Source organism: Molossus molossus, unplaced genomic scaffold (genome assembly GCF_014108415.1).
Source record: "Molossus molossus isolate mMolMol1 unplaced genomic scaffold, mMolMol1.p scaffold_m16_p_12, whole genome shotgun sequence".
NCBI classification, from domain to species: Eukaryota; Metazoa; Chordata; class Mammalia; order Chiroptera; family Molossidae; genus Molossus; species Molossus molossus.
Genome location: NW_023425347.1, coordinates 64207591 through 64334966, shown reverse-complemented (window position 1 = coordinate 64334966; position 127376 = coordinate 64207591). Strand labels below are relative to the sequence as shown.

At 41.8% G+C, this 127376-nt stretch overlaps 3 protein-coding genes and 1 non-coding gene across 8 annotated transcripts; 2 read left to right on the top strand and 2 right to left on the bottom strand.

The window, feature by feature from the left end:
* Positions 1-9683: 9683 nt before the first annotated feature.
* On the bottom strand, positions 9684-60605 carry NDC1 (NDC1 transmembrane nucleoporin). The gene is made up of 18 exons (XM_036255479.1): positions 60314-60605; positions 58756-58876; positions 54695-54796; positions 52287-52461; positions 50505-50643; positions 44682-44790; positions 41817-41868; positions 39434-39569; positions 37710-37802; positions 35634-35715; positions 32928-33086; positions 30009-30254; positions 29797-29906; positions 28586-28636; positions 25518-25581; positions 24108-24208; positions 13532-13692; positions 9684-9997 (listed from the first exon to the last, which is right to left on the bottom strand). The coding sequence occupies exons 1-18, from the start codon at positions 60368-60370 to the stop codon at positions 9934-9936; spliced, it is 2022 nt and encodes a 673-aa protein (XP_036111372.1). The 5' UTR covers positions 60371-60605; the 3' UTR covers positions 9684-9933.
* Positions 40066-40258, top strand: LOC118627450. The gene has a single exon (XR_004959186.1). It is a non-coding gene; the product is annotated as a U2 spliceosomal RNA (small nuclear RNA).
* YIPF1 (Yip1 domain family member 1) lies at positions 58764-101792 on the bottom strand. Of its 3 annotated transcripts, none has more exons than XM_036255481.1 (10): positions 101680-101792; positions 100893-100972; positions 95508-95671; positions 91150-91230; positions 90822-90909; positions 86441-86557; positions 82939-83105; positions 82027-82209; positions 75476-75573; positions 58764-58876 (listed from the first exon to the last, which is right to left on the bottom strand). In XM_036255481.1, exons 2-9 carry the CDS (start codon positions 100921-100923, stop codon positions 75484-75486), a joined length of 921 nt encoding a protein of 306 aa, XP_036111374.1. In that variant the 5' UTR covers positions 100924-100972; positions 101680-101792; the 3' UTR covers positions 58764-58876; positions 75476-75483. The 3 variants fall into 3 exon arrangements, with proteins under 3 accessions (XP_036111374.1, XP_036111373.1, XP_036111375.1); XM_036255480.1 differs by lacking the exon at positions 58764-58876 and adding an exon at positions 70672-71183; XM_036255482.1 differs by lacking the exon at positions 58764-58876 and adding an exon at positions 70672-71183 and having other exon boundaries at positions 101667-101751.
* Positions 101793-105891: 4099 nt separating this feature from the next.
* On the top strand, positions 105892-123331 carry DIO1 (iodothyronine deiodinase 1). 3 transcript variants are annotated; one of them, XM_036257271.1, is made up of 4 exons: positions 105892-106033; positions 115005-115151; positions 121117-121316; positions 123263-123331. In XM_036257271.1, exons 1-4 carry the CDS (start codon positions 105892-105894, stop codon positions 123329-123331), a joined length of 558 nt encoding a protein of 185 aa, XP_036113164.1. The 3 variants fall into 3 exon arrangements, with proteins under 3 accessions (XP_036113164.1, XP_036113162.1, XP_036113163.1); XM_036257269.1 differs by having other exon boundaries at positions 105892-106213; positions 115008-115151; XM_036257270.1 differs by lacking the exon at positions 115005-115151 and having other exon boundaries at positions 105892-106213.
* Positions 123332-127376: the final 4045 nt, after the last annotated feature.

Below are 127376 nucleotides of genomic sequence, written 5' to 3'. Positions count from 1 at the left end.
AGTTATTATGAAAAATCTTGCTATAAGCATCCTTGTAAACACAACTTTTGGTGGGCATATTCACTCATTTCCCTTGGGCATATACCGACTAGTGGAATTTTATAGATTCTAAAATTGGCATGTTTAGCTTTAGTAGATATTGACCACTTGTTCACTCCTTCCAGCAATTATGAGTTTTAGTTGCTCCACATTCTCATCAACACCTGTCATTGACAGTCTTTTTATTTTTAGCCCTTCTGAAGGGTGTGTAGTGATATCTCAGTATAAATCTGTCTTTCCCTAGTAATTAACAGTGCTGCCCTGGCCAGGTAGCTCCGTTGGATACAGTGCCATCCCAATACATCAAGGTTGTGGGTTAGATCCCCAGTCAGGGCACATATAAAAATCAATCCATGAATGCATAAATAAGTAGAACAACAAATTGATGTTTCTCTCTCCCTTCCTCTCTAAAAAAATGAATTAAAAAAATAAGTGATGGGCCCTGGCTGGTTTGGCTCAGCGGTTGGAGCATCGGCCTGCGGTCCCGAGAGACCCGGGTTCGGTTTCCGCTAAGGGCACGTACCTCGGTTGCAGTTTGTCCCCGGCCCTGGTTGGTCGTGCGGGTGGCAGCCACTCGATGTGTCCCTTCACATCGATGTTTCTCTCTCTCTCTTCCTCTCTCTCCCTCCCGCTCTGTCTGAACAAAAAATGGAAAAATGTCCTCGGGTGAGGATAAAAAAATAAATAAAAATAAGTGATGGTGCTGAGTATCTACTTTCCCTTACATGCCATTTGAATACCCTCCTTTTTGAAGTGTCTGTTTGTCTTTTGCCCATGTTGTTTGAATGTATTTTGAGACTATATTAGGTGCATTAACATTTAGAATTGTATCTCTCCCATTAATTGAATTTTTTACTATCTTGAAGTGCTCCCTCTTTATCTCCAGTAAGGTTTTTTGCCTTAAATTATACTTTGTCAAAAATTAATACAATCATACCAGCTTTCTTTTAGTGTTTGCTTGTTTATCTTTCCTATCCTTTTATTTTTAATATATCTAGCCTTATGTTTCAGATGTGACTCTTATTAAGAGCAGTTGATTTTTGCCCTGGCCGGTTTGGCTCAGCAGTGAGAGCATCGGCTCACGGACCAGAGAGGCCAGGTTCAGTTGGCACGTACCTCAGTTGCAGTTTGTCCCCGGCCCCGGTTGTGGTCATGTGGGTGGCAACCAGACAATGTGTCTCTCTTACATCGATGTTTGTCTTTCTCTCTCTTCCCCCGTCTCTCCCTCCTGCTCTTTCTGAAAATAAATGCAAAAAAGTCCTTGGGTGAGAATAAAAAAAAAAGAGCAGTTGATTTTTTAATTTAGTTTTTAAGAATTTTGCTCTTTTTTTTTTTTATCCTCACCCGAGGACATTTTTCCATTTTTTGTTCAGGTAGAGTGGGAGGGAGAGAGAGGAACCGAGAGAGAGAGAGAGAGAGAAACATCGATGTGAAAGGGACACATCGAGTGGCTGCCACCCGCACAACCAACCAGGGCTGGGGACAAACCGCAACCGAGGTATGCGCCCTTAGCGGGAACCGAACCCGGGTCTCTCAGGACCGCAGGCCGACGCTCTAACCGCTGAGCCAAACCGGCCAGGGCAAGAATTTTGCTCATTTATCAGGATATTTAGTCCATTTATATGTAATTACTGATATATCTGAGTTTAAATCTAAGTATTACAATGGGCATTTTCTTTGTCTTGCCTATTACAGATATATTTCCCCTCCTGGTTACTTTCTTTTATTTTTTGTTAGTCCATTCTTTCAGTCTCAGCTTGAAATGTTTACTATTCTTTTAGTAGTTATCCTTAAGTTACGATGCATACCTTTACTATACCAAAGTCTACTGTTGACACTTTTACTCTCTTCCCAATGTAAAGACCATAGGATATTTTAACTACCAAATACTCTTGACTTGTGTTGTGAACTTTAATTCTCTCTATAGTTAAATCCCTTCAGACATTACTGTTTCATAAGTCAGTAGTCATATTTACCTTATTAATTTCCTCCTGCTTCTCTGTCCTCTCTTCTTCTCTGAAAAAAAAAAGTACCTCTATAAATTAGGTTCCCTTTAGTGTAACCTCTGTTGATGAACTCTCATCTTCTGTCTGTCTGAAAACGTTATTTTCCTACCATTTTTGTAGATTAATGTTAGGTATGGATTTCTAGGTCGGTAAACTTCTTTTAGCCCTTGGAAAATTCCATTCCATTGTCAATTGTTTTTGTTGAGAAATTAGCTGTCATTTAAAAGTGGTCTTTCTTCTTCTCTGGCTACTTTTAAGATTTTGTCTTTAGATTTTAGCACTTTTACTATGATGTACCCCAATGTGCATTTTTATTTATCTGTTTAGGTTCACAGAGCTTTTCCAATCTATTACTTGATGCCTCATCAATTTTATAAAGCTATTTGTGATTAAATCTTCAAAATTGCTTCTGCACCATTAGATTTCTATTTCCTTCTAGGATTCCAACTAATTACTTATAAACATTCTCATTGAATCATCTTGTCTCATGCTGTCTTCTATATTTTTTACTTTCTGTATAATTTCTTCTTTTAATATATATTTTTATTGATCTTAGAGAGGAAAGGAGAACTAGAAATATCAATGAGAGAACATTGATTTGGCTGCCTCCTGCATGCCCCCCACTGGGGATTGGGCCCACAACCTGGACATGTGCCCCGACTGGGAATTGAACCATAAACCTCTCGGTGCATGGGTCAACATTCAATCAGTGAGCCACACTGGCTGGGCTGGATAATTTCTTCTGATCTATCTTCCAAGTCATTTTTTTCAGCTATGTCTAATCTGCAGTAAATTTATCCATTGACTTCTTAATTTTAGTTATTCTATTTTTGTCCTAGAATTTCTCTGTGGTTCTTTTTCAAATATATATACATTTATTTATATGTATGTATGAACTATGCATATGAACTATATGTGTAAACTATATATATATAGTTATATAGTTTAACTATGTGTAAACTACATAAGTGTATATATAGTTTACACATATAGTTCATGTGTAGTTTATACATGTTTAGTGTCCATTACATACATGTAGTTTCTAGTTCTTTAATAAATTATAATTTCATTTGTAATGAAATTCATTTTTAACTTATTGAACATAGTAATTGTAATTATTTTAAAATCCATCTGATAACTCTTGTATCTGGAATCCCTATGGGTCGGTTCTACTGTCTGTTGCTTTAGTTGTTCTTTCATGTTGTCTTGCCTCTCTTCCAGTGCCTGATTATTTTTAATTGTGTACAGACATTGTATTTGAAAACTTGTTTGTAGAAATAATTAAGGTGTTGTTTTCCTCCAGAGCAGATATATGTATGATAGCTTCTCCCAGGACCTAGAAACACTGGCACAAAGATATTACTGCAATTCGCCCTGGCCGGTTTGGCTCAGCGGTTAGAGCATTGGCCTGTGGTCCGGAGAGACCTGGGTTCGGTTCCCGCTAAGGGCATGTACCTCGGTTGCAGTTTGTCCCCGGCCCTGGTTGGTTGTGCGGGTGGCGACCACTCGATGTGTCCCTTTCACATCGATGTTTCTCTCTCTCCCTGCCACTCTACCTAAACAAAAAAAAAAAAGGAAAAATGTCCTCGGGTGAGGATGATTAAAAAAAAAAAGATATTACTGCAATTCAATTTAATGAAGATTCTAACTCAACTAGTTTATGCAATCTACTTCTTCACCCTTCCTCCTAGGGTGCATCCCTGTGGGGTTCCAACTCAAAATAATGAGATTAACTAGTCCCTCTTTGCAGGCCCTGAACCCCAAACTTTGTCCCCTATTTTGGGAGGCTCTGGGAACTGCCCCTCCTCTTCACTTTCTTCTGATCAACAAAGTTAAGCTCTCAGAACCCATGTTGACACTGCATAACCTTATTCCTGAAGCCTAATTGGACTCTTGATCCATTTGGGCTAATTTCTTTCAATCAATAATTTGGTTGGCATTCAGAAACAGTTGATCAGTCTCTATTATATGTAAACTCAGGAGCTAGAGAGCAGATGAAAAGAGTGGTAGAGAGCCAGTAGACAGGGAGAGAACTAAAGCACTGATGCACAAAAAGCAGACAAGAACCATTTAGATATCCTGAGGCTTTTCAGATTCTTCAGAAATCTGTACTTGCACTCGGACAACTTTCCTGTGCCTTAGGTTAATATCCCTTTTTATACTCAAGCTAAATTGAGGTGTGGAATTGTGTCCTTGCAACTAAGAGTCATAATATAGTTAGGGAGGGACTATTTATTCAAGCTGTAAAACACTTAATAAATTGGAAGATAAAAAGGATAAACCAATCAATAATAAGCATATCTTCAAAATACTATCAAAGTAACCTGGCCAGTGTGGCTCAGTGGTTGGGTGTTGCCCATGCCATCAAGAGGTCACTGGTTCAATTTCCGGTCAGGGTACATGCCCAGGTTGTGGGCCAAATCCCCAGTGGGGGAGCATGCAAGGAGGTGGCCAATCGATGTTCTCTCTCATCGATGTTTCTCTCTCTCCCTTCCTCTCTTGCTAAAATCAATAAAGAAAAGAAAAAAAAGACTATCAAAGTAAAAGGTCTGTGATTTAGAGGTCACCTTGCAATGTTTTTCTGCCAGAGGCATCCCACAGGTCTTACAGAACCACTTTATCACAAGGATCACTTGCAGGTCACACTCAATAGTGTTTAGTAAGATATGTGTGTGCAAGGAGAACAAGAACACTTGAGGGCAAGGTAGAGCCACACAGCTCCTGCAAAATAATGCAGTGACAAAGCAGGCTAGCACCAGGACATTCAAGAAGATGCATTTAGTGCAGGCTAGGAACAGAACAGATGCTCAATCAACAATGAGACAGCAATAGCAAGACACATCAATTTTGCAAATAAGTAGAAAAATAGTCTGCAAAGAATGCTTGCTTTGCCCTGGCCGGTTTGGCTCAGCGGTTGGAGCATCAGCCTGTGAGTCCCGGGTTCGGTTTCTGCTAGGGGCATGTACCAAAAAAAAAAAAAAGAATGCTTACCTCCACTTACTTTACCCACACAAGGTGGTGAGCTCTTTGGGGGCAAGGTGTGTCACTTTTTACTGTCAGAGACTATCATAGAGCCTGGTACACAGCAGGAAGTGAATGAATGCTGAATGGGTAAATGTAAAACTTAACAGCATTCTACAAAAGCAAGTCTATAACACCTTAAACTCCTGAGGCCAGATGTTTCAGAATAAATAATTTTTCAGATTTTAGACCGATAATAATGATGCATATTATATGCCATTCATAATCAAACATACTACAGAGAATGGAAGGATAATCATACTACATGGAATAAATTAAATCCACAAACAGTTTCACATAAGTTAAGGTCAAGTTTAGCTGCCAAATAAATGTTAACTTACAAGAAAACCCCTCTGGCCTGTCCAGTGTGGCTCAGTGGAATGCGCATTGTCCCATGGACTGAGAGGACCCAGTTCGATTCCTGGTCAGGGCACATGCCTGGGCTGTGGGCTCAATCCCCAGTAGGGGGTCTGCATGAGGTAGCTGATGGATGTTTCCCTTTCACATTGATGTTTCTCTCTCTCTCTAAACAATCCATACAAACATTTGAAAAAACCCTCTGGATTTCACAATGGTAGATAAAGGTCTGCTAACTTTCACTTATTCACTGGGCAACTATTTAGTGGAGCTCATAGTCTATGTGGCATTCACTGGTGGAAATTCAAAAATATTAAAATAGAGAAGACAAGTTAAAACAGAAATAATAAACTGAGAAAGAATAACTGGAATCCTGGAAGGAAGGCAAGCTCACAGGGGATGCAGATCTATAATCAGTTAGGTTACAATTCAGTGTGATAAGGTCCAAAACAAGAAGGAATGACAGAGGATTGAAAAAACAATATCTTGCTAGGCTGGTGTGGCTCAGTGGTTGAGCATCGACCCATGCACCAAGAGGTCACCAGTTTGATTCCTGGCCAGGGCACATGCCCAGGTTGTGAGCCAAATCCCAAGGGGGGGACATGCAAGAAGTGCCCAATTGATGTTCTCTGTCATCGATGTTTCTCTCTCTCCCCCTCTCCCTTCCTCTCTCTCTAAAAATCAATAAAATAAAAATAAAAATAAAGGAAAAGAAACTGGGAGTTTGTGAGCAGGCTAAGTTCATTGTAAAGAATGAGAAATTTGTTAAGACAAAATCAGGCATTCCTGGCTGGTTTGGCTCAGCGGTCAGAGCGTCAGCCCGCAGACCAGAGTCCCAGGTTCGGTTCCCGCTAAGGACATGTACCCTGGTTGCAGTTTGTCCCTGGCCCTGGTTAGGGTCATGTGGGTGGCAGCCAGTCGATGTGTCTCACATCGATGTTTTTCTCTCTCTCTTCCTTCCTCTATCCCTCTACTCTATCTGAAAATAAAGGCAAAACAAATGTCCTCAGGTGAGGATAAAAAAAACTTTTTTTTAAAAACAAAACCAGGCAAAGAGAAAAACTCAAGCACATGATGGTGTGAAAGAGCAGCTTATGTGTCGTCACCTGCTGTAATTTCAAGCTAAGCAGATGAACTTTCAGAATTCTGCCTTACCTACAGGCTCTAAACATATTCTTCAAGCTTCCCAATAAATGAATCAGATGAAAGAACTCTATATTATAAAAAATGACAGTTCATATGCTTCAGACACTTATCTGAGAGAACACCACATAGAAGAAAACCCATCAGAGCAGTGGTTCCCAATGTGTGCTCTTCTGATTAGCAGCATCACCTGAACATTTATTAAAAATACAAATTCTTGGGCCAACCCAGATTTACACAATCAGAAACTCTGGAGGTGGGACCCAGTGTTTTAACAAGCTTTCCAAGTGATTCTGATGCATGCTAAAATTGGTAACTCCTGATCTATAATAAACCCTTCTTACAGGGTGATTCTGGTCAGTAGCCTGCTAAGAATAGTTGGGTTGTTAACTGATAAATTAAAGCCATCTTTGTTATACGCTATTTGGTTTTAAAGAAAGATGACTGGATTGATAGAGCAAAAGAGGGTTTTGAGGGCCTTAGTATATATAGTACCTCAACTACCTTGGGGTGAAGTTCAGACTAATTGAAGGAAAGCTGACAGACATAACTGTTGGCCTGGGGAAATATGATCAATTCAGAAACACTATTCTGGCAAGAAAAGAGACCTCTATTAAAAAATGGCTTTCGGCACCTGCCTCCTTTGTTTAGTTTTGGAAGAAAGGAAGCCAAGACAGTGAAGAAAGAGACTTAAAATTCAGGTTCCTTAGAGTTATCATTAAATACTGATCACCCATCAAATTAGTCTCATTAGGGCAAAAGATGGCTTCTTAAACTTTTTCAGATTTTATAAGCAACAACAGTGGAGACAAAATTGAAATGGTTATGGAAACACAAACCAGAAATTAAATAACGGACCCTGTACATACACATTTCAATTAATAGTCCCTTTTTTTAATGTCAATTTATTTTTCTACCCAAGTCAGGGTCAGTGATATACAAAAAGGTATAAACAGATTACCATATTTACAGGAAGACATACAAAACAACTACCAAGGAACAAATTCAGCAAAGTAACAAACTGTGGCTTATCCAGGTCCACTGAACAATATGATGTTTATCCTAGGACAGTTTCACCATTCCTAGGAAACCTAGGACAGTTTCATCTGGGAAAGAAGTTATGTGGATTTATAGCTTCCATAAGGGTCAAACAAACATTACAAGAGCTGATAGAATCATGTTTTATACTGACAGTAAGAGAAAAGCTTTTAAAGAACACTCTAATTTTCAGGCCAAAGTTAGAGCACCAGTGGGCTCATAACCAAGATGTGACTTCATCAAAGGAAATGCTTCTCTCCTCTTGGCTTTTCTGAGATCCTCCTCCTTGTAAACAGGAGAAGGAGCTCTTTTTAATAACAGGTGATTGAGCCACACCCTCCCCCAACAGATGGTGTGGAGATTATCAACACACAGTGGGGAAAGGGAACTGATTCCCTTACCAACTAAATACAATCTAGATTTGGGAAGACAGTTTCCAAATCCCACAAGCAAACTTTATGTGACCCATAGTTTGTACAAAGCACATTCTCTCTGGAGAGAAAACAGGAATGAACACCTCAAAAATTTTCACATTGCTCATCAAGTATCCTGTTGCCCAAAATATTTGGGAAATGGCAAAAACCTAAACTCAGCCAGACATTTTATAAGAGTTTAAAGGAATCATCCCATCATCAGTCTCAGGAATCAAATGGGTTAAATACCACAATTCTTTAATGGAAGCAGAAGGTTAAGAGTCCTTTTCTCTCAAAATGCCTCAGCCAGGGGGAGCACAGAGAACGGAATACAAAAAAGCTCAATGGCTTACAAACATAAAACTCAACAGTTCTCTGTCAACCTAGCCACAATTTTCTGGCCATCTGTAAGTAACTACCACATTCAAAATTCAACTTTCACATTCAAAAAAAGAGATCAACTCCACTTCAGGGGGAAAAAAAAAAAGCAATGGCAATAGTCTAAATCCTCCAAACACTTTACAATCAGGGAACTGTATCAGAAAGACACTTTACAGGTCAGCAGGATTCATTTATAATTTGGCACATGCTCGCTGAAGGGGCAACAAATTGAGGGAATAAAAATATAACACATCAAGTAATCAGACAAATTGTATACATATATACCACATTAATAAAGATTCATATACAGTACTGTGTTGACTAAAGAAAAAATTTTGGGACTCTAGAGGGGAAAGATAATAGGAAAAAAATGACAAGGAAGTATTTCAGTCCAAAGTTAGTCCAGTGACCATCTACTAGTAGGATTTCCAATCTTTCATCTCCAAAGAAGTTAAGCAAATAAATTATAAAATTACCTCGCTCACTTTTGGGACATACAACATGCTCCCAAGTAATTCCTCTGACGTCTTGGTCTCACTTGCTATTTGATGACTAAGTTGTTTTTGGCTGTAAAGATTTTCCTAATATATTTTAATTAGCCAGTTAACACAGCGAAGACTGCTCCCTCTGAGGCCAAAAAAGCTTCAAAAATAATTTCATCTAATGAAGATGAAGGGTGGGAAAAAGGGAAAGTTTCCTGGTTTTTCTTGCAAAACTTTTTCTCTCACTTGAAAAATACAATCACTTAATGTTTTTGTTCCAGAAAAAGAAAGTGAAACTAGTTGGGAAAATAGTCATACATTTATTGTTTACTAGCACGATACAAAATAAATTCATAGATGTCAGTCGATTGTCTTTCAAAAACCAAATGTGAATGTTTAATCTTGTAACTTAAGAACTAAACTTTTCCACATTCCTTTATATAGAGTTAGCATCTGTAAATTGAGACTTTTTTTGGACAATCATGCAAATTTAATTTGTCTCTGGAAACAAAAACACAACCTAACAGATTAACAAAATATGTCCTTTAGACAGTATTTTTTCTGTGAACTTTTCTCCAGTGTTACCATTTTTATCCTTTAGTAAACAGAAACAACTCTAAAAAAGTTTATGTATTTCAGTTTGCAGAGAGCTAAACTCTCAGAATGAGGAAAGAAGACTGGGTCAAGTCAACCTATTTTACCTTCTGAACTGGCTCTACTCCTCTCAAAAGTAAATTCTCAAAATTTTCTAATTATTATTAAGCTATATAAGCGAGAGAGACATTTCTACTGCCATAGATGCATCTGTGAAATTGAATGTTTTATTATACCACACACACAATAAGCAACTGGTACAGAAAAGGCCGTTTTCAGTTATTCTGTTGAGAATTTCTTTCCATGATTTCTCCCATTAAAGTATAGTTTTCAAAGCAACCACCACGACAAAGGAAGCATCTAATTAGTCCATTTTCTTCTGATCCAAGAATGCTGAACATTTACTGTCCCATCTGTAGTTGTATCAGCAGTGTAATGAACACAGTTTATATTACTTAACTATTCTTTGAACTCCAAGAACTGTTGAAGTCTTTTCTGATGTTCTGCAGATGCTTGCACAGCACTAAATGAAACATAAATTCAAAGCATAAGCTTTATTTTACATTAAGCATATTAAGTGAACCACAGAGCACAGAGTCAATATTTTTCAAAACAATTAAAAATGAAGAGAAATCTTCACTTATTTAGTACTTCTGAAAAAGCTGGATGAAAATTCTCCTTAATCTAATGAGGAGGAGGGCTTGCATTCAGTAATGGCATGCTTCCACCTTCTAAAAGACCAAAGCAAATGAAGACTGACAAGTGAAGGCATCGATTTTAACCTGCTCTGCTGCGGAACCTGCTGTGCAGAGTTCCAGGCCTTAAAGATTTTCTGGATTTTATTATTTTATTTAAACCAGATTCCAACATTATCTTTGAGTTGTGGAGTATTTGAATTGCCTTTAATATAAAATCCTTTAAACTAAAATGTTTGGTTAAAACATAATAGACTCCACTAATCGTTTTCAAAGGTAACAGCTTGGTGGTTTAGATTTCCTTTTGCCTTTGAAAATAAATTCTGTCTTGGATGGGGAAATTGAGTTCTCTCCCAACCCTCGCCCCCACAAAAATACATTACCTTGAACAAGTTAGGGCAAATACATCCTAAAACTAGTATAAAACTTCCAGACAAAAAGTGAATACAGTGAAAGATTCTGGTTTTCTAGTTGTTGAATAATAATATATCATTACTGAATGATAAAATTCCAGTAACTGAAGGTCACCACTTTTAAAAGTGCCAAAGAATCGCCCTGGCCGGTTTGGTTCAGCGGTTAGAGCGTCGGTCCAGAAAGACCCAAGTTCAGTTCCCGCTAGGGGCACATGCCTCGGTTGCAGTTTGTCCCCGGCCCTGGTTGGTCGTGCGGGTGGCAGCCACTCGATGTGTCCCTTTCACGTTGATGTTTCTCTCTTTCCCTCTCTTCCTCTCTCCCTCCCACTCTATCTGAACAAAAAAAAAAAATGGAAAAAATGTCCTCAGGTGAGGATAAAAAAAAAAAAAAAAGTGCCGAAGAATCTTACTATAACAATTTTGCTACAAATCATTTTAAAGTCCTTATACATACACATCTCTGTTTTCTTAAACCATGTAGCTGCCTCTAATCGAACCATTTCAAGTATGTTACTGTGCAGATTCCCACCTCGGGGCTAGTGAGGCTGTCACCTCTAACTAAATGGCTCTGAACTCTCTCAAACACCAAGTCTGCAGCTTTTCCATGAATTTTCTCTCTGCTTGTAGGCACTGCACTATCTCTCACTACTGTCAGTACTCCCAACTCTAATATCTGTCTCTTCCTTCCAAATTTTAACATGTTACTGGCTAGAAAACTAATAAATCAAATTTACTTCATTTAAACCTGGTTCTCAGAGGCGGGGCTTTGAATAATGAATCAATTAGATATTATACAGTAATAATAGATTTCCAAATAACGTAACATACAGTGTGGGCTTTATATATGTATGATCCCATTTCATCTCTCCATTAACAACAAATGGAACAAAGTGGGATGAATAACATACCCTTTTCATGGGAGAGTAAACTGTAGCAGAAAGGTTCAAAGGTTGGAGAAGACAACACAACCTACTGATTAGGAGTATAGACACTGTAGATAGAACTCTCAGGTCAGAAAGGTTAGATAGAGTCTGAATTCTGCCTCTGCAACTTACTACCTGCAAAATTGTGAGCAAGTTACTTAAATCATTAGGTAACTTGCCCACAACCACAGATAGTCAATGATGTAATCAGACATAAACCTAAATATTTTAACTCTAACAGTTTTCCACCATACCATTCTGTCCTATATTTGTACAAAATAATCTCTACTGACCTCATCAATTTTAATGCACATGTAAACTCTGGCTCTTCTCAGAGAAAAGAAGCTAAGGCAGTTCTCATAATTTTTATCAGTCATCTATCTCCCTTTCTTTCTATTTTTCCCTTTTCTCCCTGTTTTGCACTATCATCAATAGACACAGTATCTATTTCATTGTCTAAATTCTTCGGTGTTTTCTGAGAATATTCTCCATGGCAATTTACATCTCAGAGGCAGTCTAGTGGTGTACAGGGAAAGGAGGTAGAATTTTAGAAGCAAGAAAGACCTGATTTCAGGTTCATATTCTAACGCTCACTTGATTGTGCTGCTAAACAAGTTCTTAATCTCTGAGCTTCAGTTTCCATATCTGTACAATTATGATAATCTCTAGACCTCACAGGCTCTTTGAAAAGAGTAAATGGCCCTGGATGGTTTGGCTCAGCGGTTAGAGTGTCAGCCTGCGGTCCAGAGAGACCCGGGTTTGGTTTCCGCTAAGGGCACGTACCTCAGTTGCAGTTTGTCCCCGGCCCTGGTTGGTCGTGCGGGTGGCAGCCACTCGATGTGTCCCTTTCACATCGATGTTTCTCTCTCCCTGTCTCTCCCTCCCACTCTATCTGAACAAAAAATGGAAAAATGTCCTCGGGTGAGGATAAAAATAATTTTTTTTTAAAAAGAGTAAATGAAAAAAACATATACATACTGAGTGTAAGTGTATTGTCTAGGAAAGCACTGTCCAACAGAACTTTCTGCAGCGATGAAAATGTTTTGTATCAAAACTATCCAATACAGTAGCCATTGGTCATATGTAGTTATTGAGAATGTGAAATGAGGCCAGTGTGACTAAAAAAGTGGATTTTAAATTTTATTTACCTTTAATTAATTAAACTACCCATACATGGCTATGGAGAGCACAGATGTAGGAGGCACTCAATAATAATTTTGTTTCTTTTTAAACAAGTAAATAAACCTCCTAAGGATAGAGAATTATCAACAGCTCTTTTGTATTCCCACTTAGGATCAAAGTGTTCTGTAAAACTTGCCATTGTTGCTGCCTAGTTTTATGGAAGTAAAACAAAATATATTTCTGTTTCTAAAAGCAAGTATATGAAGTTCTAAACTTTTAACTGATTACATACAGAAAAAGCAGAGTAATCTCTTGTCTTCTAAAGTTCATTTATGATTATGATAAAGCACAGTTTATTTAATGAACTAGTATCCCTTATCCTGCCTAAATTATTTCATAAGAAAAAAGCAGTAAACATCAATGAAACTAAATATAAACAGGTTTGGCATTTGTGGTTTTCCTTCTGGCTCTGTGTCTGAAGGTGAGATCTGTCACTGTTTTTCCAGCATGATTCACAAAGCACCCAGGACTCATTTATGGAATACTCTGCTCAACCCAAGTCTTAGTTTGCTAACCAAGATGCAACAACAGAATTTTTTTTTTTTGCCTTTTTTTCTCCCTGAAGGATGTTTTGGTAATTTAAAAAAAACAATATGTAATTACACTTGCTGCTTTTATAACTTTCTATCCCCTTTTTTTGTCCATTTGAAAGAAGGCCCCAAAGCATATATGATAGGCCAAATTTTAAAATATAGTCTAAATCCAAGCTGTTAATTCCCAGTAGGAATCATGAAGGTCCTTAAAGAATACATTCAACGTGTGGGCCTTTATAATTTTCATACCTATTTCTCAGGAAAACTCCTGAAAATGGACCATCATTAGGGATCAAAACAGGTAAACTTACTTCAGATGTTCACCAAATGTAGTAGTTATTCGATAGATGGCAGTTTTTAGTGATGCTCTAAATGCGAATCTTAATGTTTTATAGGAAGTGTCCACAAGGGTTCCTGAAATTCGAGGTGGTTTACTGGAAGCATGAGGAAGCTTGAAGTATTTGTCAACTGCCTAGATCAAAGAAAGAAAACACATTACAGCAGATTACCAAGAAGGCCAACTGAGTCCAAAGGATTTAAGGAGATTTTACTTCAGATAGACAGACAGACACTATATCATATTTATTTTGGATCACAAACCATTTGAAAACCAGTGCAGAAGAGGTTCAGCCATTTCAGAAGTTACCTGGAAAAAGTCCTTTCCTCAAAAAAAAAAAGAAGCTGTACTTCCCAACCCCTTAAAAATGCAAAGCTGAAAAATGAAACAGACATCCTACTATGCTTATTGTGACAGTACGAGTCCTTATTTAAAAACTCAGAAAAGCCATGGCCAGTTGGCTCAACAGAGTGGTTCTCAACCTTCCTAATGCCGCCACCCTTTCATACAGTTCTGCATGTTGTGGTGACCCCCAACCACAAAATTATTTTTGTTGTTACTTCATAACTGTAATTTTGCTGCTGTTATGTCTTAGGCAACACCACTGAAAGGGTCATTCAACCCCCAAAGGGGTCACAACCCACAGGTTGAGAGCCGCTGGTAGAGCGTCAGCCCGCGGTCCAAAGAGGCTCAGGTTCAGTTCCCGCTAAGGGCACGTACCTTGGTTGTAGTTTGTCCCCGGCCCCTGTTGGGGTCATATGGGTGGCAACCACTCAATGTGTCTCTCTCACGTCACTGTTTCTCTCTCTCTTCATCCTTCTCTCCCTCTTGCTCTATCTGAAGATAAGTGCAAAAAAAAAAATCCCTAGGTGAGGATAAAAAATAATTAAAAAAAAAAAAAGGCCAATACTTTACATAAATAAAAGTCATCTTTTAAACAATCCTTACTTTTCAATTCTAGATAAAACATCTATGAGCAAGAACAGGTGGGGAGGGGACAGAATTCAAAAGTGAAAGTGATTTTATTTATAGCTGACAGATTAAGAAACAGAGATTTAAGTAATTCTTTACAGATCAAAGGTAAATAATATCATTTAAAAATGATATGCCCTGGCCCTGGCTGGTTTGGCTCAGCGGTTAGAGAGTCGGCCTGCGGTCCTGAGAGACCCGGGTTCGGTTCCCGCTGAGGGCATGTACCTCGGTTGCGGTTTGTCCCCGGCCCTGGTTGGTTGTGCGGGTGGCAGCCACTCGATGTGTTCCTTTCGCATCGATGTTTCTCTCTCTCTCTGTTCCTCTCTCTCCCTCCCACTCTACCTGAACAAAAAAATGGAAAAATGTCCTCGGGTGAGGATAAAAAAAAAAAAAAATGATATGCCCTGGCCAGTTTTGCTCAGTGGTTAGAGCGTCGGCCTGCGGTTCAGAGAGACCCAGGTTCGGTTCCTGCTAAGGGCACGTACCTCAGTTGCAGTTTGTCCCCGGCCCCGGTTGGGGTCATGTGGGAGGCAGCCATTCAATGTGTTCCTTTCACTTTGATATTTCTCTCTCTCTTCCTCTCTCTCCCTCCCACTCTATCTGACCAAAAAATGGAAAAATGTCCTCAGGTGAGGATAAAAAAAAAAAAAAAGATATAACGACATTAAGAGATGACAAAAGTGAAAATAGAGAAGTGTGTTAATCTGTTACAGCAAGACACTGTCTAAAGTGACAAGAAATAATATAAAGCTTTTATTTATAATAATGGATATAACCACCAAAAATAAATAAATAAAACCAAATTATGATGATCTCTGCCATTAGGTTTTTAATTTCAAGAGCTCTTTTATGTTATCTAGGTGATTTTTTAAATCCTCACCCGAGGATATTTTTCCATTTATCTTCAGATAGAGTGGGGGGGGGTGAGTGGGGGGGAGAGAAACACTGATATGAGAGATACACATCCACTGGTTATCTCCCACACAACCCCAACCAGGGTTGGAATGAACCACAACAGAGGTATGTGCCCTTGACCAGAATCGTGCCCTTGACCAGAATTGAACCCTCAACTCTTCAGTCCAAGGGCTGTCGCTCTAAGGGTGATTTATTTATTTATCCTCACCCAAGGTCATTTTTCCTTTTTTCAGGTCGAGTGGGAGGGAGAGAGGAAGAGAGAAACATCAACATGAAAGGGACACATCAAGTGGCCGCCTCCCGCATGACCCCAACCAGGGCCTGGGGACAAACTGCAACGTGCCCTTAGCGGGAACCGAACCCAGGTCTCTCTGGACCGCAGGCAGATGCTCTAACTGCTGAGCAAAACTGGCCTGGGCTAATGGTGATTTGTTTTAAGTTTAGCATCCTATTTTTGTTTCAAGGATGTAATATTCTCTTATTAGTAAGAATTTTGATAATTTATAATGTTTTGGGGTTTTTTGCTTGTTATAGTTTCTTTCACACAATATTCCCACCCCCGTACCCTCACCCGCCCCCCCCATTGTGTCTTTTGGTCTTTATCTTCTGCATCAGAGACCTTCATCAAAAACCTAGTGACCCTGGCTCATGACTGAGAGTGGGATTTCCTAAAGATAGGAATCAAAGCTCTGAGCACACAGTTGGAGATTATTGACAACAGCCTTCACAATAGGCGAATCTGTGGACTTTTTCAGGGTGAGCACCCAACTCAGTAACTCTAGGTCTTTCTTCTTGGATTGCTCAGAGTTCCCAGACAGGAGTTTTCCAGTACCCGGGTCCCCAGTACTCAGGGAGCCAAGTGGGAAATAGAGCTACTGAGCTTTTAGTACAGTACACACAACTATGTCTGGACTCTCTCAGTCCAGAGACCGTGTTCCATCCTCTCTAGAAGATGAACTTCGACTACTGCTAAAGCAGCAGCAGAGAATCTAGAGATCTACAGTAACTGGTTTTGCAAGACCTCTCACCTATACCTCTTTATTTTGGTACCGGTCTCTTCATCCTTGATTCCAGAGGTACTTGGTGCTTGCCCCAATAACAACTTCAGATTTGCCTTTGGGATCTGCTAAGTCGTTATATTATCTCAACCATTTGCTTTCCAACTATGAAAATTCTGTTGCTGTTGTCTTCTCCTGTTTACGGATTTATGTCTTTTAAAGTCTTTTTACTATAGTTTAGCAGAGTTCGGGGGAAGAAACTTATAAGAGTATTTCTTATAAGAGTATTTCTTATAAGAAATATAAGAGTATTTCTTATAAGAGTATTTCTCAAGGCTGAGACATACCTGAGATCATTTTAGGCATTATAGGAGGTGGTATTCAATGACACACTTAAGGAACATTTAAATAGCACTGAATCACAATAGAAAAGTTACATCCTTTTCAACTTTCTTGCAAACCTTCTGATTAACTCTCAGTATACCAGGAAAAATAGTTGTCATCATTTACCACCGTGGTCCAAAGGACCCTCTTCATAGTTTAAAGTCATTTTACAATTTACAGAAAATGACAGAATAATGTAAAATAATTTTATAAAAATTTATATAAGAATGTAAACAGTTTCCAGTTTTTAAAGATATATATATCTGAAATCGGCAATGTCCTTTGAATGCAACTCATCAGCTAACATGCATAAACCTGGAACATATCTAATCTTGTAATACTGATTTCAAAATGAAAATTTATCATTAACAGGTTCTAGCTTATCATTACTTTTGGTTCTTTTTCTTGCATCTGTACCAGCAAAATGCAATATTTTTAATAACTCTTCACTGCTTATAATTTTGTTGAAGACAGTTCAACAATTCTTTGTACCATAATTGCAAAACATTTCCATTCTTAGGTTTATAAAGACAAATTCAAAAGATTAATCCAGTGACATTTTTCATTTTGCCATCATCCTTCTAATTATCTTTGCATATACCTTTGTATACTATTGGCATTTATCCACCGATGAACTGTATAAAGTAAATTTTGGTGCACATATATCCATAGAAGATGAAGGAATACACTATCACATGTACTTTTTAGCAAAATGGGATGATTCCAGTTCTTATTTATATTGTGAGACAAAGTCCTTCCTATGGAATGACTTACTACATGAGAATATCACATATATTTCCTTTTTCTCTTTAAAAATATATTCTTCTGTCATCAATTCTTGAGTTTTGGAAAACATATCTAGAATGTTATCGTTTGAAGATTTAATCTGAAATTCCTCTTGTATGACCAATTTCACCATCATCATTAAAGTCTATAGCTGTTCTGCCCAATGTGGTGACCACTAAAATACATGTAGCTCTTAAGCACTTGAAATGTGGCTGGTCTGAATTCAGATATTCTGTAAATAAAAAATACACACCAGATTTTGAACACTTACTATAATTTTATATTGATTACATAATAAAATATTTTAGACATACTGATAAATAAAATACATTAATATAAACTTTACTTGTATTTTTTTAATATAACTACTAAAAAATGTAAAGTTACACATGTGTATCACATTATATTTCTATTGAACAGAGGTGGGCTAGAGTGCTGTTAGCTGTCTCTATGCATTCATCTTCTGATTTATCTAAATGACTAAAATTATGAAAATAGTATGTTGTAATAAACAGTTATGGCAAAAACTATTAAGGCAATATATGAATAACTTAATCTAGAAGACACTGGCTTATAATATTTAATGATGTGCTCCATGGTTAGGAAAACTGAAATACTTAATTAGCTATGAGATTAAACGAGTATCTATTGAGCCCCATTTAATGCACTACGCATGGTTCCTGCCCTGAAGACTCAGATCACAGAACTGGGATCACAAATATCTAGTTAAAAATTACCCCAGCCCAGCCAGTGTGGCTCAGTGGTTGAACGTCGACCCATGCACCAAGAGGTCACCAGTTCAATTCCCGACTAGGGCATATGCCCAGGTTGTGGGCTAAATACCCAGTGGGGGACATGCAGGAGGCGGCCAATCGATGTTCTTTCATCAGTGTTTCCATCTCTCCCTCTCTCCCTCTCCCTTCCTCTCTCTCTCAAAAATCAATAAAGAAAAAGAAAAAAGAATTAACCCAAAGAGTAAGCAGTGAGTATAATACACCACTGAATAATATACTCTTTAAGAAAAATAAAAAATTCCATGAAAGCCTTACTTTGGCCCTAATAGGAGTCTAAAGAGGAGCTACCCCATGAAAACAGATATTTTTTGCTCATTTATATTTATATGAAGTAGTATATGCACAAAAGCCAAGTACAATTGCTCTCCCCTGATTATTTATCTACCAGTGTCATTAACAAATGTCCACTGTGCTTAGCCTTGAAAGTCCCTGGTCTCAAGGATCCTACTTATAACCTAGTTAAAACAGAAGTTTACTCTACTAAAGCCAGAATCCCAAACAAATGCTAAGGATAAGAGCAGACTCTGTTATTGGAAATCATGACTATAAAGCAGAGTTTCTCAACCTCAGTACTATTAACATTTTGGACTGGACACTGTTTATTATGGGGACTGCTCCTATGCACTATAGGCTGTTCAGCAGCATCTCTGGCCTCTACACAATGGATGACAGTAGCACTTCTTTAGCTAATCAAAATATCAAAATGTCTCCAGACACTGACAAATGTCTTCTAGGGAATAAAATCACCCTTGGTTAAGAACCAGTGCTATAGAATAATAATAATATTAGATGATGATGATAGTCAAGTACCAGTCAGATGCTACCGAGACAAGGTCCTTGCCTCTACTCCAATAAAGACAATAAAAGTAAATGGACAATAAAAATGCAGCCCTGGCCAGTTTTGATCAGCGATTAGAGCGTTGGCCTGTGGACCAGAGAGTCCCGGGTTTGGTTCCCACTAAGGGCACGTAACTCGGTTGCAGTCTGGCCCCGACCCTAGGTGGGGTCGTGTAGGTGGCCACCACTCAATGTGTCTCTCTTGCATCGATGTTTCTCTCTCTCTCTTCCTCCCTCTCTTTCTCCTGCTCTATCTGAAGATAAATGCAAAAATGTCCTTGGGTGAGGATAAAAACAAAAATCTTAAAATGCAGTTCAATAAAGTATTGAGCCCATAGGACAGAGCCAAATAAAAGAAGAAAAATGTGTTCTAGGCAAAGAAGGAAAGAAAAGACATCATGTATAGAGTTAGAGTTAGGTTAAGAAAACATATTTGGGCCCTGGCCAGTTTGGCTCAGCGGTTAGAGCGTCGGCCTGCGGTCCGGAGAGACTCGGGTTCGGTTCCTGTTAAGGGCACGTACTTCGGTTGCAGTTTGTCCCCGGCCCTGGTTGGTTGTGCGGGTGGCAGCCACTCGATGTGTCCCTTCACGTCGATGTTTCTCTCTCTCTCTCCCTTCCTCTCTCTCCCTCCCACTCTATCTGTACAAAAAATGGAAAAATATCCTCAGGTGAGGATAAAAAAAAAAAAAAAGAAAACATATTTGGGAGGAAAAACTGAATAGTCCATGGTAGTTAATAAAGCAGAGGGCTCATGGGAAGAACAGGAGAGTGGCCGGAGTCAGAATAAAGAATCTCCATTGAGAGTTAGTAGGAGTGGCCTGGCCGGTTTGGTTTGGCTCAGTGGTTAGTGTTGGCCCCCAAACTGAATAACCACAGATTCAATTCCCAGTCAAGGGCATGTACCTTGGTGGCAGGTTTGATCCCCAGCCCTGGTCAGGGTCATGCAGGAGGCAATCAATCGATGTGTCTCTCACACCAATGTTTTTCTCTCTCTTTCTCTCTCTCTCTCTCTCTCTCTCCCCCTTCCTCCCTCCTACTCTATCTAAAAATCAATGGAAAAAATATTGTCAGGTAAGGATTAATAAAAAAAGGGAGCCCTGGCCAGTTTGACTCAGCAGTTAAGAGTGTCGGCCCTTGGACCAAAGAGTTGTGGGTTTGATTCTGGTCAAGGGCACCTTGGTTGCGGCTCGGTCCCTGGTCCTGGTCGGGGTCATGCAGCAGGCAACCAGTCGATGTGTCTCTCTCATGTTGATGTTTCTCTCTCTCTCCCTCTCCCTCCCTCATTCCCTCCCACTTTATCTGAAGATAAATGGGAAAATATCCTCAGGTGAGGATTTAAAAAATAGAATTAAAAATTTCAAAAAAACAGAGAGCTGAAAGATTGTAAATATGAGAATGATCCCTTGGGGTTTTGCCACATGGCTACAACTGTAGACCATAGGGACAGAAAGATTAAAGAATTAGTAATAAAATAATTGTAACAGACATAAGTCTAAACTGGATAGGGAAGGACATAGATGTAGCCAGGAGGAAGCTGAAAGACAAAGGAAGCAAAAACCACTGGTAAGGACAAAATATACAGACGGGCAAAAAAGGGCTGTGCTTGGAGCAAGGACTCTTACATGTGCTCACAGATTTATGAGTAAAATTTAGGGGCATGAACTTTAGGATAGAATTTGCATATTAGCCCAGCCGGTGTGGGTCAGTGGTTGAGCACTGACCTATGCACCAACGTTCAATTCCTGGTCAGGACACATGCCCTGGTTGTGGGCCTGATCCCCAGTGAGGGGCATGCAGGAGGTGGCCAATCGATGTTCTCTCTCTCCCTCTCTAAAAATCAATACAGAAAAAAAAATTAAAAAACAAAAAATTTGCATATTTATCTTCACTAAACTCTAATTAAAATTTAGCAATTCTTTCGATTATGAATGTAGTAAGCAAGAAATCACAAAAGCAGTAACAGTTCCTGTCGCCAACAGAAATCACCAATATCTTCATATCACATTACTATTGCAGTTATCTTGAAATACTATTTATCTCACCACTTCAAAATGATGATAGTTATTAGACTGATAGCTCCTGCTATTTAACACACTGAATAAAAGGCACACGTGCCTGGCTGGTGTGGCTCAGCAGTTAAGCACTGACCCATGCAGCAAGAGGTCGTCAGTTTGATTCCTAGTCAGGGGACATGCCCAGGTACTGGGCCTGATCCCCAGTGGGGGGCATGCAGGAGGTGGCCAGTTGATATTCTCTCTCATCAATGTTTCTGTCTCTCTCTCCCTTTCCCTTCCTCTCTCTCTCTAAAATCAATAAAGAAAAAATTTACAAAAAAAAGGCACACGTTAGCCCTGGCCGGTTTGGCTCAGTGGTAGAGCATTGGCCTATGGACCAATGAGTAGCGGGTTTGATTCCAGCCAAGGGCACGTACCTCTTCCAACTCTCAAAACTACATCTCTGCCTCCTACTTTCCCCTTCAAAAGTATTCTCCTTTCCAGCTCCTATTTCAAAGTAAATAGGACCTGACCTTTTGACAAATCTGTAATTCCTACCTTCCTAACCAAAGGTATAAATAACTATAATCAAACAGATTGCTTTCCTTGTCATATCTATTCATAACCAACTACGAAGAAGAATTAGGAATATATTTATGGTGGGGAAGTGAGAAGAAAGTAATTTGGGTACATAACATCGCTAGGATAGTGTGATCCTTATGAAACCAATTCAGTTTTAAACAGCATTTTAAAAAATAAAATAGAATGGAAAACATTAGAATACAACACACATAGTTAAGTACTGTTCTAAGAATCTTTTCTTCCTGTTACACACACACACACACACACAAACACACACACTCTGAGTCTAATGTAAACATACTGCAGGTCATGGTTCAAAAAGTTTGAAAGCCATGGTTCCAGAGGAAGAACAATTCTCTCTGACGAGAACCCCATGTGAAAATAAAAAGCCCCAAAGATGACTAAGAGATATGGATCTACAGCTTTCCCTGGGGTCTACTACACTGCTAATGCCCTGCAATCAGCCTGGGGTTTAGGTCCCAATTCTGCCACCGACAAGACATGTATAAGAAAGTCACTGCACTACCAAGCCTCCCTTGTCTGTAAAATAGGGCTAAAATACCTCCATCTTTATTACTTCACAAGATAATTATGAGGATCAAAAATAATGATATAAAACACTGTACTGTTATTGTCATTTTATTTTAAACTACACAGCCAGCCCTGGCCGGTTTGGCTCAGTGGTTAGAGCGTCGGCCTGCGGTCCGGAGAGACCTGGGTTTGTTTCCTGCTAAGGGCACGTACCTCGGTTGCAGTTTGTCCCCATCCCTGGTTGGTCGTGCGGGTGGCAGCCACTCGATGTGTCCCTTTCATATCGATGTTTCTCTCTCTCTCTTCCTCTCTCTCCCTCCCACTCTATCTGAACAAAAAGTGGAAAAATGTCCTCAGATGAGGATTAAAAAAAAAAAAAACTACACAGCCAGAGTGATGAAAACCAAACTATACTATGATTACCAAAAATATGGCCAAATCATTGTTACCCAGTTGTGTGGTTAGACAAGCCAAATATTAGAAGTTGTGGGGAAATTTTAGGAAATTATTTCTTTAGAAAAAGGTAACTAGGAAAAGAGGACAAATAATGAAACCATCCATGTATACATACATGTCTCAAGTAACATACATGAGAAAGTGGGTATAAAGAGGACACAAAACAAAAAATAAAAATTAAAAACAAAAAATCACTGGTTTTGATGGGTAAGACTTTCTTGGAGGTAAAATGAATTGAGATGAAGAAAGGAACAGTGACGCATGTTTTCTCCTCATGTTCTAAACTGCCTCCCAAGACCAAAAGATACACCAATTGTTATCCTGCAAGCCTACTTCAGTATCACCTCCTCCAGAAAACCTACTGCACACACCAGCCCCTATCTCTACATGTCTCTAGCATTCAGTATTTATACTTCTCATCTGACACAACTGATATTACCAGGCGGTGTAAAACATGCTCACCATAAACTCAGGAAAGGCAGCCTACTGAAAAGCAAGATGTATACGTTTTATTTTTCTGCCTTTAAGTATAGGACTAAAAAGACCTATTAGTTTAAAACTACGCACCCATCCTGATGACAGGGGATCCACTGGCCTCAGCTCTATCTTTCATAGCCTCTGGCAAATAGGTAATTTATTATCTTCATGGGCGATTTAACTACGGGTCACTTTTAGTAGATATAAATTGTGTAAGGATCCAAACTTGCATCGCTGAACAGAATTGCAATATCCTAAATAGTATGATTCATATCAGAGGTATAACCTACAGGTTTAATATACTTTCTTTTTCTGTCACTACAAAATTATTATTTATAAGTGAATTAAAATGATCTCTTCAGCCCTGGCCTGTGTGAGTTCGTCATTATGGAGTGTTGGCCCAAGCACCAAAGAGTCACAGGTTTGATTCCCGGTCAAGGGCATGTACCTGGGTTGTAGGAGTGCATGTGGGAGGCAGCCAATTGATGTGTCTCTCTCCCATCGATGTTTCTCTCTCTCTCTCTCTCTCTCTCTCTCTCTCTCTCTCTCTTTCCCCCCTTCCTCACTTCCACTCTATATAAAAAAATTTTTTAAATAAATGCAAAAATATCCTCAGGTGAGACTTAACAATAACAAAAATAGTATCTTCCTATTCTCTCTTAGATTATAATTTCCTGAGGGTGGGAATAGTACATTATTTTAACTTCCAACATGTTTTATGACTCAATAAATATCCTGGTATATAAAAAACAAACTCAAAGACTAGAATGGGGTGGGTGAGAGGAAAAGGACCTTTACCTCCATCGAATCTACATGTTGCCTACCTCTTGCAGTGTCAACAAAGTATTAAGAATTGCTGGTAGTGTAGTCTGGACAACTCCAAATCTATCTTCTGTAAATGATGCTGCTACCAAGTGAGACAGACCTCAAGGGGAAAAGAAAAAAATTAAAAGTGAATTAAAATTAGGCAAATCTATTTGACAAATGATTGACATTCTGAATATATAAAAAATTCTAAACAAAAGAGAAGAGGTAATAAACAAAAAAATGGGCAAAAGGTAAGAATAGGCACTGGAATGGTACTCAGTCAGCTGCAGTAGTCATGAGTAAGATGGTAGTCTGTTTTTTCTTATCCTCACCCAAGGACATTTTTCCATTTCTTGTTCAGATAGAGTGGGAGGGAGAAAGAAGAGAGAGAGAGAGAGAGAGAGAAACATCGACATGAAAGGGACACATCAAGTGGTTGCCACCCGCATGACCAACCAGGGCTGGGAACAAACCGCAACCGAGGTATGTGCCCCTAGCAGGAACCGAACCCGGGTCTCTCCGGACCGCAGGCCGACGCTCTAACCGCTGAGCCAAACCGGCAAGGGCGATGGTAGTCTGTTTTATGTTCCAGTAAGAAAATGTTTTTTTAAGTGATACTGTATCTGGTAGTGATAAGTGCTAGGAAGATAAACAAAGCATAATAAGGGAATAGAGTGAAGGTTGTTAGGGTACTTTTCATTAGAAGTCAGGAAAGGCCTCTCTGAAGAAGTATTATTAATTTAAGCTTTGAAAAGGCAGTATCTATAATATAAATATGTAAGTTCTTTAACAACTAAGTTTTCATATTTAACCAAGTTAAATATGTTAAAACATATTCAATTATGTAAAATAACTTATGTCAACATAAACTGATAGTTAAAAACAATTTATTAATTGTAGTTTTTTTGAAGGAGAGAAAGATATGCAAAAATCCTAGGCTCAGTTTCTCTTCTTATATACAAGGAAAATTTCTGCCCAGATTAAAGTACACCTAAATATATTTAAGAAAAATGATCTATATAAAACAAAGATATAAAAATGTATCCTGCCCTGGCCAGTTTGGCTCAGCGGTTAGAGCATCGGTCTGCGGTCCGGAGAGACCCGGGTTCGGTTCCCCCTAAGGGCATCTATCTCGGTTGCAGTTTGTCCCCGGCCCTGGTTGGTTGTGCGGGTGGCAACCACTCGATGTATCCCTTTCACATCGATGTTTCTCTCTCTCTCTCTGTTCCTCTCTCTCCCTCCCATTCTACCTGAATAAAAAATGGGAAAATGTCCTCAGGTGAGGATAAAAAAAAAAAAAAAAAAAAAAAAATGTATCCTAAAATTCAAAGATTGAGATCAAAGTCCAGAACTGACCTTTCATAGAATACATGTCAATATTTAACTGATAACTAAAATCACAGTTGCAGTTTACTAAAATTGCTTACCTTCCAAAGCCCAAATATGCATTTGGGCATCTGAAAACACAGCCTGAATGGAGGCTTCTGGGTGCTACAAATACAACAAAAACATTTAAGTAAGTTCCCTTGGGCAAAAAAATATTATTTCATCTAATCAACTATGTAAACTATAATAGATAATTCACAGCTGCCTCTCAAGAATTAAAATCTGGCCCTGGCCAGTTTGGCTCAGAGGTTAGAGCATGGGTCCGTGGACCAGAGAGGCCTGGGTTTGGTTCCTGCTAAGGGCATGTACCTCGGTTGCAGTTTGTTCCCGGCCTCGGCTGGGGTCATGGGGGTGGCAACCAGTTGATGTGTCTCTCTCACATCGATGTTTCTCTCTCTCTCTTCCTCCTTCTCTCCCTCCCACTCTATCTGAAGATAAATGCAAAAAAAAAAAAAGTCCTCTGGCAAGGATTAAAAAAAGAGAGAGAATTAAAATCTGAAATTCTTTTTATTTTTTTATCCTCACCCGAGGACATTTTTTGGATATTTTGTTCAGATAGAGTGGAAGGGAGGGAGGGAGGGAGGGAGAGAGAGAGAGAGAGAGAGAGAGAGAGAGAGAAAAACATCGATGTGAAAGGGACACATCGAGTAGTTGCCACCCACACAACCCAACCAGGGCCGGGGACAAACTGTAACTGAGGTACATGCCCTTAACGGGAACCGAACCCGGGTCTCTCGGGACCACAGGCCAATGCTCTAACCACTGAGCCAAACCGGCCAGGGCAAAATCTGAAATTCTTATACAGTAAGATCTAACTACTATAAAGCATTGTGCCCCCAACTTACTATGTGACCCTTGCCAAGTCTCTAAATCACCATGTGCCTCAGTTTCTCATTTGAAATAAGTCACACATCCTGGCTGTGGACCAAAGAGTCTCGGGTTCGATTCTGGTCAAGGGTATGTACCTTGGTTGCGGTTCAATCCCCTGCCTCGTCAGGGTTATGCAGGAGGCAACTAACCGATGTGTGTCTCTGTCACATCAATGTTTCTGTCTCTTTCTCTCTTCTTCCTTCCCTCCCTTCCACCCTATCTGAAAATCATTGAGAAAATATCCTCAGGTGAGGATTAAAAACAAATAAACAAACAAAAAAGAATTGTCATGCCCTGCCAGTGTGGCTCACTGGATTTAGTGTCGTCCCATGGACTGAAAGGTCCTAGTTTGATTCCTGGTCAGAGCACATGCCCAGGTTTTGGGCACCATCTCCAGTAGGGGGAGTGTAGGAGGCACCCAATTGATGTTGCTCTCTCACATTGATGTTTTTACTTCTCTCTCCCTAAAAAAATAAAATAAAAATCGATGAGACACACACTCAACCCACCTCAGAGGATTAATATAGAGCTCACTTAAGAGAACGGTTACAAAAGCATTTTTTAAAATATGTTTTTACTTATTTTTAGAGAGGAAGGGAGAGGGAAAGAGAAACAGTGATGACATCGATGAGAGAGAAGCATGGATTGGGTGCCTCCTGCATGCCCCCTACTGGGAATCAAGCCCAAAACCCGGGCATGTGCCCTGCCCAGGAATTGAACCAGTGACCTCTTGGTGTATGGGACAACGCTCAATCCACTTAGCCAAACTGGCTGGACTAAAAGCTTTCTTTAAAACAAAAAAAAACTACCTAAATACATATTACGTCTCTTGAATTATCTTCACTCAACCCCAATCCAAAGAAACTTTAATATATCAAAACCAAATAATATGGAGCAACAACAGGCCCATTTAAACAAATGCTGCCTTTGGAAATGTACCCTATTATGTACAACAGCATGTTAGATTTCTCAACATCAAAGAGCAATGTCTATAACTCCTTACCATACAATAGATCCACTTGCAAAATTAGAATCAAAGTAGCTGTTCACTTCCAAGGAAAAAGGAGATCTTATTCAGTGTCTGCTCTGCCACTTACTGGCTATGTGCTGTTAGGCTAGCTACCTGACCCCTGAGCCTCAAATTTCCTTATCTATAAAAGACAACTCACAGGAATGCTGTTAGAATTAAATGAGGGAACTTAAGTGAAAAAAGCATGGGGTACATGACACAAGAGTGAGTTAGTTCTCTCCATCCTCTGAAACAAAGCACTAAAGTAAAACTTCAGACAGCCCCTCTTCCTCTTGATGGAAGACATCTCCTGAGGGGTTGCAAATTTTCCCAAAGTTCTAATGGATAGCCTAAGGTTATTTTTGATAAAAGCAATTGTGTGTGTGTGGGGGGGGGGGGGAGGGGTCTTCCCTGCTGCCAAAGTGAAAAAAGTTTCAAGAACCTGAAGTGATTCTTTGTTATGGTATCTATATTCTATCAGTTACTCAGATCTCCCTCCCCACCAGAGTATGACTCCCAAAGAACAAAAATAAGTCTGTCAATGCAAACTTCCACTTCAAGGCATAATTGAGTGCAGTATGAGCTAATACTACAATATCTTCAGAAAGAGAGAAGCTAGATTAAAAAAAACTAAAACAAAAAAAATTCTTTCCCCTACATATGGACAAAGGTTTTGCTCATCAAAGGATTAGTTAACACACAACAGCTGTAGCCAGTGAAAACAGGAATGAATTTTTAGCTTCTGCAACTAAGATTTACTCTCCTATGGCAGCTAGAGCAAGCAGCTGAGACAAGTTGGAAAGTCCTTTAGTTTGTAGCCTGAATTACAACTTTTTATCCAAAACAAGCTTAACATCCTCAATCTAACCCAGTCATCTCTCTTCTGAAGAGCAAACTGGCCACCAAGGTGTCAGCAGGACAATAAGCCATAAAGGATCACCACGGACTTGCTCATTTTTGCAGGATGGGGTTGTAGATCAGCACAAAGCTGTCTACAGCCAAGAGACTCAAGAAGCAACTATAGTCAAGCCGCAGGAAGCCACTGAGGTGAGATGTGAGGTAAGAATGGGCAGCTATTCTTAAAATGGAGGTTTAGTAAAGCAATAATACAAAGCTGTTTGTCTTGCTAGGCTCAAGCTAAATATTTGTAAGTCAAATCCTATCTGCTACTTCATTTCTTATTTCATTTCCTCTCCCCCCATTCCCAATGCTATAACTACATATTCTTACCTTACTGAAAAAATACATTATCAGCACCCGTTTTGACAAGAAATGCTTAATCTGAATTGAAATTAAAAAAAAAAAGAATTAATACATTTACAGTTTTCAATTCTATTCAAATACAATTATCACATTTTCAGTTTCTTCCTAACATTAACACCTCCCATCTTACAGAGAAAGAACAGTATTTACAATAAACCAATTAAAGAAATACATTTGTACTATAAATTGGATAATCGAGATGGGCCATCTAACCTAAAATGCATTCCCATGTATACATGTCTAATCCCCAAATTACAGATTTATCATAATAAAAAAATTCTAAGTGGTTCTGATATTTTCTAAGACCATATTCTTTTTAAATTCTCCACAGCTGTCTTGCCCTTTAACCTCTTAACACCAATAAAGAGCATGCTGCCCCACCCCCATCTTCAAATTTTAAGATGGGGAGTGGCTTTCTACTAGTTGACATTTAGAGAAAATAATTTTAGTATTATAAACTGACAGTATTTATGGCATATAGAGCCATATGGAATACTGAAGTCTGTAAAACGCTTCAGTTCTTCCCTCTATTAATTGATCCTTCTATCAGCAAACGTTTTATTCCTCCCATCTTAAAAAGTAAAACCCTTCCTTGACCCCCTCAACTCCTCCCAGCATTTACCCCATTTTTCTGCTCCCCTTATAGCAAATCTCCTGGAAAGATCTGGCTTTTCTTGTGGTCTCCAATTCCTCTCTCAATCTCTCCTGATCCCATGCCAATCAGGCATTCATCTCAACGTGTCCATCCTGACAAGGACTCTATAACCTCCACATTGCAACAGTTCAGTTAGTTTAAAACTCATGCTACTTATTAGTAGCAGTATCTGACACTCATTTCACCTTGAAACGCCTTTTTCTGGGTTCTCTTCTAATCTCAATGGCCACTTGGTCTCTTTGCTATCCCTCATCCCAGACCTTCAGTCATGGAGGGTCCCTACTACCCCTCTGACCTAATCACCCACCTACCTGCCACTTTCCCCTCCCTCAGTCTGCTCCCTCAGCCACACTATGTTCCTCAAACAAACCAAGCACAGCTCAAAACCACATTAACAACTGGAGATTTCCCAAGGGAGAACTTAATACATGAAGCATAAACTTATCTTTAATGACTCTCATTTGAGATCCTTGATGCTCTCAATGTTACATGCAAATATAAATCCTATACCGTATCATCATACCTGCTCATGTTTATTCTGAATCCATGAGTAAATCACACTGGGCTGTCTCATGGTCTTACCCTCAGCACTAACTATAGATGGAAGATTAGAAAATTCATTCATTTGCTGATCTATTAAAAAAACAAACAAAAAAACCAAGAAGGTGAAAACTTAGGCTATCTTACTCTCTACAACTCTGACATTTCAAATTTTAGAAAATAAATAGTCCTCACCAGAAGCAGAAGTCCATAATCTTGGCCCTCTTTTTATTAGCTGAGAACTTTGAGGTGATCTATAGCAGGTGTTTGCATCAAAAATTCCAGCCATCCGATTCATTACACTAGAGCCAAACGGGGATCCAAGAGGACTTGCAACATCAGGTGTAGATAATTTTGAGGAAAACAGTGATGTCTTAACTAATGGTGGCACTGAAGACCGAGGCATCTGGCTAGATTTTGGGGTCTGAAAAGTAGTTTCTTCTGCAAAAGAACAGATCCAGTGCTGAAGGGGCAACCTGATCCAAACAGACCAGCATGAGGATTCTCAAATATCAAACATCTCAATTTTTTGTATAATACATTACTCAAGGCAAAATAGGTTGTTTCTATTTAGGTTTACATTCTCAAGATCCTGTTTTACTACTGCAACTCAATGACCACTCAAGAAGCTTTAAATATCTTTTTTTGTCAGATTGGTACAGCCTTTCTTGTTTTTTCCCCTCCCGAATATCCTCATCTTCAAGGTCAGTTTCTCTAATCTGGGTTTTGTTTGTTTTTTTGTTAATCCTCACCTGAAGATATTTTTCCATTGATTTTTTGGACAGAGTGAAAGAGAGGGAAGGGGAGGGGTGGGGAGAGAGAGGAAGGGAGAGGTCGAAGGGGAGAGAGAGGGAGAAAAACATCACTGTGAGTGAGACACATTGATTGGCTGCCTCCCACTCAACACAGACTGGGGCTGGAGACCAAGCCTGCAACCCAGGTATGAGCCCTTGACTGGGAATGAAACCCACGACCCTTTGGTCCACAGGCCAACACTCTTAACTGCTGAGCCAAATCAGCTAGAGCTCTCTAAGCTGTTTTGAATAAACTTCTCAATTTGTGTTTTATTTTTATATGGCAAAAACTTTAATTATTGCATTAGAAACTTTCCAGTCTTACTGCATGCTCTTACTACAATTATTACTTGGTTAAACATAACCAAATTTATATTATGAAAATGTACAGATAAAAGTGCTAACCTTATCCCATTTTCCCCAGAGTTCTTTCAAATTAACAGAAGTCACACCAAAGAACAATTTGCCCAGGATATATACGCATCTAACTCTACAAATCTGATCTGCAAATAGCTTCTTCACAAATTATAACTCTACCAATTTAGTAATAGAGTCTGTTGTACAAAAACAAAGGAACATTTTCCCTGCCACTCCAGTCAGTACAAGGCACAAAGACAAATTATACACTAGTGTTCTATCTTCTTAATAAAACCACAGTAAGACATTAAATATTTCAAGTACTAAATTTTACACTGCATGACTTTTTAAGAGTTGGTGGCAATAAGAAATCTTTGAATAATCAATTTAAAAATTAAGACCGGGGTTAAAGTTTTGCAATAGCTCCTCAAAATTAAGAGGCAAATTTTGTCTATGCAATGGGATATGACAATAATTGATAACAATAAAAAACCCACTTAGACCCATGATCCCTCCTACCCAACATTACAATGATCTTTGTAACAAGCTAATTTGGTGTAACTAGCCTGTTCAAAATCCTGTACTGGTTCTATATTCCCTATGGGATAAAACCTAAACTCTTTTTTATAACATACAAGACCTCCTTTTATTATCAAAGATCATCTTACCCATGCAGGCTCCTTTTTTGACAGATTTCTTTTTAGCAGTTACATTTTCTTAGTATTTGTGCGCCTCCCACTAAAACGTCAGTTCCAAGAGTGTTTTGTCATCTATGATTCTCTCGTTTCTAGAACATTACTTGGTATGTGGTAGGCATTCAATAAATATTTGTTCAATACATAAATGCTAATCTGAAAGTTGATAACATCTGAAACACCCTAGAGCCTTTTAAAATCCACATAGGAATTTTTTTAAAATAGGTTTTTATTGATTTTTAGGGAGAGAGAAACAGTAACATCAATGAGAGACACATCAATTGGCTGCCTCCTGCACACTCCCAATGGGACTTGAGCCCACAACCCAGACATGTGACCTGACTGGGAACGGATCCGGCAACCTCTTGGTCTGTGGGTCAATGCTCAACCACTGAGCCACACCGGCTGGGTCACATAGAAATTTTTTAAATATCAAGATTAGTTGCCAATGTTTCAAAAGTGAAATATTTCACATAACATTTAGATTTCAGGCTTTTCTTAAAAAAAAAAAGACCATGAGTTCAGATACTGGATCCATATTCTCACCTGGGAATAGTGGACTAAAAGCTTCAGTTGAAGTCTGTACTCTCAAGTTTACCACTGTCCTCACCTAGCCAGTTTTGCCACTTTTACTAAAGGCCTAGGCTCCAAAAGACTTCTGAACATTAAGTGCTCATCAGTCTTACATCCCTAGGCATTTTCTATTTAAGGGATTTGGTGAAAGAGCTTAAGTTCCTCCACCTATACTTCTTCCTGTCAATTTTCATCTTTCACACTGAAGGAGTACTGACATTATATTATGCTATCCTATAATAATGAATGTATTTAAAACAATAAGATAGAATCTTATGTATAAAAATGTAACATAAAACAATGAAAACCCCCAGTGCCAAATCACTCAATCATTTTTAGCTGCTCTTTGGACATTCTCCAGCAATGTTTTGTCTCTGGAAAATTGCACTCAGAACAGCATCCAATATTATTTATAAAGATTGAGCTGGCTTTGTATGAGGATGAGCTGAAAGTCTTCTATTTGATGACCAACATATGTTAGCCGCTTTAACACCACCATCACACTGGACTTAATTTTTTTCAATCTACGATAACACCAAGTTCTTCTTGGTTCAGTACAATATCCCATATACTGGATCAATTTTCCCGAAAAATAGATATCTCACATTCATGCACATATCTTTAGATTAACTACTATCATCTTTCTTAGGAAATAAAATGCAAATGTTTTCCCCTCTTAGTAGTACAAGGATTACCTGGAGAATTCAATTTCTTAGGCTCCACTGTGTATGATGAAGACATTACTCTTCCATTCGTAGCAGCAGCTTCTTGGTAGAGAACCAGTTTCTGAGTCATATCATTTAAAAGATTCAAACACTCCCTTGAAATGGCTGTCCAATTATGGGGATGTCCGCCTAGGAGATCGAAATACCAACTTTTAAAATGTAGATAATTGTACAGTCCCTCAAATGAGGAGAAAAATCAATTAGAAATGCTACATTACACTTTGCATTGAGCCCAGCTTTCTCAATTAAGCTACTATTTATACACATGCCATCTAATGCACAGCAGGAGTTCAATAAATATCTGGATGCAATAATTTTCCCAAAAGTCTACAAGCAGCTCTGGCCAGTTTGGTCAGCAGTTAGAGCATCATCCCACGGACCAATGAGTCCAGGGTTCGATTCTGGTCAAGGGCACATACATCGGTTGCGGTTTGTCCCCGGCCCAGGTCGGGTTGTGCAGGAGGCCACCAGTTGATGTGTCTCTCTCACGTCAATGTTTCTCTCTTTCTCTCTCTCCCTCCCACTCTATCTGAAGATATTTGAAAAAATATCCTCGGGTAAGAATTAATAAATAAAAATAAAAAACCAAAAGTCACCCTGGCCAGTTTGGCTCAGCAGTTAGAGTGCTGGCCTGTGGATCAGTGAGTCCCAGGTTCGGTTCCCGCTAAGGACAAGTATCTCAGTTGCAGTTTGTCCCTGGCCCCGGTTGGGGTCATGTGGGTGGCAACCACTTGGTGTATCTCTCTCACATTGATGATTCTCTCTCTCTCTTCCTCCTGCTCTATCTGAAGATAAATGCAAAAATGTCCTTGGGTGAGGATAAAAAAAAAATAGTTAAAAAAAAAAAGTCTACAACAAAAAGTTGCTGTTTTACCATTTAAAAAAAAAACCTCATACTGATCACTAAAATAAAGCCAAACACTAGAGTATGGTTTGAATACAAATGCCCAGGATTACTTTACTAGCAGTACTGAACAGACTCAAGACTAAAACAACAAACACTAACATGTTTAATGAGATACATACCATGGCCCCTGATGACCTGTAAATTGTTGTGCCTGACCCACTGTGTTTCCTTATACTTTCATTTGTATAACTGTCCCTATTTGCTATTATATTCATAGGAGTTACAAATTATTTGATAATAATCATACTTTATAGACGATGAGTTTGAATACCTGATTATTTAACTTAAACTACTATGACCCACACTCTTATTCTCTTCTCATTATCTTTTGATTTTCTAAGACTTTTATCTCCTAGGGCTGTCAAGTAAAATCAACTGTGCTTCATTATGTGTTGAGCATAGCAGGAATCCACTGAAAATTGGTTTCCCCATCCTGGGTGCCAAATAACCATTTTTCTTTATTTAGATCCTTCCTTAAACATTTCCCCTTTACAACTCAAGAGGAACACCACTTCACTTACAAATAAAATACTCCATCAAGCCCTAGCCAGTTTGGCTCAGCGGTTAGAGCGCTGGCCTGCAGTCTGGAGAGACATGGGTTTGGTTCCTGCTAAGGGCACGTACCTCGGTTGCAGTTTGTCCCCGGCCCTGGTTGGGTTGTACGGGTGGCAACCACTCGATGTGTCCCTTTCACGTCAATGTTTCTCTCTCTCTCTCTCTCCCACTCTATCTGAACAAAATATCAAAAAACGTCCTCAGGTGAGGATTAAAAAAAAAAAAAATACTCCATCAACAGGCCCCAGAATGTTTTGTACAGCTGTAACTCAGGACCATTAGGGAACTACGTAATGGTCCAGTTGAATTTTAGTATGTCCTAGAATGAAAGTCCTCTGGCGGGGAAAATGCCACTGTTAGTTTAATTGAGTATCTGGTGAAAATATTTAATGCATAGGAAATTCCTGAGTGAACCTAAGTCTGATAGAAAAGTATTGCTACAGTTATACACCCCAACATCAACTCTGGAATTTTCATGTTACTAAAAGGAAAAAGTGGCTTCAATCATTTATATTTTTATATAACTCAATGTTACTTCCATGTAACATTTATCTATACAGAAGATTTATTTCACAATCTGGGAATTGGCAAGCTTGGCAAAATAATGGAGGGCTGATTAAAGAGAAGATAAAAGCTACCCGGTTCTCTGTTCCCCAATGGTGGCTGGGGCTGGAATGTTTCCCTTTTCCCTAGAAATAAGGCAGAGCACTGGTACAATTAGTCCTGAAGAGGTTGACAAGTAAGTGTCATCAACAGCATCTTTGGGTCACCATCAAATCTTCTCCTTTCTATTTTTTTTCTTTTAAAGAATAGTTTATTGATTTTCAGAGAGAGAAGGGAGAAGAGAGAAATATTGAGGTGGAAGCAAAACATCAATCAGCTGCCTCTGCTATGCCCCCTACTGGGGATCAAGCCCAAAACCCAGGCATGTGCCCTGACCAGAAATAGAACCAGCAACCTTGTTAACCTAAGTCATAGTTTCTTCAAGTTAAGGGAATGAGGGGGCTGAAGGAAACAATATAAAAGTTTAAAAATACCTTTCCTGATGACATTAAGTTCTAACCACAACACACTTTGTTGTAAGATTTCAATCATAACTTCATTTAATGGGCTCACCCATGTGTGACATTAAATATACCTATCTCACCAAAAACTTTAAATGGAATACTTTCTGCACACACATGTCTAGTCAGATCTATTATTTTTAGCATTACCTGGCTGGCTAAGACTAAAAACTTCTTGTCTTCGTGAAGGAGAATATTGAGAAAGCAACATTAGGTCCTGCAAGGCCAAATACTAAAAGGGGAAAAAAAATACACAGTTTAAATTTTTAATATTTATATAAAATCTTATTTATGAATTAGGCGCAGTGAGATACATCTAAGGAGAAATTAGCTGAAATATTACATAAAGAAAATAATATTTAACCTTCCTTTTAGATTTCCAGAACTTTCCTGCCTCTACCCTCTGTAGGCTACCCCTCCCTTTGTAGAGGTTCCAGCTACAAAGAATATAGAACTCTGTGTTCTTCCCCATGTCTATGTTGAGAAATTTAAACATCACTTCCTCCTGGAACTTTCCCTAGTCTCCCCAACACTAACATACACTCATACAGTCCTCAACTGTGTCACTTAACATAATTTATTGTAACTGCATGTTTACTTGTCTCATCTGGTTCTACCACCAATGTGTGAGGTAGGAACAAAGTCTTGCTTGCACCCACATTCAAAGTCAGTGTCTAGCACACTGCAGACATGCAATGCCTGTGGTACTTTTTTACCAAAAATCTTCATTTTGTTCCCTGGCAAACTGCTTCACTCACCATTCAAGAAACCATCTCTTCTGTGAAGCTTTCTTACATTGGTCCCAAGCAGAGTAAGTTGTTCCCACTATACTTACCCTAGTCAATTTTCATCATTTTGTGCATCTGCCTTTCCCATTAGGCTGTGCTATTATTTTATTCATCATTATACCCTAAGTAACTAGAAGTGACTGGCACCTGCCCAGTAAATAAACATCAGTTAAATGAATGACAGGTATTTTTGTTTATCTATTAAATTAGTCATAATCAATACTGAAAAGTAACCAGAGCGTCCTCAATGGTTAATTTTCTTATTGGTTTATAACTTTTCCAGAATGCAATAAAATCTATGGATTCTAACTATTTCAATTCTTTTTTAATTATTATGACCTCTTAACAGGATCACATATATTGCAGATCTACTTTAAAATTTCAAAATATAGCCCAGTTGGTGTGGCTCAGTGGATTGAGCATTGTCCATGGTAGGTCCCGGTTCAATTCCTAGTCAAGGCACAAGCCTGGGTTGGGTTGCAGGCTCCATCCCCTGTGGGGGAGGTGCAGGAGGCAGCCAATGGATGTGTCTCTCTCACATCGATGTTTCTTTCTCTCCCTTCCTCTTTTTAAAAAATAAAAACATTTTTAAAACAATAAAATTTCAAAGTATAATTTAAATCAAATTTATTTTCACTTAGTTTGATTGGTAAGTATATTGCAACTTCTTAAACTTTTGATTACAATTTGTTTTGAGAGCATTATCATTATTCGTATCTTAAGAGAGTTCACTGAATGTAAACACACTACCAAGTAACTACCCTTAATCATAATGGCCAAAAATACTACATGAGTGAAAATACATACTGATCTAAATGATTTTAAAAAATCAACAGTGTGCCCTGGCCAGTTTGGCTCAGCGGTTAGAGCGGCAGCCTGCAGTCTAGAGAGACCCGGGTTCGGTTCCCACTAAGGGCGCGTACATTGTTTGCAGCTTTTCCCTGGCCCTGGTTGGTCGTGCGAGTGGCAGCCACTCGATGTGTCCCTTTCATGTCGATGTTTTTCTCTCTCTCTCTCTCTCTTCTTCTCACTCAACCTGAACAAAAAATGAAAAATGTCCTCGGGTAAGGATGAAAAAAAAAGGGAATAAAAAATCAACAGTGATTTGTTTTGCTACCATGAGGAGTTTGTGAAAAGCTAATGCAATCATTGTATTTCATGCTTGGAAATATTTTTATATCTATTCTGAATACAGAATTAGCTTACCTTGTATACATAAACTGTAATATACACTTTTTCATTTGAGTCACTTGGAAAGAAAATTGAAAAAGTAAACAGCATTCAATGTAGCATGTAAGTGATTTTTATATAACAGTATTAAAATATTCTAGGCCTTCAAAAAATATATCTAAGTACCTAAATATACTAAAGATTAAGTCCTTCCAAAAGATAAGTTAGAGATGACTGTATAAAGATACAAAATACACAGTTCTGGTACCTTTATGATGAGGGGTGGATTGCTGTTTAAAACTTTCGGGAGGCATTCATCTGACTCTTCTGTAAATGGTGGCTGAACAGGGAACAGATGAGCCTATCAAACATAATCAAAAGGACTATAAAAATGAGTATTTTTATAACTTTATTACATTCAGGTAGCACTAATTGAAATTCATTATAAAACGAGATAATACAACCAAATTAACATTTTTAGTGTTCCTTGCAAAAACAGACTGCATTAAAGTTACTAACACAAACATACCACTTTCTAAAATGTTTTATGAGATCTCTGGCTTCCAATAATGGAAACAAATTTTAGAAACAAAGGTTCTTTGAAGCCACTAAAGAATATAAACCTACAGAGATGGTTAAATGAAACAGAAACACTCATTTTCCAAGTTAAATACTTGGATGATAAAGACAATTTAAATGCCATTCATTTAAAAACATTTCTTGCCTAGCCAGTATAGCACAGTGGTTGAGCATCAACCCAAGCACCAAAAGGTTGCTGGTTCAATTCACAGCCAGGGCACATGCCCAGGTTGTGGGCCCAATCTCCAGTGGGGGACATGCAGGAGGCGGCCAATCGATATTCTCTCTCATCAATGTTTCTATCTCTCTTTCCCTCTCCCTTCCTCTTTCTCTAAGTCAATAAAAAGGAAAAAAAAAAAGGCCCTGGCCGGTTTGGCTCAGCGGTTGGAGTGTTGACCTGCGGACCAGAGAGTCTCAGGTTCGGCCCCCGCTAAGGGCACATACCAAAAAAAAAAAGAAAAAATTAAAAACATTTCTTCAGCCCGGGCTGGGTGGTTTGATTGGTTGAAACACTATCTCATACACCAAGAGGGGTACAATTCCCGGTCAGGGCACATATGGGATTCTACCGATAGATGTTTCCCTTTCTCTCTCCCTTCCTCTCTCTCTCTCTAAAAATCAATAAAAATATATCCTCAATTAAGAAAAACAACAACAACAACAAAATATATATATATATGTGTGTATATATATAAATGTTTCTTCAATATAAGTTTTTAAGGTTTAATTCAAAGAACATATTTTATTGTCTTATATTTAAATATTTTAATAGCATCTATATCAATAGCACCTAAAATATTTTAAAATTCAGGCCCTGGCTGGTTTTGCTCAGCAGATAGAGCGATGGCCTGCAGACCAGAAAGTCCCAGGTTCAGTTCCCATAACGGCACGTACCTCGGTTGCAGTTTATTCCTGGCCCCAGTTGGGGTCGTGTGGGTGGCAACCAGTCGATGTGTCTCTCTCACATCGATGTTTCTCTCTCTCTCTTCCCCCTCTCTCCCTCCAGCTCTATCTGAAGATAAATGCAAAAATGTCCTCAGGTGAGGATTAAATAAATAAATAAATAAAATATTTTAAGATTCAGGCCCATCTAATATGTACTCAACAGAGAAATTAACATTTTCAGAAAAGAATTAGATTGTAGATAAAGCATAGAAAATAGATACCACTGGAAGCCCATTCAGTTTAGTTTCCAACAATTAAGAGTACCAACACTGTTCCTCATTAAAAAATAAATTTAAAAAAGTTAATGATGGTTAATAAATGATACACCCTTAATGAAGTCTCAGAAAAGAGACCAAAACCCATTTTACCAAAATGGGTTTGGGCATACAACATGCTGATCAGTGCTCTACTAAAATAAATATGTGTACTCCAAAATACAAACGTAATAACAGAAAACTCAGTACCAACCTCTGTGGCATAGATTTTGAAGAGTATCCATGAGACGTACCAAGTCATCAGGAGAAAGACGCCACATAACCAAACATGGTAGAGTAATGAGAGATTCAAGAGGCCACTCACAGTATCAAGAGGCCTATGAAGTTGCCTATGAAAGCAGAAATTAGTATTTAATCCTATGGGAAAAAAACAATCTAAGCATTTAATAGACTTGGGGTTCAACACTGAGAAAAAATAATTCCTATTTGTAAATAATAATGGTAATAGACTCCTCTCATTTTGTACACTATAGGTTTCTTTCCTTAATTATTATAAGGGCGGCCTAATACTTTCTAACAAAGAACATAAAGGAAGCCTAAAGGGAAGAGTAGACCTAAACTGGCACTCAGTTTCTTGTGTTTAAAATCTTCACTGCCATTTACTATGGAGGAAGAATAAGCCAAGCCTATAAGCCAAACCCTAGCGGTTGGGTAAAATTTTATTATTGTTGCTTTGTAGTTTGATACTTAAAAATTATTCAACATAACTAGTACCTCTCCTGGACCACATTTCAGCTTTATTTGTATACCTTATAAACCATTTAACAGTAGTTAAAAGCAAACAGTACTAAAAATAACAATTTTTACTTTTAAAATAATCTAAGAATCACTTCTTGGCCTTTTGACTAAGATCAAGCATAGTACCTGTTCTTATCAATTTAATATCTGAACATCCTATACCAAAGGACAACATATTACATGGATTTCAGAAACAGGGAGGTAGATGGAATAGGAGCTTTCTACATCCAATCTGTGCACCAACCCAGTATTGCAGTACTTCCGGGACGGTGCACCCCTTCAGGGAATTAAGAGGAAAAAAAAAAAAGTAAACTCTATTAGAAAGCTAAATAAAATGAATGCTATCTTAACCAAAACCTTGAATAAATCAATTAGCAAAGTCATCACAACACTATAATCACACATGGAGCAACTGTAAAAATAGGATTTGAACCTTTTACTGTGCCATTTATAAGTATTGTGATAACATAAATCTCTTGACCCATGCCACTCCCAGTTTGCCATTTAAAGGAGGCATAATCTCTTTATTCTACCTCTTAGAGCTATTATGAGATTTAAAACACCTTATGTTAGGAGAGCTCGGCATAGTCCTTGATATTCACTGGTATGGTGGGCACAGTAAATGGAGTTATTTTCAGCTTTTAAGTAAACATTTACTGAGGACCTGGCATACTTTAGGGACAGAACACCAGGCACATGTAAACAAAACATTTTTTTAAGCGACAGAAGGAAAAAAGTATTATGTTAACTTTCTACTGAATATCATTATTATTTTTCTCTTTCCATTTAACCCAGTTTAAAATCTGGGCTAACGTAATAAATGACCTATGCATTTCGGTTCACATCTAGCAATTAAACAGAAGACAAACTAAACTTTACCCAGGAACTTTTAAAGTTAGGATTGAAAGCTACCCTGTAGAAACCATATCTCATAAATAACCATATATGCCAATATTCCTACTCCCAAAAACTGATACCAGTGAAGGCCATATATAACACAAAAAGTCTCACAGTAGAATAGTAGTAATTAAAAGAATAAACTCTAACAAAAAATTTTACATTTATCTGCAAAATAAAGACTAAAGCTTTATTTATGTGCAAAGTGCATGGGGAAAACAACTAGAAAATACACCTGATTGCCATTTATGACCTTTAACTGGTCACATGACCCTCCTCAATTTTGGTTTCCTAGTAGGCAAAATTAGAATAATGTCACAACATTATGGTTGTCTAGCACAACATAGCATAGAATAATTATTGAGGAAAAAAGCAAAAAAGAGGCATATCATACAACTCAAGAAGTCTACTTTCATATAATATAAAAGCTGTATCTAACAAGAAATTAATTGCTGCTTACTTCTGGGGACAGTAACTGAATGACTGGAGACAGGGGCAAAAGGAATCTTCTTTATCACATACCCTTTTGGAATTTTAGACTATGTCAACTATGTGTGTGCAAAAACAAATACAATTCTTAAAATTTTTTTTTTATCCTCACCCGAGAACAGTTTTCCATTTTTTGTTCAGATAGAGTGGGAGGGAGGGAGATGAAGAGAGAGAGAGAGAGGGGGGGGGGGGGGCGGAGGGGGACACATCGAGTGGCTGCCTCCCGCACGGCCCTGGCTGGGTCAGGGCCGGAGACAAACTGCACCGAGGTACATGCCCTTAGCAGGAACCGAACCCGGGCCTCTCTGGACCGCAGGCCAACACTCTAACTGCTGAGCCAAGCTGGCCAGGGCCAATTCTTAAAATTCTTAAAGGCTAAACCAATTAAAAACACGTAGAAAGAAGCAAACAACCAAAAAAGTTAAAATTAAGACTTTTCAGGGAGCACTTACTCATCTATCTGAAGATCCATAGCAGTGCTAATCCAAGCTTTGGGGATATAGCCTGAGAGGAAAAAATACAAAGCTATGAACATAAACTGTTATAAAAGCAGACCTTAATCATGCTTTGAAATATGAGGTTGATTAGATAGCCAAGCAGACATCAAGATCCCAGTCTAAATGCTAGATTGTTTGATTAGGAATGGGCAAGAAAAAAGAATAATTTCTAAATACAGGCAGTCCTTGCTTTGCAGTTTCAATATGCACATATTTCAAATCCCATAGTTTAGCTACTAACATCAGTTCTCCAATATCATAATTCAAATTTCAGTTATCACAGCATATTAACTGTGAGCAACTCAATATAGTACTTCTAGCTTTTCAGTACGCAAATCAGTATGTACGTAACAGATGCAAACCATGATCTATGACCAATCACATCTCTTCTTTCATAGTCTATTGATGATTGGTCATTCACATCAGTTATTCAGTTTAGGCACAGACAACAAAGTATGTCATTGTGTTGCCTCCTTGTCTCCCATGGTAAATCCACATAACATTTACAAAAATGAGTAACTGAAAGAGGAAACTGGCCAAAAAAGATCAAACTACAACAAAAAAAAGAAAAGTGGTAGCACTGGAAATACAATTTAAAAAAAATAAAAGAGCCCTGGCCGGTTTCGCTCAGCAGTAAGAGCATCGGCCCACAGACAAGAGTCCCGGGTTCGGTTCCCGCTAGCGGCACATACCTTGGTTGAAGTTTGTCCCAGGTCCTGTTGGGGTCGTGTGGGTGGCAGCCACTCAAAGTGTCTCTTTCACATTGATGTTTCTCTCCCTCCCTCCCTAGCTTTCGCTCTATCTGAAGATAAATGCAAAAAAAAATGTCCTCGGGTGAGGATAAAAGAAATGAAAAAAATAGCTGACCATGGAAATGCTGACATGGCTGCTATGTCAGCCCAACATACAACTACTGGCATACCTTGGTAATACTGCAGTATTCCAGAGCAATGCAATAAAGCAAATCGTAATCTTTTGGCTAGCGGAGTGTCTTACCTTTAATTTGTTTTTGTTTTTTGTTTTTTAAATCCTCACCCAAGTATATTTTTTCCATCTATCCTCAGATAAAGTGGGAGGGAGGGAGAGAGAAACATCGATGTGAGAGAGACACATCAACTGGTTGCCTCTGCAGGGCCGGGGACTAAACTGCAACCGAGGTACATGCCCTTGACCAGAACTGAACCCAAGATTCTTTGGTCCACGGGCTGACGCTCCAACCAGTGAGCCAAACTGGCCAGGGCTTACCTTTAACTTGTAAAAATGCAACATCTGTGAAGTGCAATAAAGTGAAGCACAGTCAAACAAAGTATGTCTGTATGGGAGAACAGCCAGGCTGATTACAGTATGTTAATAAAACAAAATATTAACATTAGAATGACAATTTTAAAAACTATGTAAAAAAATGGATTATATAAACTACAACTGAAAAATGTAGACAACAAAATGGCCCTGGCCAGTTTAGCTCAGCGGTTAAAGTATCAGCCCGAGGACCAGAGAGTCTCGGGTTCGGTTCCCACTAGGAGCATGTACCTCCTTTGCAGTTTGCCCCAGCCCCGGTTGGGGTCGTGTAGGTGGTAACCACTCAATGTGTCTCTCTCACATCAACATTTCTCTCTCTCTCTTTCTCCCTCTTTCCCTCCCGCTCTATCTGAAGATAAATGCAAAAAACGTCCTTGGGTGAGGATTTAAAAAAAAAAAAAAAAAAGGCCTATACACAGTGAGAACAATTTTGTAAAATTGTATCTATAGAAAAAAATAGAATCAGAAAAATTATAGTCTGAAAATAGTATTAGGGAATGTTGGATTTTTTTTTAAATCCTCACGATGGTATTTTTCCATTTATTTTTATGTTTTTTTTTTAATCCTCAGCCGAGGACACTTTTGCATTCATCCTCAGACAGAGCAAAAGGGAGAGAGGGAGGAAGAGAGAGAAACATCGATGTGAGAGAGACACGTCAACTGGCTGTCACCCACACAACCCCAACTGTGGCTGGAGATAAACTGCAACCAAGGTACGTGCCCTTAGCAGGAATGGAACCCCGGTCTCTCTGGACCATCGGCCAATGCTCCAACTGCTGAGCCAAACCAGCCAGGGCTTCCATTGATTTTTAAGACAGAGTGGCAAGGAAGGAGGGAGAGAGAAATACAGATGTGAGAGAGACACTTCAATTAGTTGCCTCCCACACATGCCTGAATAAGGATTGAACCTGCAACCCAGGTACATGCCCTTTACCAGGAATGGAATCTGAGACCCTTCAGCACATGGGCTAATGTTCTAACCACTGAGAACCAGGGCTATCTTAACAGTTTTTAACTGGGCATACACTGTATGTGCCTGGTTGTGCAACAGATCTTCAGAACTTTTCATCTTTCAAAACTGAAACTCTATACCCACTGAATAACATTTCCCCACTTCTCCCTCGTTTAAGCCCCTGGCAACCATCATATCCTACTTTTAGTTTCTAAAAGTCTGACTACTCTACACACCTCATATAAATGAAATCATACAGTATTTGTGTTTTTTTTTTACTGGCTTACTTCACGTAGTATAATGTCCTCAAGATTCATCCATGTTGTTATGGGACAGGATTTCCTTCTTTTTTTAAGCTTGAATAATAGTTTGTTGTATGTATATACCACATTTTTTTAAACAATATTTTCCCTTAACTGAATACTCTGACAATCTAAACAATGAATCAGCAGAGCTAATCACATACACACAAATATAGGAAACACAAAAACAATCAAGAATGACTTTGTCACTAACATTTTCTGAACTATGAGCTAACACATACACTATCAAAAAGCATAAATTCTTACCAAGAAAATAATACACAATGCAGAAATTTCTAACCAGGAACAGTGATTCCATACAGCTGTGCTGAACTAATGAGAGCAAAGATCTCCTAAAGCGCAAAAACTTGTATTGCTGTGGAAAAAGAAAAACAGAATCAAGTAACACACCCAAACAGAGGTCCTACTTCATTCTAAAGCAAGCACATAACTATAATAGTCCACACATAAACTATAATCATTGCAAAGTTCATCCTAGAAGCAAAATATCAACTATTTCTGATTTTATATCAATGTTATCATTGACTTAATATCAGAAATGAGTCCGGCTCGTGTGGCTCAGTGGATTAAGCATCATCCCATGGACTGAGATATCCAGGTTCAATTCCCGGTCAGGGCACATGCCCAGTTGCAGGTTCAATCCCAGTAGGGGGCATGCAGGAGGCAGCCAACTGATGTTTCTCTCTCTCTCCCCCTTCCTTTTGCTCTAAAATAATCAATAAAAACATATTTAAGCCCAGCCAGTGTGGCTCAGTGGCTGAGCATTGACCCATGCACCAAGAGGTCGCTGGTTCAATTCCCCATCAGGGCACATGCCCAGGCTGTGGGCCAAATCTCCAGTGGGGAGCATGCAGATGGCAGCCAATCGATGTTCTCTCTCATCGGTGTTTCTATCTCTCTCCCTCTCCCTTCCTCTCTAAAAAATCAATAAAGAAAATAAATTTGAAAAAAAAATTGCACCCTGGCCGGTTTGGCTCAGCGGTTAGAGCGTTGGCCTGTGGTCCAGAGAGACCGGGGTTTGGTTCCCGCTAAGGGCACGTACCTCGGTTGCAGTTTGTCCCCAGCCCTGGTTGGGTCGTGCGGGTAGCAGCCACTCAATGTGTCCCTTTCACGTTGATGTTTCTCTCTCTCCCTCCCGCTCTAGCTGATCAAAAAATGGAAAAGATGTCCTTAAGTGAAAATTTTTTTAAAAAAGGAAAAATGTCCTCAGGTGAGGATAAAAAAATTAATTAATTAATAAAAAAATATTTGCCCTGGCCAGTTTGGCTCAGCAGTTAGATCATCAGCCTATGGACCAGAGAGTCCAGGATTTGGTTCCCACCAAGGGCACGTACCTCAGTTGCAGTTTGTCTCTGCCCCAGTTGGGGTCGTGTGGGTGGCAGCCAGTCAATGTGACTCCCTCACACCAATGTTTCTCTCTCTCTCTTCCTCCTGCTCTGTCTGAAGATAAACGCAAAAATGTCCTCAGATGAGGATAAAAAAAATATATATATATATATATTTTAAAAGATCAAAAATAAGAAAATTAACAATATCAAGCTCTACTTAAAATAAGGACTACGGAGATAAAGAAAGTAAAATATAATAGCAGCTAACAATCTTTGGGCACTTACCATGTACCAGGTACTATTCTAATCACTTTACATACATTAATTCATTTAAACCTTACAAGAATCCTATGAAGGAGGTTCTATTATTGTCCTCAATTTGCAGATGAGAAAACCAAGGAGGAACAGAGAGTTAAGTAACTTAATCAATATTACCAACTAGCAAAAAGGAAATTCTGAGATTTTTAATCCAGGTAGGCTGGCTTCAGAGCCTGCAGTCTTAAAGATAATGTATATATACTGCCTCTACACTAAATTTTTTTAAATGTTATTTTCAGAACAATAGGAGGCAGTGAAAACGACACTAGCCGAGGAATCAGAAGACCTGAGTTCTAGCACCCTCCCCTTTCTGTACAACATGTAGCAAGAAGGCTAGACCAGCTAAGTAGTTCCTTAGTGGGTACTTCCATTCTGTCAATCTAAGAGAAAGGAATCAAGTATAAAAAAATATCAACTTTTCCTGAAAAACCTGTATTTCTTATGAAACAAGAGTTGTTTGCCCCTCTCCAATATCTTGGCAGTAAAATACCAATGAAAAAATACTTTAAAATTGTCGGGAAAAACCTAAGGAAACCTAATGAGCAAAAGATGGTCTTCCCAAATTCTGGTCTTCTTTTGTGCTTATTATAATATTTGGGCTGATCCTTCTTTAAGAAATTTCAGAAGCTACAGAACAGTAAAATTTATAGTACTTAGGTAGAAGTTATATCTTCATACCATGTCTGCTGATTCCTACAGCATCTTACAAAAAGCAGCCCATGTAAAGTATTACTTGGTCATTAACTGTACAACTTCAAGTACATTGGCTTATTCAAACACTTTTTTCCAAGTACAAGATGTATAATTGCACTATTCTGTGCAGCCCGTGGGGGTTAGCACCTTTCCCCTCAAACCACCCCCCAATAAAACCAGCATAGTTTCTGGGCTACCCCTACTGCAGCTCTCACTTTAACCATTACTTCCAGGCTGCAGAGAGGCTAGGGAAGCAGGTCAACATTTCAGTAGATACGCAAAGAATAATATTCACTCTTCTTGCTCCCAAATTGAAGTGTTTTTCAATTCCCTATTGGGTGGGTTTCTTCTGTGGTCTGGCTATGAGCTACTTTTACTGAATATTTATTATGTGCCAGGCTCTATTGATCTTATTTAATACTTTTACAGAATGGTTGGCCTAGAGCTTGCCAAGCCCTGTCTTGGTGTGCAACCATTTCTTTGTCCTCTATTCCATGCTAATGTTCCACTTTTCCCTGCATGTCTATCCTTAAGAATTTTGTAAGGGCAATGAAACTGTTTTTTAGTAATGAAGGCAAATTTAAAGAAAAAGCCCTGGCCAGTTTGGCTCAGTGGTTTGGGCATCGGCCTGAGGACCAGAGAGTCCCGGGTTCGGTTCCCGCTAAGGACACGTACTTCTGTTGCAAGTTTGTCCCTGGCCCTGGTTGGGTCGTGTGGGTGGCAACCACTCGATGCATCCCTTTAACGTTGCTGTTTCTCTCTCTCTCCCTCCCTCCCATTCTATCTGAACAAAAATATGGAAAAAAAAAATTTAAAGAAAAATATCTAATGGGCTAATGCAAATTGGTTAAAATTAGATTTTAAAAGATCTAATTTTTAATGTTTACATGAAAAAAATCAAGTTACTGAATAATATGTACAATATAAAACTATTTATGGAAACTCCACCCCACAAAATATATAATGTTATAGATACATATATATGTAAATACACAATATGAGGTTTTAAAGAATATATACTAAATGAGTCACTATCTCTGAGGCTAGGATGGCAACTGGTCAGTGGTCAAAGGAAAATTTCACTTTACGTACAATATTTGAATAGTGTGTAACAAAAATGATACCACTATACTCTTGGGAAGTTGTCTGGCAGGCAACACTAAAAATAAGGATGATAATGATAATAATGGTAATAATAGTAACACTTGTTATTACTTGTATAAAAACATTTTAAGGTCTAAAATTATCTGAACAGCTTAGCTCTTTAAAAAAAAAAAGAAGAAGCCCTGGCCGGTTTGGCTCAGCGGTTAGAGCGTTGGCCTGCGGTCCGGAGAGACCCGGGTTCGGTTCCCGCTAAGGGCACGTACCTCGGTTGCAGTTTGTCCCCGGCCCTGGTTGATTGTGCGGGTGGCGACCACTCGATGTGTCCCTTTCACGTCAAAGTTTCTCTCTCTCTCTCTCTCCCTCTCTCTCCCTCCCACTCTACCTGAACAAAAAATGGAAAAGTGTCCTCGGGTGAGGATGATTAAAAAAAAAAAAAAAAAAAGAAGTAGTAAATGGCTGTAACCATCACATTACTTTTTGGAGCTTCAGAATGGGCCTGATTTCTCACATCAAGCTCGAAACTTCCTGACTATCAATCCTGCTTGCCTTTGCAACTTAAAATGCATAAGGAAAGGTCATACACTGTTGCCATGCTCTTAAGACCAATGAGAAAAAACTAAGCTACAGTATCCTCAATCTCCCTCAGTCTTCTGAGGAGGCCAAACTACCCAGAGAGGCAAATAAAGACAGACAAACTTGATGGGTGAGAAATTATGGTCCCAAGCACAAAAGCCATTATTTCAACTACTACCAAAATCCTACCTTCCTTACTCCACTGCACCCACTCAGAAAAAACCCTGCACCAACCATCGCCCTTCTAGAGAACAGCACCCAACTGGGCAGACCAAATACCACTGTACACTCATGGCTCAAGAGACAACCCCAAAATTTGGCCAGATACTGAACGGCCAAATGCTAAAAGTCAACATCCTGTCAAAGTTGAACCTGAAGCCAAAGCTGAGTATTACCACCAGAGAATAAACCTCTTAGATATAAGAATAAATCTAAAATTTTATCAAAAGAAATAACAAAAAACTTTAGTAGTCAAGTTTTACAAACGTGACATTACATGGTAGAAACAATAATTTATTAGCACTATCAATTATTGAACTGCTTCTATGTTCACATCATTGCACATCTATGATGTTAAATAAATGGTCACTTTTAAATGAGGCCCATAGAGAAGCAACAAACTTTATGGTATCTCCTTTGTCTCTTATACTTTCTTTTCTACATTCTTTATATTCTTAATTATGTTTGGATCAAAGATAATTTACCATGGATATTTCTGTACAGAATTTTGGAGTTTTTCTCCTTGTGAAACTTTGAGGTGGCAAAGCTGACACTCTACTTTTAATTCATCTTCACGAGATATGAAGAATTTCTCAACAGGAATCTTTCCTTCATACGCTCACAGACTGCAGGGAGATAAGGGCAGATCCTTTTCTTTTTTTTTTTAAATCCTCACCGGAGGACATTTTTCCATTTTTTGTTCAGGTAGAGTGGGAGGGAGAGAGAGGAACAGAGAGAGAGAGAGAGAGAAACATTGATGCGAAAGGAACACATCGAGTGGCTGCCACCCGCACAACCGACCAGGGCCGGGGACAAACTGCAACCGAGGTACGCGCCCTTAGCGGGAACCGAACCCGGGTCTCTCAGGACTGCAGGCCGAAGCTCTAACCGCTGAGCCAAACCGGCCAGGGCCAGATCCTTTTCTGTGAGCACTATTTCCTTGATCTATATGCATTTTCATCAGACTGTTCTCATGGATGCAACAAGCATGTTCAAAGTTTAGTTAAACCCAGAGTATCCTAATCCACCACACTCTCAAACTTCATACTTTCACGACACATGACTTATCTATACATCCCTCCTTCCTCAACAGACTGGGTTATAGTGGGAAGAGGCTGGTTCTAATATTTTTGCTCAAAGCCCAGTCCTCACCTGCCAGAGTGGGAATGAAGCAAATAACACCACAGTCAGGAAATCGTGGGAACAGGCCAGGAAGAACCTTGATGCCACAGTGAGAAGTCTCAAGTGATTTCCCTCTTACCTGCCAGAGGAGGTAGTTCTGAGTTCCAGAGATAGCTCCTACCCAATTAGTAGGCTTTTAAAAACCTAACTGAAAGATAGTTTAAAATGACCCACTGAAACCAATCAAAACTGTTTTATTTATACACACCATGCCTTGTTCTAAAAAGAATTTGAGAAAGTAACTGACATATTCTATACTTACTTGCACATGCTCAAGCTCATGAAGTTCTTAGGTTCCAAAAGAAGCTAGCAGTTACACAGAGGTACTTTGCATGAATGCCATCCTCATCCTCCCCCAGCCCTGTTAGGTTACAGAAACTGCCACTACCTAGCAGGGAGGGAAGAGTGTAGCGAAGCGGTATTTCGAGAGTGGCAGCAAGAAAGGTAGCTACAGCTCTCAAACATATGCTAAGGTCTCATGAAAACAAATCTCTCCTCTCCAAATGGAATTTTGAGGACCTAAGTTTTAAGTCCTAAGTTTCGCTGATCAAATCTTGAATTAATCAGATGAGGCCAGTTATATACACATACACTAAGGCAATTTTAACTCTGCCAAATTCTGACATAAGGTAATGCTCAAATGATAGCTTACCTGTATGATGGGAAATGGAAGATAGTTCATGTTGTTAATAAAATATAGGAGGCTATAGCAATAACCCATAAATGCTCCAGCCAGTAGGAAAAAAAGGTGATATTCATTTAAGCAGGTTTGTGCAGCAGGGCCATCTAAGCTGAAGGGGAAAAGTTAGGTTATTAATTCAACAGTCAGGGACACATTACTGTTTTAGGCTCAATAATTATTGAAAGCAAAGGTTTGACCTAAACTTAAGAAATGCCCCCAATTCAAACAAAATGATTTGTTTTAGGTAAGTGTGGACAAAAAATTAACAAAACCCTTTTTCCTGATACATGAGAATTTGACCTTTAGTTAACTCTCTAGCTCTGTCCCCTGGAAATGTGATAAGGGTAAGAATGTGTACCCCGTTAGTAAGCAATGCTACTTGTAAACTGGACTAAGAGGAACTATAATCAAACTATATACTCCTGATAGAGATGCCACAACTCCGGGCTTCTCTCTGTGTTGTTACTTACAACTGGGCAAACCTTCATGAGGACCCTTTTCTTTCTTTTTTTATGGTACGTGCCCCTAGTGGGAACCGAACCCGGGACTCTGGTCCGCAGGCCGATGCTCCAACCATTGAGCCAAACTGGCCAGGGCATGAGGACCCTTTTCACTAAAAAAGATATCACCATTAGGGGAAAAAAATGCCTTATATGATAGTAGCTGGAGCTACTATCCTTTCCTACAAAAGGAAATCAAGTATTCATTAGTACTCATGAACATTGTTTTAAAGTCAGTGGAGAATAGGAAACAAGATTACTTCAGTAATCTTTTCTGATTTTCAAAGTCTGATTTTCAGTATCAACTTGCAATTCTTATCAATGCTATATGTTTAAGAACTGTCTAAATTTAAATGAAAGCATTTGACTGGAGGGAATAGTTATAATTATTTAAAATTTTATTTCTTCATTCTTCCCACACTATCCTTCCATCCAACTCAAATGTAAATGCTACCTCTTTGGCTTCTCAGAATGAAATGGAGAGCCCATGTGTCTCTGCATTCTCCACACCGCAGAAAAAGAAATCTTTTTCCAAGGAGGAGCAGGTCAGTAGTGATCCCAAAGAAACAACTGGCATCCTTCCCCAAAGAGAAACCAGTTAGTGATCCTGAAGAGATACATTAACAGGCGTATGTCCAAAAAAAAGAGGACTTTCTCTTCCAAGGATGAGCCAGTCAACAGTGGAGCTAAAGAAGCTGTTGGCAGCAAGAGCAGCAGCTCCAAGAAAAAATTCTGGACACTCTACCAGGAAGATGAGAATGGACATTTCCCCATTAGGGTATTTCCCATCCCAATCCATCTCCTATACCTCAATAAACACAAATTCGTAAGAAAAAAAAATGCCACCTCCTCTAAGAAGCTATGCCACCTCCCTGCTTTCTGAACTCCCCTCGGGTTTTCTCCACACGTGTCACTTTCTTCCTAGTACAACCTATGTCTCACACATTCCTATTTCTCTATCACATTCATGTCCATGGTGTAAATTCCCTATTGTTTTCCATTCTCAAGGAGTTTATAGTCTATGTGTGAATCACTCTTATAAATTCAAAAGCATCTAGTATAGCACCATTCATAGAATGGTTCTAAAAAACTGTTGAATTCAAAACATACAACATCAAAAAACATGTGATGTACGTTAAAAAGCACCTCCTACACAAATTTAGCAAGCAAACAATGTTCATGAACTATTAAACTATACAAATCATCTTTGGCTTAGTAACTAAACAAGATTCCTTAGAATATTTAATATTACCTCTCAGTACCAGTGCAGGGAACCACAAGAAAACTGTATCGGCCCTTGGTTATCACTGCAGCACACCAAGCCACCATCATTCCCATTGCAGCATGAATAAACGAGTGCATGAGCTGCTGAGGATGAATGATCTTCCCTATCAATTCCAGTCTGGAGCAGGGAATGGAAGGCACAACTGCAAACAGAACACGTTAATCTGGTTTTACAATCTGCAGCATATGTCAGAGGACCTAAACGATTCCTTCTCATCCTTGCACAAATACTCCAAAAGAGTTAATGTAAAATATAGTACAGAAAAAGTCCTAGTTAAAAAGTTAGGCCTGGCCGGTTTGGCTCAGCGGTTGGAGCGTCGGCCTGCGGTACAGAGAGACCCGGGTTCAGTTCCCTCTAAGGGCACGTACCTTGGTTACAGTTTGTTCCCAGCCCTGGTTGGTTGTGCGGGTGGCAGCCATTCGATGTGTCCCTTCACATCGATGTTTCTCTCTCTCTCTCTTCCTCTCTCTCCCTCCGCTCTATCTGAACAAAAAATGGAAAAATGTCCTTGGGTGAGGATAAAAAAAAAAAAAAAAAAGGTCTACGTTAAAATAATTTGAGAAAAGACTAAATACAAAGGGATACACGCAAAAAAAAAAGAAAAACTAAAGAATCTAGAGAGATGAAATCTAAGGATAGTATGAGTAACATTTTTCTTTCTTGGTAAAATTTCCTAATAGTTCAAATAGTGCCTACCCCGGCACTCTCCAATGTGTTACACACACGAAATTTTTTTTAAAAAGATAGCAATTGTCCTCCAGCAAGTTATCTTTATTTCAGCATTTAAAAATTAGCAATATACAGTCCATCTATGAAAAATAAACCACGAACTAGGCAAATACTGACAGCACTGAATACAAAAATAAACGTCTGTATGAGAATTTCTAACACCTCTGATACTCCACAAGTGTTTTCTGGAAGTGAGCTGGGGGAGGTGAGTGTGGGTGTGAGGTGAGGGAGGCTGATCACTGAGACAACTGTAACAGGATTCCCTAACCTATCTATGTAGGCATTCTTCTTTTAATATACTCAAAGTGAGGAGGTTGTGGGAGGCAAAATATTAAGTGTGAAGGGAAAGAGCTTAGGTGCGTTACCCTTTGGGGAAAGGCTGCTATCACCTCTCCCTCTCCATCAGAAATGCCCACAAAAGGCAGTGTGAAGAATGCACACTATAAGCCAAGGAGTTCTGTACATGGCTTGAACAATAAAAAGATCCATTGCCCAGCCAGTGTGGCTCAGTTGGTTGAGCATCGACCCATGCACCAAGAGGTTGCTGGTTAGATTCCCCAGTCAGGGCACATGCTCAGGTTGGGGGCCAAATCCCCAGTGGGGGGCACAATGGAGGCAGCCAATTGATGTTCTCTCATCGATGTTTCCATCTCTCTCTGCCCCTCCCTTCCTCTCTCTCAAAAATCAATAAGGAAAAAAAAATCCATCAACAGTAGCAAGGGATTAGGAAAGCAAAGGAAAAGGGTATGTACTGTAACATCCAAAGTCAGACTTGAAATTTTATATTCTGTGTGCGTGTGTATGTCTCTCTCTCTCTCCTTCCACTCTAAGAATCAATGGAAAAAATATCCTCGGGTGAGGATCAATAAAAAAAATAATAAAATAAATAAATAAATCTAATTTTTTTTATTGTGGTAAAATACACTTAAAATTTATTGTTTCAACCATTTTTAAGTGTATAGTTTTGTGGCACAAGTACATTTACATTGTTGTGCAAACATCACCATCATTCACCTCCAGACTTTCCCATCTTCCCCAACTGAAACTCCATCCCCATGAAACAATTTCCCAAACCCAAGCCCCTAGCAACCACCATTCTACTTTTTGTCTCTCTGAATTTGACTACTCTAGGTATCTCATAAGTGGAATCACATGATATTTGTCTGAAAAGGTCTAAATATTTTTTAAAAAGAGAAATTAACATTCAAATTTTAAGATAAGACATTCAAAGCATATGATTCTGTATACATTTGTAAAACTTTGACATAAAACACAGCCTCACACTAGCTGTGGGTCAGTTGTTAGAGAACGAGCCTGCGCACTAAAGGATCGTGGGTTTGATTCCCAGTCAACGGCACATACCTGGGTTGCAATTGAATGCCCAGCCCCAGTTGAGGCACGTGCGGGAGGCAACCAATTGATGTGTCTTTCTCACATCGATGCTTCTCTCTTTCTCTCCCACTCTCCCTCCCTTTCGCTCTCTCTCTAAAAAAATCAGTGGAAAACATATCCTGGGGTAAGGATTAACAACAACATAAAATTTAAAACACAGCCTCTATTATACACCTCAAATACAAAATGCACTGAGTGTGCCCTTAATAAAATTAATTAGACATTTTAAAGATAATTGACTTTAGAAAACTCACCTGAATAAAACTCCACATTGAAAATACTTATTATTATTATTACCACTGACAGCAGCAGGAGGTAAAATATTACATAGGAACTATATAGATCATTGAAAGAATCTAAAACACAAGAGAGAGGAATTAGTAAAGATCATTCAGTCATGTGGTCATATTCGGTATACTGCAACAGAAAAGGGGTTTGAATCTCAACTCTAATTTTAATTTTCAAAGTTATCCTTTCTTTAAGAATGTCCTCAAACACTGCTGACAAGTCCTATAGGAACTACAATGTGAGTTATCTGGACCAAGCTTTGGGTCCTTTAAAATGATACTACAATTTCTTTTAGATGACTTGATGTCAACATCAGACAAAATACTACCATATGCAAACATATTTCATCATGTGAAACAGAGAAGTACCACATTTAGTAATTTACCAACAAAGTTTCTTTTTAAAATGTTAATATTTTTCAGCCCTGGCTCGTTTGGCTCAGCGGTTAGAGTGTCGCCCTGCAGTCCGGAGAGACCCAAGTTCGGTTCCCACTAAGGGTGCATACCTTGGTTGCACTTTGTCCCCAGCCCTGGTTGGTCGTGCAGATGGTGGCTACTTGATGTTTTCCTTTCACATCGATGTTTCTTTCTTTCTCTTTCTCTCTCTCTCTCTCTCTCTCTCTCTCTCTCTCTCTCTCTCTCTCTCCCTACCTCCCTCCCTCTCCCTTCTTCCCTCCCTCCCTCTCTATCTGAACAAAAAAGAAAAAGGGAAAGTGTCCTCAAGTGAGGTTAAAAAAAAAAATATTTTTCAGATCTCTTCTTTAAAAATGCAATTAGGCCCTGGCTGGTTTGGCTCAGCGGTTAGAGCGTCGGCCCGCAGACCGGAGACCGGGTTCGGTTCCCATTAAGGGCATGTACTTCAGTTGCAGTTTGTCCCAAGCCCCAACTTGGGGTTGTGTGGGTGGTGACCACTCGATGTATCTTTCTCACATCGATGTTTCTCTCTCTTCCCCCTCTTTCCCTCCTGCTGTCTGAAGATAAATGCAAAAATATCCTCGGGTGAGGATAGAAAATAAAAATAAAAATGCAATTAGCCTCTATAGCTATAAAACTTACATTTCTGGAAATAGTAAAATCCATAGATCAGCTAAATTAGCTAAATTAAATAAAAACAGAAAAAAAATCAGGATGTCCTTATGAAATACTAATAGAGTTACATTTTAGAGTAGTTCATCAATAATCCATTTCAAAAGTATGGCAAACTAAAATATGCCTCAACACATGAACAAAAGAAATAAAAACAGCAAGGACATGTTTGCTGAATGGACTAACACAATAATAAAACCAAATACCTTTAAAAGTATAATTCATTGACTAAAATTAATAAAAAGAAATATTTATTAAGCATCCACAATTAAACCCAAACATTGTACTGGGCTAAAACAAAGATCTGATCTATGTGACTGGAAAAAAGTAAGGAAAGAATACTTCTCTGGAAAGACTTTGTGAAGCAAAAGTTGAAGAGGACAAGTAACATTTGATTTTTTAAAAATGGCATAAATCAAATCCATTTATGAGACTGGAGAGAAAGTGTTATTAGGATTAGAGAACACTTGGCCATAAAATGGCAAAAAGTCTTTATCTTAAGCTCCAATTCTGAACAATTTATAACGGTTCTAGATTACAATACTGAATATTCTGAGATTGTGCCTAGACAGCCAAGATCAAAAGATCAATGAGTGCCTGTCTGGCATGGCTTAATGGACTGAGTGTTGTCCCATGCACCAAGAGGTCACTGGTTTGGTTCCCAGTCAGGGCACATGCCTGGGTTTTGGGCTCGATCCCCAGTGGGGGGTGTGCAGGAGGCAGCCTACCAATGTTTCTCTCTCTCTCTCTTTCCCTTCCTCTCTTTCTAAAAGATCAATAAAAATATATTTTTTTAAAAAATCAATGAGTAATACAGATTAAGGCAAGGTGGTTAGTGAAATATTTGCCATCCCTGCACTGGTTTATGGCTTAATTCCATCAGACCTGTGGGATCCATCCAAGAAGTGATTGATATGTCTCAACAAAAAACTTAACATGACTTGAATTCTTTAGCAGCAACATCTCTGAAGGCCATAAAGTATAAAGCTTCAAAATCCTTGAAAACTGGCATTTTCTTCTGAAAAATTAAATTAACAACACACTTCCCACTTTCCAAAGCTAAAGAAATTTATTGTTATTGTTGTTGAGAGGATATAAAAAGTATTTCAAGCCCTGGCCGGTTTGGCTCAGCGGTTAGAGCGTCTGCCTGTGGTCCGGAGAGACCCGGGTTCGGTTCCCGCTAAGGGCACGTACTTCGGTTGCGGTTTGTCCCCGGCCCTGGTTGGTCGTGCGGGTGGCAGCCACTCGATGTGTCCCTTTCACATCGATGTTTCCCTCTCTCTCTAAATAAAAAAAAAAAAAGGTATTTCAAGAATATTTGTGTTTCTTAGCCTTAGGCAAGGTTTTAAAGACTTCAAAACCTAGTCTGGCAACATGTCTCTTTTTATTTTTTTAAGTCTAGTGTGGCACAGTAAAAACATTGGTTTTGAAGTCAGAGACTAATGTTCAAATCTTCAGTTACTCACCAGCTGTGTGTCTCTGGAGACTTTAACCTGAGTCTCAATTTCCTCATTTATAAAGTAGAAAAGTAGGGTTAATACCTCTTTCTTACACATAATTATTGGAAGAATAAGAGGTAATATACTTAAGGTTCTTAGCAGTGCCTGGCAAACAATTGATACTATTGACAGTTCCAAATCAATCCTCTCATTTAACTCTATGTTCCTTAGTCTTTAACTCTTTCCTCCTTTTCTCTCTTCTCATCTTTCTTATTAGCCACAATACAGAAATGAAATATTGTTCATTTTAAACATTTTTAAAGAGATATCTCATATTTTCTATACACAATTTTTAAATAGATAAAAGGAGCCCTGGCCCTGGCCGGTTTGGCTCAGCGGTTAGAGCGTCGGCCTGCGGTCCGGAGAGACCCGGGTTTGGTTCCCGCTAAGGGCACGTACCTCGGTTGCAGTTTGTCCCCGGCTCTGGTCAGTCGTGCGGGTGGCAGCCACTCGATGTGTCCCTTCACATCGATGTTTCCCTCTCTCTCTCTTCCTCTCTCTCCCTCCTACTCTGCCTGAACAAAAAATGGAAAAATGTCCTCGGGTGAGGATAAAAAAATAAATAAATAAATAAATAAATAAATAAAAGGAGCCCTGGCTAGTGTGGTTCAGTGGTTAGAGTGTCAGCCCTCATACCAAAGAGTCTTGGGTTCAATTCCCAATCAAGGGCACATACCTGGATTGCAAGTTTGATTCCTGGCCCAGTTGGGGCATGTGCAGGAGACAACCAATCAATGTGTCTCTCTCACGTCAATGTTTCTCTCTCCCCCCCCCCTTTCTTTCTCTCTCACTGTCTCGCTTTCTACCTTCCTCTCTCTCTCTCCCCACCCTTCATTCCTCTCTTCCTCCCAATGGAAAAAAATATCCATGTATGTAACAATGAATAAAATATCCTCGGGTGAGGATTTTTTCCCCTTTATTGATTTTAGGGGGGGGGGAGGGAGAGAGAGAGATGGAAATATCAATGAGAGAGAACATTGACTGGCCACCTCCTGCATGCCCCCTCCTGGGGATCAGGCCCACAACCTGGGCATGTATCCTGACCAGGAATCGAACTGGCAACCTCTTGGTGCATGGGTCAATGCTCAACCACTGAGCCACACCAGCTGGACTCAGGTGAGGATTAACAACAACAACAAAAATTAAAGGAACAGTTCAGTTCTCCCTAAAAAGACAATGTCAAAAAAGATGTCAAATAGAAGAGGCAAATAAACAAAAATTAAGTTTTCATTTATATAGTCTTCTAATGATTTTTTTTTCAGGTTTACTAATCTTATTATATAAGGGAAAGATGGTAAGTTAGGAAGGGAAGATTACCTCAAAGTGAATGTTTTGCCATGTCAAATAAGCAGTAATTAAAAAATAAATTTGAAACATAATGCAACTTTTATGTTGAGAAGTAGGTCCTGTAAATTTGTTTTCCCCAAATTGAATATTGCTTACCAGAGAGCCACTGTATCGGATGAAATAAATCAATTCTGCTGAAGACTATAAATACTGTGGTACAGATGGGTAGAAGCAGCACTGACCAGACAATACTTGTAACTATCCTCCAGCCCAAAACCTGTAACAAAGTCAATAAAATCACTCAATCATGAAGTCAGTTAAACTATTTGTTATGCAAATCCTATCTTTTCTTAAAGGATGTTCATCACTAATATTAACACCCAGATCATAATCCATGCAGACATATATAAACCTCAATGGTTATTACTATTAATCATTTTAATTTACATACCACCACATAATCTTGTAATATCAGTGAACTGATGGTTGTACTAGTCCAGAGTCAGGTGTCATATTAAATATCCAAAGGAGGGGGGGGATAGTTTACAACTGTACTTTACAACAACTTATACTTGTCTCTCTAGGTTTAACTGACAGATATATCAATATCTAAAGGCTATATATTTTATGGAGACCACCTGTATACTGTAACTGTGTTTACAATTATTAGATAGGCACACTCCTTATTGGGCAACTGACACATGGTATTCATGTCTGAATCACCAATGCCTACCATGTAAGAGACACAATATTTACTGCTGAATAAGTGAATACAAGAACAAAGTGAATACTGCATAGTTTAAAGCATGAAAGTGACAATCGGATTTATATTTTGGAAGGTAAAACACCCTTGTGTTTGTAACGTGGCTATGATGAAGATGGATAAGAGGGGACAAGACCCCAAAAGGAAGCAGTCCACCGAAACTGCCCAAGCCAAAGATTACAGTCGGTATCTGAAGGAAGGCAGAGGCAACAGGAAAGAAATAAAGGGGGGAAATTGTAGCCACATTTGTGAAACACAATCTACAGGACATCAGTGACTGACAATATATATGGTAAAAAAATAGGTAAGACTTAAGGACTCAAAAGTTTTTAGCTTGGGATACACAGAAGGCTGTTCGGCTGGGGTAGTCCAGAAGGGATACTACTCCTGTTTCTCTTTGCCTGGCACACAATGGATGCAGAACTGTTGCTTCAACAAGTAATTCCTCATCTCAGTACCACAGCGCACATATTCCTCCAACTTAACAAAGAATACCTGCCCTGCTTACCTAGTGCCCAACCCCAGCCTCTGCTAAACCCACGCATTCACATTCTTTCCAATTATTCGCTCTTCTTATCCCAACAAGTTATTTTGCACCTACTAGGTACACCACCCCTATTCCCCATTCCCGGCCCCGACTCCCATGCAGGTCAGCCCTCCCACTCTGACGGACTTCCACTCTGGACTCCCCTTTCACAAGTTTGCACTCTGAGCGTCCCGCAGGCACACACCCTCTACCCAGCTTTCCTTAGCACACTCCTCCCACCACGTTAACCTGCTTCCACCCAGGACGCCCCCAACAACCCTAAAGGCTCCCCTTCAGGAGGTCCCTTCCCCACGCGCTCCTCACATTACACTCGGGCCCGCCCCTCCCCCGCCCAGCACGCACGCGCGGTCAGCGCCGGTCCCCAGCAGCCCGACCCCAACAAGCAGTTCAGCGCACACACTCACGCGCCACAAGATATCCTGCGACCCGCTGGCGCAGGGCGGACTCGCGACCGTGGCCATGGTGATGGCGGCCCCTACTCCAAGCGGTGCAGGAGACAGTGAGCCCGCCCGCCACCGCTGTTCAAAGGAAGGAAGGCCCCAGGAGGACCCCGCTGGGGCTGCCTCAAACGCCGCCTGAGCGAAGCCCTGCCCAGGCGCCAAATCATCCCTTCGAGGTTTCGTCTGGACCGGCCCAGCAGGCCAGAATTGCTCCGCAGTCCCGTGCCCCAAAGGAGCTCGGGATTCCAGAAATCGCTCTCTGGAATCAAAAAGGTCTCTCCGAAGCAGGGTCCAGCGAGGCGCCAGAGATTGGGGGCGGTGCTGCTGCATGCTGGGAACTGTAGGCCCCACGGCTCTTTGGCTGCAAGGACGAGCGTTGCATTCTGGGACTCGGAGTTACACAGTACAGCATGCTGGGAGACGAAGTCTTCCGCGAAAGTACCTTGTGGCGTGCTGGGAATCGTAGTCTTTTATAAGGCCTGTACTAGCTTGTGTCTACAGCTAGATAGATCTGGCAAAATGATTTTCCCTCATTTCTGCGGGTTTTATTTTATTGACCATCTGAAAGTGGAATCAAAGGATATAGTGGCTCTCTCCACAAAGGTACTTACTAGTTTTTAAAATTCTCTTTCCCGCCCAGCTCCTGTGGCTCACTGGTTGAGCATGACCCATGCACCAAGAGGTCCCCGGTTCAATTCCTGGTCAGGGCACGTGCCCAGGTTGTGGGCCCAATCCCCAGTAGGGAGCATGCAGGAGATGGCCAGTTGATGTTCTCTCACATTGATGTTTCTACTTCTCCTTTCCTCTCTTTAAAATCAATAAAGAAAATACATATAGATATATTTTAATTATCTTTTCCGAAGCCTAGAGGTACATTTGGTTTTGTAAAAATCTGGTTTCTAGTTCCATCCAGCCCGGCCACTTGCTAAATGGAGTATCTTAAACTTCTGTGAGCCTCCATTTCACCTATAAAGTAACGATAAAAATAAAGATAGCATCCAGTGATGTGAAGATGTAATAAAATGCTATATAAATATTATTAATTTCCTGCCAGTGAGGAAAAAGGCTTTTCACCAACCCACGTCCCAGTTAATGAAGTCTTCTCTAATTGCGTTAGGCCTCAGTGAGACACCTGGAGGCATGCTGCTAACACCTTTTAATACCCAATTACATACCACAGTCAATGTTCAGTACTCTAAAGACAGGGAGAGAGATTGAGTGATTTACTGACTGTGAAGAAACTCATAGTCGTGAGACAAATTGGCACCACACACACTGCTCAGCAATGCTTGCTAATAATGGTTTCCCAAGCTGCTTTAAGATTATATCATGTGCCCTGGCCCGTTTGGCTCAGCGGTTAGAGCATAGGCCTGCGGACCAGAGAGTCATGTTCAGTTCCCGCTGAGGGCATGTACCTCAGTTGTGGTTCATCCTGGGACCAGTTGGAGTCGTGTGGGTGACAACCACTGATGTGTCTCTCTCACATCGATGTTTCTCTCCCTCCCTCTCTCCCTCCTGCTCTATCTGAAGAAAAATGCAAAAATGTCCTCAGGTGAGGATAAAAAAAAAATTATATCATGCTCACTTCCAAAAACATGTTAATGTCACTCATGTCTGAAGCAGGGCAGGTCAAACTGGGAATACATACAAAGATCAAATCTTGAAGGAACCTTCTGTCTGGTGGTGGAGAAAGATTACAAAGAATTACTCTAAGCCCTGGCCAATTTGGTTCAGCAGTTAAAGCGTGGGCCTGTGGTCCAGAGAGACCAGAGTTTGGTTCCCGCTAAAGGGCACGTATCTCAATTGCAGTTTGTCCCTGGCCCTGGTTGGGTTGTGTGGGTGGCAACCACTTGATGTATCCCTTTCACGTTGATGTTTCTCTCTCTCTCTCTCTCTCTCTCTCTCTCTCTCTCTTTCTCTCTCTCCCCCTCCCACTCTATCTGAACAAAAAATGGAAAAATGTTCTCAGGTCTAAGAGGGGATGGGGGGAGAGATAAACCACAGAACTTATATGCATGTACGCATAACTGATGGATATGGACAACAAAGCTGGGAACGGGGTGGGGATGGGGAGGAGGGTGTCAATGGGGAAAAAAGTAGAAACATCTGTAACAAAAATAAATTAATGGAATGAATAAAAATAAAATCGTTAAAAAAAAAAAGAAGAATTACTCTAAATGAGTGTCCATAAACAAACCTCAGGTTACTTGCATTAAGATCACCTGGTTTAGTTCCTTTGTAGAAAGTACTATACTTGTCTGCCCTAGTATCTAGTTTACCCTTCTTTCTTAGTAATAAAAACCCAATTTTTAACTAAGCATGTGGCTACATTTTCCAGTCTCTCTTGCAGCTAGGTGGAGCCAGGTGACTGAGTTCAGGCCAATAAAATATAATCAAAGTATAGCATGGTAGTTCTCAGAAAACCCCCTTAAAAGAGAGCTAGCACATGATTTCTGCCTCTTCTCAATTCTCAGATCCTTTCTCCATCCAACTGCATGGAACTTGGATGCATTGCCTGGAGCTCTAGCACCATATTGAAGCACAGGAAGATCATACTCTATGCAAAATCAAGTGCTGAACTAAAAGGAGGCTGAATTACTGGGAGCAACCATACCAATCTTGGGCTACCTGCCTTTAACCTCCTGACTTCATTTACCCAAGCGAGACAATTATTTACTATTTAAGCCACTTCTGTTTCTTTAACACACAATCTGAAATCATCTTATTTATTGTAATTACTTATTTATTGTCTGTCTTCCCACTAGTATACAAGCTTCATGAGGGCAGGGATTTTGTCTATCTTATCATTGTTTTCAAAATGCCCATAACCATCTACAATTGTTCTCTTAGCCTTAGTTTGTTCATCAATAATAAGACCATCTTGCAAGACTTCCTTTGTAAATTATCTGGCACACAGTAGACTTTCAATATATCATAAATATTACTAGTAGAAAGATTACAGCTTTGGAGTCAAATAAACATGGGTGTGAATACTTGTGCTGCCACTTAGTAGCTGCAGGATATTGGGAAAGTCTTTCTCTATCTAAACTGATATAAAAAGATTAAAAAACATTCCTACAGACAATGAAAGTATGCCAGAAAAACACATGCACCAAACAGGTGAAACTATAACCTAATTCTTCAAATTGGAAGTAAAATAAGAAAATCACACAAGATATGAAAGAACAATATTAGTATCAGAAAAACTCAGAAATTGTGAGATAGAACTCAGGGAATAGACACAAAGGAAAAATCATTCTAGAAATGAAGTGGAATTGGAACTCAAGAGCAAAGAAACACAACAGTAATGTCATAACAGAAAGAACATTTTTTAAATTAAAAAGGAATAAAGTAAGAAAAAGTATTTTTTATTTATTTATTTATTTTATTTTATTTTTTTTATCCTCACCCGAGGACATTTTTCCATTTTTTGTACAGATAGAGTGGGAGGGAGAGAGAGGAAGAGAGAGAGAGGGGAACATCGATGTGAAAGGGACACATCGAGTGGCTGCCACCCGCACAACCAACCAGGGCCGGGGACAAACCGCAACCGAGGTACATGCCCTTAGCGGGAACCGAACCCGGGTCTCTCCGGACCGCAGGTGGACGCTCTAACCGCTAAGCCAAACCGGCCAGGGTGAAAAAGTATTTTTTAAAGTAATAAATAGAGAAGATAGGCAAAGAGTATCTAACATATGACTAATCTACTGAAAAATCTACTCTCATTTCATTTATTTTTATTTTTTAAGTTTTTATTATTATTACTTTTTATTGATTTTAGAGAGAGGAAGAGATAGAAGTATCACTGAGAGAGAACATTGATGTGGCCGCTTCCTGCTTGCCCCTGACTGGGGATCAGGCCCACAACCTGGGCATGTGCCCTGAACAGGAATCGAACCAGCAACCTCCTGGTGCATGGGTCGATGCTCAACCACTGAGCCACACAGGCTGGGCTATTCTCTCATTTTAAACCACCAATCTCTCAACAAGGTACAGGGATATGGGAATTACGTTTTGTTCTAAAATTGTTCTAATATTGTTAATGAGTCATCATTTTCCTAAAGTTTTTCATTTCAAAACCTTCACTTATTTTATAGTCTTGGTCATCTTATAGTCTAAAAAAAAAATTAGGGGGTAGTGGTGGTAAAGAACTCTTCTTTCTCCCCATCTGTAACCTGTTTAGTGTCAATTCAGTCCTTCCAAGAGACAAGGTTGCCGATTCTTGATAAAATGTGATTAGCCATTTCCAAAGGCAAACTAGGACATTTATTTTATTTTATTTTATTTATTATTATTTTTTTTTATCCTCACCCGAGGACATTCTTCCATTTTTTGTTCAGGTAGAGTGGGAGGGAGAGAGAGGAACAGAGAGAGAGAGAGAAACATCGACGTGAAAGGAACACATCGAGTGGCTGCCACCCGCATGACCGACCAGGGCCGGGGACAAACTGCAACCGAGGTACGTGCCCTTAGCGGGAACCGAACCCGGGTCTCTCTGGACCGACGCTCTAACCACTGAGCCAAACTGGCCAGGGCTAGGACATTTATTTTAAAAGTCTCTTGTGCAACAAAATTTTGATAAGCTAAGCAAAAAAAAAAAAATACATTCAAAACACATGAATAGTTCCTAGATGGGGGTGGTGGTGGCATGGAGAACACATACTCCCCAGGATAAACCTAAGTCATTTATTTATATATATATATATATATATATACTCTCACACACACACACACACGTATATGTATGTATATGTATATATATATATACACACATACATACATATATACGTGTGTTGTATACACATATATAGATGATAGATAGATTTTTTTTTTTTTTTTATCCTCACTGGAGGACATTTTTCTATTTTTTGTTCAGGTAGAGTGGGAGGGAGAGAGAGGAACAGAGAGAGAGAGAGAGAAACATCGATGTGAAAGGAACACATCGAGTGGCTGCCACCCGCACAACCGACCAGGGCCGGGGACAAACTGCAACCGAGGTATGCGCCCTTAGCGGGAACCGAACCCGGGTCTCTCAGGACCGCAGGCCGACGCTCTAACCGCTGAGCCAAACTGGCCAGGGCGATAGATAGATTTTTTTACACCAACTCCAAGCCTTGGAGAATTTGAAAGGCACAGCAAATTGAAAATAAGGCTCAGGCTCCTCCTTCTTCCTTGCTCTACCTCTTGTTGGCTGTTGGGTGGGAGCCAGGCTATACCTCTTGCTAGCTATTGGGTGGAGATGTCCTCTGCTGTTTGTTTCTTGGGGTTCAGATTTCAAAGGAAAGAGAGAAGAAGATCTTTAAGGGAAAATTGACGAAGTGAAAGTATATAACCCAGAATTTTTCTCCCTTTTAAACTAGCCTAGGTTGTTTACAGAGTCTGATCTAACCTACTGCCTATGATACAGAGATAGGAAAATTAAGTCTGTGGATAAAGGTGAAACTACTTGGTGCTTCATCTCCAAGTATATGAGGAAGAGGCAGGATCAGTGGTTTTTTCACAAAAATACTTAAGTGCCTAGGAGGTAATAGGTAAAGGCTTTAGATTTAGACAACTGCAGACTTGAATCTTAGCTCCCTGCTTAATAGCAGGTTAGTGTAAGCAAGTAACTCAACCTCTTAGTGCCTAAGTTTCCTAACCTGTAAAACTGTAAAAAAGAGGGACAATAGTGTGCACTGTTCTTTTTATCTACCTGTCTAAACTGAGCTCCATTACCCACTTTTCAAATGTGATAGTCATTAATACTGTTCACCAAGTACTTCCAGCTTTCTGCTTTCTAGCCATATAATAGGATTGCACTTCATGGCCCTCTTTACAGTTAGGTGTGGCCATGTGACCATCTGCCCAATGAATTGTGAGCAGAAATGACCTGTGTTCCTGATAGGTGAAAGATTTAATTGTCACTGTAAGACCCTCCAGAGCACTCTTTTCTCTAGCATTGTGACCAATATTTGAGACAGTGGTTGCCCCATTGTCCCCAGGGACCTGAGTGACTAAAAAAAATGAGCAGTTTCCCTGTCCATCTGTAAGGGGCTTATAACACGAGCAAGAAATAAAACATTTTAGACTACTAATATTTTAAAGTTGTTTGTTATTGCAGAATAACCTAACCTAACCTGTATGATAAAAATAGTAAATCAACAAATGCAGTTAAGTGAAGAGGGCTTGAAAAGTCCTTGAAAACCTTTATGTGTTACCTTATTCATTCACTCCACCAGCAGTTACTCAGCAATGAGTGTGGGCCAGGCACTGTGCTGGGCCCTATTGGGGTGTACATCATCGGAGCAGAGTCCCTGCTGGCAGGACTTTCCCATCTGTTATACAAGCCCCATCTTTAGACACTCACTCTCCTAAACCATACGCTCAACTAATGCATCTGTAGAACTGGTTATCAGTTTTTAGTTTATAAGTTGTTCTTGGGCAAAGGATAACTACAGGTATAAGAAGTTAAAATTGATCTGCTAACAGACCCCTCACCTCCTCACCAACACAACTAGCTTTTTCTCCTTTTTGCCTCAGCTTAAGCTGGACTCTGCATCTTCAAATGCCATTTATTCCATGAAGCCTTTCCTGTTCAACCTCTCTTTCTTCCTATAATTCCACCACTCGGTGGATATGTCCTGCCTTGAGCAGCACAGTATCGAAAGGGCAAGTTCTGGAGCAGATCATGGGTTCAAGCTCTAGCTTTGCCCCTCCCTTCCTGGCTGAGAGGCTAGAGATCTTGTTTTGTTTTGTTTTTGTTTGTTTGTTTTAACTTGGACACTGCAAAGCATATCATATACATTCAATTCTCACACTTGCCCTCCCAGATTGTATATATAAGCTCTTACAGAGAAAGCCAAGCATAAAGAGGTAAAAATGAAGCTCTGGCCAGTTTGGCTCAGCGGTTGAGCTTCGGCCTGCGGACCAGGGAGTCCCGGGTTCAGTTTGTGCTAGGGGCACATACCAAAAAAAAAAAAAAAAAAAGAGGTAAAATGAAACAGAAATTCACACCCACATCTGTTTGAACATTTCAACTCTTCTATGTAAATCGTTTTTCAGTGTCTGATCTATTTATTTGCTTGCTCCCTTTTTTTAATATTTAAAAAGGTTTGTATTTTTCGAATTATTTTCTTTATATAACATCTTTAAACCCTTCTCTTTGGGGAACACAATTATCATCAATTGTTAACGAACAACATTGACCTTACCTAATAACTTCCTCCTTCCCTTCCTTTCTAGCATTTGACTTGAAGCAATATACTTTATTTATTTAATCCTTACCTGAGGATATTTTTCCATTGATTTTCAGATAGAGTATGAGGAAGGAAGGGAGAGAAAGGGCAAAACATTGATGTGACAGAGACACAGCCACTGGTTGCCTCTCACAGGACCCTGATCATGGCTGGGGATCGAACGGGCAACCAAGGTACATGCCCTTGGCCAGGAATCAAACCCTCGACTCTTTGGTCTGTGGGCCAATGCTCTAACTGCTGAGCCACACTGGCCAGAGCTGAAGCACTATTCATTTATTCTTAGTTTATAACTACAAGGCAATAGGCAAGCTTATTCTGCCTTATAAATGTTCTCCCTTCTTCCATTTTTGTTAAGTTACACTGTATTTTTAAGCACACACAACCACTGTAAACTATATTCTCCCCTTAAAACCAACATTTATTCTTAGTTCTAAAAATAAATATAGCCTGGATGGTGTGGTCGCTGGTTTGATTCCTGGTCAGGGCACATGCCCGGGTTGTGGGTTCGATTCCCAGCAGGGGACATGCAGGAGGCGGCCAGTCTGTTTCAATCGCTCTCTCCCTCTCCCTTCCTCTCTCTCTAAAATCAATAAAAGCATATTTAAAAATAAAAAGAAAATTAAATATATACTTAGTGCTTACTACCCATTATGTCAATGTCTCACCTTCCATGTTGAGTTGTCTAAAGTGTATTCCCTAGCAGATGCCTCAGAAAGGTCTCATCAGAATATTCCTGATGTTCTTCCATGTTGATAATATTTTGTCTGTGGTATTTGCACCTGAAAGTCAGTTTGGCTGGATGTAAAATCCTTAGCTCACATTTTCCTTTCCTTGGGTATCTTAGATACGTTGTTATTCTACAGTCTTCCAACATAAAGTACTGTTATCAAAGTCTGATGACAATCTGACTTTCTTTATAAGCCTAGATGCCCCAAATATTTTTTCTTTAAATCCACTAATTTTATTAGAATATGTCTCAGTGTTGATCTTCTGGGTTGAGTTCCCTAGGTATGAGGTATACTCTTTCTATATGAAGTCACAAGTCTTTTTAATTTTTTTCAGGAAAGTTTTTATTTTTTATTATATTATAGATTTTTGTATTTTTTTTTCCTTCAAGGACATGTATAATATACCTTTAAAACTTTTTGGACTGTCTTCTATATTTATTATTTTCTATTTGATTTCTTTTTACTCATTCTGAAATTAAAATGTTTCCCTTCTTTTCACTTTTATTCCCTTAAGGCACTATCTATTGTGCAAAAACTATGTTTCTCTGATATTCCTTCTAGTTTAGTCATTAGTGAAATTAGTTTTCCCTTTTCTTTCCAATTCTTTCCTGAGTTTTATTACCTAATTTCTGCTTTGTAATTCTGATTTGTGCTTTTCTTTCATACCTTGTACTATTTCCTTAATTTACTTTAGCTCATTTTGAAATATTGTTATAGTTTTTATCTGGCTTTATGTACATATCTTTCTGGAATGCTTTCATTCATTAGGAATGTTATTCTGCTCCTTGTTCTTATTTTTTTATATAACTTCATTATGAGATTTGGTTACAATCCTTTTGGTTGCTCGTTTTCACATGAAATTAGTTTTGTTGCACATTTAGGAGGGAGGGGTGAGTCAGGATAGCTGTGATAAATTCAAGGCTCCATAGCTTCCTTTTCTGTTTTCATGAAGTGTTCAAAAATACGGCTTCAGATGTTCTGAGATCTGGCTCTGTTCCCCATCCCCACTCTCATCTGGACTTCCCTTTCTTTTGCTCCAGATATCCCTGGCCTACCCTACTTGTATTCTATTCCCTGCATTTTTCACTCTGGTGTCCTGGAAAGACACTTTGGTTTTGAGAGGTCACAGGACCTGGACTGCTCCGGCTTCTTCAGACCTTACTTCGGACCTCGTGCACTCATCAGCTGTAAACTGGGTTGCACAAAACTCCCGCCCCCTGCCCCAGTACCAGCTGCTGTTCTCCTATTGGTCCTCATTACTTTCCAGGGAGTACCTGCTGGCTATTTTGAGGTTCTCTTATTTTAGATTACTCAGATGCCCTGTTGCTTCCCTCTACTTCTTTCCACAAAAATGCTGATACCATGTAAGTTTTCACACTGACAGTGGTTCCCACCTACTTAAATTCTGGGGTTTGTGGTGATATCTTGTCACTCAGTTCTGTTGCAGATGTTGTCCACAGATGTGCTACAGTGACCTTAAACTCACTGAAGCTGGAATTTGTGTGCATCTTCCTTTATGTGCCTAGTCAGAATTTTAGGTCCAATGTGCCTTTGTAACCTACTCACAAATTCATAGGGAACTCTGTCCTGAAGATAACAGCAAAACAGTAGGGAATCAGCAATCCTGACCTGGCAGAAGCTCAGCCTCCTGGATGGTGTGTATTTTGAATATAAAGTGTTAAAAGATATCTTGGAGGTGTCACTGGTTTCTCCCTTGAAGGCACTCTAGCCAGGAAGTCATGCCTCCTTGAAGAGGCAATCAAAGTGCCCTTAAAGAAATTTCTATAATCACCATCAAAATAGGTTGTAAGTGATGCCTGGCCAGAGTGGCTCAGTTGCTTGAATGTCGTCCTGTGCACCAAAAGGTTGCTGGTTTGATTACTGGTCAGGGCACACGCAGAAGGCAATTGATCAATGTTTCTATCTCACATTGATGTTACTCTCTCTCTCCCCGCCCCCTTCCTCTCTCTAAGCATGTCCTCAGGTGAGGATTAAAAAAAAAGTTGTGCCCGGCCAGTGTGGCTTACTGGGTAAGCATCGACCCATCCACCAAGAGGTTGCCGGTTTGGTTCCCAGTCAGGGCACATGCAGGAGGCGGCCAATTGATGTTCTCTCTCATTGATGTTTCTCTCTCTCTCCCTCTCACTTCCTCTCTTTCTAAAATCAATAAAGGAAAAAATTTTTAAAAAGGTTATGAGTATGTTCTTTAAACTCACTGTTCCATACTTATAGGAGGAAAAATTCAGATGTTCAATTTAACCCCCATACCACAGCAGCCTCCAGCGTGCCAAGACAAAAAAACATCAAGGAAGAATTCGAAGTCAAAGTTATGAAGTGTAGACACAGATGTTATGTGAGGTATTTATTTTGCAACCATTAGCTTCAGTTGTCCAGTATCAGTTCACCAAAGACAAATTTTCAGGTGCCCAGTGAATCCTACCCCAAAGTTCACACAGTTTGGCCACTTTAGGATGGCAAACATTTGGAGAGAAGAGGATCACCTAAGAAATCTACACAATCCAGAGAAAAGACATCAGAAGTTAGGACGGATCCATTTCAGGAATTAAGGGTGTATCTAGCATAAAGCATATCATTTGACCATGAGAGGCAAATAGCAGGACACCTGAGCACACCTAACCCATTCCCTTGTGTTTCATTACAAATCAGTGCATAGTCACAATGATCACGGAGAGGTGAGAAAGAAGAGCTGAAAGACACATGTGCTGAATGACATTTAATTTTTGTTTGTTAAATAGGTAATTAAGCTTCAGTGTGGCACCATCCAGATGTTAGGGGTTGGTGCCATTCCATCAGTTTTCTTGCTGGTTTTGGTGTCCAAAAGAACCACACTCCAAAAAACTTAAAAGAGGACTGAAAAACAAAAAAGAGTAACTTTCAAGATAAAGACTCCTTCATACAGAAAGGAGTTAAATGATAGAAAAGCATATTATTTATGTTTAGAGAAATAACTTCAACATCTAAGTTGTCTGCTGCCACCAGATTGCTTTTCTTATATAAATGCTATCATTGGATAATCAAATGAAGGGAAGTTTTATAAGTGAAGTATTCCAGTTAGTAAACAAAGAAGGAAAGATAGAATTGCAATATCACCATTTTGAAGCCCCTAATAAATTAATGGATCTAGGCATTGCTTATTAATGGCCATTAATATCAAAAAAAGAAAGATAATTAGTCATTATGAATTTATGGATGGAAGAATTTAACAGCACTTGTCAAGTAGTCTTGCCCATCCCCACCCCTCAGAAATAACAAACCCTGAATCTGATCAAATCTTTAGATACAACCACCAATTTGCAAAAAAAAAGACAATAGTACAACATGTTAGATAACGCCATGGAGATACAATCAGCAAAATCCAGATAGTGAGAAACTATACGACAAAAATTCTTTAACAAATAAGTGGCAAAGGGAGCAAGGGAGACGGAGTAGGATTCTATAATTTAGAAAATACTTAAGAGCCCAGCCGGTGTGGCTCAGTGGTTGATCATCAACCCATGCGCCAAGAGGTTGCCGATTTGATTCCCAGTCAGGGCACATGCCCAGGTTGTGGGCCTAATCCTCAGTGGGGGGCATGCAGGGGGCCACCAATCGATGTCCTCTGTTGTCGATGTCTCTATCTCTCTCCCTGTCCCTTCCTCGCTCTCTAAAATCAATAAAGAAAAATTATTTAAAAAAAACATATATTTAGAAGATACTTAAGAGATATATCAACCAGCCCTGGCCGGTTTGGCTCAGCGGTTAGAGCGTCCACCTGCAGTCCAGAGAGACCCGGGTTCGGTTCCCGCTAAGGGCATGTACCTTGGTTGCAGTTTGTCCCCGGCCCTGGTTGGTCGTGCGGGTGGCAGCCACTCGATGTGTCTCTTTCACATCGATGTTTCCCTCTCTCTCTCTTCCTCTCTCTCCCTCCCACTCTGTACAAAAAATGGAAAAATGTCTTCCGGTGAGGATAAAAAAAAAAAAAAAAGAGATATATCAACCAACTTCAATATGAAATTCAAACACTGAATACATTTGATATAAAGAAGTTATAACTTTTTTAGATGTGACTATAGTATTATGGTAATGTTTTATAGAATGTCTTTTATAGATACAGAATTTAAATATTATGGATAAAATAACAGGATGTCTTACATTTGCTTCAAAGTAACACGGGGGAAAGAGGTGGCATATGGGTGAAAAGAGACTGGCCAGGAATTGACAACCACTGAAAGCGGGAGGTGAGCAATGGGGAGTCAATATACTATTCACTCTACTCTTGTCTGTGTTTAAAATTTTCCACTAAATAAGTTTTTTAAAAAGAATAAAAAGTTATTATGTTGACCTACTTGTCACCCCAGGTTTTCCTAATTTACCTCAAAAAAAAGGGAACAAAGAAAAACACTGAGAAAGAAATAGCCCAGGAACTGAAAGCAGGGACGTTGCGGACACCGTGGAAAAGAAAAAGGGGCTGGCAGAGAATAGTCTTAGCCCCGGTGTGAAGCCATGCAGCCCGGATGCTGTGTTAAAGGGGATTATAGCACGAGGTAAAGCTGATTTCAGAATAAAAGAATTGATGTGTATAAACCTAGTAAAAAGGTGTGTAGCTTTGGCTTATAAAATAAGCACTCTTGACATGAGTGAGTGAAAGGATAATTGCATATAAACCTTGTGTATAGATCAGGAGGGTTTTAATTATAAAGGAGTCTCCTGAAGCCCTTTTCTCGTCTCTGATTAAGGCCCTCTTATACTGCAGTGTAATTACCTGCTGGGCACTCCTGTGGACAGACCCACTTGTCATCACCCCTGGGAAGGCAGCCCCAGTCTGGATGTGGGCCTTCAATATTCTACCCCTCAAGCCAAAGTTAGACTTCCTAGGTACAGCTTCCAGGCTTTACTAGGGTTTTGACTCAGAGAAGAAATGGTACTACCCCTCAGGTGATGTTACTTTTTTTTGTGTGTAGTATGTGCCCCTAGCGGGAACCGAACCTGGGACTCTCTGGTCCACAGGCCGACACTCAACTGCTGAGCCAAACTGGCCAGGGCTGATGTTACTTTTTTAACTTTTTTTTTCCTATCCTCACCCGAGAACATTTTTTCATTTTTTGTTCAGATAGAGTGGGAGAGAGAGAGAGAGAAAGAAAGAAACATCGATGTGAAAGGAACACATCGAGTGGTTGCCACCCACACAACCCCACCAGGGATGGGGACAAACTGTAACCAAGGTACGTGCTCCTAATGGGAACCGAACCCAGGTCTCTCCGGACCGCAGGCCGACGCTCTAACTGCTGAGCCAAACCGGCCAGAGCATGATGTTACTTTTTTAAAAGAAAAGAAGGAAGCCAGATATTCTTTTTTTTTTTTTAATTTTTTTTTTTAATCCTCACTCAAGGACACTTTTTCCATTTTTTTGTTCAGATAGAGTGGGAGGGAGAGAGAGAGAAATATTGATGTGAAAGGGACACATCAAGTGGTTGCCACCCGCACAACCCAACCAGGGTCAGGGACAAACTGCAACCGAGGTACGTGCCCTTAGCAGGAACCGAACCCGGGTCTTTCTGGACCACAGGCCGACGCTCCGACCGCTGAGCCAAACCGGCCAGGGTGAAGCCAGATATTCTTAACATCAATGACTTGAATAGAGGGTAGCTTCCCTGATTATAAGGAATGGGAGGCTCCCCTATGAGGTCTCAAGGAGAAAAGGGGTTAATGCTCTCCCAGTAATCCAGTCTAGACCAAGCCCTCCAATGCACAGCTTTACATGAGGAAGGTTATCTGAGAGATTAGAAGCCATACTTTTTCAGTGAAAGCTGGGAATCCAGAGATTACAGTAGAGGGCACAGCCAGCTCACAAATCTGCAGTGCCTGGAGCTCTGGACAGCCCCTCTTACTGGCAAAACAATTGATGCTCAGCCAGGGAGGCTCCAAAGAAACTGTTCATCACTATCTCATTTGGAGACTTGACAGCCAAATGTTGGCACTGACACCCAAGTTTATAGATCTGAGCAAAACGCAGAGGTATCAAGTCTGTAAATCAGGATGGGAGGTCTACAAGGGCCCGCAGGGCCTGTCTCTTCTCAGATACCAACTTCAGAGTTTTAAGGTTTACAGCACCTGAGACACTTGGTCTAGAGACTTCATAACCAAAATATAAGGAAGAAACTGAAGTCTCAGCTCAGGAGCAGGCTGAGAAAGCCCCCAACAGGGTTTCACCAGATTGATGTCAGGTATTCTGGCCAAGGCAGAGACCCATGCAACTGTCACCATTGTGTTCTCTACCGCTGTCCCTCTCCAGCTGGGCTCAGGTTTTCTTGTTCTCAGTGATATGGCATCACTGTGCCCCAATAAACAGCCTGTCTTCACCTTCCCAAAAGTCATGGGAAGCTGATTACTCTTTTCAGAACAATGGGTAACTGATTGCTTCTGCTCAACCTTCAGGACCCAGTTCAAACAAGTCCCCCTCTGTGATGTACAACACAAGGTGTAATGGGGTAACAAGGTAAGTGATGACCTAGAAGGGAAGGAATGTTTCAGACATCTGGAACAGCAAGTGCAAAGGTATGATGTGTCTGGTAATGGCAAGAAGTTCAGCATGGCTGCAGCCTTGGAATACTGACGAGGTAGAACAGGGAGACAAGGAACAGACCACAGAGGAACTGACATTTTTCCTGTACTCTAACCCACTGAGCTAACCATTGACAGTGGAATCATCAGAGGCCCGAGAACATATCAGGCATGAGAACTTGTAAGCTTTGGAGAACCCATGAGCAATTTAAAAGAGGTCACACTCAGAGTCTGAGGCCAGGCTGAGAAGTCACAGGGAAACTAGTAAAAAACCACCAGGACTGTAACCAAATGAAACAAACTATATTGTACTGCTGGAAAGAGGAAAGGGAGTAGAGGAGAGGGCAGGCTGGGACCAAAAGGCAGGAGCTTTTCTTCCAGAAGAATCTAAGAGCTTACATTTCCCAATCTATAAAGCCGGATCATGTGGATTTCACAATTGAAGACTTCAGCAAGAGGGACATGTGTGTACACACACCAAACTAGGCAAAACAATTCAAGGGTCTGGCCCTCTCTGTTTTTATGCTGATGTAACAGAACTGATGCACCTGCCCATTTTTTACTGTACCACACAGCACAAAGGTAAATATATAATGTCTTACTTTCCTCCTTAGCTGGACTTGGCTGCTGCAACTGTTTGGTTTGGAATAACTGCAGTTGTTGGGAGATGGTCCATCTCTGGTGCATCAAAAAAGTATGCCTGAAGAAAAAGAAGACGCATAAGGAGAGTTGCAAAACAGAGTGTTCTAGACTTCATACCAATAATACTTCTGGGTTCTCATGGCCCCTTTGTTTCCCAGTAACACATTGGTCATCACTCTGAGCTACAACCGTCTCTGCTTCTCTGTCTCACTCGACTGTAAGTGCCTTTAAAATTTTTTTTAAATCCTCACCCAAGGATATTTTCTCATTTATCTTCAAGTAAAGAGGGGGTGGGCAGGGGGAGAGAGAGAGAGAGAGAGAAAGGGAGAGAAAGAGATCGATGTGAGAGAGACATTGATTGATTGCCTCCTGCACAACCCCAACCAGAGCCAGGGACCAAACTGCAACTGAAGTATGTGCCCTTGATCAGAATCAAACCTGTGACTCTTTAGTCCACAGACTGACGCTCTAACCGCTGAGCCAAACAGGCCAGGGTGTTAGTGCCTTTTTTTTTTAATCCTCACCCAAGGATATTTTTCTATTCATCTTTCAGATAGAGTGAGAGAGAGGGAGAGAAAGGGAAAGAGAGAGAAACATCGACTTGAAAGGGACACATCAACTCAGGTTGCCTCCTGTAGGACCCCCACCAGGGCCAGAGATGAACCGAAACCAACGTAGGCGCCCTTGACCAGAATTGAACCCACGAGTGATTGGTCTGCGGGCCGACGCTCTAACCACTGAGCAAAACTGGCCAGGGCCATGAGTGCCTTTTAAAATTTCACTACCATTTACTGAGCATTCACTACATATAACTTAATCTTTGTAACAACCCTATGAGGTTATTATCCTCATTTCACAGATGAAGAAACTGAGGGTCAGAGGGGCTGTCATTCAATCAGGTGCATATGGCTAATGGGTGGTGAAGCCAAGGTTGAAAGCAAGGTCTTTCTAACTCCAAAGCTCAAGTCTTTCCTCCAAAGACTGTATCCTTCTTTGCTCCATGTCACCAGCCCCTCACACAGGGCCTGGCACACCATGAAAACAATCAACACTTAATGAACTGAACGACAATAGATCACTGCTAAACCAGGTGGCTCTCTGTAAAGACCTTTAAAGAAGGTACTAGGCAGGGTGTAACTTACAGTTCTTCAGCTTGGAAATGAAAGGTCTGGTAAATGCTTCCACTCACCATCTACAATTTAACTGTCAAAAATCAGAAGGAGGTGGAAGACAGAAAACATTAAGGAGGATCTCACCTGTGTCAAGGTCTAGAATCCCAAGTTTAGCATAGGAAAATACCAGTCTCACTAGCCTTGAACATGAATGTTCAAAGGAAAGGTGAATCATTAATAAATCAAGGACCACTGCACACTCATGACACCCCCTCAGAGTCAGGGTGTTAGGAAGGTAAAAAGATAAAAAGCCAAGTCAAGAACCATTTCACCTCCTCTGCTCTCTTCTAGCCAGAAGGGGGCACCAACACGGCATGCTAGAGCTTTCCCAGATTCCAGTTAACTTTGCAATAGTCCATTTCAAAAAGTTTCTAGCTGTACGCCCTGGCCGGTTTGGCTCAGCGGTTGGAGCGGTGGCCTGTGGACCAGAGTCCCGGGTTCAGTTCCTGCTAGGGGCACATATCAAAAAAAAAAAAAAAAAAAGGTTTGTAGCTGCAGACTCCCTCTAGTTTATCACATTCCCAGAGTAATTCTATTAGTTTTAAAAGTCTTCCTCCCTGCAACTGTTTTCTGAGGCAAGGAAAGAACAGTCCCTAACTTAAGGGGGGCCCAGGGCCCATGCTGCTAGTGTTGGGCCTTCAGGTTAACTGGCAGGAACACTGAGCCTTGGAACCCCCGTGATGCAGGAACAATACTTTTCTTCCCACTACTGGAGGAAACCTTCGTCAGATGGAATGAGACAAGAGGCCCAGGTGCTAAACCAGGCTCTGCTAGTAACTTGCACTGTGACTTGGACAAGTCACTCCACTCCTGTGGCCTCAGTTTTGTTTTTAAGAGCTGAAGATATTTATTTGGGGTACTGTTTAATAGTTTAATTTAACTTTACAGATTATGCTGCGGAACTCTCTCTTAAAAGAAAAATCTTATTTTTCCCCACTGATTTTTAAAGTAATATATATTGTAACAAATTCAAATAATACAAAAACATGAAAGTACCCTGCTATAAAAAACACCTTTTTATCCCTTTTCGTCTTTTTTTCCTAAAAATATATGTGGCATATAGGCCTCAGTTTTCTTATCCATAAAATGAAAGGATTGGGGGAAAATGATCTCTTAGGGCAAGTAATAATTCTGTGATTCATTGGTTCCACCAGTACTAGGGCACAGGACCCACTGCTATTAGCAGTGACCACCTCACCTCAAACGTAGGCCCGTACATCTCCAATCATACCAGCCAAGGACTCATCCTCTGCTGCTTCCTTAGTCATCTTTGCCAGGTGTGTGCCAGTACCAACTTAGAGATGGTGATCAGGTGCAGCACCAAGGGGACCTCAGCAGGCACAGGGCTGTCATATGCTTCACTGCACTAAAGCAAAAACAACACTCCATGCTCCCCAGGGGAGAGTGAGAAGGCCAACCTGTCTGATTCAGCTGGTGCCCCTTGGCTCAACTAGCTCCCCTGCCAATTCCTCTCCCTGCCTTTCCAATAATGTCTTCCTTTGTACAGCTTGTCCTGTTTTTCATGTTGCACATATCATTCAATCCTGACAACAGTAAAGATGTTATTACAGATCCCTTTTCTAAGTGCGAAGGTGGGGGATCCAGAGAGGGGAAATAACCAGAGCAGGAAGTGATAGAGCTGGGACTAGAACCCATCCCCTAACTTCTGCTTCGGCCCTCTTGCACTACACAGCTCCTTCAGAAGAGAAAGGAGGAGGTGATCTTCAGTTTGGAGAACAAAACCCCAGACACCGAAGGCCCTGGCTACATACCTGATCATAGGATGGCTCCCTTCCCTGAGGAGGAAAAATGATGCTCCCCTCCAAGAAGAGGTCCTACACCCGCAGTTACCTCCCTGCTCCACCATCCAATCTGAGTTGCTCCTCCAAGTCCCTTAGAACTCAACAATGCAATGTGTTTTCTCCCGCCTCCTCTCCTCCAACTTCTCAACCAAGCATATAATGGGTAAGAAGTTCAGTGGAGGCACCAATAAAAGGGCACAGTCTTTAGAGTTGTGTGATGTTGCACAGCTCTTACTGGGGCACTCAGGAGGAATAAGCAGCAGTGGCCCTGGTGGTTTCTGATGACACGGGGCTCTTTTAATAACTTCTTTACAGCCCAACCGGTGTGGCTCAGTGGTTGAGCATGACCCATGCACCAAGAGGTCACCAGTTCAATTCCCGGTCAGGGCACATGCCCAGGTTGTGGGCCTGATCCCCAGTGAGGGGCATGCAGAAGGTGGCCAATCGATGTTCTCTCTCATCGATGTTTCTATCTCTCCCTTCCTCTCTCAAATATCAAGAAAGAAAAAAAAAGTTTTAAACAACTTCTTTACATCTGAAGAAACCGTCACAATATATGAAGGACTTTCACATCCATTTCATTGAGTCTCACAAAAGCCCACAGACCTCGCTGACAGATGAGGAAACCAAGGTTCTAAGAGTTAAGTCATTTGCCTGGGCTCACAGTGCTAAGCAGTTCCTAGCCCAGTCCTCTTTCCACTTCATTATAGTGCTCTCGTTGTAAAAGCACCTGAGTAGCCCTGGCCGGTTTGGCTCAGCGGTTAGAGCGTCGGCCTGCGGTCCTGAGAGACCCGGGTTCGGTTCCCGCTAAGGGCACGTACCTCGGTTGCAGTTTGTTCCGGGCCCTGGTTGGTTGTGCGGGTGGCAGCCACTCGATGTGTTCCTTTCACGTCGATGTTTCTCTCTCTCCCTCCCACTCTACCTGAACAAAAAATGGAAAAATGTCCTCGGGTGAGGATTAAAAAAAAAAGCACCTGAGTAGCCCTGGTGGCTTAGCTCAGCAGTTAGAGCGTCAGCCCGAGGAACAAGGAGCTGCAGGTCCGATGCCAGTCAAGGGCACATACCTCGGTTGTGATTCATCCCCAGCCCTGGTAGGAGTTGTACCGGAGGCAACCAGTTGATGTGTCCTTCTCTCATCAATGCTTCTCTCTCTCTCTCTCTCTCTCCCCCCTTCCTCCCTCCCTCCCTCCCATTCTATCTGAAGATAAATGGAAAAACATCCTCAGGTGAGGATTAAATAAATAAGAAATAAAAGTTCCTAAGTAGCAAGATGCACAGGTAAATCCTAACTTCAGTGTCATTTACCCCAAAAGGGAATAACAGGCATTGGAGATAAAAGGTCCTGGCCACAGGTACCAGATGAAATGGGTTAATAATGATAGAAATAATAACCTCAACCACACCTCCCAGCTCCATTACCCAGTCTGTCTTGCTCCTCCTCTGTTCATCAGAACCAAACGAGGCAATGCCTTTTCTCCTCACCAACTTCTCAACCAGGTACATAATGAGGAAAAATTCAGAAGACAGATGGAAGATGCCAGTGAGAGAGGTAGTTACAATGAAAAGGGCATTCTTCTTCAGCAAACAGAGGGTCACAGCAGCATTTCAAGAGATCAGCCAGAGATTCAAGTGCCAGAAATGAACCATGTTGCTCTGCCCTGAGTCAAACCCACAGTCTTCGGTCTCAAGGGTTTAAAGTGTAGGCACATATAGAGTAGGTGTAAACCAGATCTGTGTTTCAGAATTTGACGCTTTTTATGAAACTTGTTCAATGATAAAGTATTGGGATCTTACTCATACACTTAATGAGATCATGGTCATCTACACAGAAATATTAAAGATCAAATGGTGCCAAAGAAATATTTCCTCCCAAAACTGCAAAATCTGACCAAGGGTCTGGATGTGTGCTATATGGACGACTTCCTGTGGGCATGTGCTTTCCTTCTTCAGGGACCTTATTAACATTCCTGGACTTGGAGATTTTTAAAAACCTGTGCCAGGCCTTGTTAAGGCCATGGTCAGCAATTTTTCTGCACCATGTGTACAAAAGATATAAAACCACGTCTCCTTAGGATCAAAGGAAAGGGACCTAATTTATGGGCATTTAAGGGATAAGTTCTATATTCTGTGCTTTACATGTATTATTTTATTTTGTCCTCAGAACATCCTTTGAAGCAAGACCTATTATACTCATGTTACAGATTCAGAATTCATACAGCCAGTGAGTGACAGAGCTGATCTTCAATCTGGGCCTGTCTGACTCAAAAGCACATGTTCCCCTTAAAAAGACACCTAAACACATAAACTCAAAAACTGAAATGTTGTTCACGTTAAAAACAACTCTCCCGCCCTGGCCGGTTTTGCTCAGCAGTTAGAATGTCAGCCTGTGATCCAGAGAGACCCGGGTTTGGTTCCCGCTAAGGGCACGTACCTCGGTTGCAGTTTGTCCCTGGCCCTGGTTGGGTCGTGCGGGTGGCAACCACTCGATGTGTCCCTTTCACATTGATGTTTCTCTCTCTCTCTCTCTCTCCCTCACACTCTATCTGAACAAAAAAAAAAATGGAAAAAATGTCCTCAGGTGAGGATTAAATAAATAAATAAATAAATAAATAAAATAACTCTCCCCTTTCCTGTATTTGACTTCATTTTCAAGCTCTCCACCTATGAAGCTTTAAATTTCAAAACTCCTTCTAGTTACATGCAGAAAACCAGCAAAGCCATCCAAAAGCAGAACTCCCAGTCCTATTTATAGACTTTTATCGACACCCCCTCCTCTGGCCAGACACCAAATCTTTTTTTTTTGTTTTTTGTTTGTTTGTTTAATCCTCATCCGAGGATATTTTTCCATTGATTTTTTTGTTAGAGTGGGAGGGTACAAGGGAGGGAGGGAAGAAGGGAGAGAGAGAGAGAAACTTCTACCTGAGAGAGACACATCTAATGGTTGCCTCCCACAAGAACTACAACCAGGTACGTACCCTTGACATGCCCTTGACCAGAATCGAACCAGCGACTCATTGGTCTGTGGGCCAACACTCTAACCGCTGAACCAAACCGGCCAGGACCAGATATCAAGTCTTAATCAAACATTAGAAATTAGGTAAAGCTGGAGATTACAATCAAATCCTCATGACTTTGCACTGGCTGGGTAGCTCAGTTGGTTGAAACGCTGTCCTATGCACCAAAAGGTTATGGGTTTAATTCTCGGTCAGGGTACCTACCTAGCTAGGTTGTGGGTTCAACATCACTGATTGGCTGATTGGGGCATGTATGTGAGACAACCAGTGATGTTTCTCTCACATCAATGTTTGTTTCTCTCTCTCTCTCCCTTCCTGTCTCTCAAAAATCATTAAAACATCCTCAAGTGAGGATTAAAAAAAAAGTCCTCATGACTTTATCACTTCTCATCCAGAAGAGTCTATCTAAAAAAATATTTATTTCATGGAGCCAGCTTTTAAAGAACTACCAAGTCTAACAGTTTGAGGCCTTTAAGTATTTGCATTTAAAGCATACTGTAAGAACACAGGAATGAGACTGTACCAAGCAGCCCACAGAAAGCAGCATGTGAAGCAACACAATTGTCACGATCGTGGCCAATGCGATTCGCCGGTTATCCTCACGAACAGCTGGCCAAAATGTCATTGCCAAGACAGAGCCTGAGATGCCCAGGGCCATCATGACTAGAATCCAACGAACAGCTTTCTGGGGGATAATCCACAGTATCTGAAAGAAGAGAGGGAGGGGAGGGGATTTGAGAGGCAGTTCAGAGAGGCATTTGTTCATTCCAGGCACATATGTTTATAAAAGCCCATGAGCCAGTCAGCATTGGGCCCCCACTGCCTCTCTGGTTTCTCAGCACATCCTGGAGAAACACCACCAGCAACCAACATGCAGACTGAAGGGAAAGCTTTCATAGTGAAGAGCTTTAGGTCCTGTGAAGGCACTTGGCTCTCCAGCCCCCATTCATGTTGAACTTCTAAATGCACAGGGTAATATGCACAATCAATCGACACAGACATTAGGCTGAGAGGGGGTGGGAGCAGGAAGGAGGGGGTCAATGGAGAAAAAAGGGGGAAATCTGTAATACTGTCAACAATAAAAAATAAACAAACAATAAATTCACAGGGTATTTTTATTTATTTATTTTATTGTTGACAGTATTACACAGGTCTCCCATTTTCCCCTCTTTCCCCCCTCCGTCCAGCCCCCACCACCCCAGACCTTCACCAACTACTGTTTGTATCCATGGGCTATGCATATATGCATATAAGTTCTCTGGTTAATCTCTTCCCACCTCCACCCCGCCCCCCTTCCCTCTGAGATCTGTCAGTCTGTTCCATGGAATTCACAGGGTATTTTTCAGGTGCACATCAGTGTTAGGCTAGAAATATTGATGCTGGTTGAATTTTCAACCAAGATCAGGACATCACTCAGAATAAGTGTGGTACTTACTGCTGTAGGGATATAAATGAAGAGTGAATATCCATAGACGCACACAATCTCCAAAAATGAATAGGAAACGATGTTCATAACTTTGCTGTTTCTCCACAGGAGGAAACCCCAGAGTGCAAGAGGAACCAGCCAGGCATAGGCATAGATGATTGTGGCTGCTATAGACACTGAGGATGACAGCACACAGTTTTAGAACCCATCAGCCTTTAATGCACTATCAGAGCACTTCCAATACCTTACTGGACCTATTTCCTAACACGTCCCTCTACTTCACTGGACCATGGGATTGTGTCTCGCTCATCTTCATAGACTGTGAGTCTGGCACAGTATCTGACACATAGTAGGCACTCTATGAATGTGCTGAACTGATGAATCTTTAGCATTTGTCATTGTGGTGATGACCAGTAGTCTCTCATATGTTTTTTTAAACTTGTTTAATAACTAACAACTAATATTATTAAATTAGTTATTAAAAACTGAATTATGCAACTGAAATACTTCGGAGGGCCAGACTACAAGTGTTTAAATATACTGAGCATTTCAATCAAATAAAAGCCAACTATCCCCTTGGAAGAACACGTCCTCTTTCCTAGTATAACAAGAGCTGACACTGATTTCTTTAGCAAATTTATTAAAATGCCCTGGGTACAGATTAACTTGCTCTGCATGCTATTTAGGGTTCCTTCTGTCTCTAAAATGGGGAGTTCCAGCTCACTGATGAATTGCTTGAAATATTCTCCAGTTTCACTTCCTTCTTTAAATAATTCTGTCTCTGCAGTGGAAAAGCCATTCAGCTGCTCCTCAGGACAGCAATGTTCAGTATATTACTGTACCTCCCTCCTCCTCTGGCAGCAACCACCCTAGAGGACTCGTTCTCCCTCTTCTGAAGTGGAGGATCATAAAGCGTGGCTAAGTACATGGCATCAGCCCTTCCTATATGAAAATCAGCAGGTAATTCACTTATCACTTTTGGCAAGAACAAAGGCACCCTAGCAACTAGAGTCAGGCTCTGGTTAAGACATGTGATTGTTCAAAACATAGTTAGCTCCCAGAGCAGCTTTTTCGCATTGGAAACTACCTGATTAAGCCAAATGTATTTTGCTGACATACTGCTTTTTTCTTGGATAACTAATGGAAGAGGAAAAGAATTACTATTATGGCTACAGTTAGCCACTGGGTATCAGGCATTACACTGCTTTATCAAGAGGCAACATTGTGTAATAGTAAAAGGGATAGACTCTGGATGCAAACTCCATGGATTCTAATCCTAGCTATGCCACTTACAGCTAAGTAACCGGAAGTAGAAGTTACTTAACCATCCTGCCTCAGTTTCCTCATCTATAAAATGGAATAATAGTATAATACGTTATAAGATTATTAGAATTAAATGAGTACAAACAGGTATAGCTGGAACACTGATTGATACATAATAAATAACCAATAATTAGCTATTGATATTGTTAACAGACATGTAAACACATTATTAAATATATTCTATATCTTCCTTTTGGAGATAAGGAAACTGGATCAGAGAAGCTCAATGGTCAAGGTTAAATAAGTGGTGGAAGCAGGATCTGACCTTGGATGTGTGACTTATACTCTGTACATAAAATGGAAAACTGTTTATTGATAGAGGCAATGGCTATTTTACTGGTACATACATCCCATGACTCCCTGATAATACTGGGATGCCTAGCCAAAGAGGATAAGAACAGATAAAGACCCTCCTGAGCTTCCAGACCCTCAGGTAGGGTGATTCACTCCTTTTCTGTCAATATACTTACACCTACCTTGGATACAGAAATTAATACATACTATTTACAGCAATATGCATTTACCTGTCTTTCTTTCTTTTTTTTTTTGGTACATGCCCCTAGCGGGAACTGAACCGGGACTCTCTAGTCCGCAGGCCGATGCTCCAACCGCTGAACCAAACCGGCCAGGGCATTTACCTGTCTTTCTTTGCTTAACCATTGGTGCTACCTGAAGGCAGGGTCTGTATCTCATGGATAACATTTATTGAGTTAGACTCTAACCAAGGTCATTTGACAAATGGAGTTAGCACTGAATGTAAGTCTGACTCCATGATGGAGAAGGAAAGAGAAGGGACAATGGGCAAGGAGGGTAGAGAAGGAAGAAGGAAGGCTACACACTGACACACATATACACACAGGTAAATACATACCTCTATATACATATATATGTGTGTGTATACATATGTATCTGTTCATATATATGTATACTGCTTCACATATATCAACTCTTTATTCATACAATAGCCCTATAATATAGATATTATTTCCATTTCACTGATAAGCAATCTGAGGCCAGGAGAGATGAAATAACCTGCCCAACAAGGTAGAAGTTAAAGAGTGGTGGGGCTGGAACTTGAAGCCAGTACCCTGGTTCCAAAGACCATGCTTTTGTACAGTCTATATATAACCTTTCAACAGGGGAGCAGACAAGCAGGGAGAGAAGGAGAAAATTGAGAAAGTGGCATGGGTCAATTTCCTACAAAGCCAAACTTTCTCATTTTGAAGTGGCTTTCATCTGCAAGTCCCTAAAAGCTGGTTTTTGTTTTTAATTATCCAATACTACCACAAGAAAGGAAGTTTTAGAACAGGAATGTCATCCACAAGCCCATCACTAGGACACACTCATTTCTGCATTTTCCCTTCTAGACATGAAATGCAGATTTCTTTTTTTTTATCCTCACCCGAGGACATTTTTCCATTTTTTTGTTCAGATAGAGTGGGAGGGGGAGAGAAGAAGAGAGAGAGAGAAAGAAACATTGACGTGAAAGGGACACATCGAGTGGTTGCCTCCCACATGATCCCAACCAGAGCCAAGGACGAATCGCAACCAAGGTACATGCCCTTGACTGGAATTGAACCTGGGACTCATTGGTCTGCGGGCCGAAGATCCAACCGCTGAGCCAAACCAGCCAGGGCTCCAGACTTCTCTTGAACCAAGTTGCTAACAGCATAAGCATAGTTTGGATGATCAGTCTTCCTTGCTCTACAGCTTCATAATTAGTGGCTACAGACCTAGCTAGTTGAGTCATCATGACTTAAATAACAATGTCCCTATTGTTTCCAACATTTGGATAACACAAATAATGCTACAATGGAAACTTTCATGCACATTGCTTTTTGCTTATCTGGTACATTTTTCCTTAAATAAATTCCAATTGCTATTGGTATTCCCTTTGTTTTCCAGAAGATTATGTGAATTCACAATATTGTGACTATACTTATTACCACTGAATTGTACAATTAAAAATGGCTAATACAGTAAATTTTATGTTACATATATTTTACCACAATTTAAAACATGTATGTGGATTTATACAGATGGGTGGTAAATTCTGAGACATTAGGTATGTTTGAACCCTGAAATACAGAAAGCAGGAGGTGCTCTGGAGGCCCGAGAGCTCAGTGGGTAAAAAGAACCCATGGTTACAAACTGACAGCATTTCAAATGAGTCAAGCTATTCACCAACCTTTTCGGAATTCAGGTACATAATGGTATGTCTTCTCTCCCAAATGGATTAAGAAGTTGGAAAGGTTCCCACTAATTGCTATGGCAAAAACCAATGTGGCGCATATCCAAAAGGGGCCTGCAAAGGAAACCAGAAAATTCAGAGACAAGAAAATGAAGCACCAGCCTTTAGACTCTTAAAGAATATTTTCTTATCTCCCTCACCCTATTCATGTAAGCAGGGGACAATGATTTTTAGATGCATTCAATACTCGTTTAATGGGGATTTTCTTTTTTAAAAGGTCAAACACAGAACTCAATAATTAGTTGCCTTAAACACAGGGGGGGGGATTGGAATGCAAAAGCCAAAACACCTCCCATAATTAGATGAATAATGACACTGATTTGTTTATAGCTTCTTTTATTGGAGAATAAAAAAAAAACAAAACACCAATTTTATGGACATTGTGTTAAACCTTTACCATCAGGATACAAGAAATAAGTTACTTTCCTTATCTAAATGCCAAATATTAGTGCCAGAAAAAAAAACCAATAAGCCAGACAGGTCCTTCTGCAATCTAAATGGAAGAGCAGGGCAAACAGAATGCTTTAGAGAAAAGTTAATGTAATCTACCAGTTCACTGTGGGTATATATGTGTGTGTTTAAGGCTTTATTTTTTTCTTTATTTTTTTTTTCTTTATTGATTTTTGAGAGAGAGAGAGGAAGGCAGAGGAAGGGAGAGATAGAAACATCAATGAGAGACAACATCAACTGGCCATCTCCTGCATTCCCCCCACTGGGTATTGGGCCCTCAACCTGGGCATGTGCCCTGCCCGGGAATCGAACTGGCGATCTCTTGGTGTATGGATCAACGCTCAACCACTGAGCCACACCGGCCAGGCTCTTTCTTTTTAATAAAAGTAATACATGCTGTCCGGCCGGTGTGGTTCAGTGGTTGATGCATCGACCCATGCACCAAGAGGTTGCTGGTTCGATTCCCAGTCAGGACACATGCCCAGGTTGTGGGCCCAATTCCCAGTAGGGTGCATACAGGAGGCGGCCAATCAATGTTCTCTGTCATCGATGTTTCTATCTCTCTCTCCCTCTCCCTTCTTCTCTCTCTGAAATCAATAAAGGGAAAAAAAATTATTAAAAAAAAAAAAGTAATACATGCACATAGTTCAGTGTTCAAAAGGTACAAAAGGGAATATGAAGAAAAGTAAACTTTCTTCTCTCTCTGCTCTCTAGCTTTCTATTTCATCTCCCAGACCTCACTACTGTAACCAGCTTCTGGTAAATCCTGCCAGAGATTTCAATACACATATAAGAAAATGCATATATGTATATGTGTGTGCTTGCAAGCATGTTTTATAAAAATGGTAACACACATATGTATTTTCACCTTAATATATCCTGCAGATTCTACCATGGCTATTCATAAAAATCAGCTTTATTCTTTTTTAGCGATTTGATAAAACATTCCACTGAATGGATGGTACACCATGCTTTGCAAATCCCCTTTATCACTTCTCTTGATTTCACAAATACCATCCTTGTTTCTCCCCATCCAGAAAAGGTACTATTAGAACAAATAAAATTTTAAATCTAGAGAGTTTGATAAATTTTATGAATTTCAGTTTCAGTTCACTAATATTTTGTAATACCTTTTGGGATAATTGCAGGCACCTTGACATATCATAAAATTAAGAGAATTATTATATAGGGAGAGATGATTAGCAGCCATGGATTAGCACTTTTCAAAGCCACACTGGATCCCGAAGGTGGGAAAGAGCGCAAACATTCCATTGGGTGCTCTAAAGCCACCATCAGCTGTTCACTCACTAGCCTGCAAGCTCTCTGTTGTAGCCAAGAACTAAGTCTTGTTCACTTTATTATTCTGAAAGCCTAGCACCTTAAAGATGCAACAAACAAACAGACTTAAAAACAAAACAAAACCCTACAACAGCTGATTTGGCTCAGGGGTTAGAGTGTCGGCCCTTGGACCAAAGGGTCTCCAGTTTGATTCCCGGTTAAGGGCATGTACCTGGGATGCAGGTTCGATCCCTGGCCCCAGTCACAGCGCATGCAGGAGGCAACCAATCAATGTGTTTCTCTCACATTGATGTTTCTCTTTCTCTTTCTCTCTCTCTCTTTCTCCCTCCCTCCCTTCCACTCTCTCTAAAAATCAATGGAAAAAATACCTTGGGTGAGGATTAACAAAACAAAAATATTCCCAAAAGCTTTGTAGAACAAATGAACAAAACTGACCATGTGTTGTTGATGGGTATAGACCATCCAAGCACATGACCACAAGTGGCCACAATATTACAGTACCCATAGCTAGAAAGGAGAGAACACTGTCTTCTATAAGCCTTTAGACACTGTACTAAGTGCTGGGGACACAACAATGTGCAGCAGACACAGTCACTGCCTCTAGTGCACTCAGGCACACAGGAAGCTTGGGCTCCAGAGACACACACTCACTTGTTCAATCCCAGGCTTGCACACTACTTCATACTGCCTTCTCTCTTCCTCCTTCCTGCCAAATTCCTACCCTTATTATGAGATAGGGTAGGAGGGAGCCTTAATTTAGTTTGTAGTAGTCTTTTTTTTTTTTAATCCTCTTCGGAGGATATTTTTCCATTTTTCTTCAGATAGAGTGGGATGGAGGGAGGGAAAGAGAAATAAACATCGATGGGAGAGGGACACATCAACTGGTTGCCCCACCCCGTACAACCCCAACCAGGGCCTGGAACAAACCACAACCGAGGTACATGCCCTTGACCAGAATTGGACCCATGACTCATTGGTCCGCAGGCCAACGCTCTAACTGCTAAGCCAAACCAGCCAGGGCTGTAGTATGCATTTTTATATCATGAAATACTTCTAACATCCAGAAAAGCATAAAGAATGGTAAAACAAACCTCATTTTTTCTCTTTTGATAAGGCTACCTTGGAGTGTGGGAAATAAATAGGATAAAATAGCACTGAGCTCCATGCTTGGCACTAGTAGGGTGCTCAACATATTAGTTCTCTCTTCTTCCTCCTTGGGGGTGGAGACTATGACTTTGAATCCTCAGTCTCTAGCACAAAATGAGGTGCTCACAAATTGTCTGAGCACTTACTCTGTGCCAAGCCCTCTGCTGGGCACTGATAACATGGGTTACTCAGACACAGAGCCTGCATCTCAAGAAGTTCTCAGGCTAGAAGAATGAATGAGAGCTAAAGAGAAACTACCTGGCAACTCTTGGATGAGGGGCATGGGCCAAGGCAATGGTTTTCACACCACGTTCACTAGAGCTCCAGGAACTCCACAGATCTCTGGATGGAACTTCTGGTACTGTCACAGACAGCAGGAGCTGACAGAAGGGGGCTGAACCTCAGCCTCCAGAGCAGTTACACTTTCATTGGTTTTAAATATTGGACATCTATGCCATTTGATGAAAAGGTTCTGTAGTGTAAATCTCCACTCTAATAGAGTAAATGTGGGCTTTACATAACACTGAACTAGGTTCTAGTTCTACTTTTTCAGTCTAACAACTCTCAGCCTTAGTTTCCTCACAGAGAAAACAGGGCTAATAGCACTTACTATATAGTCTTGTAAGGATTGATCAGTAAGTATTAAGTGACACCCAGAAATTTCTCATGAGTTCCTTTTCCTCTTATAACCAACATATAGAATCACTCTAACATTTATTGTTTAGGATTGAACATATATATTACTAAGCCTCACTGAGCATCAGCTTCCTCTTTTGAAAACTGGGGAAACAATACCTACCCTGAAGGCTGTTGCAAGAATTAAATATGGCCATGTACACAAAGTCTTTCATAGGGCACCTGCGCATGAAAACACGCATGTGCTCTTATCCCCTTGAACACAGAAACCCACTGATGTTGGAGCCCCTTCCCGCAGAACACCGGGCGGACCTCTGATCTTTCTCAAATGGCAGGGACACTCAGGATGACAGTCATCTCCTGGTCCCTCCCTCTTACAGACTTCCAGTGCTGCTGCCTGAGTCCCACGGAAAGCCAGCCTGTCTGGAGGCAAAGCTGGGACGCAATAAAAAAATGTTAAGAGTTCTTCTCCACACTCCTCACCACCCCAAACCAATTCCTCTAAAATTAAAATCAACAATCTCCTCTAAGACAAAGTAAATTTGTCTCATCTGTGATGTCATTTGAAGACTTCCAAAGGACATACTATTACTTATAATCATAGCATTAATGTAACAGATAATTGCATTTTAAATTCTTTGTAAGGATTGCTACTGAAGCTCAGAAAAGTCAAATAAAATGCTGCTCGCCCAGCCAACAGTGCACTTCTCCACCTTTGCAGGTAACCCGCACACTCACCTGAGTTCAACAGGCACATGGTAAAGAATCAAAACGGCACTACACATACCATAGAGATCTGGATTGCTGCGGATATATAACCTCACAAAGTTTTTTCCTGGTATTGGCAAAAGAGACCCTTTTATTCTGTCAAAGACCTGGAAAATAACACAGCAATAAGTCTACAAAAGATTTAAGATTAATAAATTCAACTGCTGCAAAATTGAAACTCAGTTACTAGAGCTTTAAGATGGTAGCATTTTCAAATACTAGTAACCCTTTTACTTTTGTAAGATCCTGCCCAGTATACAAAAGCTTTCACATTATTTCACTGCTTAACCATAGAAGAAACAAGTCTCCATTACATGTAAAAGGAAAGGTGAAACTGCTTTACACACCTGGTAAGTGTCTACATCGAAAAATGTTTGATAGTATTCAAATGTCCAGAAAGGGGAGCTTTTCTTCTGTCCAGCAAGTAACTGTCAGCAGTAAAATAAAACATAATGAACACAAGTGATTTCTTATTCCAGATACACACACAGAAAGGGATTTGATCTAATGTAAAACCAAGATGTACAAAAGACCGAACTCTTCTGCATCCATCAATCAACTTTGTAATAGCCATGTCCAACTCTCAGCCTGATATAAAACAAGCATGGGTTTTGAAGTCACACCAAAAGGCTTCAAATCCTGGTCCCTCCACTAGGGGCAGCTTTGTCAAATCACTAGACTCCTCTCAGTCTTAGATCTCTTACCTAAAAATAGTGCTAACAAGATCTACCTCCTAGATAGACTATATTAATAGATATATAGATCATATAGATTATATTAATCTTCACAGGATTATAGGTAGGATTTGATTAATTATAAATAATATATGTATTGTGTACAATAACATATAAACATATACACATACATATAGAAGGCAATCAGTGTAAATATCTTTTCTTCCCTCACCCCTCAAGATCCTTACTACTGTACCACCTGAATTCTCAAAAATTTGATATACTGATTCACTCTAAAGTACTAGAAACTTAAAATATATCCCCCTGACAAAAAAACAAAATTCCACCCCAGCCAGTGTGGCCCAGGGGTTAGAGCACTGACCCACCCACAGAAAGGTTGAGGATTCAATTCCCGTTCAAGGCACTTACCTGGGTTGCAGGTTCGATCCTCAGCTCCAGTCGGGGAGCATGTGGGAGGCAACCAATCTATGTGTCTCTCTCACATCGATGTTTCTCTCTCTCTCTCTCTCCACCCCCCTTCCTCCCTTCCACTCTCTAAAAATCAATGAAAAAAATATCTTTGGGTGAGCATTAACAACAACAAAAAGAAACAAAATTCCAATTTAGAAGAGGCTCCCATGGAGGGCTATACTTGTCCCAGCAGCACAGGTATCTGACAGCAGAATGCAGGTCACATGCCAGGAATCATGACTGCCACCTTCAGTCATTTGAAGAGGATTCATACAGCAAGAGGAAAAGAAAGACTGAGGAACTTTGAAAGACAGGGAAGGTACTCTGGGCAAATTTTTTTTTTTTTTTTATCCTCACCCGAGGATATTTTTCTATTTTTTGTACAGATAGAGTGGGAGGGAGAGAGAGGAAGGGAGAGAGAGAGAAACATCGATGTGAAGGGACACATCGAGCGGCTGCCACCCGCACGACCAACCAGGGCTGGGGACAAACTGCAACCGAAGTACGTGCCCCTTGCGGGAACCGAACCCGGGTCTCTCCAGACCGCAGGGCGACGCTCTAACCGCTGAGCCAAACTGGCCAGGGCTCTGGGCAAATATTTTTTTGTTCGTTATAAAGGCAAAAAAATGTTCACAATTCGCCCTGGCTGGTTTGGCTCAGCGGTTAGAGCATCGACCTGCGGTCCAGAGAGACCCGGGTTTGATTCCCGCTAGGGGCACGTACCTCGGTTGCAGTTTGTCCTCGGCCCTGGTTGGTCATGCGGGTGGCAACCACTCGATGTATCCCTTTAACGTTGATGTTTCTCTTTCTCTCTCCCCCTCCCACTCAATCTGAAAAACAACAACAACAAAAATGGAAAAATGTCCTCGGATGAGGATTAAAAAAAAAAAAGTTCACAATTCAAGTTGCCCAACAGTGGCAGTGGCTGCTCTACATGGAGATTAACAGCCTGTTCCTGGAGGTATTCATGTGTTGCCTTTCTGACATACCTTGAACAGCATTAATATCTTGAAAGGGAAACTAAAATAGAGGAAATTGAAGGTTCTTTCCTAAACCTAATATTACAAGATATGAAACACCTTAGAGCCATGTTCTATAAGCTAGGCCAAAGAACCTCTTCCCAATACACAGACAACATTAAAATAATGGATAGAATGTTTTCAATCTTAAGATCCCCCACCCTGCCCTGGCTGGTTTGGCTCAGTGGGTGGAGTGTCAGCCTGTGGACCATAGAGTCCCAGGTTCGGTTCCTGCTAGGGGCACGTACCAAAAAAATAAATAAATAAACAAAAATAAAAATCTATGGTCTCTTTCACTTAAAAAAAAAAAAAAGATTCCCCCCCCCCCTTACATTTCTTAAACTTTTGAAACCTGCTGTTGCTCAGTGCGATGATAAATTATATGTATCAATTTGTCTGGGCCATGGTGCCCAGATATTTGGTCAAACATTATTCTGGATGTTTCTAAGAGGGTGTTTTTTTAATAAGACTTACATTTAAATCAGTGGACTTTCTGAGTAAAGCAAATTGCCCTCCAATATGTGGGTGGACCTCAGCCAATCAGGTGAAGGCCTGAATTGAACAAAAAGCCGACCTCCTCAGTGAGAGAGAATTCTCTGGTAGGGTGCCTTCAGACTTCACCTGAAACATCAGTTCTTCCTGGTTCTATAGCAGAATGCTTTAGGACTCAAATTCCAACTTCTTCCTGAGTCTCCAGCCTACCAGCCTCCTCCACCAGATTTTGGACTTACCAAGCATCCACAATCATGTGAACCGATTCTTTAAAATAAGTTTCATTTTCTATATATACACATCCTACTGGTTCTTTTTCTCTGGAGAACCTCGACTAGTACATTTTTTTTCTTTATTGATTTTAGAGAAAGAGGAAGGGAGAGGGAGAGAGATAGAAACATTGATATGAGAGAGAACATTGATTGGCCACCTCCTGCCCACCCCCCCGGGGATTGGGCCCACAACCTGGGCATGAACCCTGACCAGGAATCGAACAGGTGACCTCTTGGTGCATGGGTCGATGCTCAACCACTTAGCCACACCGGCCAGGCAATACCATTAACTATACTAATAATTAATCACTCCTATCTCCTGAGGGTACCAACCACTTTAATAAGCACTTAACGTACACTAAGTCCAGTACAGGGAGGAGCACTGGCTCTGGACTCCGACTGCCTCAGTGTGAAGTTCCATCTACTATCTTCCAGTGTGTGTACTGGGGCAAGTTACTTAAATTCTGTGTCTCAGGTTTCTCATTGGTAAAGTGAGGATAAGAATAGTTCCTGGCATTCAGGGTTATTTTGAGGATTAAACAAGGTGATCCAAGTTAAGGCCTTTAAATGGTATCTGGCAGCTAATAAACACTGAATAAATATTAACTATTGTGGTGATAATGACGATAGTCAACATACTCTCTTCTTATATTTCAGATGAGGAAACCTAGGCTTAAGGAAGTTCAAGTCCCTTACTCAAGAGCACATAGCTATTACTATGGACCCAGAACACCATTCAAAGTTAGGCTCCTAAGTCTCAGTTCTTTTCACAGTATCTAGTATATAATAGTGTTTGATTTAGAATAAACTTCAGTACTTATTTTGATATTTCCTGGAGTTTCACAAAGAGCATCTGGCACCCAAGAGCTCCACTATTTTAATAAACCTGGATGGAACACATTGCTATGAACCGAGTGCTCCCCTAGTGTGATATAATCATGATTCTATTTACAGAATATTACTAGAAGTTATTTTCCTGGAACACAACTGTGCACATGGAAATAAATCTTAGTGATCAAAAAAGCCACCTAACAGTCACCATCCAACCTGGTGCAAAAACTTAGAAGTCTTCTTGGAATCCTCCCTCTCTTGCTCTCACCCCTTTGCCACCAAGTCCTACTGAGCCCACCCCCTAAACATGTGTGTCCAACTCTAGTTCAGGCTTCATCACTTCTAGTCTAGACCACTTCAACGGTCTCCTACCTGGTCTTCTGGCCTCCGGTCCATTTCCCTCCAATCTATATTCCACAGACACCATATCTTGAATATCTTTAAACATATCTGTCCATAGTGTTTAAAATCTTTTAATAGCTCCTGATAGTTTACAGAATATTCATATTCATTGGGTTGAGTCCTTGCCTATCTGTGTAGTCTCATCTCCTGTCTTCACCTGTATTTTGTCCCCAATGTATGTGAAAATGGGAGATGTGCTGTATCGTGTTTCTTCATGCCTGTGACTCTGCTGAAAGTACTGCCTAGAACACCCTTCCCTGCCTTCTTCCCCTGTCTACCACTTACTCTTTTATCAAGACTCAGTTAAGTGTCAACACCTACAGGAAGCCTTCTATAACCCTTCTCTCTGCTCCCCCATCCAGTGTGATTCCCATGGATGACAATGGTCTGTCTGCCTATCTGTTTATCCCCCTAAGGCAGAGACCACGTGTGATGCTACACTGTTGGCACTCTACCTGGCACACAGGATATAATGAATAAATGCATGAACAAGTTTTTTCAAAATTAAAAAAAAAAAAAAAGACATTTCAAAGAAAGTGCAAACCTCAGTTTTGTCAGAGTCATCATTTCCCAATAACTCATCATCCTCTTCTCTTCCAGAGCCTCTTGGGGGTCCTGGCTGATATTTAGGAGTTTCACCAGGATCCTCGATGCTTATCGTGGTGGCATCTGGGTTTGCTGCTAGAGAAGTGGCTACATCACCAAATTCTGAAATCAATTAGAATATAAGAGCATCAAAGACCTTACCCACACTGGAAATGCTATACTTTTAATTTATAGACAAGCTGTTGGCCTGGCCGGTGTAGCTCAGTGGTTGAGCGTCAACCCATGCACCAAGGGGTTGCCAGTTCAATTCCTGGTCAGGGCATATGCCCAGGTTGCGGGCCAATCCCCAGTGGGGGTCATGCAGGAGGCAGCCAATCAATGTTCTCTCATCAATGTTTCTATCTCTATCTCCCTCTCCTTTCCTCTCTCTATAAAATCAATAAAGACAAATATATAAAGACAAGCTTCTATAACCTCAACTTTGCTACAAATGGCAAAAGGCTCTGAAAAAATTTTCATCTAGAAATCAAGCTGACAGAATAATGAGTATGAAGATAACAGAAATTAGAATCAGACCTAGATTTTAGTCCTGGCTCAGCTATTTACATGAACCTGAGTAAGTAACTTAACCTCTATAAGCTTCAGTGTTCTCATCTATACAATGGGGAGAATAATATTCACTCTAAAGAATTTTGGGAAAGTTAGGAACATTACCTAAGTAAAGTCCTTAACAGAGTGCCTGGCCCACAGCAAGTACCCAATCTAAACCTATTTTTTTATTCTAGTACAAAAATTTAATGAAGTTATTTTTTCCAGTAAGGCCTTTGTAATCACTATAGAAAATATGGGGACAAAAATGAAAGTAGAAACCACAGAATAAAACTTACTCTTAATCCCACCACATAAAAGCAACCATGTTAACTTTTGGTATATTTCCTTTTCTCTGTATAGCAAGATTCATGCCAGTGAAGATCATTCTTTCATTTGCCAAAAATGTACTGCATGACTCAATGTGTCAAGTCCTAATTTAGGATGTAACAATATTATGTAAACCATTGTGTATCTTGTTCTGTCTACTGCAAATTATATAAAAATTATTTTTTTCATTTTATATCAGTCTTTACAATGATCATTTATGTGGCTACACAGCATTCTATCAGCCAGGGGCAGAGAGAGGAGGAGAGAGAAACTGAAAGTTCACATAATTATTCCACTGTTATCAGATGTTTGGGGTATTTTCAACTCTGTTAGTACAAACGACACTGTGAGGAGTGTCACTGTAGCAAAAGCTTTTTGGATGAACACCTCTCAGCGTGATCAGTAGGTCAAAGGGTGCGAACCATTTTTAAGGCTCTTGAGTCTTTCCACAAGAACCTCACCTATTCATGTCCAAGAGTGATGACTGAGACTTCCTGTCTCTGGGTATCCCAAGGAACTTTATTTAGCTGCTCTTGAATGCAATTCAGAGCATCTCTAGAACTTGGCAGAACTAAGACAGGGTACCGGCAGGGCACCATCATAACACTACAAGAACAGCATTAATCCTACGACTGACAAGAGGATGGGGCTTTTGGATAGGGCCAGCCCTTTTTTTTTTTTTTTATCCTCACCCGAGGATATTTTTCCATTTTTTGTACAGATAGAGTGGGAGGGAGAGAGAGGAAGGGAGAGAGAGAGAGAAACATCGACGTGAAGGGACACATCGAGTGGCTGCCACCCGCACGACCAACCAGGGCCGGGGACAAACTGCAACCGAAGTACGTGCCCTTAGCGGGAACCGAACCCGGGTCTCTCCGGACCGCAGGCCGACGCTCTAACCACTGAGCCAAACCGGCCAGGGCGGGCCAGCCCATTCTTGTTGCCTTCCAGCTATGCACACAGTTTTATGGAAAGAACTAAAGTGACTGAAATTAATTAGGTGGCTGATATGTTATAATTACATAAGCTTCAGTCTCCAATGTTTGGCTGTTGAAGAAGCAGCATGAGGCTCTGGAGCATGAGGTCCTTTATTTAAGTTAAGACTCCAACACTCCATGACCCTGGGCAAATTACTCCGTATCTCTGAGTCTCTATTTCTTCAACTATAAAATGTAGATAATACCTATCTTACAGGGAGATTTGGAGGATGATATGAGATAATTAATATTGTAGGAGCTATCATATATTGACTGGTACTGACATTTTAAAAGACAGTTTGCCTGTGCTGGTTTGGCTCAGTGGTAAGAGCATCAGCCCGGAGACCAGAGAGGCAGGTTCAATTCCAGTTAAGGGCATGGACCTCGGTAGTGGTTAGATCTCCGATCCCCGACCCCGATTGTGGTCATGAGGGAGGCAGCCAATTTATGTGTCTTTCATCACATCAATGTTTCTCTCTCCCTCTCTTTCTCCTTCCCTCCCACTCTATCTGAAAATCAAGGAAAAATATTCTCATGTGAGGACTAATAAATAAACAGTTACAATTGTGCCTGGGGGAAGCAGACCAAGGAAGATATACTTAAGCCTTATATTTACTAGGGGGCAGGAGCTGCTAGAAGGAAAAACAGACAGTGTCAGGTGAGAGGTACAAAGGCCAAAGAGATTCAAAGGAGGAGGATAACTCATCTCATGTAGCTGATGGATTTTGGAAGTTTCTTGGAGAAGCAGCCATATGATTTTGGAAAGGTTTCTTGAAGAAGAATGGTCAGAGTGGTGGGGATAGTATCTCATGCAAAGCAAATGGGATGCGCAAGACTGAGAAGATAGAAAATGTGTCCTGGGTTTGAAGAATAAAAGATGGCATCGTTTGATTGAAATGTAGAATGTGAGTACCTCTCACATGATAACTATTCACACATTCTGCTCTCTATTAGTTATTCTTGCCCATTTCTACTCCTGAGGACAAGATTAGTATGCCTCTTATTTCTGCCACCAACAGTCTCTGCATCTATAGCCCATGCTGTTTTGCCTCTGTTCCTTTCTTGACACAATGTCTTCCACCTGAAGAGACTTGAACTCCACTTGTTCATCTAACACTACCAATCTTCCTCGGGAAAGACTTCCATGACCCCCAGAGCAAAGTCCTTAACATTAAGTCTATAAAGTCCTGTGAGATTTGGCTCCTCTCCCCTCTCAAACCTCACCTTGTGACAGCCTTCTCCATCATCTTTGCTCTGGTACCTTGGCCTTCTTTCAATAACATGGGGGCGAAGATCAAGCAAACTTCCTCCCTCCACAGGTACTTTGTATATGCCATTCTTTACGCTTGCATGTTCTCACACTGTACTGCAGTGGTTCTCAACCTTCCTGATGCCACGACCCTTTAATACAGTTCCTCATGTTGTGGTGATCCCCAACCATAAAATTATTTTCGTTGCTACTTCATAACTGTAATTTTGCTACTGTTATGTCTTAGGTGACCCCTGTGAAAGGGTCCTTTGACCCCCAAAGGGGTTGCGACCCACAGGATGGCCAAGGAAGGCCTCTCTAATGAAGTGAGATCTGAACAGAGTGAGGAAACAAGCCATGTAGCTATCTGGAGTAAGAATGCCCCAAACAGATGATGGTACAAAAGCCCTAAGCTGTGTGTGTACTTGGTGTCCAGGAGAAACAGTGATGGGGCTTGTGTGAGTACAGCAGAGAAAGGGCAAGAGTAGTAGATGAAATCAGCGGCAGTAGAGGGCTGAATCATGTAGAGCCTCCCAAGCACAGAATGGGCTCTGGCTTTCACTCCTAGTGAGATAAGAGCCACTGGAAGGTTTTACAGGAATGACATGATCTGACTTAGTTTTAAAGGACTCTCTGGCTGTAAAATACCTACTATAGTGGAGCAAGGAAGGGAGCAGGAAGATCTGAAGAAAGATAAGGGCTATCTTCCAGACTAAAGGTAATCATGACCTTGAGCATGGTGGAAAGTAGCAGAGGTGGTGAAAAGTGGTCAGATGCTGGATGTATTTTGAAGATGGAAAGGACAGTATTTGCTGATGAAACGAATTTCTCGTATCTCTTCCTCAGATATTAGTGAGATGGCACAGGTTGTGAAGGTAGGCTGCCTGGGTTCAAACCATGCTTTAGCACTTATTAACTATATGACCGTAAGGCAAATTACTTAATTTTCCTGTGCCTCAATTTCCTCATTGGAAAATAGAATAAATTTTTTTTAAATTGATTTCTTGAGAGAGAGGAAGGGAGAGGGAGAGAGAGATAGAAACATTGATGAGAGAAAAAGAACATCAATTGGCCACCTCCAGCACGCCCCCACTGGGGATTGGGCCCACAACCTGGGCTTGTGCCCTGACCCAGGAATTGAACCGGTGACCTTTTGGTGCATAGGTCGATGCTCAACAACTGAGCCACACCAGCTGGAGGGGAGAATAAATTTTTTTGAAATATACTGTTATTGATTTTTTAAAGAGAGAGGAAGGGAGAGAGAAATAGAAACATTGATGTGAGAGAGAAACATGGATTGGCTCCCTCCTACACACCCCATACTGGGGATCGAGCAGGAAACCTGGGCATGTGCCCTGACTAGGAATTAAATCAGGACTTCTCAGTCCATGGGACAACGTTCAATCCACTGAGCCACACTGGCTGGTCTAAATAGGGAGAATAAAATAACTTTCATGAAGCCGACATAAGGATTAAATGAGTTAATGTTTGTAAAGCATTTAGAACAGTGTTTGCCATATAGTAAGAACTACACAAGAGTTTACAAGACAAATAAGCGTTCGTCAATCCCTAGCCTAGATCAGCTCTGGATTATGAGTTATGAACTTTTCCTCCAGCACTTCCATAGTTTGTACATTACTTAATATTGAAATAAGATATCTAAATGACCTTTTTTTTTATTTTATTAATTCTAAATGACCATTTAACAAATAAATGTCTCCCTCACTAGACTGAGAGCTTTATAAGGGAAGAAACTGGCTGTTCATTCTTCTATCCCTGATAACTAGAACAATGATCTGGTTCATGGTCACACTCATGAGATACTTACTGATTCAATGAAGAAATGACCTTTCTTCATATTTCATTATAATTATCTTTTTACACTTTTATCTACTCCAGCAGTATAAAATATTTCTCCTTTATCTTCTTATCTCCTGTATCTAGCATAGTTCTAAGCACAAAGTAGGTGCTGGATAAATGTTTGTTGAGCTAAAGCAGGAACTCTATTCACACTTTCTGTAATCACTGTACTAAGTTTATGGTTACCATCTGAAGGGCTATTTGGCAAAAATGAATAGCTGGTGTGGACAAACAGAAAAACCTGGGTGGGGCCAACATTCTTTTACCAAGATGTTTGAAATGATCTTTAACGTAAGTACCAGCATTGCAATGAAAATCTACTGCTGTGAATGCAGAAATACTGATCATAAAGAAAAAGGTCGGCACCCAACTGATGTACCTTCAAACTGCAAGTCATCTACAGCTGCCATTCAGCCAGTGGGTCTTCTCCCAGTTATTAGGAAGTAAACTTGCAGAAGTCTAAAAGTAAAAATGAATCAACTTAATAGGATACAAAAATAAAATATCTGCAAACGAATCTTACTTCAGTACTTGAAATAGTATTTGCCTTTCTTTTTAGTAGGGTTTGATAGGTTTATATAAAGATAACCATTTAGCATCAAATATTATTAAAACTGTTATAAACAAACTAAGGGTGGGGGGGCCCAAAGGGATTCCAAACAGTCTCACTCACTGTTTGTTTAGGGACCCGGTCAGCCTGGAGATGGAAGGATGAGGAAGGGGAGTCTGGAGTTGAGAAAGGTGGCTATGAGAACAGTGAAGAGTAAAGGCAGTTAAGCCTAGCCAGTGGTTAAGGTCACAGGCCCTGGGGTCAGGCAGACCTGGGTTTCATTCCCAATTCTTCTGCTTCTCACTGGGGCCTCAGTTTCCGCATCTGTAAAATGGGTTCATAATGGCACCTACTCATAAGGTGTGGGGGGGGGGGGGCGGGGGGGGCATTCAATAAGGCAGTGAGGTGCTTATGCATAGCCAACCAAAGAGCAGGCGCTGGAGTGATGGCGACCCTGCAGCCTGGGAGACCCTGGGCCAAGGGAGGTCTGGGAAGGAGCTGCCCAAGAAGCAGAGGAAGTGTTCCAGGTGGAGGAGCTGCGCTGCAGCGGCCCGCGCGGGCGGGGGATCCCAGGCCCCCTTTGTCCCAGCAGGCCCCACACACCTGGCCGCCTCACCTCGGGAGCCTCGGGTCCAGCCGTCCAGGGAGGCTGGGGCCTCAGATGCTCCGCTCAGGTTCCGGTCCCTCAGAGTTGCCGGAAGCTGGAGATCCAGGGGCGGTACTTCTCCGCCTTCTCCGGGTAGAGCCCAGCCTCCTTAAAGAGACAGCAGCATCCCAAGACCGGAGCCGGCTGCGGCGCCGAACCTACCTGCGCCCTTCGCCGTCTCTTCTGAGTGCGAGGCTCCGGTTCTTAAAGAGACAGGCGGAGAGGTGGGCGCGCTGAGAAGGTGCCCCTCCGCTCGCCTCGCTCCGGCGGGCTCCGACACCTCTCAAGCTGTGGCGTTTATCCCTGGCCGGTTTGGCCCAGCGGTTAGAGCATCGGCCTGCGGTCCAGAGAGACCCAGGTTCGGTTCCCGTACCTGGGTTGCAGTTTGTCCCTGGCCCTGGTCGGTTGTGTGGGAGGCAGCCACTCGATGTGTCCCTTTCACATCGATGTTTCTCTCTCTCTCTCTGTTCCTCTCTCTCCCTCCCACTCTACCTGAACAAAAAATGGAAAAATGTCCTCGGGTGAGGATAAAAAAAAAAAAAAAATGTCCTCCGGTGACAATAAAAAAAAAGTGTGGAGTTTATGTTTTTTGTCTTTACCTCTCTTCCTATCGAAATATAAAATAGCGTTACAAAAAACGATGGTGAAAAAAAAAGTCGTCGGTCACCTCCCCCCAATTCTTTTAGGCCATAAAAATTCATTAACCAGTGAGGGAGTGAATGATCAAAGTCAGGTTGGTGTCTGTTAATAAGGACACCCCAGTAAGTGTGGTCGTTTGTTCCTTCACTCCACGACAGTCTGCCTTATGCCCAGGGTTGGGGTAGGAGGGGGCGGGGGGGAGGTAAGGATTGGCTCACTCACCCCAGTGTCCCCAGACAGCGTCTGGCCGCCTGACCGCCACCTCAGATAGAGCGGGGTCCCAGTACACCACGGTGAAATTGCATTGAGCAGACCTAGTGAGAAATGTTTTGCCCAGCCTTCAGTCTTTGCCTGGTTAATGCATAGCCCTCCAGATTTTGGTACCATTTCTCCTAGGGGAGATTGTCTTCTCCTGCTCTTTGCCCATCTTTACCAGCCTGTGAGTGCTTTGAGGGCCAGGACCAGGAATGATTCTGGTCTCTGGCTCCCCTAGTGCACAGTCCAGGGTGGGGCACACAAAATAGTTGCTCATGAAAGCTAGTGAGCAATTTCTGGCTGTCTGACCAGCATACACCAAATTCACAGATCACACAAGGTGGATCCTGTAACTTTGGCCTCACCACAATGGGCCCTTGTGGTCAGCTGGAAAGACTTTACATCTGACTACTATTACTACTGTGTGTGTGTGTGTGTGTGTGTGTGTGTGCCCATAAATATAGTGTATTTGTTTAACTGACATCATGGTTAGGCTTTACACATGCAAGACCTCTAATTCTTAGAACAATCCTATAAGCTTGAGATGATGAGGCTTAGAGTAGGTTCAGGGTTGAATGTGTATCAGGAATGAATCCCAATGCATAAATTCAAGTGTGCAAGTGTATTAGGCACTTCTTATGCCCCGTTTCATATCCTCTTGACCTCACCTGCTGCTTATTTCACCATCACTGACCTTATTCTGGCTTCAGCAGGTATAACCTAAGTGAGTTTCATCTACGACCCATACGTCAGGCTTCTCACCTTCTGCATCAGGGCTTGTGTCTTGATACTATGGGCTCATGGGACTGCTGGAACCATTCAGCACCCAGACAGTTGTAACTCAGAGGTGCAGGTGTGAGGATTGGTTAATGTCTCAGGGGGCAAATCTTTAACCTATGGTGTCAACAGATGAGTACATGCTTCTTCCTTTTCCCCTCAGACAGATGCTCCTCAGATAGCTCAAATGCCTTTCAAACTATTTCACAGGATCAAGCAACTAAATGCCTTTGGAAGTGGCCGATTTGGTAATGGGTCCTTACAACTCTCCTTCTTCCCCTGCTTTACAACCCGTCTTTCACTCCTGGTCATTGGATTCACACTTGCCAATATAGTATGAGAAATCCACACTAAAGTATGTTGGTACCAAGCGTGGCCCCAGAAAGTAATCCTCAGGTTGGAATTTTGGAACTGAATTGCTCACCAGTCAGATGGCAACAACAATCCCATTGCTAGTGATAAGAGTATGCATGTGTGTGATGGGAGATGATAACACCTAGACTATATATTTCTTCTCTTGGAAACAGAAGTAAAACGTATGCTGATATGTTAGTTAAAATGACATGTAAGATTTGGCTCAAAGTGAGACAAGAATCAAGGATAACTGTACTGGTTAAACTAAAACAGTGATTCTCAGCTGGGAGTTATTTTGCTTCCAGTGTATATTTATTTAAATGTCTGAAGACATTTGGTTGTCACGATTTGTGGGGTGCTGGGGCCAGGGTGCTTCTAGGCATCCTGTATGCACAGGATAGCCCCCTCATAACAAAGAAGTATCTAGATAGAAATATCAATGGTGTCAAGGTTGGAAAAACTCTGAGCTCAAAAATTCAGATTTCCTTAACTTGTCTGTCCAAGTGTGGTAAGGCAGGTGAGCCTAGCTGATGATACTAATCAGACATCTACTGCTCTGATGGAGGAATGAACCAATGAGAGATAGAACCCACCCCCCTCACTTAGAATGGGGAAAGGTTAAGGGGGGAAGGGAAGCTGATGAGCTTGCTCTGATGGACAGGGATGGGAGGTGGAGGAGACACTCTGAAAAGTATGAGCTTTGGTTAGATGCTTCATGTGATCCTGCCTGAGTCCCCTGGCTCTCTGTGAAGAGGAAAGCTGGAGACCACAGAGCTGAGCCATGTTCCAGAAAGTGTCTTCGACACCCCATGAGTGATATCCATCCCAAGAAGGTTTCTGGCACTGTGGGAGCATTTCATCCTGGCTCCAGAGGTTGCAAGTAAGAGATGGGCAGTTGGTACCATTTCAATCTTTTTCTTTTGGAGTCTCAACAAACAGGCCTCTTTCCCTTTTTTAAATGTACCTGATGTTAAGAGCAACGATTGTTTGCCATGACCCATTTGGCTCAGCTGTTAGAGTGTCGGCCTGTGGTCCAGAGAGACCCGGGTTCAGTTCCCACTAAGGGCGAGTACCTCGGTTGCAGTTTGTCCCTGGCCCTGGTTGGTCCCCCAGGTGGCAGCCAGTCGATGTGTCCCTTTCATGTCGATGATTCTCTCTCGATGTTTCTCTCTCTCTCTCTTCCTCTCTCTCCCTCCCACTCTATCTGAACAAAAAAAAAAAAAAAAAGGAAAAAATATCCTCCGGTGAAGATAAAAAAAATAAATAAATAAAAGAGCAACGACTGTTTGAAACCATGTGTGGGCATGGCAGAACTGAAATAGGCAACACTTTACATCCTGTGACTATTTTGTAGCTGCCAATTTGTACTTCTTAATCTCTTTACCTTTTTCACCCAACCCCCTAACCCCCTCCCATCTGGCAACCATAGTTTGTTCTCTGTATCTATGTGTCAAATTACATACATCTTTAAAGATAAAACAGTAGATTTCAAAGACTTTGAAAACTGAGGGGTAATTTTCTGTTTGTTTCTTCCCCACTCTAGGCTACCACACCACTGAGATCAGAGTGCTGTATTTATCCTCTGCCCCCAGTGCTGAGGGAAGTCAAGGGCCCAATTTTCCTTGGGGATGGCCCCAGCTCTGCATCTGCCTGGGGAGCTTCAGACCCAAATCCTCCAGGGACAGTTCTGTCTCCAGAAACACTCAACCACCAGCTAGAAGCTGTGAGTGGGGAAAACATCTTTCATTAGTAAAAGAAGTATTTACTTTATTAAAAGAATAATTACCATTAGAACTTACTCGCTTGTAACAGAACCTTTCTAAAGGACCATGGAGTCCCTTTAAATGTGATCTTTTAAAGTGTTTGTTCTTAAAACTTTATTAGAAGGAGAATTTAAGATCTGAAGTCTTCCAATCCAAGAATCTCCCAAAGGTTAAGACAAAGAATCAGAAATGATAATAATTAGAACAGAACTTTGAGCACTTGGTTTGGAATTTTCCATTCCATTGACAGGAAGGCAAACACCTTCTGTTCTCATACCTTCCTCCAGCCCAGAGTTGGCTACTTCCACTCTGCACCTTTGTTCAGCTCCGCCCAGTGTGGCCCAGCTGGGTGTCTCTGTCCCTTAGCCTCAGAGCCAGTTCTGGCTGTGCCAAGATGGGGCTGCCCCAGCCAGGGCTGTGGCTGAAGAGGCTCTGGGTACTCTTGCAGGTGGCCCTGCATGTGACCTTGGGCAAAGTACAACTGAAACTGTTTCCCGAGAAAGTCAAGCAGCATATCTTGGCCATGAACCGGAAGAACCCGCACTTCTCCTATGACAACTGGGCTCCGACCCTCTTCAGCACCCAGTATTTCTGGTTCATCCTGAAGGTCCGTTGGCAACGACTGGAGGACAAGACTGAGGAAGGGGGTCTAGCCCCAAACTGCCCCGTGGTCCGCCTCTCGGGACAGAGGTGTAACATTTGGGACTTCATGCAAGGTCAGGAGGTTTAAGAGGTGCTTAGAATGGGGATGCTCGAGGCGGTTGGGAAGTGGGTTGGAAAGTCCTGAATTCTTCCACTACTCCAGCTGCTCATTTTTTGGCTTCCTGTCTTCTTCTTCTTCTTCTTTTTTTTTTTTAATCCTCACCCGAGGACATTTTTCCATTTTTTGTTCAGGTAGAGTGGGAGGGAGAGAGAGAAACAGAGAGAGAGAGAAACATCGATGCGAAAGGAACACATCGAGTGGCTGCCACCCGCACAACCGACCAGGGCCAGGGACAAACTGCAACCGAGGTACGCGCCCTTAGCAGGAACCGAACTGGGTCTCTCAGGACCGCAGGCCGACGCTCTAACCGCTGAGCCAAACCGGCCAGGGCTTCCTGTCTTCTTCATACGTCCTGAAACCAGGACTCTCTTTTTCTGACTGGCATCAGCACCTTTGCAGGCACTCAAACTATGAAGCAGCCACACTGGCTTCCAGTGTCTCTAGGACTACTCTTACCACATGATCACTCTGCTTGAGATGCACCCCCCACCCCCCATCAACTCCTGTTCATCCTTCAGATTTCTTCTCGGTGACACTTCCTGCGACAAGCCAACCCCAGCTCCCCAGACTAGGTTACCCCTTCTTGTATACTTAATATCCTAAACTTTTCTTTAGTATTACACCCGTCCTGGTTTGTAATTATGTGTGGTATTTGGTTAATGTCTGTCACCCTCACTAGCCTGCAAGCTCTGTGCAGGTGCAGACCATGGCTCTCACCCACTATTGCACCCCTGTGGCTGCTGCTGACTCAGAGTAGTTGCTCAGTAAATATTTGCTGAAGATCTCTCATGTGTTCTCTGTCTCTTCCAGGCAAACAGCTCAATCTATTTGGGTTCTTAAAGTCCTCTCCAATCAGTTTTCTCCTTTTGTCCTTTCTGCCCAGGACTTCCTCCTCCTTTTTGTGCCCTCTCTTCCCACCCAACTTGTGAATGCCTGCCAGATTGCCCTTCCACAGGCACAGCCTTGACCCCTCAATACCCCAGCTTCCAAACGTGTGCACTCCCACCCCATGCATTCAGAGTGAATGCTCAAGGCCCTCCCTGGGCTGTGCTTTGTGCTCAAGGTCCTTCCTGGACTGATTCCAGCTTTTCTTCCCAAATTCACCTGCAAGCTCCTCCTCACCTTCACTGCCTGTAGACAACGTCGGACCTTGTGTGTCCCTTGTGCTTTCCCTTCTGTCCTTGGGAAAGACAGTTGGCTCTTCCACTCCATTGCCAACAGTTCAAGTCCCCCTCATGTCAGGTCCTGCTCTCCTGTCACCCAGTCTGTGAAGCCATCTCAGATGCTTACAGCTGGGCATGCGCACACTCTTCTGGATTCATGGCTCTCCGTCTGTACTTCTCCTCAGGCGCCGATTGTTCCTACCCAGCCTCGGGCTGCCTAAGCACAAGTGTTTTCTTCTTGCCCAGTGGGAAGTCTTGCAAGAGGGCTGATTCATCTCTGAATTCCAGGGGCCTAGACATAGCAGATAGAGTAGAGAAAATCCCTGAGGCAGTTGGCTACTGTAGAGCTTTACAGTGTTCTTTGGAACCCAAGCCCCACACATACGTTGTATTATATAGGGCCCCCTGGTCTAAGTAGTTTGAGAAACCCTCACACTGTACCCTCCTCTGGAAACTCATGGTGCATGTGAACATATAAGAGGCTCTGAGAAGACCTGAAGCCTAAAAGTAAATGAACAAGATTTGAAAAAACTTTAACACAGCATTGACAAATTTTCCTAACACATCAACCACACACACACACACCCCTCATCCCACTCTTTGCCAGAGGAAATGCCTTTCATCACATCGGTTCCATAGAACACCCTTTGGGAAATGTTGACCTAATCTAGTCCTCTCGTTTTAGAAAGGAAATGGAGAACACTGAGAGGCAAAGGTAATAGAGCCAGTGACTGAGTCAGACCCAGAATCAGGGCTTCTTCTTCCTGTTTTCTTCACTATACCTCAACAATATGAGCACCTCCTATGTGCCAGGCCCTCAGCTAGATGCCACGGACACAGAGTTAGGTAAGACTTGCTCCTTCACTCAAGGAGTTTCTGGTTCTACAGAACAGGTGGATGTGAAAAATTCTTACAGTTCTGTGAGATGGGGGAAGCTCTGGAGGTAGGAACTTTGCCTGAAGGGCTTGGAAGTTTTCCTGGAGGAGGTGGATTTGGAACTAGGCCTTGAAGAATAAGATTTTTGTACCTGAGAATGGAAAAGCGGAGTGTTTCAAGCAAAAAGAAAGCCAAGAGTTTTTTGCTCGTGAGTTTAAACCAGGGTGCACAAAAACCTCTAGTTAGTCCATAAACACCAAGTGACCACTGGTAGTAAGAGCAATAAGCATAGCAACTAAATTTTAGTGTGCATCTACTATGTGCCAGCACTGTGATAGAACCAGGCCAATGTGCAGAATATCAATCATCTAGCAATCAATTCCGTGAAAGCCAACTTGTCTCATGGTCAGTTCACAGAATTTACTTGCCTCTTTTAGTTGTTCATTTTCAGTGGGCCAGTTCACATTTTAAAGACTGTTCTATTTATCTCTGTTTCCTGCGATTATACATGAGACTGAAGAAAGAAGAGAGAAGGAGACTAAAAGATAAACCTAAAAGATAAAACTATGAAATAGAGTTGGCTTTCATCACATTGACCCAGAGTCCTCTGAAATAGTATGTGCTGGCAGTACAGAAATCCACACAGCTGGTCTCTGTCCTGGTAGCTCTCACAACCCAAAGAGAGAGATGGTGTAGTGAGAGAGAGAGCCAGAAGGTTATGAAAGAAGTGGGGTGGCATAGGGAGGTATTCAGAGGAAGGATTCCTGGAAAAGAGGATGGTGAGCTGATTGTCTAGGGACAGTGAAGCCTTGGGGTGAGAAAGGGCGAGAGGGAGCAGAGCGGGATGGAGGGGAGGAGCAGCAGAGGTCCGAGATAGGGAGGAACATCCGTCAGTTTCGCAGAAGTGAGGTGTGGGAGTCACGAAGGGGTGGAGGCTGGAGACATCATCAAGAACTAGAGCTTGCGGGTCTTTATATGTCTCACCAAAGAGTAGACTTTAGCCTGAGGGTATTGGTGGGTTCTAGAAAGATTTTCAAGCAGGAAGTTAACACGATCAGGTCTGCTTATTAGAAATACATCCTGTACCTGCTTTGGAAATCCATGAGGCCACTAAAAAGCTCTATAGTATGCTTTAGGTATATATCTGAACTCATTTTAGAGCCACACTGAAAGTAACCTAAAGCAACTCTTGCATTTTTTTTTTTTTTAATCTTCACTTGAGGACATTTTTTTATATATTTTGTTCAGATAGAGTGGGAGGGAGGGAGGGAGGGAGAGAGAGAGAGAGAGAGAGAGAGAGAGAGAGAGAGAGAGAGAGAGAGAAATATCGACGTGAAAGGGACACACTGAGTGGCTGCCACCCACATGACCCAACCAGGGCCGGGGACAAACTGCAACCGAGGTACGTGCCCTTAGCGGGAACCGAACCCGGGTCTCTCTGGACTGCAGGCCGACGCTCTAACTGCTGAGCCAAACTGGCCAGGGCAACTCTTTCATTGTTTAGACACAAAAGCCCAGAGAAGTAAATTACTCACTCAGAGTCACACAGCAAGTTCTTATAGAGCCAGAACTAGAACTTGTGCCTTCTGACTCTCAGCCCATGTACTTTCTGTTATTGAGTAAGACAACAGAGGATCAGAGGAATTCTCAGACACCGCCTATCCTCTGCATGTTCATGCACATGCACATACATGACATACGCATGCCTTCGGACACACACACAGCAAAACACTGGTTAACTGGTGTATTGTGGCAGAAGGCAAGTTTGATGATTTATTTTCTAGGCAGCTAGGAGTTAATCTGAAACCAGATTTATTTCAGCCTTTGTTTAATATTATTTAAAATCTCTCCTAGTATGTTTATGAGGTGTTATCCAGCTTTCTCTGCTGGGAGAGCCCATTGTGGGGGTTAATTTACTGGTCTGGGGGGTCATGATGGTAGATTTGAGTCCAGCACTACTACAGAGCTGTTTTCCCATGTATACAAGCGAGTTGAATTTGACTGTCCTTGGCTGACTTTCTTTTTGTTTTAATTTTCACCTGAGGTTATTATTATTTTTTTTAAATTGAGTTTTAGACACAGAGAGAGAAACATCGATATGAGAGGGAAACTTCAACCAGCTGCCTCCTGTATGTACCCCAACCAGGAATTGAACCTGTAATCTTTTGGTGTACCAGACGGACAATGCTCCAACCAACTGAGCCATGCAGCAAGGGTATTGCTCAACATCCTTGAAATGGTGTTCTCTGCATCATGGCCTGTGGACATGAGCAAGGTGTTGCCCCCCAGAACTGCCACCCCCTGTACCCACCCTTCTCTCTGCTACCAGGAAAGCAGGGAACTAAGTTTAAACTTTGTCCTCAAAACTGATCCCTGCACCCGACTACACTAAAAATAAACAAATGGCTCTGTCTCTTCTAAGGTCCTAATAGTGGGTGCTGAATCTTTTTTTTTTTTTTCAATTAAAAACAAATTCTAGACAGCTAATATTTAACTCTGCTCCTGAATTTAAGTCTTTTGGATTCTTATCTGTAGGGTAACTCCCTGAGGTCATTGGAGGCCAATGGCTGGCCACTTGTCCGTGACTGACCTCTGAGCTTCTCCTGCTGAGGCCTGGGCATACCTGTCACATGGGAGAGGACTCATTGTGCAATCAACCAACAGCCACTGAGGCCCTCTCACCACCCTCTAGGGCCTCCTATGAGAAAAATCTGTGAGCCAAGGACAAGGAGAACTGTGTATCTCCAGAGAAATTGAGCTGCTTTCTCCTCATATACTGAAAAATGAGGAATATATAACCAATGGCTTCCCCTTTTACTTGGCCACTAGGAAACTCAGAATCAAATATTAGCACAATTGTAATAAATGCAGGGACCTGAAGGCCTATTTATTTGTGTCCCACATTTCCCTCCTCTTCTATGCCTCTCAGAGGGGCATGATTTTTTAAAAATCTCTATTTAATATTTTATTCTATGTGTAAGCTGATTCAAATCCTTTGTGGAAGTAGATGAGGGAATAACTAACCACAAGCAAGTTAAGATGCCCTCTACTCCCCATGCATCAGCAAGTCCTGTCCATTCCAGTTTTCCCTTCTCTACTGACCACACACTAGCCCGTCCTCCCATTATCTCTCATGTGAATTTCCGCCATACCCCCTGGCTATTTCTTTCCAACTTCCATTCTCACCTCAGTCCTTTCCCCACAGAGCAGCTGGAGGAGTCTTCTGTGTAAATCTGATCATTTTTTCATTATACAGCTCTACCGTAGCAGTTAGAGCGCTGGCTTGCAAGCAATAAAAACTCACTCCGGTTTTCTTAGTCACACACACATACATATACAAAGGGGTGTATTAGTGTATACAAAGTGTTGTCAGATCCCCAGAATCAACCACAGCTGGAGCACTGGGCCTGGACTATCTTTTGGCATCAATGGTCAGGCCTGGGTACTGCTCTCACTGTGGTTGCCATGGGAAACCATCAACACTGTAGGACTCCACCATCCCTGATGTGCACTACCACTGGACCGTGGATGAATCCTACCATCTCAATGACTCCAGAATCAAAGATCTATATGGGAAGGTCCAAGCAGTCCTACTTGAGTCACTGACTGTGCCCTGGCCCCTCTGTCTTCCATAGAGCAAGGCTGGGCACACTCTCCCATCAATAAATAGTACACAAAATAGGAAATTCCAAGTAAGAAGAAGAATTAGAAGCTGGGCAGCCAAACTTATAACAAATATCACCCTCCTTGCTTTGTATATCCATGACGACCTATTGTACCTAGAATAAAATTCAGATTCTTTTTTTTTAATCTTCACCCAAAGATATTTTTACATTTATATTCAGACAGAGTGGGAGGGAGAGAGAGAGAGAAACATCAATGTGAGAGAGACACATTGATTGATTGCCACCCGCACGACCCCAACTGGGACTTGGGACTAACCACAATTGAGGTAGGTGCCCTTGGCCGGAATCAAACTCGTGACTCTTTGGTCTGCGGGCCGATACTCTAACCATTGAGCCAAACTGACCAGGGCAAAAATTCAGATTCTTTACAGTGCAGGAGAGCCTGCCAGCTCTGGCCCATACTGCCCTATCCAACCACGACTCCCACTCCACCCCGAGCCTGGCTTCGGTCACATTGGCCTTGCAGGTCCTTGAACACATCAAGCTCTGTCTGTCCCTCCTCAGGGCCTTTATATATGGAGTCTCTTTGTCTGGAATGCCCTTTTCCTCCCTTTGTCCCCACTAGCTCACTCCTAGTCTTCATTTCTCCAGTTAAATAACATCTCATCAGAGGCTTTCCTTGACCCACCTGTCTAAAGTAGGTCACTCCTAAAAAAAAATTTTTTTTCTAAATCAATAAAGTAGGTCATTCCTTTAGAGTCTCTTTCATAATACTTATCATAACTTGAAATTACTTTATTTATGCCTTTACCTATTTTTTTTGCTAGTCTCCCATTAAATAGACCTCAAATTGCTCCCCATTAAACAGACCTCAAATTTCATGCAGGCAGAGACCTGCTGTCTTTTCTCTGCTGAATCCCTAGTGTGTCACAGAGAGCCTTGTACATGATAGTGCAGAATCAACGCTTGTAGGTGGAAGGAGAGTGTGTCCCGTTTGCGGATGCGAGGATGAATGAGGAACAGGCCTGCCCTCAAGGGGCAGTGAGCCGCCTGGGCGATACAGACGCCCTGTCACAGTGCAGGACCTGCCATGCTCTCCTAGGTGTACAGTAAGGGCTCAACAATGACAGCTCTGGCCATAAGTAACCACAGGGTGCTAGCGGCTCCCTAGAGTTCTCCTCGATTAGGCTGGGAGAGTTACAGAAGGCTCCCTCCCAGGGCAGGCTTCATGGGACTAGTGAATCACACAGGGTCCCACATTCAAAAGGGCCCCATGCTTGAGGTTTTAATGCTCTGCTATAGATGTCTTGAAATTCTTAACAGTTTTATCTTTGAATTTGCCATTTTGTAACCTGATGCGACAATGGAACATGCCCCAGGTACTTGGAGCCTTAGCTCCTGCAGGATCCCAGCCTCCCTGCTCCCCTAGGACAAGTTCTCCAAGACCCACCCTTCCACTCCCAACCCATGTAGCCTCCTTCCTGTTCTCACCCAGTGACTGCTACCACCTTCTGGCCCCAATTAGGGCCTGGACATGGGCCAGGTTCAGGTGTGGGCATCCCGCAGTGTCTCATGACAGAGCAGGAAGGCAACCGTCCGCATCCTGGGCTGACAGCGTCATGGTACAATTTGGCAAGTGACTGGGGGTAATTGGATAGGAGGGGTCTCTTGCCACCTCCCTCCTCCATCAAGGTACCTAGCATGTCCCTCTACAGTTTGTAATCTCCTGTGGGTTGGGGTGGAAGGCAAGTGGGAAGGAGAAATCTCTGGTTCCTGGCTGGGGCGTGGTGCATTGGTCTGGTGGCTGGAGGGAGAGGAAAGCCAGTAGCCAGTGACCACAGACACACATACACATGCACACTGAATTTTGGGGCTCCTGGGTGTCTTTGAGGGTCTGCCTTCACCCTATGAATATCCCTGTGCCCAGGGGAGTGCAACATTAAACAGTAACTAAAAAGTGCCATGCTGCCCGGTTGGTGTCCCTCAGTGGTTAGAGCGTTGGCCTGTGGACCAAAGTGTCGCAGGTTCAGTTTCATTCAAAGGCACATACTTCAGTTGCGGTTCAAGGGCATGTACTTTGGTTGTGGTTAGGTCCTCTGATCGGGGTCGTGTGGGAATCAACCACATCGATGTTTCTCCCTTTCTCTCTCTCTCTCTCTCTTTTTCTCTAACTCTCTCTTTCTCTCTCTCTCTCTCTCTCTCTCTCTCTCTCTCCCCCACCTCTTCCCCTCCCACTCTGTCTGAAAATAAATGGAAAAATATCCTCAGGTGAGGATTTAAAAAAAAGTACCATGCCAGGGCAAGGGAGAGACCACAAAAGAAAAATCTTTATATTTTTATATACTCAATGGCACCGTCCCCATTTTTGAACAAGGAGCCCTGAATTTTCATTTTGTACTGGACCCAGCAAATTATGTAGCTGGCCCTGCTCCCACCTTTCACTCCATTTTGTGGAGTCCCTTTCACATCATAGCTCAGGGAGTAGATAATAGCTAATAAGAACAGCTTACATTTATTGAGCACCTCCTATGGACCCTTATCTGTATTAACCCCTTTAATTCTCATAACAATCCTACAAAGTATTATTACTATGTCCATTTATGGATGAAGACACTAAGGTGCTTTGGAAAGAGCATTAAATTAAGAGTCTAGGAACCAGAGTATTAATTGTAGCTCCACTACTCACCTGCTATGTGACATGAGACAAGCCCATAAACCTCAGTTTGTCTACAAAGGGAGGAAAAAATTACCTACCTTGTAGTATACTAATCACATTACACGAGAGAATGGATGTGCATTTGCCTTGTAAACTGCATGAAATGGACTCTTCTTATCATTCTTTTCTTTCCCACCCAGCAACTGCAGGTGGTCCACTAAGACCATCTGATGAAACTCCTCATTTCATAGAGGAGCAAACTGGCTCCGCTAAGTCATACTCTCTAAGCTTCAGCTCCCCACTGTGCCCTTAATCCATCTTAGAGGGAAATAACGACAACAGAATTGAAGCGGAGGTGAAGATGGTGCTTGCAAAATAAATGCTGTGTGTAGATTACTGTTTGGTGTGGTTCCATTTCTGTTTCAGGCAACAGGCCACTGGTGCTGAATTTTGGAAGTTGTACCTGACCTTCATTTCTTTTCAAATTTGACCAATTCAAGAGACTTATTGAAGACTTCAGTTCCACAGCAGACTTTCTCGTCATTTACATTGAAGAAGCACATGCATCAGGTACACAAAGATCTCCTGCCTCTAACTCCTCCTGCCCTCTTCTTGCTCCCCTCCACCCAAGGTTGGAGATGGTGAGAGGTATAGGAGGAGAGAGGCAAAGGGTCACTGTTCACCCCCATCTCCCTGTCCCTGAAATGTTTACCCATTCCTTCTAACTTCAGTCTGTGCTTTCAACTAGGCACACAAAGCAGAAAACCTGGAGTGACAGGGTCTAGCTGGGGGAACATCTAATATCCTGAATAGAGAAACAGGGAAATCAAGGGAGAGGAGCTAATATGAGCACAGTGACAAGGAATTTAGAGCTGAATGTCACAAGTGAAATGACTGCTGTTTAGCTACTTGTGAAATCCATGCTAAGGCCCTCTGAGCTCAAAGGGACATCATGGTTCACCTCCATCAGTGGTTCCCAAGCTCTAGTGACCATCAGAATCACCTGGAAGGCTTGTTAAAACATACTGCTGGCCTTGCTGGTGTGGCTCAGTGGTTGGGCGTCAACCCATGCACCAAGAGGTTGCCAGTTTGGTTCCCCCTGAGGGCACATGCCCAGGTTGTGGGCCAAATCCCCAGTGGGGGGCATGCAGGAGACGCCCCATCGATGTTCTCTCATTGATGTTTCTATCTCTGTCTCCTTCTCCCTTCCTCTCTCTCTAAAATCAATAAAAAACTATTATTAAAAAGAAAAACAAAAAAAAAACCAGATTGCTGGACCCCACCCCAGAGTTTGAGTCAGATCTGAGGTGGGCCTGAAAATGTACATTTCTAACAAGCACTAGGTGATGCTAAAGCTACTGGTCTGGGAACCACACTTTGATAATCACTTCCCCAGGCCAGATTTTACCTGGAATGGAATAGGAATCCTTTCCTTAGTCCCTACTAGATGGGAAATCTTGTTCCTTTACTGGACAGCTCCATTTGTAAGAAAACCCTTTCTTGCTATGGGCAGATATATCCCTTCCTGAAACTTCCACATCTTGGTCTAAGCCCCACAAGCTTTACAAAGTGGTCAGATACACTTTTAACTTCCTGGTTTTCATGGGGATCAACCCCATGAATTTGGCCCAACTCTCAAACCCGGAAATTGAAGAAGGCAAGAGGCTTGGGTGGCCAAGTGGAATGAATGTCGTTTACTCACCCATCTCCCCACAAGATTCGTCTGTTAACCAGCACCAGGCAGAGTCCATGTCACAGACTTAGAGCTCAGTAAAAGCTGGGTGAATGAGTGAGTACTTCAGGCCAGCATTGCCTTGCTGGCTGATCCACGTGCTGTAGCTGTAGAGATTACTATTATCAGCAAAGTTGATCCTGCAGCCCTTTCTCCAGTGTGTCCCAAGGTCCCTGGTGTCAGCGCTACCTGGGTTGCTTGTGAAAATGTATATTCCAGGGCCCTTCCCCAGACCCTATGCATCTTGACTTATATGCACTCAAAGGTTTGAGAACTGCTTTCAACTTCATACTTTGTTCATTTAACTGGCAGCTCTTGTTCTCATTAAGACTTTGGGGCAACTTAAAATATTATCATAGGGTAATAGGTACATAGAGGTTTGACTATGCTGACTGTTCTCTCAGCCTTTATGTATATTTTAAAATTTCCCTAATAAAATATAAACAGCATAGGTAACAGAACAGCAAGTGAAAGCACAATACCTCTTTGTTAAATACCCCTTTGGGGGAGCAGCAGGCCTCAGTTAGAGAACTGGGTGCCTGCAGGTGTCTGCGGTCTCCAGGGCTGAGAGATGATGCCTGGTGTCATCACTGCTGACAGCGGAAGCTTGGCCAAGGCCGATTTAACTGTCCCGGGCCAGCACTTCCCAAACTTTACTGTTTGCACTTAAACCACCTGGGATCTCACTAAGATGCAGATTCTGGCTCAGTAGGACTTCAGAAGGCTCTGAGATTTGGCATGTCTCACTAGCTCCCCAGGCGATCCTGGGGCTCCAAGGGACCACACTTGGAGTGACAAGGTCCTAGAGGATCTAGCTTTAATTTCTGAAAAATAAGTTGCAAACTGGGACAAGAATGGTCAAAGCATCATAGATATTGTTTCTGGTCCCGATACCTGTCTCCTCACCCATTTCTTCTAGAGTCAGACCAGCAAGTTTAACCCTTCCACAGCCCAGGGCTGCCTACCTCATCCATTGAGGAAAAGCTTCCTGTCCCTATCCTGCTACAGACTTTATTTCTGGCCTCTGTGCTTTGCCACTCCTGGTTGGGGCATTTCTTCCTCCTCCCCACCTTCTTCCCCAGGGTACTTGTTTCTGTCAGCCAGACAGAAGTAGGTACAGCCTGAACCCCACAAATGAAGTGCACAGAGCCAGTTCCAGGGTCTAGGTCCAGGGTCTGTGTCCGAAATCAGTTGGCTTCCTTCTTCCCAGACACCATGTTTGTTCAGGCAAATTATGGGGAAACACAAGTTGTGGTAGGAGGAACAGACTCTGGAGTTTCGGGCCTGAATGTGAGTCCTGGCTCCATCAGGCGCTGGCCACACAACCTAGGGCAACTCACTTCCACGGCAGCCTCTGCACCACTGAAATGCGATGACAACTCTGATCTCACAGAATCGCTTGTTCAGCAATATTTAACACGTGCCTGCTGTGTGCTGGGCCTAGGGGTATAGAGACGAAAGATAACACAGTTCTTGCCTCTAAGGAACTCACAGGTGAAGTCGGGAGGCAAGTCCGGCTCCTGTCCGGGCCTTCACGTTCTCAGCTGCAGGATGGGCACGAGCACCTCTGCTTGGCCTCCCACAGGGAGCTGCTGTGAAGCTCTACTGAGCAAATGGGTGGGCAAGACTGACTGCCCAAATGTGATACAAATATAAGCTGGTCTTCTTGTCATCTGCAAAGTCCTGATGTCTTGGGGGAGATAATAAATACTTTAAATACTGGTGTTTCTTGAGGGTAGGGGACTGAGCAGAGGACTTTGACGCATTGAGAAGGTGAAGCAAATTCTACTGATGGACTTAAGCCAGTTCTATTGCCCTGGGAGGCAACTATTATTTAAACATAGGCCATGTGGCTTCCAAAGGAACTCATGACCACATTATTTGGGGTCCAGGCTCCCCAGAAATGGGGCGAGTAGAAGGGGACATAGCAATTTATAGTTATTTTTTCAACCTGTGGGCCCATTAGCTAATGAGTGCCACCTCCTGTAAGCAGGCAGAAGGGCACCCTGGCAAATGTGGCCAATTGAAAATGCCCTTGCATTTAAAGTTAAGTAGCTTTATTTATTTATTTATTTTTTTATCCTCACCCGAGGACATTTTTTGTTCAGATGGAGAGGGAGGGAGAGAGAGGAAGAGAGAGAGAGAGAAACATCGACGTGAAAGGACACATCAAGTGGCTGCCACCCGCACGACCAACCAGAGCCGGGGACAAACTGCAACCGAGGTACGTGCCCCCAGCGGGAACCGAACCCGGGTCTCTCTGGACCGCAGGCCGACGCTCTAACCGCTGAGCCAAACCGGCCAGGGCTTAAGTAGCTTTAAATGACGGGAGTTTGGGAGTTTGGGGGTTTGGGGGGTGGGCATGGGGGTGGGGAGAAACATCTCCAGAACAAAGTAGCAGAAAATCTGTGGTATATAATAACAACTGAATTCTTCCACCTGTCTGTTATCTTGGGGGCAAACAAAATAAACCAATATTTTTTTAGCAGCTTCTATGAACCAGGCAGAGTACTGGGAATTCCATACCTGTTATCTCAGTTAAGCCTCACGACCATCTACTTTAGGTTCTTATTAACCCATTTACAGATAAGAATACTGAGAATTTAAAGAGATTTTAAAGAGCTTACCCAATATCACATGGCTTAGTGTGTCAGGGAAGCCTTCCCGGAGAATATAATGTTAGAGCCATAGTTCTCAACTAAGGGGGATTTTGTTTTCCAGGGGTCATTTGGCAGTATCTGAAGATATTTTTGGTTGTTACAAATTGAAGGGGCGAGTGGCTACTGACATCAGTGAGTAGAGGCCAAAGATGCAGTTCAACATCCTGTAACACACAGGACAGCCTTCCACAATAAAGAATTATCTAGGCCCTGGCCAGTTTGGCTCAGCGGTTAGAGCGTCGGCCTGCGGTCCAGAGAGACCCAGGTTTGGTTCCCGCTAAGGGCACGTGCCTCGGTTGCAGTTTGTTCCTGGCCCTGGTTGGTCGTGCTGGTGGCAGCCACTCGATGTGTCCCTTCACGTCGATGTTTCTCTCTCTCTCCCTCTCTCTCTGAACAAAAAATGGAAAATGTCCTCGGGTGAGGAAAAAATAAGAATGATCTAGCCCGAAATGTCAACAGTGTCAATGTTGAGAAGCCCTGAGTTACAGTTGAGCCTTAAAGGAACAGGTGGGATTTCGAGCATGGAAGAGATGGTTCAGAGAAAGGGCGGCGAGGTGTCAGCATCACCTGAGGAGTACACTCTGGCTGGATGTGGAAGGACTAGCAACTGTGACTGGAAATGTAGGTGGGGAGAGATGACAGGGATCATTAAATGCTATGCTGAGCAGTTGGTCTTGTAATTGGTGTTTAAGCAGAAAAATAATACGATCAAATTTTGTGTTGGGAATCCCTCTTGGGGATTTTTGGATGACGAGTTAGAAGGTAGTGAGATCAGGAGGTTGTTGCCCAGCTAGCAGTTGTACTGGGCTCTGAGCTCACTCTGAGGGGCTCGATCATGAGGCTGTCAGTAGAGCTCACTCCGCTGCAGCAGCAGAAGGCACAGTATTCAAACAAGGAGGGAGAAAGTCCCCTCTACTCACACTGCACCTGGAGGCAGGGGCTGTGATGAAAAGGGCGGAAGTGAGGGACAGCTTGGGGGTGAGTGGGTCAAGAAACCCCAAGTCTTACAGCCACCTGGCTGGGGCAAAAAGCTGGAGGAAGACTAGAGACATGGGCCAGGTCACTAAGGACCTGGTAGGCCATACTGAGAAGCTTGGGATTTGTCCTGAAGGTGATAGGGAGCCATTGAAAGATCTAAGCAGGAGAGTGACATAGTCAGATTTGCACTTTGGAAAGTGAAAGGTCAGCCGAAGGAGGAACACACCTGGGTTCAGGCAAGAGAACTTTATTGGGGAGTTACCTGCCGGGCTGACTCCTAAGGTGGGGGTCAGTGCCCGTATAACAGGCAGGGTTATATAGGGGATGAATGGGCGTGGGGCTGGCAGCCCTTCAGAGGGAGGGGACAATGTGATTTAGCTACTTGTGTAGGTATAACCATAAGGAGACCAAGGTGGATCTCCTTTCCCAGGGTGATTCAACCTGGACACCTGGGGTAGTGATTTGGAACATCTTGTTTCTCAGAATTCTTTTCATATATCAAGGGAGGAGGGAGTTGGAGACCTTGGCTGCAACCCAATCAGAAAGAACAGTCTAGTGGAGAATAATCAAAAGAGAAAAATTATCTAGACTCTAAAGCAGTAGTTCTCAAACTTCGGCATGTGTTAGAATCATCGGGAAGGCTGACAAAACAGATCATTGGCCCCATTCTTGGTCAGTCTAAGGTAGGGCCTGAGAATTTGCATGGCTAACAAACTCCCAGGTGATGCTGATGCTGCTGGTCTGGGCAGCTCACACTTAGAGAGGCAAAGGTCAAGAGCGGTATTTCTCTAAGTGTGGTCCAGACACTAGCAGCCTTGGCATCCTGGGAGCTAGCTGGACTCAGGGCCACCCTAGACACACTGAGTCAGAATCTTCCTGTAATTCGGTCTGAGCGATTCGTTACCACATTAAAGTTTGAGAAGTTCTGGTCTGTTGGGCTGTTTCACGTTGAAGAGCAGAGGTCTGGGAGTCAGGAGCCACAGGCTTCAGTTCTGGATCAATCTCTAACTCCCTATGTGATCTCATGCATTTACCCATAATAGGAAACTAGGCCAAATCATGGCAAAGGGCTCCTCTCCCTGGGACCCAGTTATAAGTGGGCGGTAATCTAAAAAAAAGTGTATGCCATGCCTGTGGGGTCCACTTCGTGTCCTTTCTCTTGTAGATGGCTGGGCTTTTAAGAACAACGTGGTCATCAGGAATCACCAGAACCTCCAGGACCGCCTCCAGGCAGCCCACCTGCTGCTGGACAGGCGCCCCCAGTGCCCTGTGGTGGTGGACACAATGAAGAACCAGAGCAGCCAGCTCTATGCGGCGCTACCCGACAGGCTTTATGTGCTCCAGGAGGGCAGGATCCTCTACAAGGTAGTGACCACCCCAGGGGCAGGGGCCCGGGGAGGGCAAAGGGCACAGAGAGGCTTCCTATCAGGCAGACCTGGATTCAAATTGCTGCCCAGCGATTGACCAGCCATGTGACTATGAGCAAGTCCTTTCTTTCCTTGGAGCTTTGGTTTCCTCTTCTGCAAAATAGAGATATTGGCCCCCGTGTCTCAGGGGATGAAATAATGCACAGGAAAGCACCCAGCGTTCAGACTGGAGCTAGAGCCTCCTGGCAGCCTCCTGAACCCAGAAGACTGGCCCAGCCCTGGTTTAGTTTGAAGCTGAGACAGAGAATGTTGTTTCCATTTTATAAACAATGCTCAGAGACGGGAATTGACTTGCCCAAGGTCACTCTACACAAGGCTGATTTTAATTCTAAATCCTCTGGGTGGAATGAGTCAACAGTGGGAGGGTCTGAAGCAGGGAATCTCTGAGGCAGGCCTGAACCTGGAGGGGCTGAAGGAGGCTGGAAGAAAGCAAACTCTGAAGTTCAGAGCTGGAAAGGCTGAAGCAGAAATTCAGGACAGGCATTGAGTCCAGGCTTCCTTTCTGGAAGGATTGTGTTCTCTCAAGGCTTCCAGCCTGGCCAGAGTGAGGGACAGTCTCTGCCCCCCTGGGCACTGCTGGCCTCCTCTGAGAGGGCAGAAAGTAAGTTGATAGCTGCTGTAGGGATTGCCAGCCTTGGAGAGCACATGGAGCCCAGCCATGTGGATACTCCTTGCCCACGGGTCAAGCTGGCCCTCTGTATGCAAGTGAAACAAGAAACAACTTGTAAATGAATTCCCAAGGTGCCAAGGGTCACAGCAGGAGGATTCAGGTCCTTTTTCCTTTCTCCTCCCCTGAGACATGATTCTAAGATGGTGGCAAGCTGGGCACTGTGTCCCTACCCTGGGTTAGGCCCTGTGTGAACACCGGAAACACAAAAATGAATTAAAAGTGGCCCACACTTTACTTGAGGTGCTCACAGTCTAGGGGATAAGGAAGACCCAGACAGAGTGTCAGAGAGACTCCAGAGGAGGGGTAACAAACCTTTCCTGTAAAGGGCCAGGTAATAAATACTTTCGACTTTTTTGGCCCAACAATCCCTGTCATGACAATTCTGTTCCGTTGGTGTAACACAAAACTGGCATAGACAAAATGTAAATGAAAGGGCGTGGAGGCATCAGGACAGATTTAGCTCTCAGACAGGTAGTTTCCAACCCCTGGGGACAAGTAAGCTTTTCAGAGGAGGTGACAGTTGCTTGGCTAAGGGATAAGGAGCCAGCCATGTGAGCATGGTAAGTGAAAACCATTGCAGAATTGAGAAGAGGGTGGGCAAAGGCACTGAGGCATGTTAGGGCAGGGTGTGAATGGAGAATTAAGGGCACTTGGGTTACAGGGATCTCATTCTGGGCCAACGACTTTGGCCTTCATTTTAGAGCAAAAGAGAGCCATTGAAGAATTTTGAGCAGGGGTGATGCATGATCAGATCCTTACTTTAGAAAGATCACTGGCTATTGGGTGAAGAAGGGAGTGGAGAGAGCAGGGCAAAGTCAAAGTCGGGAGGTGGAAGAGGGGAAGACGGCTGAACTAGGCAGTGGGACTAGAGAGGCAGAGGTGATTCTGATGTAGAATGAAGAGAACTGGATGTGAGGGGTGGAGAAAACAAGGCCAGTCTGAAGGTATAATTATGGAAGAAAAGTGTATTTGTATAAACCCATTTCTCCTTTTGAAATGAGTCACTTTACCCCACGCTGGTTTTCCTCCTGCTTCTGTCCTTTCTTCCTGTTAAATGTTGTTGCCACTTCACACCCTCTCCCTGGGTAATCTCAAATACCTCATGGTTGCATCTGCATTGGACCACACCATCCCGATGACTCCCACGTGGATATCACTATCCCGGATCTCCTGAAAGTCAGAAATCTGGGAATGCTGATTTATTTCTCTTGCAGGGTAAGCCTGGCCCTTGGAACTATCATCCAGAGGAAGTTCGTGCTGTTCTGGAAAAGCTCCACAGTTAATCTGGACAGATCCCCCAGTTCCAAGTGACCAAGAAGAGGGCCCCTCAAGGCTTGGCTTTCCCCCAACCCAGATGGCTTTTACCTCTTGACCCGCGTCCCCTGTTGAATTACTAGCTCAGATGTTTCTCATCTAAGCAAACAATTGTTATAATCAAAAAATGATGCAGCCAGTGAGCTGAGTGTTAAAGAATGTGCAGCTCCACACCACCTCCACGGTGGAGACCACTTCACTGCTCACATCTCAGTCTCCACACCACCTCCACGGTGGAGACCACTTCACTGCTCATGTCTCAGTCTCCACACCACCTCCACGGTGGAGACCACTTCACTGCTCACATCTCAGTCTCCACACCACCTCCACGGTGGAGACCACTCACTGCTCACATCTCAGTCTCCACACCACCTCCACGGTGGAGACCACTCACTGCTCACGTCTCAGTCTCCACACCACCTCCACGGTGGAGACCACTCACTGCTCACGTCTCAGTCTCCACACCACCTCCACGGTGCAGACCACTCACTGCTCACGTCTCAGTGAATGCAGTTGTACCCCACAGTGGATTTCTGAAATGTGTCTCTCTCCAGTTCTAATACCAAGTGCTTACATATGGCATCCCTTACATTAGGTGAATGCATTTTACCAAATTTTCACTTATGGAACCGATATTTAAGACACTAAACTAGTTTTTAGATGCAAACATGGGAAGAATTCCAGGTGCTTAGAGATGAGGAATTGGAAAAGGAGGGAGCAGGGAGGAGAGGAGACAGTAAATGTGGTAATCTTTTCTCTGCCCAAAAAATAAAACCAGTTGATGGTGGTCGTGATGGTGGTGGAGTTTCCATGGTAATACATCTTCAATTCTTTAGAAGAGGTGGGCACTTACTTTACAATCTTTGAATATATTTCACAGAAATCTGGCTCTCTGTACTCTGGAATCTTCCACTATACTTATCAATAGAGTCACTTGGGAGGGGGAGGACTGGCTCCCCCAAAACATACCTTGACCCAACTAGACAACAGGCCCCAGCAAAGCTGTCATTCAGTTATGCAGAAACTCATATTTGAAGTTCTATTTCTCAGATTTGTTTTGCAAGTCTCCTAATGGTCATTTGTGTTCAATTATATTAGACTAATGGATAACCGTTGGCATTCATCTGTTTTAACTCTGCTTCTTTTCATATTTGTTTATGACGGCCACAGCCTAAAGTATACACAGCTGTGACTTGACTTGAAAACAAAATATTTTAAGATGCAGCAAGCTAATACAGAATGATTAAAATATATCAGCCCATTTGGGATGGCTTCAGTGTGATCTTTACATTTTCTTTTCCAATCAGTGTCAGCCTGTTCTATCTTTTATTACACTCCAGTGTACAGTAATCTGATCAGCAGAAATACCACATTCTGGAAGGGCCTCATTTGATGGGAAGAACACTCAGTCTCTACGTGTTACGTGTCAAATGTGGTTTTGTTTTGTGAACTCCCACTGGAGAATTTTTTCACATTGGAATCAAACTACCTTCATAACATGACATGAAAGAATGAACTTGGGAGACATTTTTCTAACATGAAAACACATTCTCCTTGGCACTGCCTTAATTGCTACAATGTTAATATTATTAATGTGCTATTTTACTCTTTATTTTTTTCTTTATTTAATTTATTTTTTATTCTCACCCAAGGACATTTTTCCATTTTTTGTTCAGATAGAGTGGGAGGGAGAGAGAGGAAGAGAGAGAGAGGGAAACATCGATGTGAAAGGGACACATTGAGTGGTTGCCACCCACACGACCCAACCAGGGCCAGGGACAAACTGCAACCAAGGTACGTGCCCTTAGCGGGAACCAAACCTGGGTCTCTCTGGACCGCAGGCCGACACTCTAACCGCTGAGCCAAACTGGCCAGGGCAATTTTTTTCTTTATTGATTTGAGAGAGAGAGGAAGGGAGAGGGAGAGAGAGATAGAAACATTGATGAGAGAGAACATCTATTGGCCACCTCCTGCATGCCCCGCAATGGGGATTTGACCCCTGACCAGGAATCGAATGAGCGACCTCTCTTTTTTTTTTTTTTTTTCAGAAGCATTCTTATTTCAACCATCTCTGCAGAGAAACCTCATTATCTTTTTTATTTTTTATGTTTTTTTCTTTATTGATTCTCAGAGAGAGGAAGTGAGAGGGAAAGAGAGACAGAAACATCAGTGAGAGAACATTGATTGGCTGCCTCCTGTACGCTCCCCACTGGGGATCGGGCCCACAACCTGGACATGTGCCCTGACTGGGAATTGAATCAGTGACCTCTTGATGCATGGGTTCACACTCAAGCAGTGAGCCACACCGCTGGGCTATTTTACTCTTTTTTTTTTTTTTTAATCCTCATCTGAGGATATTTTTCCATTTATCTTCAGATAGAAAAGGGGGGGTAGGGTGGAGAAACATCAATGTGAAAGATACACATCAATGTGAAAGATACACATCCACTGGTTGCCTCCAGCACATCCCCATCCAGGACCAGGGATGAACCTCAACCAAGGTACATGCCCTTGACCAGGAATCAAACCCAGGACTCATTGGTCTGTGGGCCGACACTCTAACCGCTGAGCCAAACCGGCCTGGGCTATTTTACTCTTTTTTTTTTTTAAATCCTCACCGGAGGACATTTTTCCATTTTTTGTTCAGGTAGAGTGGGAGGGAGAGAGAGGAACAGAGAGAGAGAGAGAGAGAAACATCGATGCGAAAGGAACACATCGAGTGGCTGCCACCCACACAACCGACCAGGGCCGGGGACAAACTGCAACCGAGGTACGCGCCCTTAGTGGGAACCGAACCCGGGTTATTTTACTCTTTTTAAACTAGCTATCTTTAGTCATCTATCAGACATAGGGGCTTTCAGATATGTTATCTCATTTAATCTCTGTAGATCTCAAAGAGGAGATTATTATCTCCTTTTTACAAATGAGGAAATAAAGGCTCAGCATTGAGTAACTTGTAGAGGATCTCAGAATTAGCAAATTAACAAGCTGAGATCCAAGCCCATTTCTAACTTCAGGGCCGGAGTCCTGGCTCTACTGCCTGCTAGCTGTGTAACTTTGGTTAAGCTGCCTTGGTATCTTTTTTTTTTAATCCTCACCCGAGGACATTTTTCCATTTTTTGTTCAGATAGAGCGGGAGGGAGAGAGAGGAAGAGAGAGAGAGAGAAACATCGACGTGAAGGGACACATCGAGTGGCTGCCACCCGCACGACCAACCAGGGCCGGGGACAAACTGCAACCGAGGTACGTGCCCTTAGCGGGAACCCAACCCGGGTCTCTCTGTACCGCAGGCCGACGCTCCAACCGCTGAGCCAAACCAGCCAGGGCTGCCTTGGTATCTTGAACTCTAATGGGGTATCAATAGTGCTGACTTTGCCCTGGCCGGTTTGGTTCAGCGGTTAGAGCGTCTGCCTGCAGTCCGGAGAGACCCGGGTTCGGTTCCCGCTAAGGGCATGTACCTCAGTTGCAGTTTGTCCCCGGCCCTGGTTGATCGTGTGGGTGGCAGCCACTCGATGTGTCCCTTTCACATCGATGTTTCCCTCTCTCTCTCTTCCTCTCTCTCCCTCCCACTCTGTCTGTACAGAAAATGGAAAAATGTCCTCGGGTGAGGATAAAAAAAAAAAAAAATAGTGCTGACCTTATAGAGAGCATTCATGAGTAAAGCACTCAGAACTGTGCCTGGCTTGAAGAAAATGCAATGGAAGCCTTGGTTGTTATTATTATTATCATTATTGCTGTTCCACAACTGCTTCCCTGGGTTCCCTGTTGAAGGGGTGAGGGATGGAAAGAAGACAGAACAGTAGGGACACAAAAATTCTTCAACTTGCCAAAGCAACCACTCATTACTGGCATGAGTTTGTGAGAGTTGAGTAACTGAAAATGGTGGAACCAAAGCACACGGGAGTACTGTCCTTCCTAAGTCCTACATTCCACAGAAGCAGAGAGCCTGTAAGATCACATTCCTCTGAATCAATTCTCAGATGGTCTTCCAATTCTTGTCTATAAATGCGCAGA

What these genes read in the sequence shown, in the direction of transcription:
- NDC1 (XM_036255479.1), bottom strand. Translation starts at nt 60,370, where the DNA reads ATGGCCACGGTCGCGAGTCCGCCCTGCGCCAGCGGGTCGCAGGATATC. An exon ending in TAAGAAATTGAATTCTCCAG is followed by an intron (nt 30,255 to 32,927) that starts GTAATCCTTGTA and finishes GTTCTTTTGCAG; the next exon opens with AAGAAACTACTTTTCAGACC. An exon ending in CTTTGTTGACACTGCAAGAG is followed by an intron (nt 13,693 to 24,107) that starts GTAGGCAACATG and finishes TCTTTGATCTAG; the next exon opens with GCAGTTGACAAATACTTCAA.
- YIPF1 (XM_036255481.1), bottom strand. Translation starts at nt 100,923, where the DNA reads ATGGCAGCTGTAGATGACTTGCAGTTTGAAG. An exon ending in AGATGACTTGCAGTTTGAAG is followed by an intron (nt 95,672 to 100,892) that starts GTACATCAGTTG and finishes AATTGATTTCAG; the next exon opens with AATTTGGTGATGTAGCCACT. An exon ending in ATGACTCTGACAAAACTGAG is followed by an intron (nt 91,231 to 95,507) that starts GTTTGCACTTTC and finishes TACTGCTGACAG; the next exon opens with TTACTTGCTGGACAGAAGAA.
- DIO1 (XM_036257270.1), top strand. Translation starts at nt 105,892, where the DNA reads ATGGGGCTGCCCCAGCCAGGGCTGTGGCTGAAGAGGCTCTGGGTACTC. An exon ending in CATTTGGGACTTCATGCAAG is followed by an intron (nt 106,214 to 121,116) that starts GTCAGGAGGTTT and finishes TTTCTCTTGTAG; the next exon opens with ATGGCTGGGCTTTTAAGAAC. An exon ending in AGGGCAGGATCCTCTACAAG is followed by an intron (nt 121,317 to 123,262) that starts GTAGTGACCACC and finishes TTTCTCTTGCAG; the next exon opens with GGTAAGCCTGGCCCTTGGAA.